At 40.2% G+C, this 141366-nt stretch overlaps 12 protein-coding genes across 22 annotated transcripts in view; 4 read left to right on the forward strand and 8 right to left on the reverse strand.

The window, feature by feature from the left end:
* Nucleotides 1-10860, reverse strand: part of LOC144521498 (uncharacterized) — a 13762-nt gene extending 2902 nt beyond the window's left edge. Inside the window, exons 1-3 of the mRNA XM_078256044.1 lie at nucleotides 9985-10860; nucleotides 2633-2809; nucleotides 625-834 (exon numbers count right to left, since the gene is read on the reverse strand). Coding sequence (XP_078112170.1) covers nucleotides 625-834; nucleotides 2633-2809; nucleotides 9985-10470 — 873 coding nt within the window. The 5' untranslated portion in view covers nucleotides 10471-10860. The remainder of the gene's footprint in view (nucleotides 1-624; nucleotides 835-2632; nucleotides 2810-9984) is intronic.
* Nucleotides 10861-13729: 2869 nt separating this feature from the next.
* Nucleotides 13730-22183, reverse strand: prpf18 (PRP18 pre-mRNA processing factor 18 homolog (yeast)). Of its 4 annotated transcripts, none has more exons than XM_078256800.1 (11): nucleotides 22015-22183; nucleotides 20863-20940; nucleotides 20563-20589; nucleotides 19060-19161; nucleotides 18852-18965; nucleotides 18356-18502; nucleotides 18082-18150; nucleotides 17637-17777; nucleotides 17477-17548; nucleotides 17228-17383; nucleotides 13730-14768 (listed from the first exon to the last, which is right to left on the reverse strand). In XM_078256800.1, exons 1-11 carry the CDS (start codon nucleotides 22078-22080, stop codon nucleotides 14688-14690), a joined length of 1053 nt encoding a protein of 350 aa, XP_078112926.1. In that variant the 5' UTR covers nucleotides 22081-22183; the 3' UTR covers nucleotides 13730-14687. The 4 variants fall into 4 exon arrangements, with proteins under 4 accessions (XP_078112926.1, XP_078112928.1, XP_078112925.1 ...); XM_078256799.1 differs by lacking the exon at nucleotides 13730-14768 and adding an exon at nucleotides 15108-16163; XM_078256802.1 differs by lacking the exon at nucleotides 20563-20589.
* Nucleotides 22184-23254: 1071 nt separating this feature from the next.
* Nucleotides 23255-28517, forward strand: bend7 (BEN domain containing 7). The gene is made up of 10 exons (XM_078256045.1): nucleotides 23255-23427; nucleotides 24000-24077; nucleotides 24159-24512; nucleotides 24799-24918; nucleotides 25004-25356; nucleotides 26070-26177; nucleotides 26372-26489; nucleotides 26585-26698; nucleotides 26900-26941; nucleotides 27862-28517. Exons 1-10 carry the CDS (start codon nucleotides 23364-23366, stop codon nucleotides 27918-27920), a joined length of 1410 nt encoding a protein of 469 aa, XP_078112171.1. The 5' UTR covers nucleotides 23255-23363; the 3' UTR covers nucleotides 27921-28517.
* Nucleotides 28518-29228: 711 nt separating this feature from the next.
* On the forward strand, nucleotides 29229-37796 carry sephs1 (selenophosphate synthetase 1). Of its 3 annotated transcripts, none has more exons than XM_078256810.1 (10): nucleotides 29229-29300; nucleotides 31043-31165; nucleotides 31298-31394; nucleotides 32139-32242; nucleotides 32821-32928; nucleotides 33151-33305; nucleotides 33411-33501; nucleotides 33605-33704; nucleotides 34219-34431; nucleotides 36964-37796. In XM_078256810.1, the coding sequence occupies exons 2-10, from the start codon at nucleotides 31070-31072 to the stop codon at nucleotides 37176-37178; spliced, it is 1179 nt and encodes a 392-aa protein (XP_078112936.1). In that variant the 5' UTR covers nucleotides 29229-29300; nucleotides 31043-31069; the 3' UTR covers nucleotides 37179-37796. The 3 variants fall into 3 exon arrangements, with proteins under 3 accessions (XP_078112936.1, XP_078112934.1, XP_078112935.1); XM_078256808.1 differs by having other exon boundaries at nucleotides 29261-29300; nucleotides 30969-31165; XM_078256809.1 differs by lacking the exon at nucleotides 29229-29300 and adding an exon at nucleotides 29468-29488 and having other exon boundaries at nucleotides 30969-31165.
* A 764-nt stretch (nucleotides 37797-38560) lies between these two features.
* cpt1b (carnitine palmitoyltransferase 1B (muscle)) lies at nucleotides 38561-50208 on the reverse strand. 5 transcript variants are annotated; one of them, XM_078256805.1, is made up of 20 exons: nucleotides 50055-50208; nucleotides 48677-48819; nucleotides 48317-48456; nucleotides 47964-48135; nucleotides 47666-47767; nucleotides 45979-46116; nucleotides 45812-45889; nucleotides 45378-45485; nucleotides 45191-45275; nucleotides 44676-44871; nucleotides 44400-44585; nucleotides 43522-43627; nucleotides 43317-43433; nucleotides 43018-43182; nucleotides 40861-41066; nucleotides 39938-40010; nucleotides 39545-39697; nucleotides 39312-39425; nucleotides 39118-39210; nucleotides 38561-39026 (listed from the first exon to the last, which is right to left on the reverse strand). In XM_078256805.1, exons 2-20 carry the CDS (start codon nucleotides 48815-48817, stop codon nucleotides 38895-38897), a joined length of 2505 nt encoding a protein of 834 aa, XP_078112931.1. In that variant the 5' UTR covers nucleotides 48818-48819; nucleotides 50055-50208; the 3' UTR covers nucleotides 38561-38894. The 5 variants fall into 5 exon arrangements, 4 of the variants coding, with proteins under 4 accessions (XP_078112931.1, XP_078112932.1, XP_078112929.1 ...); XM_078256806.1 differs by having other exon boundaries at nucleotides 47973-48135; nucleotides 48677-48829; XM_078256803.1 differs by having other exon boundaries at nucleotides 48677-48829.
* A 970-nt stretch (nucleotides 50209-51178) lies between these two features.
* LOC144521500 (kelch repeat and BTB domain-containing protein 11) lies at nucleotides 51179-53508 on the reverse strand. The gene is made up of 8 exons (XM_078256046.1): nucleotides 53473-53508; nucleotides 53205-53393; nucleotides 52901-53085; nucleotides 52464-52815; nucleotides 52224-52369; nucleotides 51882-52036; nucleotides 51575-51732; nucleotides 51179-51416 (listed from the first exon to the last, which is right to left on the reverse strand). The coding sequence occupies exons 1-8, from the start codon at nucleotides 53506-53508 to the stop codon at nucleotides 51234-51236; spliced, it is 1404 nt and encodes a 467-aa protein (XP_078112172.1). The 3' UTR covers nucleotides 51179-51233.
* An 879-nt stretch (nucleotides 53509-54387) lies between these two features.
* Nucleotides 54388-62968, reverse strand: chkb (choline kinase beta). The gene is made up of 11 exons (XM_078256811.1): nucleotides 62386-62968; nucleotides 61217-61325; nucleotides 60964-61077; nucleotides 60546-60679; nucleotides 60354-60458; nucleotides 58371-58429; nucleotides 57503-57590; nucleotides 57244-57352; nucleotides 55945-56045; nucleotides 55753-55834; nucleotides 54388-55596 (listed from the first exon to the last, which is right to left on the reverse strand). Exons 1-11 carry the CDS (start codon nucleotides 62892-62894, stop codon nucleotides 55540-55542), a joined length of 1467 nt encoding a protein of 488 aa, XP_078112937.1. The 5' UTR covers nucleotides 62895-62968; the 3' UTR covers nucleotides 54388-55539.
* A 1033-nt stretch (nucleotides 62969-64001) lies between these two features.
* LOC144522042 (zona pellucida sperm-binding protein 4-like) lies at nucleotides 64002-66825 on the reverse strand. The gene is made up of 8 exons (XM_078256812.1): nucleotides 66094-66825; nucleotides 65817-66001; nucleotides 65625-65722; nucleotides 65229-65386; nucleotides 64952-65144; nucleotides 64654-64852; nucleotides 64466-64541; nucleotides 64002-64215 (listed from the first exon to the last, which is right to left on the reverse strand). The coding sequence occupies exons 1-8, from the start codon at nucleotides 66812-66814 to the stop codon at nucleotides 64115-64117; spliced, it is 1731 nt and encodes a 576-aa protein (XP_078112938.1). The 5' UTR covers nucleotides 66815-66825; the 3' UTR covers nucleotides 64002-64114.
* Nucleotides 66826-68816: 1991 nt separating this feature from the next.
* LOC144522044 (zona pellucida sperm-binding protein 3-like) lies at nucleotides 68817-75064 on the forward strand. Of its 2 annotated transcripts, XM_078256814.1 has the most exons (9): nucleotides 68817-69433; nucleotides 72552-72902; nucleotides 73029-73147; nucleotides 73369-73472; nucleotides 73579-73756; nucleotides 73849-73966; nucleotides 74063-74145; nucleotides 74222-74739; nucleotides 74943-75064. In XM_078256814.1, exons 1-9 carry the CDS (start codon nucleotides 69425-69427, stop codon nucleotides 75005-75007), a joined length of 1545 nt encoding a protein of 514 aa, XP_078112940.1. In that variant the 5' UTR covers nucleotides 68817-69424; the 3' UTR covers nucleotides 75008-75064. The 2 variants fall into 2 exon arrangements, with proteins under 2 accessions (XP_078112940.1, XP_078112939.1); XM_078256813.1 differs by having other exon boundaries at nucleotides 68817-72902.
* A 2019-nt stretch (nucleotides 75065-77083) lies between these two features.
* Nucleotides 77084-105553, forward strand: mapk8ip2 (mitogen-activated protein kinase 8 interacting protein 2). The gene is made up of 14 exons (XM_078256815.1): nucleotides 77084-77495; nucleotides 89074-89179; nucleotides 95404-95643; nucleotides 95745-95820; nucleotides 96461-96664; nucleotides 97120-99325; nucleotides 99557-99765; nucleotides 100534-100609; nucleotides 101275-101447; nucleotides 101544-101653; nucleotides 101773-101895; nucleotides 102067-102137; nucleotides 102230-102328; nucleotides 103084-105553. Exons 1-14 carry the CDS (start codon nucleotides 77431-77433, stop codon nucleotides 103154-103156), a joined length of 3831 nt encoding a protein of 1276 aa, XP_078112941.1. The 5' UTR covers nucleotides 77084-77430; the 3' UTR covers nucleotides 103157-105553.
* Nucleotides 84464-87360, reverse strand: LOC144521501 (gastricsin-like). Its single transcript, XM_078256047.1, has 9 exons — nucleotides 87305-87360; nucleotides 86990-87131; nucleotides 86740-86857; nucleotides 86263-86381; nucleotides 85699-85898; nucleotides 85450-85566; nucleotides 85159-85306; nucleotides 84779-84877; nucleotides 84464-84649 (listed from the first exon to the last, which is right to left on the reverse strand). Exons 1-9 carry the CDS (start codon nucleotides 87358-87360, stop codon nucleotides 84485-84487), a joined length of 1164 nt encoding a protein of 387 aa, XP_078112173.1. The 3' UTR covers nucleotides 84464-84484.
* Nucleotides 105554-105720: 167 nt separating the features above from the next.
* arsa (arylsulfatase A) lies at nucleotides 105721-110070 on the reverse strand. The gene is made up of 8 exons (XM_078256817.1): nucleotides 109769-110070; nucleotides 108373-108613; nucleotides 108013-108231; nucleotides 107587-107756; nucleotides 107215-107339; nucleotides 106692-106819; nucleotides 106477-106579; nucleotides 105721-106370 (listed from the first exon to the last, which is right to left on the reverse strand). The coding sequence occupies exons 1-8, from the start codon at nucleotides 109987-109989 to the stop codon at nucleotides 106075-106077; spliced, it is 1503 nt and encodes a 500-aa protein (XP_078112943.1). The 5' UTR covers nucleotides 109990-110070; the 3' UTR covers nucleotides 105721-106074.
* Nucleotides 110071-141366: the final 31296 nt, after the last annotated feature.

A 141366-nucleotide genomic window follows, 5' to 3' on the forward strand; every position in this document is an offset into this window, starting at 1 on the left:
AAACTCTGCTCTTCTTGGACACATACTTGCACAGTCATCTGTTACCAAGTAACAGTGGATATGAATGGCCACCCACATAGCAACAAGCACTCCAAGGATGGTCTTGCTACCTGTGGATGTACGACACACTGCGGCTACAGGCTACGCATGACCAGAGCAGTAGCTGACATGAAGAGAGTATAAATAAAACACTGATTGCCCAGCGGTGGTAAATGCATCCACAGTCTGTTGTTGAGCACAGGAACAAACAATTTATTCACTGATGTGTAACAGCAGGGTACAGATGGCCTTTAAAAACACACACACACATGCGCGCGTGCGCACACACACACACTCTCTCTCAAACACATCCACAGACTTAAACACTCACACACTCACAAACATACACCCACATACAGACACTAATGAACTCTCAGAGTAGTGCACAAAGTACATTTGCTGAATAAAAGGCGAGGAATAAGTAGCTAGAGAAGGCAACACTGCGCTTTGGCCAGAGTTATTATTACCTGTCTTTCCCTGGCATTTACATGGAAATGCAGCTGCATATTCTTTACAACTAGAGTCAACAACAACAAGTACTAAACAAAGCTCAGAAAAAAGATTTGATCAAAAGAGGCTTCTCACAGAGGAGTTGGCTGTGTGCCTGAGGAAGCGAACCATCTTTGTGTCAGAGGCGGGGCAGGCGAGGGCCATGTAGCGATTTCTGAAGGTGCCATAGATCTTCACGTGGAAGCCAGGTTTAGCCGTGGCATTTCGGTGCTCTCGGGGAGCCTCCACTCCGTAAGCGGACAGGTCGAAGTAGAGGCTGTGGGCACGGATCTCAGGAGTGGGTACCTGCAGTTAAGAGAGAGAGAGAGAGAGAGAGAGAGAGAGAGAGAGAGAGAGAGAGAGGGGAAAACAAGGACCAGCAATGAGCTTAGTGTCATATTTGATATCATCATTTGGACATTAACAATATATCTGCTTACTAGTAAATCTAATTCTTAACATATGTGCATGCACCCTATGATGTTTATGTGGTGAAAAGACATAAACCATGTCTGCATGTGGGGCTATTCAGTGGTTCAATCTGGTAGTGACTCTCCATTTTCCCTCAAGCAAGAATTGATCAATTTTCTTTTCAATGAAATAAACCAGCCAAGTGGGATCCGGCAGCATTTAGCACAACCAAGGGAGAGAGAGAGAGTGAACAGAGCAGCGACTGCGAGGGGATGGAAGAGATGGTGGGGACAACCAGGTCATATCCTGGGAGGTAAATTCAATCACTACAGGAAATAGCCAGTGAGAAAAGGGGCCAATAAAAGGCAGACAAACAGCCACTAAAGTGAACGTGACATGAATGGTTATGGTGGCATAAAATAGCAAGGGAGACTATGATTGTGTTCAGATATTAGACAATACTAGGCTGGAAGCTTTTTTTTACCTCACCCTGTTTATTTTATCTCTCCAAACTAATTATTTCTTTTGTACAGATTGTACAACAGCAGGGATGTGATTTGTTTTTATCAGTCTGTCTGAACAATACTTCTGCCTGAATAAGGCCCCAAAGGCTGGTCGTCTGTCTGTGCCGCACCATATTCCAAATATTACACATTTCTCATTGTCTTTATTTCTTAATCTGCCGTTTCAGCCCATCGTCCATAACGTTACATCCTCATTTTAGTAGTTTTACGTGACTCATTTTAAGCCAATTCCTGATGTTTTACTTACCCTTACTAAGTACGTTTTCTTGCCTAAACTAAACTAGTTCTGTTTCATAACGTTAACTACGTGTTTACTACAACAACTGCACCTGTTTCATTAAATAGAACTGTCAAATGATTAAACCGCCAGCGTGTGGCTTTAAGAAGAACGATCACATGTGTCATTTGGGGAGTCTTTGAAAATCAACCTATAATGTTGTTTAGGTATGAGGATGTGTTGGCATTTTATATAACACAGTCAAAGAAAGACCTAATTAAATAAATGTTACTCTGTGGAAGTGTTCAATATTCATCTATTCAGTATTTTATGGGCTGACTCTTGGTAACCTCACTAAGTCATCATTCAAGGAACCATCTGCTTACATAATGTCAAGTGACCTTTGATGCGTGAAAAACATTGCAGCTGATATGGTTTGACCTCTTGATTCATATTCATCTGGCAGGGAACAGATTAGGAGTCTGGCCAGGGAGGCGTAATGAATTGCCACCTCCCTCCATCAGAACAGCTGCTCTTATCAAATTCAATGAGTAACTCAAAATAGGGACAATGTTGATGGTGACGAGATCCATGTCGGCTGTAATCTGGGTGTTAATATGAGAGTCAGATATTGTGTTCAGCTGGTATTGGCAGGTCCACATCACTGTTCAACTCAGCTTTATGAGGACAAATAAAGTTGCCTTCTATAAACTGTAATATCGTGCAATATCCTGTCTCTACTGCCTTCATTCTTAACACAAACAGTAACCTGTTGGTTATTGCCTCAGTGTGTGCACATGAGTGAACACATCCATTAGTGCGTCTGTCCATGTATGTGTACAGATTGTGTGTGTGTGTGTGTGTGTGTGTGTGTGTGTGTGTGTGTGTGTGTGTGTGTGTGTGTGTGTGTGTGCGTGCGTGCGTGTGTGTGTGTGTATATGTGGCTCCTGACCTGTCTCTGGTCTAGTCTCTCTATAGTTGCATTAGCTCCATAGGCATGGCAGGACTCCACAGTGTAGTCAGAGCTGATGCCCAGCACCGAGCAGGAGTCGCCACATGACCCATCAGCCACCACAATCACACGTGGCCACTCATTCCGTGGGATCCGCCGCAGGTATTCCTCCGTAAACTGAAACGAGAATTAAACAGAAAACAAACAAAAAACTGTTCATTGGATATTAAAATTTCATTTACATTATCTTAGCTTCATATTGTAAAATATTCAAATTTCGCATAAAATATGCACATTTTATGTTTTTCAATGCTGACAAGGGCTAGTTTAGACCAATGGGGAGCATGGGGGATAGCAGACATCCCTGTCGCGAGCCCCGCTTAAAGGGATACTTTACACTTTGGCGATTTAGCATTAAGCTTTGTATCAGTAGAAACACGGTAGTATTTTTGAATGACTGTGCTTCCCTCCCTCATGTCCCCCTGAGACCAGAGATCTCTGTATTGTGGGTCTGGAAAAAATCTTCCGATGATGTAAAACAACGATTTTTGCGTCTACAGCTACAGCCAGTAGTAGGAGCTACTACCGCATGTTTTCAACCCGCCCATAGGGGGTTGGACTGTTGTCTTTACACGAAGATTCCCGAACCAAAACGAGCGTCAGCCATCTTGAATCTTCGCTACTAGCTTCTCAGCAGAAAACTTTAGATAGATAGATAGATAGATAGATAGATAGATAGATAGATAGATAGATAGATAGATAGATAGACAGATAGACAGACAGACAGATAGATAGATAGATAGATAGATAGATAGATAGATAGATAGATAGATAGATAGATAGATAGATAGATAGATTGATTGATTTATTCATCCCGAAGGAAATTTTAAAACAACAATTATGTGCATTCAAACTACCACACATGTACCACCGGGATACATTGGTACAGATTGGAGACACTTTATTACAAACGGAATACTCGACACAGCTTCGCCCGCCTGTTATGGAGACCAGCGGTGTTGCTTGATGCCTCTGGCCGGTAAAGGGACATCATCAGCGGTGAACGTTGAACGAGTTTGCCGGTGGAAAGCTAACGCTAGCCGGCCACCTGTTCCATCAATCCTGCTTGCAAGTGTCCGCTCATTAGACAACAAACTGGACTACATCCAACTTCAACGAAACTACCAACACGAGTTCAGAGACTGCTGTGTTTTTGTTGTTGTGGAAACATTGCTGTATCGGATTATCCAGCTACCAGGCCGGCTGCTCTGTCGCCAGGTAAGACTAGTCGAGGTGGGCTGTGTTAACACGGACTGCCTGGTGCAGAAATGGGGGTGCTTGTATCCAACTAATTGCTAACTGCTGGTGGAGTTTGTGACTGTTAAATGCCGACCATTCTACATTCCACGCAAATTTACGGCTGTGTTTATACTCAGTATTTACAGCCCACCAAGCGCTAATGCTAGTAGCTATGTGTTAGCTGAACTTTACGGAGCCTATAATGTGTGCACTAAATGTAGCCTGTTTCGTATGTCGTTTTTATATAATGTCGTTTTTATATATTTTAAATGTGTAACACCACTTGAGCCACGGTGAAACGTGAAAAAAACACATTTTCTGGCTTTTCTCGGCCTAGAAGCCACCAATCACATTTCTACTACATAAGTGAGGTCAAAAGCCTTTTCCACGTCCACTGATAAAACTGCTGCCATTGTTGGAAGGTTTTTGGCTTCTTCTATTACATGAAATAGTCTATGTATATTGTCAGCAGCATGACGCTTGGGTATAAAACCTGATTGGTCGGGGTGGACTAGCTTCTCGATAAAGCACTCTAAGCGGAGAGCCAGGACTTTGGAATAAAGCTTAATATCAGTCCTGAGGCCTGTACTACGAAGCGAGATTTGGCGTTAATGAGCTAACTTCAGGTTCAACCCAGGGTTTTCTGTACTACGAAGGTGGATCACTTGTGATCGGGTTCAATCACCGTGGTAACTTATGCTGAAAACCTAACCTGGTCGGGAGCAGGTTAAGTTGGAGATCAGAGATCAACCAGTGTAAAAGCATCGCCTACTGACCAATCATCACTCGATAGATAACGGCGTCACCGTTCTTAGAAGATCAGGCGGAGCTCGGTGCGCAAAGAGAGAAGAGAAGAGAAAGTTAAAACATTTAGAGACCAACAACCCCGTTAGCATTCCCTGATGTGTATATTTATGAAATATATAGATTGTAATGGGAAGGAATTACATATCGGCTCGGCTTCTTGAGCCGTGTGTTGCCAATGCGCACATCAGTTTGAATTTTGTTTTTATATATTTTATTTGCTCTCACGATGGCTTCCCACTGCCAGGGTTGCAACTGAAATACTAGGCTAAAGCAACGACAGTTTATGGAAAGTGCGCAAGTGTAATTATGGTCAGATCTTGGTCCTGACTGATGGGAAGTGATATTAATAAGCGTTGTGATTTACGCATTTACAGCGTCGGCTATTTTTTCGCCAGCTTTCCTTCCTGTTTTAGGAAGCAGCGACTGTATTGCGTTTTGCCTGCAAAACCATGTCTGTGTTATTCATATTTATGTAGAATTATAATTTCCTCTTCTTATGTAAAATATGCGGCTCTGGTAGATGTTTGCGATTGGTCGTGCTGTGCAAACACCGCCTCTTTTATGTGAATGCACGCACCGCTGGATTGGGAAACCCTGGGTTGACTGAACTAGTTGTTAACCACCGTCGTGATACAGCTTATGCGGGACCGCGGGTGTTAGGTTAGGTGAAGCCGGGTAACTGAAAGAAATCCAGGACATGTTGATCTTTGCTTCGTAGTACAGGCCTCTGATGAGGCTGATGGGCCTGTAATTTGAGCAATCCGTAGGATCTTTACCCTTCTCTATGGCTGAAGTTAAAGCTTGTAAAATGGTAGGTCCTAATATGTCAAAATACTGTAGAAGAAGTTCTGATGGAATTCCATCCAACCCTGATGTTTTCCCTTTTTTAACTGTTTTTAATGCTGATTTATGTTCCTCTAAGGTTATTGGTTGACCCAGTTCTTCTGCCTCTTCTGGGTCGAGAAGAGGCAAGTTTAGTTCTTTTAGGAACTTCTGGCACTGTCTCGGATCCGGGTCGCAGGAGGACTCATACAACTTTGAGTAAAAGGACTGAAAAGTGGTGGTGATATCTTTAGGATTCGTTGCGATAACTCGGTCTGTGCGGCTGCTGTTGATAGTAGCTCTGGATTCGCTTTGTTTTAATTTCAGAGCTAGCAATTTGCTTGGTTTACAGCCGTGAAAATAGTCATTTTGCCTCACTCTGTGCATTATGAACTCAGCTCTCCTTAGCAGATCATTCAGCTCTGTTCAACTTGTGTCTAGAAGAGTTTGTGTAGATTTAGAAAAACAAGTCTTAAGAGATTGCTCTAACGATTTACAGCGTTCTTCCAACTCCGCTATCCTTGCCTCTCTTTTCCTCTTCAAATTGGCCGCAAAGGAGGATGTAAAATCTCTAATAAATCCTTTAGTTGCTTGCCATATATATGCAGGGGCAGAAACTGAGTCGGTATTAATTGATATAAATTCAGCCAGTTTGGTTCTAAATTCTGTATCAAAAGCTGTGTTCTGGAGAAAGGAAATGATTAAATTGCCATCTCCTAGATCTTTCTCCTAACATATCACAACGGAATGTGGTTATAAGCGTATTGTGATCAGACAGGATTGCTGGTTCTATTGCTATCGTGTGAAACATTGTCTTAAGCTCACTGAAGCACAACATATAATCAATCTTTTCTCGGCCTAGAAGCCACCAATCACATTTCTACTACGTAAGTGACCCAATTTAAAGATATATTTATCTTTCCACAGTGCAATCCATTGGTTGAGACTATGGCCATGGGATTCGCATATAAAGTATGCACCATGTCAATGAATTTGGCCCCCAAACCAAGCCTCTCCATTACTTGCCACAAGTAGTTCCACTCTAGGCGGTCAAAAGCCTTTTCCACGTCCACTGATAAAACTGCTGCCATTGTTGGAAGGTTTTTGGCTTCTTCTATTACATGAAATAGTCTATGTATATTGTCTGCAGCATGACGCTTTAAAACCTGATTGGTCGGGGTGGACTAAAATTTACACGCATACGTGTCTCGAGTACCCTACCGGATTTTGCTGACAAATCTGTAGCAAAGGGTGAACTGTTAGCTCATGTGATCCGTCCATATAGCGCGTCCTCCTCCTCTTCTAATTCCAGCCAGAAAACACCCGGCTCCGCAGCTGCAGCGAAGGCAAACTCTCTCCCTCCGTGGGTCGCTCCCAGGGCAGTGCGGCAGATAAACGCGTCCAAATTGCGTTCAGCGTGCAGCTCGTGTTGTATCCCTTCAGGCATCCGAAGCTGCTGGATCGTAAATGTGACGCAGTCAGATTGGTCCGGTTCACATACCATGATTTCCTGCATCTCAGGTTCTGCCCCGATGTGTTGCTGCGAGGCATTAATTTCGAAGAAAAAGTAATAGACCTGGTTACTTTGTGAAATACGGAGGTGGGTGTCGGAGCTCAGTCTCTTGCAACCATAGCGGCTGCTGGTCACGTGCTTCTCCAGCATCAATATTTAAAGATTCTGAAAATAAATTATTTTACTTTTAATCTAATATGTTTTACTGCTGATACTTCTAAAGCTCCTATTACTTACAATTTGTATTATTACAACTTTTACTTAACCAAAATATTTGATTTCTCCCTTTTCCACTGCCTATTAATCTGAGAAACAGGTGAGTTATATTGTAATATACCCTTACAAGCCATTAAAATGGGCTCCAGAGGTTGTGCTTGTCTTGGCAACAGTGCATCTCTCAGAGAGATTTATTATTATGCCTGTGTGTGCATTGCTGCCCCTCAGTAAAACACCAGATACTTGCCTGTTCAGAGGAAGAGACAGAACAGGACAAACCCTGGGGAAAGACTGACAGGATGAAAGAGAGAATAAAATGGCTTTACAGGGGCTATACTGGCTCAGAGCCTAAGAGATGTATGCTAAATCCATTTAGACTGCAGAGAACAGGTAACTTAAAAGATCCATTTTGCATTCTCAGACCTTTAAACCACTGACAGGCTAGGAGGGTGAAAAAAATAGTTCATCAAACACAATGTCCTGTCTAATAAAGGGGAAATGGCAAACTTGGCAGTGACTCAAAATGAAACTGAAGTTTGTTGTAATCAAAGACCCTTTTAACCTTGTCTAGCCATCTTCCAAAGGTTGGTGAGTCACTGGATAGCAGGGAGGACAGCAGCAGCTAACAGATATGACATTGTAGCTGAGGAGGAAAGAAGCTGCTGGCCAGAGCAACATCCACAGTGACACTCGCCCAACCTTAATAGAGCAGTAATAAAATGATGTCTGGTTTCCAGCAATGACACAAATATTCACTGAACATTTCATAACTGTTTGCCCACTCTGATTACTCTTTGCTTCCCTCCAAGGTTTTTGTGTTAGTAGGTTATTTCTTTGTCCTAAGTTGGTGTGTGTGTGTGTGTGTGTGTGTGTGTGTGTGTGTGTGTGTGTGTGTGTGTGTGTGTGTGTGTGCGTGTGTTATGAAGCACACAGTGAGAGCTATACAAATAAACATAACTTCTTTAATAAAACAGGGATAACATTCATGATTGTATCATAATGTATTAATCACAATGTGTGGCCACGTGCCAGAACACACAGCAACAGTTCATTTAATATGTGTTTGACTCAGGAATACCCTCAAAAAAATCTGTTGTAAAAATCTGTAATTAAATCCTTTGCAATCCAAATAGGATTAGGCTACGTTTTAAAATCCATTGTATTTTGATGATATGTTTGGATTGGAATGTGTTTACTATATTCTGCTTGCGCTTTCAACTGACCTAAAAACAAGCATTAATAATCCTCAGGTTTGGGGTCAGCTTACATAACACGTTATTTCAACTGATGAGGCCGCTTTCAGTCTGATATTATAATGTTTTATGAGTAGCTTTGGGAGAATTGTAGTATATCTACAGTATGTTTGTAAATAAGGAAATGGATATATATATAGTCATGTGAACAAATTAGGACACCCATGCTAAAGTTGACTAAAAAGAGGAATAAAAAAATCATCTTTAGGAAATTGATCTTAATGCCTTAATTAAAAAAATGAGGAAAAATCCAATCTTTAAGGACACCAATTTTCTTTGTGAATGAATAATGTATCGTAAATAAATAAATGTTCTTCCTTAAAATACAGGGGGCATAAGTAAGTACACCCCTATGTTAAATTCCCATAGAGGCAGGCATATTTTTATTTTTAAAGGCCAGTTATTTCATGGATCCAGGATACTATGCATCCTGATAAAGTTCCCTTGGCCTTTGGAATTAAAATAGCCCCACATCATCACATACCCTTCACCATACCTAGAGATTGGCATGGTTTTATTTCAGTTAGCCTAATAGCTGGTTTGATTATCCATTGAGAGATGATTTTATGGAAAGTACCCCATGCCAATCTCTAGGTATGGTGAACGGTATGTGATGATGTGGGGCTATTTGAATTGCAAAGGCCAAGGGAACTTTATCAGGATGCATAGTATCCTGGATCCATGAAATAACTGGCCTTTAAAAATAAAAATCTGCCAATTTCCAAAAGATGATTTTTTTATTCCTCTTTTTAGTCAACTTTAGCATGGGTGTCCTAATTTTTTCACATGACTGTATTATATATATATATAATGTATGTAATGTATATATGATGATGTCTGCTGCAGTATACATTTACAACTAACAATGACAAATGAATAAAATAATGTCTGGTAAGAAAAATGTCCTCTGTTTCAGGGTGCTTCAAGTAATTTTACAAGGGAAAGCTGGCTCATAAGGCTCTTAAATATCAGGAAGGGAAGGAATGAGCTATTAAATCAGAGAACAGTCTTGTTCTGCTTCTGATTGGACATAGGAACAGACATATCTGTCACCATCACTGCTGATAGCTATCAGACCCCTGCTGAAGTGAAGGCACACACCAGCCTCTTGTCTTTGACCGCTGCCACTTAGGGAGGATCAGGTTTTGACAGAATATGAAGGCAAGTCATTACAAAACGAGGTAGTGTGAGTCTCTCTCTACTCTCTACAAAGTCATCACATATAATTTCTGATTAGGGTTCTATGTATTATTGATCAAATTGCATGAGAGGAAATTGAAGTTGTATAAGATAGGACTTACAGCCTAGCTGCCAGACTAGCATGAGTATGAACCTACCTACCTGTTATTATAGACTGTTAAAAGCTTGAGGTGCCACTGTAGCAGGAAGGCCTAACAGACTGATTAATATTAAGTAGGTGAAAATCAGCGAGGAGGCTATACCTTGGTTCCCAGCTGCACCTTGACGTCCACCTTCTGTTTCTTCTGCTCCAGGATGCTCAGCAGGTACTCCTGAAACACGCCTATCCTGGTGAAGAAATGCTCGTTGTGCCAACAGCCCTCCATGTTATCAAAGTCTACCCCGAGTCCCAGCAGAAACTTCACACTCCGGGGATCCAGGGCGATCTGCTGGGGCCGGCAGAGCAGGACAGTCCGGTACCTCTCATCCAGCACGGTCAGTTTCAGCACCTTACCGGAGCGGACAGCGACCAGCGCGGCCGTCAGCCCCACAGGTCCCGAACCCACGATGAGCACCGAGATCTTGGCCCGCCACTCTCTAATGCCATCCAGGCTCACTTTCACCACCACATACACGGCCACTGCCACCAAAGTGCTCAGAGCAGTGTCATAGGCTAGAGCGCGATACCTCTCCTCTGCGTCTTCCCCGATGCCGCCAACTCCAGCATTTTCTGCCTGCAACCCGTCCATACCGCACGCAGGAATTATATTGAAATGTGTGCCAGCAGCTGTGTCCTCCCTTATCAATTAGCTGAACGTCCTCCCATCATCTATGCATTCACCAAAAGAGAGCAGCCGGCTTTAAATCCATGCACACAGCCAAACCAACCAGCCGGGACTTGCCACATGCGTCCTCTCCGCTCCCTCAGCTGCAAGTTGAGTTGTTGCAGCACGCAGCGCTCTCTCTCTCTCCTGAAGGACGGTGTGTGTCTGGAGAGCTTAGCGCAAAATTAGCTTTTTTAATGTATCAGCATTATTCGTGTAAATGTTTATATCGTCATATTTCTGCAAGTAGCAGGACCTCGTAAAGTCAATGGAAAACTAGTTGTAGGCATGTGATCGTCCCTTCCTAAAATCCAATAGCTGCTTAACAGCACACTGCAGGGGCAGGACAATGTGCTTTGGTTTTACTCTGAGAAACTATTGACACACACACACACACACACACACACACACACACACACACACACACACACACAATCCCAAAGGACTGATTACAAAGTGTAGAGACATCTAGTTCTATTTTCCAACAACAATGTTCCCTTAGGAATGTGATTTGAGATTAAGAAAAAGGCCAGAGATCTGCTTGTAGAAAGATTCACATCCTCTCCAATCTCTCCTGTCCCTGTGTTGTGTGTGGTTTCAATTTTGACTTTTGTTTCCTTTTCTTACCTCTTTTCCTGTCCCTGTCTTGTCCTTTCTGAACTAAAGGAAGCAGTGGACTTGAACATCCTTCACTATAGAAATGGCTCCTCAAGGCCAGTTTATATGAAAATGTCAATTTTTGTGGTGCTGCTGCTAAAAATGGATTGTAATGACACATTATTTTTCTCCTCTTAGCTGCCACCCTTGAATGACCCCAATGCATCTCATTCATCAAAAAGGTTTAGCATTTGAAAGAATGCTCTGACCCCATTTGAGCCCTGCTTATAAAATTTGCACTTAGAAGGTGGTAATGACATCAATTTACCTAAGTGACTCCTGATATAAGCCAAAGCCTCCACAGGAGACTGACAGGGAGGTTCACATTTGTCTCAACATCTGTGACTATGACAGCAAAGGGCGAAAATCCATTTAAATTGCCAGGGATCCAGAGAGAAAGTGGGGGGAGAAAGACAAACACACATACAATCCACATACTCCAGCAGTAATTGGTTTCTCTGCAGGTGCCTGGCAAAGATCATATTGTCCAGCCAGGCCAGATGAATAGAGAAATGAAGCTCTATTTACAGTTAAGACCTGCTAGCAATAGGCAACCAGGGACAAGGCATTTCCCAGGAAATTAATGGAGAGTTGTCACCTGGAAACATAATAAGCTGAAATATTCCATAATGGTGCACTGATGATCACTCTATAAAACTGAAATGTTGTTTTGATCTTAATGCAGAATGAGTTGAAAGGACGGCTTGTTAAAAACAAATACAAACACACAAGGTTCTAAGAACATACATGAACATTTATGTTTCTACATGTTTATGGGTAGATTTTTTTTATATATATATATATATATATATATATATACACATTGAAATTCATTGGAGTATCTCACCAGGTCTTCCTTACATGATGTACCACCACATAATACACTAGAAAACAATTAAGCAGCACTCTTGCTTTGATTTTCACATCGGCATGCTAATATATGCAGTTACACAGAGGCGATGGAGATAATCCTTAAACGAAGCCTGGGGATTTGAATGTGTTAATGACACTGAGTGGATCCCTCACACGTCCTCTGACACGCCTGAACAAAAGGTGCACAGAGAGCAGGTTTTTAATCAGCTTTCCCACATCATACAGCCAGTAATAGGGCCATGCATAGATCTGAGGTCATTAGAGAAAAGAAAAACTAATTTGGCCCCCACATAAGAAATACAAACCCTCACTGTTGTCAGGGAGTTCAGGCCGTATTAAATCAGCATATTCACATACAGGGTCAGTGCCAAGGGAATGGGATGAGGTCATCTTTTTGTTTGCAGTCATTACAACATCTTTGAATAGTGTGGACAAGTTGAAGTGAAATGAAGAAGACAATTAAGGGACTTACAGTACATGAATCAGATCACCATGTTTTTTAGATTCATTTTGTTTTGTTGCAAAATGCATCAATGTTTGGTGCAAGAACATGTAGCGTTACACATACTGTAACTGCAAACTTGTTATGGGCATAAACATCCAAAAACTGCAGCGTATCCAAAATGCTATGCCTTTTAAGTCCTGTTTCCTTCTCAGGGAGCCATTTATTCCCTTGCTCACCCTAAACAGCTTTTCCTGCACAACTGCCTCACCACTGTGCTTGTTCTAAGCTCGACATGTCTTCATAACGGTCCACTGCGTCAGTATGTATTTTGGACTGATCAGACTGACATCTGCCATAATGGGTTTCTCATGACCTGTCTCACTAAACTTGTAAACTTGATCTCGAAGTAAATTTTATGTTTAGAAATTTAATGTAGCTCCTTTTTAAAGCTATAATGCGTAGTTTCCGTCTCCCCCATGAGGAACCTTTCTGGTGGAATAGCAGTGGTGTGGGATCTGACAGAACACAAACTGATAGGTACAACACACAGAGGTTTCTGGTTAATTTACAATGAACTGAAAATACTTTCCACTGGACCACCATTCCAAGGCCTTGGCTAAGCAAACAGTGCAGCTGACAGTTATACAACACATTTGCCTGGACAAAAGTCAAAATATTTAGCTTAGTTTATCTTGAGGACAGGCAGATGGGTGGACAAACATAATGCGTCATTTCACTCTTGAATTCAAATGTTTCTGCACTGTAACTGTTAAAAGAAACAATTATTCTTCTCCTTTGCTGTGGGTTAGATGTTGGTGCTTGAAAGTTGGAAATTTCAGAGGAAAACCCAGCATTAATTCACAGTATTTGCGCTGCCAACTGTCAAGCTGTCCAGCTGAGTCTCAAGTTGTAAGGCGTTCAGAGCTGACAGACTGAAACGGTGACGTGGGCACATGGAGCCGAGCACACACTATGACCACAAGGAACAGATCAGATCACCATGGTTACTCAGTGTAATAAGGTCAGCGTGTGACGCTGGATGTTACCATCTTAGCAAACTACTGGAAGGTTTCCATCAGCAATCAGTTGTTGCAAATCTGGGCTTTTTATTTATTTTGCTGTCCAGAAGAGCACACCCATTACTTAATTGCCTATTTTCATCTGACTAGTTCATTCTTAATGAATCAATCAATCCAAAATGTTACTGAAGCATGTCATGGCACATTTACAGAGAGCCCTTTATTCGGAACTGTTTCCCAGCACACACATTGTTTAATGACAAAAAAAACCCAGATGGTGACTAAAAATAGTCCCATTCAGCAGACCGGCTGCAGAAGACAAGAAAGCAAATCTCGACAATAACAGAACAAAATATATCTTAAAGAAGGAAAATTAAGTTTTCACACTGCATAAAAACTAACAAAATAAAAAAAATAACAATCCTGGCAGCTGTTATAACAAAGCAACACTTTATTTTCTAACTAAGATAGTACAGGGACACATTTATTGGTTTAACTATCTGCTAAAACTCAAACATGCACATAGAACTGAATCTTCTTTGATTTTAGCACGTCAATAAGGAGTTAATAACTGTCATGTCTCAGGTGTAATAAAACTTACATTACTGGATCGTCTTAGGCAAATGACACTTCGTTTCCCACATCACGACTATAAATCTTAAATCTTAAAAATAAAACTTGTGAAAGCCAATATTAACAGAACAAGAGTAGTAAAAAAAAAAAAAAGTTAAACCATTTTTTCTGCAACAATGGGTTGGAACTCCTCAGAGCATACATGAAGTATTAAGTAGGACTGAAGTCATGTGACTAGTATTGGCATGACAGGTGTATCAGTTTTCCCAGTAGTTCACAAAGACAAGTCTAATAAGTTTCAAGGGTTGTTGAGTGTTCTCCACCTAAATTTGAGAGATTTAAATTTTCACTTATAAGTTAGCACAATTCTGATTGTATACAAAAGTCTGACTCACCCAAATTCTGTTTAAACTGTTATCCCCGACAAAATGCAGATGTACTTGAAGGCTCTTATACATGACTTTGACAACCAGTCATGCCAGAACCTATAATTGAGCTGCTGTGAAAAAATCCCATTTTGGATTGTGATACAACTGACCTGACAGCTTCAGCCTAAATTAAGCTGAAGTCACAAGTTAAAGAGCGTTGTACTCCACACACTTTGATGGCACAGTCGTGAAGTGCTTCTGGCAGATAGTCATTAGCCTCTTCAGTCCCTGTAGAACAAAAAATAATAAAAACAAGGCAATTAAGTTGGCAGGTCAACTATATCCCACCCGGTGTATTTATTTCTCAAATAGCCTAGCAGCATATTTAGCTTTTTAGACACATTAACATTTCGTTAATGTATTGTGATGATGATGATGATGATTAGTGATATATTGATATAATGTGATGACTTTAAAGGTTCTCTAAGTACTGTTAGGTCATGGCACTTGACGTTCAAAGTATTTTCAAACAAAACAAGGCTAGCTAGCCCCTCCCTCCTCCTCATCCCGTCCCCTCCCCCTCCCATCCGTGCTTCCGCGCAATGACCCCCCAACCCCCACCCCCAAATCCCTCTTGTCGGTTATTGGCTGGAACACTGTTTCTTATGTTTCGTGGTGCAGGTTGGCCAGTTTGTTTTTGTTGGCGTTTGTGGAGCCTGGGCTGTCTACAGAGACCGCGGTTTTTTACAGTGTGTTCAGGTGACAGGCAGCTAGCGGAGAGTCAGGAGATGTTTGCTGTATGTGACAAAGAATGTTGTAGCCTAAAAAACACGTGACATCACTGCAATGCAAAGTTATACATTGTTTGTCGGGCTATTTCGTTATTAAATTCACTTCTGAGACTTTTTTTAAGCGAGAAATCAACTATACAAAGCTCGAATATGGGCCGTTTTACGAAAATTGATGGCAAATTTAGTAAGACGTGTCGGACTTTAGGAGCTCCACACAGTCTGACGAGAAAGCGGAAATCTCCATACCCAGTTAAAGTCACCGTTTCTCGGTTACTGTACAACCGGGGCTCGGGGCTCCGCGGAGCTCCGGAGCTGCAAGATAGGCTATTTATATTTACAGTTTGAATTTCGTCACGCCACTTACATAACATGTACCCCAAGGTCTTATAAAGCTAACAATGGTGTCCGATTTGAATTTAATGAATTTTTGTGAACATTAGGGGTTTCGTTAGCTGCGACTGTCCCTCCAATCCTATGTTTACAGATCGCGGCTAGTTAGCTTCACTTTCGGCATAATTGAAGTATATTTACAGTTTGAATTTCGTCACGCCACTTATATAACATATACCCCAAGGTCTTATAAAGCTAACAATGGTGTCCGATTTCAATTGAATGCATTTTTGTGAACATTAGGGATTTCGTTAGCTGCTATTGTCCCTTCAATCCTATGAATCGTGGCTAGCTGCAGGCCCTGGAGCTCCATCAGGGCCTCGGCATTTTGTAGTCCAGTAACCCAGAACCGGTGACTTTGCGCGGGTATGGAGCGCCGCGGGCTTCCCTTCGTGACGGAGATCCAGCTAGCTCACAGCGAGCCGGAGTCTATGAAGTAGGACACGCCGGGCGGCGAGGCAGCACCGGCCGCTGTCACGTAGCCTGCTGAGCTCCTGCTGAACTGCGACACACAGTCGGACAAAATTTGCAATTAGCCATCAATTTTCGTAAAACGGCCCATATTTGACCTTTACATAGTTGATTTTTCGCATTAAAAAAAGTCTCAGAAGTGAATTTAGTAATTCAATAGCGGACCTCTGGGGATCTGCATGACCTAGCTAGATTCAGAAGACTAAGCTGACCTCAGGTCAGTGGAGTAGCCTATGCAAATGTTGGGGCGTGACAAAGACTAGGATTTGGGATGCTGACGTCAGCTTCCAGCTTTGTTGAGATTCGCCCGTTTTCAGCAGCAGTTTCAAAATGTGAGATTTGCAGAGGATAGGGGTGTCAATGGGATTCTGAGCTTCTATGTATGTCCTATTTACCCACCGAACTGTTGTTATTCAACTATGACAAGGTAAAATCGGTTTTGCATTCTATCACCCCTTTAAATAACTATTGTATATGACCAGCCAATAACCTCAACTTTGACCTCCTCTATAAAGATCAGCAGTCTGTTCAATTGGCATTATTAACATACCACAAATGCCAATTTATACAGGAGTGGTGACTCTACACTGAGAATAATAACGCAGCAACATTTGCATACCCTACATGCAAAATATTTACCGTGTTAGCAGGTTTCAGCATAGGAAGTGTCCCTCATGAACCCCAGTCATCCCAATTATGTTACTGTATGTCTATATTAGGAGTCAATATGCATCTTTCTGATTTTAATAATAGAACACTTTCACGGAAAGCACAGAAATGTTAGGTCTAAAAAAACAGTGCACTTTTACTTAAGTAATCAAAATAACAAGGTGAATAAAAAATATTCTAAATTGTATGGTAATTAAGCCTGAACATGGCATTGCATTTAACCGTGAAATGTTGGCACGTCATTCAACAAGACATGGGTTTATTCTAAAGGATACAACAAAGTGAAAATGATAAATTCCTACTCAGTCAAGGTAATAATCTTGCCATTATTTTTACCTTAGGTCTTGAGGGTCACTGCCCTAGAAACAAATCCTAACCTAAAAGAGAGTTAGACACTATATGTAGGGGATAATCTCAGGGTCTCACCTGGATGTATTTTCTCTGTGTCTCATCGTTGAGCACGTGGGCCACATGCTTGGAGAAGATCTTTTCTCGCCCAGTACGGGCGTGGATACCCACCATGGTCACACCAATAGGCCAGGGAGCATTACCAATGGCCATCTGCAGGTAGGCATCATTTGCCTGGACAAAAAGTTGGATAAAGTTGATACATTTGAAAATGAATAAAAAGGGGCTAACATGGTCAAAAACACTGTTATACAGCTAATGACATACCTTGACATATTCTCTCTCCAACATGAATTTAATTATGTCTGTGATTGACTCTTTGATGTCGGCTGGTAAACTCTGAAAGAGATAATAGAGAAATTATAACTATTAGAAAAAATATAAACAACATCCTTGCAACTTGTTTTACTCTCTCCAGAAATGTTACCTTCTTCCTGAGCTTCCTGAAGAGAGGTTTGAGGTAAGACTCAGTCTGTGAGTGAGTTGCACTGGCCAGCTTGCCCTGAACACTTCGCTTCACGTGGTCCTCTCGGCTGTTCAGATCTTTGGCCCAAACACCAAGAAGAAACTGGTATACAACAGGAAGGAAATGAGGCAATTGACAAAATATTAACAAGAATGGAAATGGTGAGAGAAAGATTAAGATTATTTGTTCTTAAATGGTAGCGTTAAAACACATCACAAAAAACATCCTATCATAAAAATAACTAGTAACATCTCTTCATCCATTTAACAACAATGCAAATCAACACAAGTAATCCAAATTAATAAAAAAAACAACAACAACATGAATAGCAGTTAGTGTAAAACTTGTTTTATCCAACAGCTCCCTCTAGATCAAAGGTAGGACATGATTTTTTTTCTCTCCTTACCCTCAAGAACTTGTCGATAAGCTCCTGGTCTCCATCATCATCTCCTGTGCCTAGGGTTTTACCAAGAACCTGAAGGAGAGTTTCAGTATCAAACACAAACTGAATCATGGGCTTAATTTACTAAAGAACACAGAACTAAAAAAAAAAATTGCAAATCTCAGCTTGTGACATCAAAGTGAGTAAATAGTTATTGATAAATTGCCCATAACTTGATCCAACAGAAAAGAATGTGACACTGTTAACTACGCAATGTTAACTACAGTATGTATTGTACCTCCAACTCTTCTATAGTGGTGTTTTCTTCGTGCACTTTCAGGTCGTGCTGTGTGTCCACTTCTCCTGGCTCTGTTCCTCCAACAATCTCATTTAGGTACTGCTGGTCAATCTTGTCCATGGCTGCTTTTAGGTCATTCCTCAAGCCCTAGGCACAGAGGCAGCGTTAAACTGTGTCAATCAGGATACTGTGCTTTAAACTTAGGAGAATAACACCAATAAAAGAATCAAAAAAAAAAAAAAAAAAAACACACACAAATTTCACCTTTATAACATTTACTATATTTGGAGCTTCGTTGAAAGCAACACAATCAAATCTGCTTCCAGTGACGGCTTAAAGAAAAGTGTATTTTGAAAGTCCAGACATTTAAATAGTTATGAGATGCAATTTTTCAATGTAGGTTACTATGGGGATTTGATTTCGTAGATAGGGTGGACTTGAAACAGCGTATATTTACTGCATGATGTGTCCCACTCCAAGACACACTCAGTCCTACCTTGTTTACTTCCGGTGTCAGAATCTCAATCTTCCTGAGTCTCTGGAAGGCATCATAATCAGACTCTCCAAACAGTCGGATTGGTTCCCCTCGTTCCCTAAGCCGGCGAATTACCTATATGAACACAGCGATGCAAAAGACACATTAACTTTTAATATGGAATGAAAAATGACTTTAAGGGAAGTGTTAGTAGTTTATATTGACTCACTTCCTGTCGCGACAGTGTCATTGGCAGCTTCTCTTCTGTTAGTTCCAGTTCTAACACTGGATTAGCTGAGGTGGATGGCTCATCATCTTCTTTCTTATCAATCTTCCGGACAACATGGAAGGAACAGAAACATATTCACTATTAAAAGAGATTATTGAAGGTATAGGATTTGCTCTTTCTGGGTCAATGCAAATGAAACAAATACAACTGGGATTTGTGAAAAGTATCGTCAATGTCTTCATGAGATGAGACCTCAGGAATGAAGAGGATGTGTTTTTACTACGATGCATTGGATTGCACACACTCACATCGCTATCTTACCTGCAGCTCTTCTAGAAAGACAAGTCACCTAATAATTTATCAATAAAAGCAAGCATTATGAATATTACATTAATCTCATTTCAATTTGTGTTATTTGAATGCTGGTTGCGCCACCTCAAGCCTAATCAAAAGGCAAAGAATATGCAGTCTTTTTTTTTCCGACAAAAAAGGAAACACAGTATGCTACCAGATCATGCTTTAATGGGCACATGCATCCCAGCACTCTTAGATTGTGGTATAAGGAGCACAATCTAAAAGAACAAACAGAAATTAAAAACAAAAAGCCTTCCAAACAAACAATGGCCCTTGCTCAAATAAACACAGTACACTGCAAAAGCATAGCTATATGTTTGACATTTTAAGCCTTGCACAAAGTAGAACATGAATGCAGTTTTCCACAGAGCAACTGTTACAAGGAAATGCAAAACTTTATATAAAAGTATTTATAAAACGCATAGCATAGTTGGTCTGAATATTAAAGATGCTGTCACAGATTATGTGCAAAATAAGTGCAGCTTTGCAACAGAATTCTCTTTTATTTCATTTCAATATCCCATGCTGTAATTCAAACCATGTCTGTGTCCCACTTTGACTTTGTGGATTCCTTTCCTTGTTCCCTTGCTTTCTGACAAGTGATTGTTGCAGAGTTTGTAAATAGTTTGTAACACATAACTGGTCCAGCATATAGCCTAGTTGTCATAGTGGTTGCTGCATATAAAAATAAATAGTTAAAAGCATATATATTGACAAAGGTGGTGTATTGGAAGCGCGAGGTAGTTCAGCAAATTCATATGATGTAGGTGAATTTAAATAAATTTGTATTTTCAAATTAATTTCTGTAATTGGTTATTGGTTCATGAAAGTACTTGTTTGTACTATGTAATAAAAGAAAAGGCCATAGACCTGATATCAAATTAGTTTACGTTTACAGATTTATTGAGTTGTTTGATGTTGAATCAATTATCTTGCACCAAAACCCCAAATCCTCATGGGGTTAACTCTAACAACCCGCACTGGAAAATAAAGATATCTCCACCATGTTATTTCTGCTTTTATCCTCACTGGCTTTAGAGAGTGAACTTTCAGAAAGGGTATCAAGGAAGCGGAAGCCTTTGGGACACAGTGTGTTTTATCCTTTTATCATGCATCCTGTCAGCTACTGCCACTGTGCAAATCCCATACCTGGCTCTCAGGAGTCTCTCTCTGTACCTACAGATGCAGGCAGCAGAGGCGGGTTGGGGAAAAACAGCAAACACAAACACTAATATACACCTGAGCATCAAAGCCTGGCCTTATTTTGTTTCCTGGCAAAAAGTTCTACTACATTATTAAGAGTGTCATACTAAACATGAGATCAAACCTGAAGAAATGCAGTGATTATATGTGTGTGTGTGTGTGTGTGTGTGTGTGTGTGTGTGTGTGTGTGTGTGTGTGTGTGTATATGTGAGAGAGTAAGAGAAAGAGCGTGATCTTGACAGCAACCTTGTATCCACATCTTATGAAGTAATCTTCTTGTTCCATGCGTGCAAGATCAGACCTTTTGAAGAATTTTTTGGAGCCCTGAAAGCAGAAAGATAGTTGACTTGTTACATTTCTAATCCAACTCAATGTACGACGCAATGAAAATATTATTATATATATATATATATATTATTTATTATACTTGTAGCGAAGCCTAGAGTAGCATAACATAGTAACCATCTTACAACAAAGATGCCATATACTAACCGTTTCCTTCTCTTTTACTGTGACATTGCAGTGTGTAAATCTTTAACACAAAATAGCTATGGAATTATTCTTTTTTTCCTCTGTGTTGGAATGAATGTGACAGCACACTCTACAGCATCTTAAATAATAAAACTCATTCTTTTCAACAAAGCAATTTTTAAGTTTACGTGTGACTGAATGTGAGCACAGGTAAGAGTTGTCACAGACTAAACAGAAGCTGCCATGATATTATATGTTACAAGTAGCAGTCCAATTTAAGGAATAACATAAGTTAAAGAGTGGCACGGTATAATGAAAACAAGAGACATTGACATTTTATCTGTATTGAAGAACAATAAAACACGCAAATGAGGCTATCAACATTCCTGCTGCACTGACATGCCCTTACCTAACGTTATCCCAATCTTCCCATCACACTGAATACATTATAAACTTGTGTGTGGCGTATAAAGTTATAGTTTTGGGATTTAATTCCAGTGTTCTTTCAGCAGAGGGCAAGCAAGGGTAACGTTAATTTAAAATGTAGCGTTGACAGTAAAACAGTTATAATCATTTTGTCTTTAGTTTAAGCAGAATATTAAAGAATATCAAGCAGTTAACGTTACGTATTTGCTAACGTTAGCTAGCTAGCTATGTGTTTACCTTATCCCAACGTTAACTGTTACTATCAGTCTCGCTATGTTTAACATTGGCAATGTACTGTACGTTACTGTACGTGGAGTTCAGTACTGTATCATTAACGTTACTTGTAAAAACATCGATGATTCTGAAAAGGCAGCGTTGACCGAAACGACTTAGCTAGCGTTAGCTAAGTTAACGTTAACGCTAGTAAACCTTTTAGCAACAGGGCTAGCTAAGCTAACAAAAACAAGCAACTTCATCAGCTAGCTAGCTAACGTTACTCACGTCAACAAGCTGTTTGTCTTCGATGAGTTTTCTTTTCCTTAAGATCTCAGCTTTCAGTGTATCCATTTTCAATTGTGGTCGTTATTCGCTTATTTCAACAAATAACCACACACATAAGACTTTCGCAACAACGCTACACTACCGCTAGACACTTAAACCGGAAGTTAACTTAAACCGACCACAACTGAGTTTTCATTATAAGAGTCCCTTTGTTTTGATGATAATGTTTCAAAATAAAAATGTAAAAATTAAATGTAACTTGGGTTCACTGACCATTTAAGTCAGTGTCTTAAGTATTTAGTCTTTTTAGAGAGTTTAGTATAGATACCAACATCAAAGACTAAGCACTTTCCTATGAGCATAGCCTGAAATAACAAAAATACTGCGTTGTGCTGCCTATGTGTTGTTCTTTGGATATTAGGTCTACTGCAATGTTAGGCTCCAGTAAATACAAAATATTATGTTGGTTCTCAGACAGAAATAAATATAATGGGGTGATGGCAACTATAGGCTACTGAAAAACAAACTGATCATTCATAAACTGTGACTGATGGTAAAAAGTTCATTTTTTTCTCAGCTGAAGCCTACACACCTAGTGTAGCCTATGATTATTGAAATACGAGTCCAGGGTTATACTACTATACAATGACCTTAACTGGCTTGCACTTGTCACTAGCCTCCCTCCTATTTTCTGCCAGTGACTCAGAATTTATACCATTGTCTGAAGCGAGGTCATGACTACAGGGAGGGAAAATTCATCCTTTGATGCACATTATTGATGAGATAACCATCTCATCAAAGAGTTTCAGTCTGCCATTCGCTCCAGTCAAACAGAGGTGGTCATTAAATGATATGTAGGTTATAGCCTACTATGTAGAAATGAGTCACCATTACATCAATAAAGACTAATAACAATTAATAGGCTTTTTTTTCAATAATTTGAGAATTCGGGGGGGTGTTTATGTTTGCAGTCTGGTCTGATAGCTGATTTTGTGTGGCAAATGTGTGACTCGACCTTTTAGATAAGAACAAACCATCAGGTGGCGCAAAGGGATATGTGACGATTTTTTAATATTAAAGTCATTAATTTATTTACATGGCGAAAGGGAAGAAACAGCATCCTTGTTGGGAACGGGAATCATACAATAGCATTTACCAGGTCCATTTAACCTCAACACGGCGAAAATGTGCCGATGACAGGATCTGTAGCGCAGACTGGGTAAAAATGTAACTGATTAATAAGGCAGACGGACAGTGATTCCGCTGAGTGTATCCTAGTCACTGATTTTGTCTTTCTGAAGAGCGATTTTCGACTGCACGACTTACTGTAGACTATATTCCTCCTGAAGATGGAGTTTGGGGAAAGGAAGAGGAGAAGGAAGTCACAGAGCTTTAAACTGGTCACGGATGAAGGTAGGCTGCTGAATGAATGTAAAGACCACGCAAGACGCGCGTCTGTCTGGCTGTTTGTCTGGCGCTGTGTGCCAGCACAGACGACTCTGTAAACAAAAGCAATGGCCACGACAATGCCCGTAGTCTGTGTCTCGGTTATAACAGCTAACTCTAATGATTTACATGTAAAAACCTTCATAGACATCAGGCTCAAAATAGATTCAAGAATAGCCAATACAATTAATAGTAGGCTATAATAGTCCCAAATATGAAAACATGTTGCGCATTCTGAACATACAGCTTAAATTGTTCACTTTCTGCTGAAGCTATACGCTCTAGGCCACCTCTCTTGGCTACACTTCTTCATACCACCTACAGGTGGTGGTTTCTGCATGGGATGGGAGGGGGTGTTCTGCTTTGGTTGACATCACAGTTCGTATCAGCCTACACAAGCTTCATCATTGCAATGCAAAAGGTCCACATCATTCTGCAACTATCACAAAGGACTATTGTACAAGTAATACATTCATTTTAATTTCATTACAGCAATACTGCAACTACTTCACAACAAAACCTTGCTGTTTCTCTTGCAGATTTTGCGCCTTCATATATGATGAACTCCAACTGCAAAGGTATCAATGGAGAGCCTATGGATGCTGCTGTGCCAGAGGGTATGTGACACTGTAAGGATTCATTTCTATACATCATGGCAGATCACACTAATTAGACCTTCTCTCTCTCTCTAAACTTAGTTTGGTTAGGGGATGAGGGCGTGGAGATCAAGAGGCAAATCACAGGAATGATGAGGCTTCTGAGTGATAAGACCAGCAGGGTATATCAGCGTGTGGTAACAGAGCAGGACAGCTCAACAAAGGAGCCCCAGGAAAGGCATCTGACCTGGGTACATCAGCCTGCACCTTCATGTCTTGTATCAGAGGACCACCAGAGCAGCAGCTGGAACTCTGCAGGGGATCCAGGGCCTTCACCTTCATCCATATCCAGCCCCATCGTCAACGGTCCAGGCTGTGGACAGTACAGCACCCGCTCCAAAGCCCAGAGGATCCTCAACAATACCAAGGATCTGATCAAAGTGAACGAAGCTAACGGTATGGTATCGCAGCAGGTTTGAAGAAGAGAAAAACCAACAGATATTTCATTTCCTAAAGAAAAAGGATGCTGATAAAAGAGGAGATAGTGTCTAATGATGAACACCAGACAAACTTTTTTATATATACACTTACAGTATACACAGGTATTTGTGTGTAAGTACGGCAGACACTTTTATCCATATAGACAGTCAATCACTCATGCACATATACAGACTTGCATGTTTGTTTGCATGTTTAAGTAGACAATCCCTAACCAACATGCCACTGACTTTCCACTTTCCAGCAGATGTAGCCCCTCCTGCTGCGCCAGAAGCCCCCTGCTGTATGTGTAACTGTAAAGGCACCTTGCACGCTATTTTGCAGGAACTGCGTGCCATGAGGAGACTGATGCAGACTCAAAAAGGTCAGTGGATAACACAAATACTCACACACTGTGAGAATGTGAGATTTTTTAAAATAATAAAATGATGTGTTACCGCGTTTACTAGCATCCTTGGAAAGACAGGAACAGGCAACATCACCATGCCAACCTCGTCTTGGTCCAGGCCCCGCTCCTCGCTGTAGGCCACGCAAGAGGAGGCCAATCTATAAAGTGGCACCACTGACTGTGTCAAGTACTAGGAGAGCTGCTCTTGCCCCTCTAGAGGCATCACCAAGTATAGCTGCACCTGCAAAATCTGGAAAGAGTGAGGAATGTGAGAAAGAGCATGGCTTATCTACACCCAACAGTCACCCTGTTTGCTCTGAGGTTTCTGTGCTGCCAAGTCAGAAAAATCCAGTAACTGTCAACAACAGACACAATCCTGTCCTGAACCAGCTGAGGGGACCTCATTCGTTAGAGGTAATCTGCATGTTAATGTACATATATGCCCATGTGTGTTTTTCTGCGCTTAATTGGTAGCTCTAATTTGTGATTTGAGTTTCCCACATTCCCACAGAAACTTGAATGTAATCTCTCTGAAGAATTGATTATCAAAAGGTTTTTAAATGTATGTATTTATTTTGTACTGTATTTACACAGAGAAAAAAATGTGACTTAACTCAACCTACCACACATTTGAAAAAGTCATAGAATTGGCAGGCGGAAATAGATGTGTTGAATTTATCCAACTACATAATGCTGCCTTAATTTTCATTCAGATTTTTTATTAAAAAAAAATACAGAACAAAGAAGGTTGTTTGTATTTCTGTTATAAAAAGTTCTCTCTTTAGCATCTTTGTCTCCATTTAAGACATTTAAAATCTATTAACTCCATGTGCATATATTAAAAGCCTTGCATTGTTGTTAAGCAGGACCTTTGTGTCGGACCAATTTGAATCTCAAAATCATAATTTTGGGAAGGTATGAGATATAGTTTTGCACAATCATCCTTGTGCTTTATTTTACAATGACACTCACAACATCAGGCCAGTACTCATGACAATGACTTCTATTAGAACAATTTGTGCGTTCTCTCTTTTTCCTTCGTAAAACTGAATTTATTTTGTTATGCTTTTATTTATTTACCATTTCCCATAATAATTCAAAGTACGTGTTATTTGATTCTTTTTCAGTCTGAGGTGCGTCTTGCAGAGGATCATGACGTGTATATCTCAAAGGCTCAACTAGACTCCATTCTGGTCAACTATACACGCTCTGGCAGCCTGCTGTTTCGGAAACTGGTGCGCATCAATGTTTTTCAGACTCAATTGTTTAGCCCTTTTATTGTGGTTAACTTTGCAGTCATGTGGCATCACTGGTTACTTACATTTTATTAAAAACAACAACAATCATCTAATAATTTACTTCCCTAATAAGCTATATACATTCACAAAAGGCTCAACAATGTTTCAACATGGAGCTACTGTTTGTTTAGGTGTGTGCGTTCTTTGACGATGCTACGCTGGCTAACTCCTTGCCAAATGGTAAAAGGAAGAGAGGGCTCAATGATAACCGTAAGGGCTTGGACCAGAACATTGTGGGTGCCATTAAAGGTAAGATACAAGAGACTTAATCAGTTGTTTTGTACCAGAGTACAACAATAATGACATTAATGGAACATTAATATAATTGTGTGTACTGTGTCCAGTGTTTACAGAGAAATACTGCACTGAAAACAGAATAGAGAAGTTGCCCGGGCCACGAGACTGGGTCCAGATCCTTCAAGATCAGATCAAACTTGCCAGGAGGAGGCTGAAAAGAGGTACTTCTATAGAGTCTGTTTTCCCCCTATTTTCTTTCATTTATTGAAGTAGCGTATACTGTATACTTTTTGTCTAGTATCCTGTTTTATTATGTGAGCATGGTCAAAGGAAGTTAACTTATCATTATTAAGGCGTCACCGTCAAAAAGGAGGCCTTTTGTGAACATGTGAGTTAAACTTGTTCTTCCTTTGACTCCTTAGATGCTGCAGAAGCAGAAGAAGTCTTAAATGGGCCTTCCACAAGTATGAACCTTATATTAAAATGTTCACACACACACACACACACACACACACACACACACACACAAAATCCTACCCATTTTTTCAGTTCATAGTTCTTATATCAGTGCTCAATCTCACAATAATGTTACCACACTGCACATAGCTGTACATACTGTACATATCTGTCTATATGGTTCATACAGAATATCCATATTTATTCTGTTTTTCTTATTATATATTCTGCTAATACACTGCATATATCTATATTATTCTTACTACTAGTATAATGTCACTGCTACTACATTGCACATATCTGTACATGTTGTTCATACATATTACATAGCCATATTTATTCTGCTCTTATAACACTGCAATATATTTCTTGTCCTGCCTATGCACCACCTGTCTATACTTTGTATATCACATTGCACTTTTCTGCTTTTTTGCATTTCTGGTTAGACACAAACTGCATTTCGCTGTCTTTGTACTTGTACTCTGCACAATGACAATAAAGTTGAATCTAATCTAATATCATCAGCCCCCCCCCCCCCCCCCCGCTCCCCACCCCTCTGAGCCCACCATGTCTTTACCTCTCACCACTTCACTGTCACAACACACGCACAATTTGGTGTTGCTTGCTCACTCATTGGTTCGTAAGCCTTTGTCATGCTGTTGCTGTGACATTTGACATTCTCACACAGCTTCCCAAAATGTCAGCTAATTATCTTCACACCATGCACCTTATTTCCTCTTTCACCTCTCTTATTTCCCTCGCTGCCAAAATAGCAATTCAGTGTTTTTTTTTTCTAATGAAGAATATGAGACCCATACAAAATTCTCCAAATGTGTGAATGCAGTTGTCTTAGCACACACAAATGCACGGAGGTTTTTATGGTAGTGATATTTTAGATTTTAACATTATTTTCTCACTTCCTTTATAGGCTGTGACTATAACAGGCCTGTCCGTGTGGAGGGGACGGTGGTGAACATGACTGGTTGACTTCAAGGGTTGCCACAATGGCCTTACAGCAGATTTGTTGATTGTCTTCATTACTCTAATTTGATGCATTTCGCCACGTTAGATATTATCTTTTGCAGCTGTAATCTGCTCTGTGTTATGGATGTAAAGAGAAAAAAACAATAGGACCAAATGAAGAAGAAGCCTGCTTCACCTACCAGATGCTTCACCTTTTGTGGTTCTTGAGACCTTTTATTGGACTGATACTGGGATTTACGATTGTATGCCAATAGTCACTGAACTATACAGTGGTTAAAAAACGTCAGATCATTTTCAGGTTTAGCAGTGACTTACTGTTTACATTATAAGCTCCCGCTTTAACTTGCCTAGTTCTCATTATACTGGAAGGAGTCACAAGTCTAAAATGGGAAGTTTTCCATTGTGGATTTTGCCTTTTAAATGACCAGTATACTTCAATACGTGTAATGTGCAGTGCACCATCAACCTTATTGTAATTACAAACATTACATCTAAAAGTAAATATCTTATGTATTTTTTTTGTTTGCCAATTTTGCAAATTAAAAATGTGTTGATAGGCTTCAACTGGCTTAAAATATAAACTACAATATTCTATGAATAGTTTTTTTTTCTGTTTATTATTAGAATCTCTTGGCTATGCATATCTGTGCTATTGTTGTTAATATTGTGATAGACTTACAGTTTTCTTTAGTTTTTGCTCACTGTGCAATTGAAATGAATAATTTACAACATTAAATATCGTTTCCTGACCATTTTGATTGTTTCGTTGTTCATGCTAGATAAAGAAAATTAACAACACAATAAATTAGAAAAAGACAATGCATTGCTTGATCTCTTTCATAAACATGAACATTTTGTTCTAATGTAAAAAAGAAAAAAAGTACTTGTTGCAAAATATTTGTTGCAACATGAACATAATTCTATCAAAAGATAAGTTCACAGATGCACGTTTACAAGCCTCAGCCATTGTTAAGTACCTACAGCCAGGCAATGTTATGTTGTAGGTGCAATTGGAGGGAAAACAGTAAATTAAAGGTACACGCCATTGTAGAGATTTTGTTGCCAGACTTTACAGCTCATTAAAGGGGATGTTAAAGCCGCCACTGTACAGGCAGAGGACCCTTTGAGATCTCGTGAGTTTCCTCTTTGTATTGTAAACAATATATTATTTAATGAAGAAAACGTGTGGTCGGATTCCTATATCCATTAAAATATATTCAATTATATGAGATAGCGCATTTTTTTTGTCATCTAGTTCTGAGTTAGAAGACAAATATATCTCACTTTTCATCAGGCATTCTCGGAGGACGCCCGATTCTAGCCCCAATGCATTCTGGTGCTGTCCCCGCTCTTCTGTTGGGATTCACCGCTAACGTGAAGCTGGTAAGAATAAACTGGACATAGCAATTAAAGGGGAAATGTTGCAAGAATATAACTCCGCTTTGGTCCTAAAATCGCATTTAGGGCAATTGTAAACACTTGTGTTGCACCATATCATTACAAACTTTGCACAAGTAGCATCTTTAGTGCTGTTTTATTGATACGAACTCTGATGTTGCACACATCGCATGGTGAGAGACAGGAAAGGGTTAATTTTTTCCGCCGCCGACATTTTTATTCGGCGCTCTACCGCAACTTTTTAACTTACATGTGCAACGAGCTGGCACTATGTTTTTACAACTATGCATCACATTTGGGCTGTAGCCTGTACATGTGTGTTTTTAAATGTGCTGCAGCTCGCACATTCTCAGTTCTTTGTTGCACAGAACGGCTTCACCTCATGCATTGATCAGCGTTTGCAAGCGAGAGCTAGCATGAAAACTGAAACTGCATTTCCAGCAAAACAAACAAACGTGAAAAAGATGTAGATGTCAATATCAGCACATGCGTGTCTTACAGTTGAACGCCCAGTAGTTTATAATGTGGTGTACATTCCACCGAATAGTTTACATCTGGGCAGCACTGATATTGTTAGCCAGTGCCTCAGGGTTGAATGAACTTTGCAGCATTTTGTCTCTTGAACACTCCCACTCTGTACTAACCGAGGCCCCTTCAGCAATTTAAACAACAAACCGGGGTTATAAGTAACCATAACTCGAATGGCTTCTCTCTATCAGGTGGCCAAGTGTTTCCTATTTTCATGTTATCGCGGGTCATTCATGTGTTACTTTTGATAAATCTGAAAATGTGAGAGTCGGTAAACACGCAACGTTTCCAGCTCTGGATGCTTTGTAATTTGTAACAGTTCATTATTGTGCACGTCAGACTCTAGTAACCCCCACCAACATTAATTTTCTTACAAAACTGACAATTTAATAAATCTTGTGCCTGAAAATGAAACTGCACTTTTTTCTTAATTTATACAGAATCATTGTAATTGTATTCTTAATTTGTACAATATCAATGTAGTTGTGCCCCAAACATGCATATATCTGGATAATTGAATGCAATCCAATACCATAGACCTCCAAACATACTACACATGAATTGATCATTTAATGTTGAGAGAGGTGCTGATTTAATTCTGGTCGTGTTTGTAGCCTGTTTTGGTTAGGTGTACCTAATATTTCTTTAACAAAACTTTGTTACTTACTAATATTAAATGTTGGAACGATTAGTAAATTAATCGATGAATATTTGCTGCTAGGTTTTGGACTGTTTAAAAACATTTAAAGGTGTCTTGGGGCTTTTATGAAATTTTAACTGGCTTTTTTCACTATTTGTTAGGAATTTTATAGACTAAACAATTATTGACTAATCAAGATTGATTGACAATTTAAATAATTGTTAGTTGCAGCCCTAAATATGACAACAGAGTTAAATCAGCAGCTCTCTGACATGGTCTTAAAAAATAATAATATAAAGTACATAAAGGCAGGATTCATTGCAATGTTGTTGCTTCACATTGTATAGAAGCTCATTTGTATTTTGTCATGATTCACTTGAAATGGTGCACAAAGGCGCACATTTGTGGATTATCTGAAATGGCATTGCAGTGTGGTGAATGAACTGAGGTTTAAAGTCTATGCAATTAACATCATTTTCTTCTAGCCCCTTAGGACATCCAAGCAGTTTTTCAAATCACCAATTTTGTTGTTCTGTCCTGGTCATTGATGTGGTCCTAGTGGTGAAGACCCAGAGTTTCTTCAGACATGTCCGTGAGGGAATCCTTTAACCCCGAAAGCTATGAGCTGGACAAGAACTTCAGACTCACGCGCTTTGCTGAGCTCAAGGGCACAGGCTGCAAGGTTGGCTCTCCTTATTAAAATCTGCCTTGGATGCATTATTGTCTTTGTATAGCTATACAAATTAATAAGTATTCTGCTAGATAAGAAATAAGATGTAAAAATGATAATTGTGGTTATTGTCTTTGGTTACAGGTGCCCCAAGATGTGTTACAGAAGCTGCTAGAAGCCCTTCAGGAGAACCACTATCAAGAGGATGAACAGTTCCTGGGGGCAGTTATGCCCCGATTAGGTATTTACGATCTTCATACAGCACTATAATAACAAATATGTTACAAAGTGCTTAACAATGATATGGCTTAAACTGATTCACGGTATTGGAGGGAATGACCTTTTTTTGTATAATTATTCTCATTTTCCTTGAAAAATGTTAAAATTAAAATAATTATAGTGTGATTTTTGCAAGAATCTGTACCAAACAAAGATTTTTTTCTTTAGTCTGCAGGATAGGATTTGTAGGCCTGGACGATACTTAATTCAGAATGGTTTGACACATTATTTCAGCCTGTTTGTATAGCCTTGAGTATATTGTAGCAGCGAAGTAGCACAGTCAGGAAAGTGGCAGCGTTGGCAACATTGTGGATGCCGGCTGCCATAAAACACCAAAGAAGAAAAAGATAGCCAGGAAGACAGCCTCGACACACTCACCCCACTGCATCCCATATTGTAATTCAAGTGGTCTGAAAGAAAACTATACTTCTGCATCTCCCCTTGGCTCTGTTTTCAGGCTTTAGAAAATATAGCCCGAGACGGGAGACTTTGGCCAATGACAGGTCATTTCAGAGTTCCTGTTGGTTGTTGCATGCATATATGGCTGTGCGACAGAGAGCTGCAGGAAGAGGTCTCACTCTACTTCAAATCGTGGCGTTTTTTTAGCTTTCTAAAAACAGAAACTGTAGCTTTAAGAATTTGTTTGTACAGTACCAGAGCATAAACCTCTTCAAAATATCACATACAGTGTTCTTTTATTTTGAAGGCATAGGAATGGACACGTGTGTGATCCCTCTCAGACATGGAGGCCTTTCTCTGGTCCAGACAACAGATTACATCTACCCCATTGTGGATGACCCCTACATGATGGTATGGATCTCCTCTTTTATGGCTATTACCTTTGCCCCCTCGTTGTCCTATTAATTATACATACAGTACATGTGGCAAATGGAAAGGTTGCCACAGTTATAATTCTTTGTCTATATTATTAGTTGTGACTAGGGATGCACCGATCCGACTTTTTCAGTCCCAATATCGATACCGATGCCTGGGCTTTGTGTATCTGTCGATACCCGATACCGATCCGATACCATTGTTGAATTAATAATAAACTGTATACCTTCCACCTTATACCTTCCTTCCACCATGTGGAAGAGACTAAAGGCACCAGACTTTCCTAACTGAATATTACTTTCCTAACTAAGACAAAATAACATAGATGTAATGTATTGAATTCTTATTTATTTGTACGCTCAACTCTTCCAGCATGTGACACACGTGCGACAGAGGGGAAAAAAACTAACAAAACTGGATCGGCCCGTGGATCTGTTCATTTTTCCGATACCACCGATATCCAATCTTAATATCGGATCGGTGCACCCCCAGTTGTGACGCAGGTTTACTTTACACACCAACCCACACCAATTTTCAGTATTTCTCATTTCTAGGGAAGAATTGCTTGTGCCAATGTTTTAAGTGACCTGTACGCCATGGGAGTAACAGAGTGTGACAACATGTTGATGCTTCTGGGAGTCAGCAACAAAATGTCAGAGAAGGTAAGAGGCATGTCAGTTGATGCGTGCACTTTTGGATCTTGTTTGCAAATAACTGTAAAGAACCACATCCAAATACACTCACAATAGAGAATCAAAATAACAAAAATAAAAAACATGTTACTCAACAGTTATTAAAAGGAAAAGTGTTGCAATAATGCATTATTATTATTAATTTATTTTTGTTGCTCCCCGCTTTGCTCTGGATTCCGTGGGTCTTCACAGGAGAGGGACAAAGTCATGCCACTAATCATCCAGGGATTCAAGGATGCATCAGAAGAGGCAGGCACATCTGTAACAGGCGGACAGACGGTGCTCAACCCCTGGGTGGTGATGGGTGGAGTTGCTACAACAGTCTGCCAACCCAATGAGTTTATCATGTAAGAATGAGTTCCATACTGCATATTTACTTACTTGTGTATAATTATTTTTGTATATTTTGCTATAACTCAAAAAACCATGATGCCATGTTTGACATTTCTCAGGCCAGACAATGCAGTGCCAGGAGACGTGTTGGTGTTAACCAAGCCACTTGGAACACAAGTGGCCGTTGCAGTTCACCAGTGGCTAGATATTGTAAGTCCACTTGCTCACTCATGAATCATTTTGTCTGGAAACTTATGTTTTTAGAATACACACCAATGCCATTGGCTGTAAAAAAGTTTTTTTTATTGTTCAGCCTGAGAAGTGGAACAAGATCAAGCTGGTGGTAACCCAGGAGGATGTAGAGCTGGCCTACCATGAAGCCATGATGAACATGGCTCGGCTCAACAGGACAGGTAAAACCTCTATGAATGTGTCCACATACTTGATTTTCAGTCCTAACGGCCTTTTTCTTCTTTTATTTAGTTTTTTGTTAATCAGTGTGTTAAGCTGGGCATAACTACATCAGCAGCCTCTGCAGCCGCCTAGCTCTATTGCACCCTCTGTGGCTACGTAGCTTCTGCTAATAATGTAAAATATATGCAAAATAAATTCTGGGAAAACTTTAAAATACTAAAAGATAATGTCCCATGTGAGACGTGCATACTACAGCTTCATGCTTGCATCACACATAAAATATATTTAAAGAATAATGTTTTTTTGATTGCTTTCAAGATGGCACACAATGTTTGGCCCACAATGAGTGACAGCCTTTGTGAATATTTGCACAAACTGAATAGTCAGTATTTGTTCATACCACGGAGTAATCTTCACCCGTTAAAAGAGTTGTGCACATCCCTTATCAACCAACTAATCATCCAAATGTTCTTCTAAGTCTCTCTCTCTCACTCTGTCGGTCTTCGCTTGTAGCGGCTGGTCTCATGCACACCTTCAACGCTCATGCAGCCACCGACATCACAGGGTTTGGCATCCTTGGCCATGCTCAGACGTTGGCACGGCAACAACGAAGTGAGGTGTCATTTGTCATCCACAACCTCCCAGTGCTCGCCAAGATGGCCGCCGTTTCCAAGGCCTGTGGGAACATGTTTGGACTCATGCACGGCACCTGCCCTGAAACATCAGGTGTGTGTGTATATACATGGCTCTGTTGTTTTCTTTCTTCCTTAACCATTGTGTATTTTGAATGTAAAGGTTACAGTATATGGCACATTTGTAGAGTGAGACAAAATGCTTTGCAGGTCAATATAAACAAATGACAAAACAACATAGCAAAACACCAATGTAAAGCTGATGCATTGTTCTGAGGGCCACAACAACAAAGATTCAGTCACCCTAGCTGTAGTGATGCCACGGTAAGAACATTTCCCACCGGTTAATAAACTCGTAACAACACCGGTGTTACCAATTACACTGTACATTTCACAAGAAAATATATTTGTCCTCAATGCTCAATATCTGTGGGGCGCAGTGCAGCGGCCGCCAAAGTTTACAGTTTACAGATTGCCTCAATAACATTATTAGGCTCCCTATTAGTATTTGGTTTAAATCTGAAATATTGCCAAATTGGCGCTTTTGCTTTTCTCTTTGACACCAAATCCTCTACCATCGTCTTGTTGGTGAACTCTCCTCTCTAAGGGAATCCTGCCACTCTGTGCTGTTTTAAGGAGCGGATACTTTCAGTTTATAATTGTAGCGCCTGTTGTCCGACTAAAGCATGATTTATGCTTCTGTGTTAAATCGACGCCCTGGCTACGTACGTGGAGATAGTGACCTTACGTCGTAGCCTAACGTGCACCTCTAGAAAAATGTAACTACACGTCGCGGTGACGCACGTCGCTCAACCGTTGCATTTCCCCCTACTCCTTTCCTGGTTCTCCTTCTCTATAAACAACATGAAATCAAGGAGAGGGTTAACTTTTCCTGCTACAGATTTCCGACCATGGTCAGAAAGCACAGGGGAGACACTTTGTTTCTCCCACTATGCCTCTAGTGTCGGTAACCGCTTCGAAGTTAATTACCGTCACTCTCTCACTCGCTCTACCACACACACACACACACACACACACACACACACACACGCCAGCCCTGCTATTCTCTTAAAGGACAAATCCGGCGCAAAATGAACTGTCATGACCAGTCGTTAGTCACCCATATATTTTAATAAACAGATAGAATTCATGCATTTCCATGTAATTACATTTCACAAGCGTAATTCCTATCGACCCATTGGGAAACCACGGACCATGGGAGATTTCAAGTGACATTTCAGCTCACGTTGCACGGCGTTCGTCGTTCAACTGATCATGACTGTTATCCCAAGATGGCGCCCGCCTGTATACATGAACGGTACTGTCTTTTTAATAAACTGTCTGTACACTTCTGTCTGTAAAGTTCTCAATACTTCGGTTTACATGTAGGGACCCTCATTATGCTACCATGGAAGTGTGGTGCTATTTTGAGCCTTGTTAGTGGTATAGAAATAGTGATTTCTTTTTACTTTACCCGTGCCCCGGCGACTAGCGTTATAAGCTAATTAGCGGTTTGCGATAAAACTGGTCACATTCAATTAGCATGAAAACAAATCCCAGAGAACGGTTTACGCGGTACACATGTGTTATTAAGCCCTAGGTTCATTTTGCGCCGGATTTGTCCTTTAAAGAGATCGACGCACACACCAACGCACAGTTATAAACTTCAGGCCACTTAGGTAGGCTACGAAGAAAGCTCTGCGTGGAGCCTCCGCAGAACCATAAATTACGCTTAGGTATTGATAACACACTTAGTACTCTACAACTTAAGAGTTTTTAGTCAGTGAACCTGGCCGCTGATACACAAAAATGAGCTAAATGGGTTTTATTTCTAGAAAAACAAAACAACACTGGGGGCGGTGGGCAAGTACCGTAATCTAATCATGTTACCCGACCACCGTGTAACACCAGACCCAATGGCTACCGCGGCAAGCCTACTTTGCTGTAGCATTCTGAATCAGCTGCATTTACTCCAGTCATAATTTGTTCAGTCATAGTTTGTGTAATTGGGACAAGATTAGTATGACTAACTTTACAACATAGAGAGAGACAACAGGCCATTATAGAAATATTTATTTTAAGTAGGAAAAAGCAAAAATGTCACAGTAATTTGCTCATTTAAAGCCCTAGGAATATGACTTAGTATAGATTGAAATTGGACTGAAAGTAATTTGTACCTTTTTGAGGCTATGCTTATCCAATCCTTTAAACCCAACTTGTATAATTGTTTTGGTTTGAAACTGAGTGTCTTTCACATAACAATGCTGAGAAAAAATAAATAAAAATGCTAATGATATGTCCAAGTGGAAACAAGTAAAGGGAGAATAAGCCTGGACTGAGGATTGAGCCCTGAGGGAAGAGGAACTCAAAAAGACAGATAAATCCCTACAGAGACTTAATACCATCAGTCAGAAAGATAGGCTGAAACCCACTGCACTGCAGCGCCATCTAATGCCACCTGGGCCCTGTGCCTCAGGACAACAATAATGTGATCAGCATCAGTATCACGGGCAGCACTTAGATCCAGCAGTGTGCTTAGTGCTAAGAGCACTAAGTACTTAACAGCATCACTACACATTAAAAACATCATTTGAGACCCTTGTGACTGACTTCTTTTACTTTATAGGAGGCCTGCTTATCTGTCTGCCTCGAGAGCAGGCTGCCCGCTTCTGTGCCGAGATCAAATCCCCAAAATACGGCGAGGGCCACCAAGCGTGGATCATCGGGATTGTAGAGAAAGGAAACCGCACTGCTCGCATCATAGACAAACCGCGGATCATAGAGGTGGCACCACAAGCAGCCACGCAGAATGTCAACCCAACTCCTGGTGCAACTTCTTAATCCACCTTTGCTGCATCATAGACCGGAAGCCTAATGCTCTGCTGAGTGTTTTTAGACACATAAACTACAAAACCATCCTAGAGTCTTGAAATATATACACAACATAGTATGTACACAGAAAAGACTGGGTTGGCGTGTATCTACATGAAAAACCGCCCCACACAGTGGCCCAAGGGGCATGTCATCACCTAGTGGACTCAACCTGCAGTATCCCTATGATAAAAATTGGTAAGAATTAGAGCATACTTAAAGTCCATTTGCCTTTCATGTTTGTTGTATTCTGTTATGTTAAATGTGTGTGATTGGCAGGCAGCTTCTGATAAGAGAGTGATGATAATGACGACAATAATGTGATACTGTTGATTCATTTTGAATCTAAAGAAGTCTGGTGTCTGTTGCCTCTTTGGGTCTTTTAAAATTGCTCTCATCAAGCAAGCGGACTGCGTGATGGTGTTTTTGTTTGTCCATTCACTTTGTACAGTTATAAAGCCTAGTTTTAGTTCATTGCTGTAACCGATGCCTTGAAAGAAACGCAGTGCGACCAGAATGGTTTGTTTTTTATTACTTTCACTTTTTGTATGTCCCCACCTCAACTAATAAATATTCAAATAGAAGATAGTTTGGTTTTGATCACTCTTTGGGAGCTGCATTTTTTGTTAATGGAATGAATCAGATCTGAAATGATCTACTTGCATCATAAAACTGCAGATTCTTTTTACATAAACAATTCATGTTGCCTCATTCTGCATTAACCTGAAGTCATAGAAAGGAGATGAACCTTCTACCATCTGCATTCTCAATATGTCGTCATATTTAAGGTAATATGGTATATAGCGTTTGCATAAATGTAAAAAGCAGTCAGGGTTGTTAACATCATGTACTCTAATCAGTGAGTTTGTTGCCTTTGTTCATGATCTGGTGCATTTAGTTTTGCTCTCAATGTTGCTGCGAGCAGTCTGACTTACTGTTACGAAGCTTCCAGCTAATTAAAGTGCAGATCGTTTCGGTTTATCCTAATAGCCTGGATGAATCTGGAAGGCCTCTGTAAATGTTCATCAGGAACAAGATATGACCTCCACCCCACCTCTTAAAATAAACGTCTCTTATAATATATCGTTTTTCTGTGTCTATTTTTAATGTATTGAAAGCGTTTATACGATTGTTCATATGTAAAGAATATAAAAATAATGATCAGTTTCCAGTATGATTAATTAATTTCTAGTGATTCGTAGGACTTCATTTTAAATTGGGCAAAAGCCGCAGATGGTGAGCTTTATGTAATTGATGTATAATGACAAGTTAAAATGAACAGCAATTCATAAATACTTGCAACAAAGGATAGTTTCAAACAGTACTGAGTTCTTTAAGCAGACATTTTCAGATTACATTAGTTTACTTTATATACAGTATATGGCATAAACTGACAAAAAGGAGGAAGAAACAAACTTTCAAAGATTATATCTTTCCCTCAGCACCAAATCAACAGCTCTGGAAGGTACAATATAAAATAGAAATAAATTAGAGAAGTAACACTATGCCTTTAGTCTGGCTGAGTGGAATGACCAGCTCATATAATGTGACCCACTGGAAAAGCAAAAAGATCCTAAGTGCAACCTGTCACCAGAACTTTGTTTTCTTTTTATGGCTGAAGTATGACAAAGAGACTCAGGTTGTATGTGAGCCAAATCATCAGCATACCACTTATCACAGTGTCTGTTATATGTGCTTTTTCCCATTTTCCAGCTGTACATGCTCAGTGTGCTCCACCGTCTTATCATTTTCAGGCTTGAAAAGTGCTTGGATATCCAGCATGGCCTTACGAATGTGCTGACTAAACCGGCATGAGTCCTGCAGGTCACAGAGAGAAATAGTGTTGAGTTTTGAAAGATAGCATAAACGGTATACACATGAATCTATGCATTGCTCTTCGTGCTCTTACTGTGTCAGGACTGGAGAACTTGCTGGAGATGTGGAATGTGATGAGGTTTTCCCCAACAATTATATAAGACACACCATAACCATCATCAGCTACCTAGAGGTAGACAAAATATGCTATTATATTACTGCACAAAAAGTTTACAGATCACTGTGTAACTTATGCACATTTCTGAAAAATAAAACAATTTAACTCACTGGGCCAAATCCACCACCAGCACCCACATATTTAGGGAACTTGTTGATGTCAACTAAATTAAGCTGCTGCTGCGGAGTTTGGCTGGTAGACAACTTCCAGGGCTCTGAAAGCACCTAGAAGCAAATATATTATGGCAGATAAGTAAGGAGAAGGTTGTGATAGTTAAGAGAAAAAAATGTGAATCAGAAACCAATAAAACGACTGAGAGATGATGAAGGATAATAGTTCTAACCTTCTTAAGGAATGGCGAGTCGACACCAAGGTATTTGGACACAATGTAGAGACAGAAGAGGTGACGGTCGATACCAGAGCCAGTCATGGCCAGACGATACATGTGTTGATGCTTATCTGCTGCCTTCCGAAATAGGGCAAGTCTCTGAGCATTCTGATCACAAAAACAACCGGCACAAAAGAATAGCATCAAGGCTCGTACATTAACACATATTACAATTACCTTATTTTTGTCAATGCAAGTTTCAATTCAACCCTGCCAGAACATCAGAGAGTTCAGACTCCAGAGTGCTGATGAAAGTGTAGCCAGGCAGCTAGTGTTTTTTTCATGTTTTTACTGTTTATAGTTTGAGTGTGGTGTTTTGCTTTGGGTTGTTGTGTTTTCTTTGCTTGCCTGGCATGGACACTGAGGACACCTCCAAACACACCAGCCCACTTCCCCGCCTCCGTCAGCATGACTGTAGTCCCTTTTTTTCAGAACAGACTGCTTTACATGTCCACTAATGTACATTTCAAGGGCGTAACTTTGGGTTCAACATTGGGGTGTAGTCTAATTATATATATAAACATCATTTTTCTGAATGGGCCTTTTTGGGGAAACATATGAAAGTGGGCGGTACGACATTTTAAGCTTCAAACCCATTTTCATTTTCTCTTTTTTATGCACCATGTTATGTTGGAAATACCTTTATTTATGGGAAGGAAAATACAAGTAACAATTCAAAGTATAAAAAATATAATGGAATATAAGGCAGTAAGGGGGCTTTTACATTAGGGACCCGGGCCCAGATCCTAAAGTTGACCCCAAAGTCCTGCTCGTTTGATAAGTGTGAAAAAAAGGTGGTCTTTACAGTTCGCATCATGTGTAAAAACCAACTGTACAAAAACACTCCAGCTGCAGCATAAAAAAAAAAATCCATATAAAGACCATTTTAAAACTAAAACCGTCTGGGTATGTGTATCAAGCCTGGGGATTTAAAGGAGCTAAATTTCTACTTTGTGACACTAACATGGAGAGACACATTACCTCTACTGTAAGTCCTGGTGACCAAGTCCTAAGCAGCACAATGTGACCTCTCACAGTCTTTCAACAGTAAGTGTGCAGATGCACACCATGTCAAAGATTGTGAATTTGTAAGCCTGATAACATACAGATTTGACACCAGATATGTCCAAAGTCAAATTATTCTGCAAAATGTAAGTCTATACTCCAGTTTTGGTCTTCAACCCGGTTGGAACCACCTGTTAATCCATTGTTACAAATGCATATTAAGCAATTAACCGTTGTTTAAACCCACAAAACTTAATTCAACTTACCTCCTTGGTTTTATGTTGTGTGTTCCTGATTTATTTGAAGTGTTTTTTGTGTGTGGTTGTGTTCTGCTTACTGTTGCACCTGCATCCTCCATGGCTCTGACAAATGCAACAGCCTCAGAAGTGCAGGAGCGTACCGTCTCTGTCCGACCGTCTCTGAACATGCGAGTCATTGACGACTCGTACGTCAGACAAAACACTCCCTGGTCCTAAAAAGCAGATGGATTTAAGTCATTTAGTGATGGTGGATGATATAAACAAACTTCCAAAAGACAACAGTAAGCAATAATGGGTAACATTTTATAATAATCATCTGACCTGTAACGGCAAACAAAACTAACAGAATGCTATTTTTTTTTATAGTTTTTTATGAATGTCTCTGCCCGGTCAGATTTTTCCCGCGCTACAGAGCACACATTCTGACAGGTCACAGATTTTGGCAGAACACCGGAAAAGCCTGTGTTAGTGAGTATGCAGGTTAAAGGTAGCAGGAAATGTCTTTATGTAGCCTAGGCCTAATTGTATTTTAATTTTATTTTGTAAGTTATCTGTTGTAGTTATGGCTGATAGGCTACTGGGGCAGGGCCATCACAAGACAGAAGGAAATTAAACGAAGAACAACTAAAAGCTAAAAGGGAAGTGAAAGACAACGGGCAAAACCGAGTCAATCTCGGTCAGGCTTTCAACAGATGGAGACAATTACGGGATTGTAAATGTTTCAAAACCGACCCCGAATTGGCCCTCGGCCTCAGGTATGTAATAGGCCTATGTCCATTTCATTCATAATTCTTTTTTAGATTGCACGATGTGATTGTCTGTCAGTCCCCCTTCCATTTAGCGACAACGTTTTATACTTTTTAGTCCGTGTTTGTGTTGGCCTACTATTTTCTTTTCCCTTGTCCCCGTGTACCTGTGTAAAGCATCTTAGGTTTCGTAAATATGCGCTATATTAATCTAAATTATTATCACGTTGGTTGCTACAACAATCTCTTATTGCTTTGGCTCGTGACACAGTGACAGTGATACCCGGTTTAGGTCACAATACATCCAAAGTAGGCTTAGTTACAATATGCAACACTTGAAATGCAACGGTGCATTGGTAACATACAACAAAAATAATCAAACCTCTTTTATACATCACCAAAATTATATTTAATGTAGGGCTGTCAATCGATTAAAAAATGTAATCTAATTAATTACATACTCTGTGATTAATTAATCGAAATTAATCGCATACATAATTAACGGTGCCTGAACCGATTAAAAAAAGTAAAGTAAAAAAAGAAAAGAAAAAAAAGGGTACTAAACAGCAGTTGGTGACATTAAAGAACGGCTTGTTTATTGCTAAGGCCATATGGTCAAAATTAAATGATTTAATAATAATGTATAACAATAACTTATTTCACTAGTAAATTGCTGTTGAACGACAAAAACAACAACCAGATAGGAAAAGGACATTTACAATAACTTCAAATGCACCACGACGCTGTAGTTTACCAGTTTCATTGAACGCACCGTCTGTGTTGTTTCTCCCACGGCAGCTGCCGATTGTTACATCCCGGTGTTGAATCCTCTACAGTAAAACACAGTCTCACTTTACACCGTTTAGCGTTAGCTGTCAGCATTGTAACCGTGTTTAATCCAGCTACTAGCTAGCGGTAGGCTAACGTTAGCTGCTGTTGAGTATAGTGTTAACTAGCGTCACATGCAGCGGGGTTTGTGTTTCCTGTAACGTCTGTTTCAGAGCAGCAGAGAGAAGCGCAGACATATCAGTGGCAACAGATTTTCGTCTGTATGCAAACGTCCATATGGAATGGATTAATCTGCGTTAAATTTTTTTTAACGCGTTATTTTTTCTCAGATTAATTAATCGAAATTAACTGGTTAGCATAAGCATTAGTTCCAACTTGATAAACGCCATTCAAATAATGTTTATATTTTAGATGGTTTACAAAACAATTATCAACCACTGACAAATATATTCTAAATTTGAATTAATAAATTAGGCTTTTATATTACACTAAACTAATTATAAAATAACATGAATTATAACATTGCTAACAAAAGTTTAACTAACTATGAATTTACCAATTGTTAATGATAGTTATTATAAAGTGTTACCCAATAATGTTAGTAATGTCATGGCGATGGCAGCCCTACCCTGAACTGTGCCAGCTGCAGGGCCAGCTGAATGAAGGCATCAGGACTGCTTCTGCACTTCTTGATCAGTCCTTTCCCAAACTCAGTGAACAGATAGCCATGGAAGTCCACGTCATCAGCTATCTGCTTGGCTGACAGGTATGAAGTCTCAATGACGTCTTGGCACTAAGAGAGGGGAAAACAGAATGATAACCTGATTGATTTTTTTTTTTTTATAAAAACAAAGCTAATACAGCAAATACCAATAAATGCAAATCGAATTGGTCAATGGCAATACATGATTTAAGGCTCTGCTGTACCTCCTTTGGAATCTGCCACTGTAGTCGAGTGGGATGAGGCAGGCCTTTGTTCACATCCCCTTTACAGTGTCCCTCCTCTGTGTAGCCAAGATGGAAGCAGTCTGTTGCAAGGACATACTACACAAACAGAAAATGCTGGCTGAAGATATTTGCAAACTTTGAATCATTGTTTTAAAAAATACAATATTTGCACACATTTTAATACCTCCCACATATGTCCTACAATTGGTGCATCAGCCCAAGAATGTTCAGCATTTACACCCATTTTTCCATTTGGATAAGAAATCAAGGTGAAAGACTTGTCAAACCACCTGTGAAATAAAGAACAATGGCAACGAATTCTCATAAGGGAAACAGATCACTTAAAATCTAAGTAGTGCTGCAGCCAATAGCTACAATGGCATTTTAGGGCCATCTTGAGGGAAAACAAATTTAATTACGAAAATAAAGTCGTAATTTTACAAGAAAAAGTCATATGTGAACATTACGAGATTAAAGTTAAAATTGTACGAGAATAAAGTCGTAATATTATGAGAATAAAGTCACATGTTAAAATGAGAGATGTGGAGCACTTTGTGAAGTTGTACTTAAGTATAGGTTTCACAAATAGGCCTACGGAAATACCTAATCTTTTGGCGCATCAGCACATGCACATTATCATAAGTAGCCTATCAAGACCTAGAAAAGAATATGCAAGAAACTGCGTCTGTTCAGAAGAATGAACCACACGGACTTGGAGGAAATGGTCTCTTTTGTGGAGAAGAAATGGACGGTAGGGGTTGGCTGCAAGGCGTTGTCTACATCAGCGGGCTATTCAAAGGGGAGGAATCCATTTTGCCCAAGCCTGAAGCATGTCCTTGAAAAACAAAATGCTATTTTTCCGACTTTTTTCTCGTAAATTTACGGCTTTAATCAGAAATTTTTCGAGTTTTTTTCTCGTAAAATTCTGACTTTATTATCGTAATATTACTTTATTCTCGTAAAATTCTGACTTTAGTCGCGCAATGTTAATATATTACTTTATTCTCTTTTATATTTTACCTCAGGTGGCCCTAATACTCCGTCGTAGACTTCTCTGCCTACCTGTCGTAACATTTTCCATGAAGCAGTGATTTGGCATAACTGTCAAGTGATTTAGTGTTTGCAGGGTCATAACCCTGCGGCTCGTCATCTAGTGTCAGGAAGAAGGCAGCTGACTCAATGGCGTCCAGGGAAACCTTGTTTCCTCCCTGGCTGAAATATTTAACCCGAGCCCGAGCCCATGGAACTCTAGAAGGGGATGTCAGAGTAAGGCAACTTTCCATCTTATTTTGTGTGTTTTAGTGCATACGTGTCCTGTGCATGTGTGTGATTGTAGACCTGTTTCCTGCAGTCAGGGCAGCTAATTTAAGTTCAGCTAGCTGGGGTTCTGATGTATCATTGAGGATTCTTTGAAACTGTGTCTCCAGTTCACTGGGTAAGAGGTGGCGCCCTCCAGTGTATAGCCACACTTGGAAGAAACGGCCCTTGTGGTAGACAACCAGGTGCTTACGGTCAGTCAGGTGCTGAACAGTATCTGCAGGGAAGGGCCAACAAGAAAAGGAAGTGTGGACAGAGGACGAAATAAGAGTCCTAGCGCTTTAGTACAAACAGATTGATAAATGCCCCCTTTATCCCACATTCCTAATCCTGAGCACCTGCAGTACAACTGTTAGAGGGTAAATCAACACTGAAACATTAAAGGCAGTTGCACTTCTGTTCATACCTCAATTAGTGATGTCAAAGCAGGTATTCCACTTTTAACAGCTGGTGGAAATGACATCATGTTTTAACCCAGCTGTTCTTTATGCATTTGGTTATGATTTTCTGTACAGACCTGAGCAGTTTTCTTTTACCTGTGTCAATCCCGGGGATGCGGGTGGTGTTAAATATCCTTTCCATCTGAGTGGAACACATAGGAACGGTCCCCAAAGCCCTCAGCTGAGAAGAAAAGAGAAAATGAAATCACAGAGAAGTGTGAAGTAGGTATGATTTTAAATAGGTTAGAGAAGAGTGGTAGTAAAGTCATGGCAATCCTTATACCGGTGCAAGTTCACCACGTTCCAGTTTGCGTCTGTACTGCAGCATGGCATGAACCACATTCCCTGCCCGTGCAGCCTGTCGGTGTGTTGGGGTCAAGTACAAGAGGTCCTAACACATTCACCACAAAGACAAAGCAGACACATCCAGTCAACACATACAGACAATAGACAGAAAGCAAGGCACACATACAAATCACAAAAAGAGACATTTATTCCAAATATTATTTAATAATAATAATAATAATTAATTATATTAGTTACTGGCATTTTGCGAGGTGAAGTTTCGAGAATAAAATGTTTTTTTAGTTCTTCTCGTAAAATAATTATATTCTACGTACTTATTTCTTACATTTTACTGTATCATTTCTGTATTGATATAATACAAAAATAAACTCCACTGGTATAACCTAGTGACCTAGTGACAGTCTATCTTACCATTATATAGAAGTTACTGTTCACCATGATAGGACTCCTGCCCCTGAGGTAGATGTACTCCTCCCACCAGTCACTTACCTAGAGAAGATAAAACAATACTATCGTATAACATTAGGATTCAATTGAATTTAAGTTTCAATGTTGTATCACTGGTAAACACTACTCACATAATTTGTCCCCCACCAGGATTTTAGGATTAGATATCTCTGCAGCTGGGCTGCTTTGGAATTTTTAAAGTCAGTTGCCAAAATCTCCATTTGGTTGTACTGTTCACTGTCCAGCAGAGGACGGACTGACTCCAGGTACTGTGGGGAAAACATGGTGTGTGTTTTGTCAGGACAAAGGAGCAGTGTTATGTAGAACACACAGCTGAAATAGAGAACACATAGAGAATCCAGAAAACCTGGAAGACATCCAGCACATGTGCAGCTAAGGGGACATGACAGAGTTGTATCTACTACTGTACTACTGTAGCTTTTACAAGGTGCAGGAAGGGAGCTAGAACAGTAGATGGTGGCATGGCTGAACTAAATGTAGTTGTAAAAGTTGTAAAAGGTTTATTCACAGATAAAATTACAAATGGTGATGTTTGGATATCATATAATATAATGCATGCATTTAGTGTGTTTAGGATAATCAAGAACTAAACTACTATTAGAACTAATAGACTGAAGAAAGGTTTTAATCCCAGAACTGTGGCCTCTATCATTCCAAGTCCACAGTTTGTGAAATTATCAAATAATATGCATTTTTTGCACTTTAATTTTTCTGCTCTTGTCTTGTCCTGTCTTTTATCATTACAGATTATTTCTTCTTTTTTATGTTTTTTAATATATTTATGTATATACTCACCTAAAGGATTATTAGGAACACCTGTTAAATTTCTCATTAATGAAATTATCTAATCAACCAATCACATTGCATTGACAGCTGCTTCAATGCATTTAGGGGTGTGGTCCTGGTCAAGACAATCTCCTGAACTCCAAACTGAATGTCAGAATGGGAAAGAAAGGTAATCTAAGCAACTTTGAGTGTGGCACGGTTATTGGTGCCAGACGGGCTGGTCCGAGTATTTCACAATCTGCTCAGTTACTGGGATTTTCACGCACATCCATTTCTAGGGTTTACAAAGAATGGTCTGAAAAAGGAAAAACATCCAGTATGCTGCAGTCCTGTGGGCGAAAATGCCTTGTTGATGCTAGAGGGTCAGAGGAGAATGGGCCGACTAATTCAAGCTTGACTCAAATAACCACTTGTTACAACCGAGGTATGCAGCAAAGCATTTGTGAAGGCACAACACGCACAACCCTGAGGCGGATGGGCTACACCAGCAGAAGACCCCACTGGGTACCACTCAGCTCCACTAAAAATAGGAAAATGAGGCTACAATTTGCACGAGCTCCCCAAAATTGGACAGTTGAAGACTGGAAAAATGCTGCCTGGTCTGATGAGTCTCGATTTTTGTTGAGACATTCACATGGTAGAGTCAGAATTTGGCGTAAACAGAATGACAACATGGATCCGTCATGCCTTTTTACCACTGTGCAGGCTGGTGGTGGTGGTGGTGGTGTAATGGTGTGGGGGATTTCTTTCGCCTTCAGAACTGCCTTAATTCTTTGTTATCATTGATTCAACAAGGTGCTGGAAGCATTCTTTAGAAATGTTGGTCCATATTGATAGGATTGGGTCAAACACAGTATTAGTATGGTGTTCCTAATAATCCTTTAGGTGAGTTAGAAAGCCAGACAACGTTTCATTATGTACTTGTATAATGACAATAAAGGTTCTATCTAAGAAGCCACTTTCACTTGTGTGTTTGTGGTCATGGAAGGTCAGAATTGTGTAATTTCCCACCCTGTGAATTGTATCATCCACACTGGGCACGGGGAGCCTCGGTAAGGAGGCCTGGAAACTGTAGAGCAGCGGTCTGCGCCCAGAGAACATCTTCACCAGACTCTGGTAAAAAAAACAACACCCAGATCATCATACACATATTATATTATGCTAGATGATTCTTAATAACAAACAAGAATCGACTATACCCTCTGAACTGAGTGAGGGACACCAAGATTTAATAGATGGTGTACTTGTAGCCAGACTATATAATGGCACACATATGATTAAAGATTCAGACAGAGTGAGACAAATGTACCAGCCACACTTTGGTAGATGTGCTCATTTTTCCATGGGATTCAAAAATCCATCCATGGTAGGAGAGTAGAGCTTTGAGAGTGTATCTCAAGAGGTAGATGAGGAACAGCCACAGCCCAGTGGCAAACAGGATGGCACTCAGCACCGCTCGGGTCTGCACTGATATATATTCTCTGCTCAGAAAAGGAACAACACTGCCTTTGTCAGCATTAGGGTGTGAAATTAAACTGAAATGCAGAATAACTTGTATATAGTACATAGTTAATCTATAAGTACACCTATAGGTCCAGTAGAATACATACAAACTAAACCACAACAAGGGAAGACATAATACTGCTGCAGGAGATTTCTGACCTGTGTGGTAGGTTGTCCTTGATTGTGTCAATCATTCCTAGAGAGGGGTCTATGCGGATATACAAGGAACTCATCATGGTGATCACAACTATCAGCCAACTGGACGGACTGGCAGGGTAGACTCCAGTCAATATACCATTCTGTGAATGTAAAAAAAAACAGATTCGATATCAAAACAAGATTAATCTTCTATGTTCTGTTGAGGATGAATAATGAGTTAATGGGAATGCACAGGCATTGGAACACCTTTATAGATATAAAATGCTACACTTGAAAGCGTTTTTGTAACTTATTGAGTGACTCCACATTTTTTAACACTTATACCCAAAGCTAGATCTGAAGTTTTGGCTACTGTTGTACCTTGAATTGAATGGCTCGTTTCTCCCATGCTGTCACTCCAGATAGGTAGATGTTTTTGATGACCTCTTGACTCAGTTTAACGTCCACACCATCTGGACGCACAGTGAACTGGAAGCCCACCGCCTGATGCGCCTCAGCCATGTCTGGATAGTACTTACATGGAAATCAAAAGGAAGCTTTTTGAAGTCATCAGCTTTCTGACTGGAAATAATGACTATGACAATGATATTGAAAATGAATAAAAAATTAAGTGGAAGATGTGGCTCCTGATATAAATATTACTGTTTCATTGTAAAGTTTGTATCATCAATACATATTTCAAAATTTCTGATTCTGAAATATAAAATAAATGAATCTTTTTTAAGGTCCATCAACTCTTAAGCTCATTTTAAGGTTGTCTATGCTTAATGTCATGTAAGTTGTTTTGTGTCAGCTCTGAAGGCTAGTTCTCAATGTCCACATCCCATATCTTCTAGTATTTAAAGATCAGAGAGTAATCTCTTATTCCCATCAATTTCTCATAGGAAAAATTCTGCTTCAGAGATCCATTGAACCATGCATCAGTTTTAGAATCCTTTGGTATTTCATTCTCTATTAATATACCAATACGTAAGAGTGACCTGAGGTCTATTTCTTTTTTCATTTGTTTACCAATTATAACATACAGAGTAACAAAAAACTGGTAGATGTTCACAGATTGGACTCACAGTGGGGACGTTATTGGAAGGAAAGTTGTAGAATCTGTAGTGTTTGCTCATAATGTGATAGGGAAGGCCACTGCTATAGTATACACAGATATGAGCATAAAAATGTATATTGTAAAGTTGGAAGGGTTTATTTATTGTGTTTTAAATGCAATGCCCTTGTGGAATTCTGAACTGAAATATTTGGAGTTCATTAACCGCTCCATGTTATGGCCTGGATGACGGGTCTAGGATTTCTTTTTCCATGGCATATGACTGAACAGTCACCAAGTGGGACAAAGTTCAATGGCCAGATATAGCAGTACACCAGATGGGCATGAAAATATAAACAGGAGTACAACCAACAGATAAATGCAAAACATTTCGGCATTAGTACTGTGAGAATCTATTCGACAATGTGAAGGTCAGTATTTATTTTTACTCAACACCTGAACTATGAGTGAAAATGTATTGGTCACACCTTGACTGTGTCATTAAACTTGCTCATCATGATTTTCCCATGACTTTGTTTTACATACAAGGCTTAACGGTCAATTTGTTTTACTTGTTATACTCTTATGTAATTAAAACATGGAGTTTACACTACACGTTTCAAGCAGAAAAACCTCTGCAGCTAACACAACTACATGCAGAAATGAATAAGATTTCTAAATAAAAACAGACCCATAATTTACCTGTAAGAACAGAATCAGTATAATCCACCCAGACAGAGGAAAGCTGTGACTTTGGTTTTGCCAGTGAGGCAGTGAAATTCTTCTGTTCTCAGGCTTGTATACTCTGTGTGACTCCAGTGCCCTTGGTGTGCCTTTCCTCAGGTAGTGAGATCAGAGCTGTCCTCCCATGTGCTTTCCACCCCTCCCTCTCTCCCCTGTGACATGCTTCTTTTTTTGTAACAAGACACCAAAAACAGGCAGAGCCTAACCTCATGTGGGCCTTAAGGTCTCTGCTATGTAACTGAATCTGCCGCAGTGCTGTGTTAGGATGTAAGTGAGAGCAATGTGACGTTGTCTTTTCAATGACGGAGAGTGCAAGAAGTATTTAACTGTGATAGTAAAATATAACAGTGTGATAAGAATAATGGCATACAACTCTCAGATTATTATTAGCAAGCATTGTGACTTTGCCTTTACAAAACTGCCCTTACACACCAAGCTTAGGTCATACCATCACAATTTCAAAATCCAACAATAAGGTAAGCCCTTAATAACCTTTATTAACTGAGAAAAATCCCATCAAGATTTCAGATCTCACATATGAGGGACAACAGCAGATACTATTAAGACACATAATATACAGAACATACAGGTACACACACATCACCAAATCCATTTTCTTAAAAAGCAGTCTAATAAACAGAGGTGGGAAATGTACTTAAATAAAAGTAAAAAGTAGGTCAGTTAAAATGTAGCCTACTCTGATTAAACATTGCTGGTTACGGGTTATGATGATATATAATACTACTGTAAAATGGAAAACATCTTTAGGCTACAAAATAAATTGCATTAAATGTCAACTTATACACAAGTGAAACAACATCTGCAACAGGACCCCTTATGTCCAAATCAACAGTTAATTCCATTTCTATAGACGCACTTTGCAGCCTGCACATAAAACGGATTCTGATTATCAATTATAAATGTACAACCACCTTCCTCTGTGTTGCCTCACTAGAATAAACCAGAAAAGAGACAATTAAACAAAAATGACGGTATTTAAAAATACTAAAATAAAAGTACAAGTACACAAAAAAAGGACTTACAATAACAAGAGTAAATGTATTTTGATACTTCCACCCCTGACATTCAGCTACAAAAAATATTACAAAATATGTGCAGTATAGCAAAACTATAACATTAAAAGTAAAGATAAAAGACAGATTCATATTGGGTGGAGATGGGAAGAGGAGGAAGAACTGTGAGGGAGAGAGTTTGGAGATCCATTCTTGCAACAGTGTTGTGCTCTATACTTGGCATCAGGATCTGGTCACCTACAACCACCCCTTGTCCTGCTAAGGCCACTTTCTCAGCCCTGTGCACCTAAAAAGAAAAAACAAGGATAAAACCCACTTTAGTAACAAATACATGTAGATGTCTTTGTGCTTCAGATACAAATAACTCAGCTATCTTTAAATGTGAGGAAGTAGTGTACTTGTACTTGTTTTGTTTGATCAACACAGTCTCAGTGTCTTTCGTACCTGTCCCCATCTCTGTGATTGCACACAGAATGATGTCACCACATTCCCTGAGTTGTTCCCACCAATCACAACCAGCCTGTCAGTGGCACCCAGGAAGTAAAGAGTAGGGAGGTCTGCGTCTGCTCTGGTGAGGGTGGGAAGTAGTTCAGACCAGGAGTCTAATCGACAGAGAGAATACAGAAGTGCCATTAATACGTCCAGATTAGTGTGTTAGAAAATGGTCTAAACTGTGTGTACAAGCTTTCTCGGCTGTAACCCCCCCCAATATATTCCTCTTGCCAAACAGGGCTATTCTGGTCTGTCTTACCATGCCTCGTGTTGTACTGCAGCAGCAGTTTCTCTCCAGTCCTCTGGATGCTCCCCAACACATAGAGACAGTGTCCAAGGCTAGTGGCAAGAGGCACGTCATGGGATAAGGACACGGTGAACTGGAAGTCAGTGAGCGGCAGTGAGGAGACAAACCTGAGGCAAAGGTTACATTCAGTCACTTATACACCAACTAATAACTGAAGGATGCCTTTCTAAAGGGTTATTTCTTTGAGGGTAAATATTTCTTTGAGGGTAAATATATCAATGAGAAAAATGATGGTATTTCAGTGTCATCCCAAAAACCTACCAGCTGAACTACACTATTAAAAAAGACACAAACCTCCATGTGTCCCCCCACGGATCATAGCGTTCTACAGCTGTATAAAGAGCTGTGTTGGAGTCTGGGGTCACCAGCGAGTCCAAGTACCAGCCTCCCACAGCATAAATACAGCCTTCACAGGCCACTGCACTGAAATGCCGTCTGTGCTATGGACGCAACAGATGGGGACAGTTTTCATTAGAAGTTTCATTTTGACAGACTGGTCATCAGCTTGATTCACAAGCCAGAATAATGTCTCACCTTAATTAGAGGAGCTGTGGTAGCCCATGCATGAGTAAAGGGATTATACCTTAAGGAAGCCAACTTGAACTCCCAGCCTCTCTTCACACGCTGCCGGTAGCCTCCTATTATGTACAGGTAGTTATTCAGGACCACTGTAGTGAAACACCACTTGTCAGCCCTGAAAGGAAGCTCTGTAACTGGATACCAATCTCCGTTGTCTTCTGACCCTTTCAGGGTGAAGATATGTCGGGAACGTTCCGTTTCTGGATCGTTCCAAGAAGTCAGGTTTTCCTTCCTGAGGCTACAGAGATGTCTGTCTCCTTGTATCCTCAGGTGGACAACTTCGTCCTTCTCTGCATCATTCAGACACCTGAATCAGTTTTTAGAGACAAGAAAGAAACATAGTCAACTCAACAGTCCAAACATTTCATGTCATGTAATTATACACAGCATACTTGATGAGGTGAGGCAGCTCCAGTAGGTTTCTACTCAGGTAGGTGAACACTGTTAGCTTCAGCTCCACACAGCAGATCTCCTGAGCCAGACTCAGGTAAGACAAACAGTTACCTGGGCTGAGGTCATCTGCGAGGACTGACAGGCACTTTGAGAGGAAGGCCTCAGCCAGCAGATAGCTGCTGACCTCCAGTGTCAGAAAGGGAGAAAACAAGAGATAGTAGGTTGGTTTTAGGGTGAAGCACAGCATTGAAGGAAAATACGAAATGTCCAATAAGGATAATTAGGCATGGAGATATTAAGTACCTGGATGTGTGTGCCCAACTCCTCCTGAGGGACTTTAAACTTATTATGGAAGGAGAACTCAAGGAGATTGTGGAATACAGAGGAGGACACATGGTCCAGGTGGATTAAGCTCTCTGAGGTCTCTCTCATTCTGGACCTGGATAAGGCTCGGAAGTACTCGCTGCACTCTGAAAGTCTCCCAAGGTCCACCTTAAACATTAATGATTAAACCAAAATGTATGCGGCCTAAAGGTTAGTTTGAAAATTGTGTTTTTGTTTTTTTACTTACATGGAATGCACATGTGCTAGTTTGGACTGTAACCATGGCTTCATCTCCATCTACAGGGTGATAGGTGCAAAGTGCCTCATTGGTTTTCCACTCCTCTGAGTCTGCTTTGCATGATCCTGTAGCTGTAATAACTGTGGATACTATCTGACTTTTGACTGCTGGAAAAGCTCCCCAAAGTCTTGTAAGAACACATTTCAGCCATAAGCTTATCCACTCTAATAGTGTCACAACATGTTGCCTGAGAGGATTCATCTCACTGAGTGTTGTTTGGATTAAAGTTTAGCCCATTACAACAGTTTTAATACTGCCTGTGCCGTTATTTGGTAAAACTCCAAAGGTCTAAAAATGCAATGCACCTCTCACACATTCAGAGTGACATTGTTAATGCTCCATAAAACGGGAAGACGAACCCTCTGAAGAATTCCAAGCAGCCACTGCAATGGAGAAGTAGAGGACAGAACAGTTTAGTCCGTGTACCACCTGCTAGTCTTCTTTTCCCTGCTGCAAATCTCACTGTCACATGCTCTTTGACAGCATAAATAGCGAAAAAACTGAACACAGATTTAAGACCACATACAAACAGAAACAGCTTGTTAAAAAAAATAGTGCAGTGCACTGGAAGGCTAAATCTTTCGGAATACCTGTTGGTTTTTCAGCAGTTTCGGTCGATTCAGGAGTGTCCCTCGATCTTTGAGCAGTGGAGTTCTTTCTGACTGGTCTATTCTTGGCACATGGAGGTGGGACAGTCAACCTTCTGGGATGAAACTCTGCTCTCGACATTATCATAGGGCAATCAAGTTACTAAGTAGTAACTTAGTAACTTGTGTTTTACTAAATGCATTAATACATTTGTTAAATATCTTTAAGGAGTGATAAATAGTAACATAAGAAAAACAGGTGTTCTGACACAAGCACAAATGTTTATTTTTTAATTATATTTTCAGCAGTGCAAAGAGGACCAACATAATAGTGAGCAGTTTTAACAGAATGAAACTGTACAGGAAAAACAAAAAACAAAAAAAAAACAGTTAATGAGAGACAGGTAAGCTTCTAGTTTCTTTTCATGAGTAAACAGATGTAAACACAAGGACATTATGATGGCAGTACAGCCACGAAAGATTAAAAATGAAAAAAAATGCTTCCTGAAAATGCCAAAACCCCACTTGACATCCAAATAGGCCAAAGGGATGTGACTCTTTTATAATACAGATTGTAATTATTGTTGGATCTAATTTGGCAAGTCAGGTTGATGTGGTTGCATACATGTGAACAAATGGACATTTTAGTTACCTAATACAATAGGTAAAAATGAGAAATGTTTAGATATTCCAAGTTATGATTCTTGGCAGAGACAAAAACAGAAAAGGCTCTGAATAATAATATTGGTATAGAATGATACATGGATGACGAAAGGTAATACAAGCCAAATTAAATATGGGCAGACAGTGCAGCTGATATATTACAGTTAGTAGATACAATATTACTGATTTAAGTGCCTCACACATTGCAACTATTCTAACAGTTAAATTAAGATTACTGTTGACTACAGTGATACTGTATAAAATAGCCCTTGTGGAATAATTTGCTAAATGGACCTTATAGGACCTTGAAAGAATCACGCTAATGCAGAATGAACATCAGAAGAAATAAGTGAGGTAGAATGATTACAAACACACAAAAAAACCCGTCCCCGCTGAACTCAAAACTACTGGTTTAGTACACCAAAATGACTATAACAGTAAGATTTAAAGTCTGAAATGAATTACCTGGCAGCCAGCATTGTCCATTATAATAACTGACCATCAGATTGACCTTGCCCTTCAAATGATTAACAATAAAAACATTACCAACATTCAATGCTATAGAGCTACACCTGCTCCAACAGAATTTCACACTATAGCGAAAGTCCTTTAATAAAAAGGATTGCCTGCGTTGCGTTCAAATGTAAACGTCTATCTTTCACCCCGCACTGCTTGTCATAAGCAGTATAGCTGCAGCATAGGACTGAAGTTTCAAGAACACATAGTTGAAAAAAAAGACATTACATTCTGATTAAAATGGTCGAAATCAGGAGTAGAGCTTTTTTTGCTTGAAGTAAGCATCAAACCGACTCTGGGCATAGTCCTGCAAAACAGTACATTTTACTATTAGGCAAGGTTTACCCAAATATAATCTTAAATATGTGAGTGACAAACATTATTGTGTGTTTTAAAATACATGTAGTATGCAGCTGGTGTTTGTATGGTGTTCGCATGAGAAAAGAAACTAAATTCTTCTTACCATGTATCCAAACTCAATCTTGGATATCTTTGCTTGAATGATGGACCACAGCCCCCAGAGGAAATGTGATGCTAATGCATACCTACAAATCAAAAATAATGATGACATAACTGCACCAGGGCTTAGGTGATTCTGCTATAACCTTTAGTCATAGATATCGCTGCTGTAAATCATTACAACACCATGTGTTACCGGTTAGCTTCAATTATCATGTCCTCTTCCATCTGTGTCTGGTCCAAGGTTATGTCAGAGTGTCTTCTCTGTTCTGCCAAATAACGTCTGATAAAATGAAGCTGAAATAAAAAGCAAAGTGATTTGTGACACGGTAATAAATGTAGTAAAGTTAATATCTGTTAATGGTTTATTACATACTTATTTGTTTTGTTCTTCATGTTTGGTTATTGTTAGAAGGTATTCATTTTTAGTTTTAGCAAAAGGTTAAAAAAAATACTCAAGAGCACCAGTGTCAAATGTTCAAAACAATTACTTTAGTGCAAGAGGATTTATTATATAAACAATAGGCCCAACGAGCAGACAATGAATGTTTAGTGTATAGTAAAATATCTGCAGGCAGGGTCCTCCAAAGGGAAAAACTACATTAACATTTTGATTCATTTGATTTCCCACATGTGCTACAGCGTTTGATATAACCCTCTTTTTAACACAAAATTGCATTAACAAGTGTTACCACTAGATGGCACTGTGTGAACAGAGCACTTGTCGCTCGATGGTGTTTTAAGCCCCCAGGCAGCGCTGTGACCGTTTACTTCAAGGCACCTAACCCTGACCTTAACCCTAACCATAACCATTGCCTAATCCTAGTGCCTTCCAGGCAGTGAGACGTCGGGGGCTTAAAACACCGATAACTGCACTTGTCACATCTATTCTCTCAGGAGATTCCTTAAACACCAGTACTGTAGTTAGTATCTGTCTGAGCATCACAGGGAAAAGTGATAAGAAAATCATAATGCTACATCCAATCAGTAATTATCAGAGTGATATTAACATTGGGAATATTTGTATGCTGTTTTAACAGTTAAAATTGTTGATACTGCATGCATGTAAATATTGAGGAAAAACCCTTACACCCAACGAATGCATTTTAATGCTTGTAATTAAAGTAATTGTAATAAAATTATATATACATTTAATCAAAAGACTAACCTCCACTTACACCATTTCACATGTTTTGTAATCTTTCTCATACACTTAGAATTGAACTAAATTAGGTTTTACCTTAATGCTAAATTTGTACTTTTTAAATATTTCAATGTATATATTTCATTTGAGGTTTGTATTTTAACTTTGACACTGATTAAGTTTTACCATTACAGTGCAGTGTGGCAATTCTATTCCAAGCATGAGTAAATAAGAGATTATTTAAGCCATTCTGTTTAAATTTGTCTCTGGTGAGCCTCTATTAAGAGCAAGAATTTGGCCAAAGAAAGGTAGACAGCCTTCTTGTTTCAGCTTAAAGGGGTTTAGACTGACCTGCTGCTCTCTGGTGGGATAGTTCTCGGGTGTGGCTTTGTAGAAGGGCCACTGATTATACGTGTAGTCATATACCCACTCACAGAAATGGTTCCCAAAGTCAAAACCCCTACACAAAAGAAAATATAAAATGTATATTAATACACAAGGGCACAATCTACAATTGGAGCCCACAACACTCATTTTTAAACAAAGGTACAAATACTGTTGATGTATAACTCATTTGATTTGCTAAAAAAACTAAGAGTTTACACTTTACCTGTAATTGTAACTGCTGTACTCAAAGTCGATCAGCATGAGTCTATCTGTTAGGTTGTGGTCCTTGTCTTCCAGCATCAAAATGTTACCTGCAGCAGCCAAACAAAGGGTGAGAAAACCACCAACATACATACTCTCTAATTACTTTAGCTACTGTCAGATATAGACTGGAGGATAGTTAAGTTTCACCGAACAAAAAAAAAAAGCATTTCTGTTATATTGACAAGTATCTAAACCAGGGGTCTTCAACGTTTTTTAAGCCAAGGACCCCTTAATTGGAAGAGAGATGGAGCAGGGACCCCCTACTACATACATTGCATAACATGTTGCATATTAAACTGGGCCTACAATAACTTGTAGGGTGGACTAAAGCCTTTATATACAGACCTTTTTTACATAGAATACTAAGCTATTAAAATAGTTAGTTTAGTATAGTTCTTGTTTTAATGTTAAACATACATGTGGGACTGTGAATCCTTAGGAATAACTGCATATGTGGATGGCTTTAGTGACTACCTTACCTATAGGCCAGTTTGCTTATAATATGTTGGATTCATTTTCTAATTTTTGACAAAAAAACTTTAAAAACATAACCATAATTTGGAGGCCCCCCTGCATTGACTCTGAGGACCCCCTAGGGGTCACGGACCCCCTGTGAAGATCCCTGATCTAAACTGTTCAGACTGGTCACCACATATAGGTAGTTTGGTGTGTGTGTGTGTGTGTGTGTGTGTGTGTGTGTGTGTGTGTGTGTGAGTGAAAGCACTGTGTTTTATGTGGACAACAGTTGTGCTATTTCATTCTGAGATTAATTTCCATTGAATATTAAAGTTCAATGAGTTCAATGAGAGGACAGAATAAGTTGTTACCTTCCTGGACGTCATTGTGGCAGAACACCACTGGTGATGGAGTTGCTGCCAGCAACGCACTGTGGTGGAGAGAAGCCCCAGATGAACAGCGTAGGTGATGATAGAAAAAGGGAGAGCAGAATGAGTGTGTCAGTGTTGCATTTATTAGGTGATTCATGAGAAATTAGGCCAAAAGAAAATACATTCTATTGAGTATAAAATACAAACATGAAGATGTTCTAGACTATAGTAACTACACTGAGACAACGACACACATCTACAACTCACACTATTTCACTGGCTGCATTAGGCCTACATCATATTAATTCCAATTTCACTTTTACTGGTGGACAACATACATGAGATAAAACACCTACATGTAACTCCATATCCATATTTCAGCGATTTCATTGTTTGTACTGGATGGCAGGTATATATGGAGGCATCATAGTATATATACTGAGCAATTCAAAGCATCTACGTACTGTATGTATCCAGTCACATTACTCAATATTTCTTATCTTATCTTTCTAACCTGCACTGCTAACTATGTTCTATCGTAGCATATTCATACCACTGTTAATATTGTTTATACTGTATATATCTAGTGTATTAATACCCCTTACTGTTAATTGCACATTATATTTTATTATTCTTTATTTTACTCTGTAAATTCTGTACATTAATCTACACTTTACTGCTTTTTTGCACTTCTGGCTAGATGGTAAAATGAAGTTGATTCTAATTTAATCTAATCTAATCTAATCAATGTGTATGACTAAAAAAGCTCCAGAACTGCTTTTTGAACAAGTGGCAAAAGTGGTGTTCCACTCTCTTGAAGCTTGGGCGTATATAACTGAAATCTTTAATATACTGGGGGAATAATTCCAGAAGTGGAAAGACAAATATCAAAACCTAGATGTCAAGTACCTTGAAGTGTTATATCTGTGTAAGGAAAAGAGAACGTGTTATCAAATCAAATATGTTCTAGGACTTCAGATAACTGCAGCAATTAGCCAAGGGATTTTCATGCAGTAGAAGTTGGCTTATCTACAAGATAAGATTAGTGTGTGCTCATAAATAAACACTGACAATAAATACTGGGCTGCTTTTCTATTGGCTGCCCGGGTCAACTGCCTGGAGGACTCAGCAGTGAAGTCGTGGAGGCACTGGGACAAAGGTCATTCATTAGACTGAAGACAAAAACACAGCTTGTCTTGTACCCAAAATTAAATTTTTGTGTGCAACAAATCTCAAACTAGAACCCTTAAAGCCTTATTTGTGTATCATATGATCTTTTCATATCAATATACATCATGTTTAAATACGTTTAATGCAGTCAATTGACTTTTTTTTAATGCAGCAAAAGCAAGACTAAAACTGGGCTTTACTGTGACTTTTTAACATGTTGGATAAATATGAATGAATATAGCTGAACATATGCTAGATGACAGGACACCCTATTTGCTGTCCCACGTCGGTTACTTTGTAGCCTCATTGGCAGAAAAAGTCACACACCCATTTAACACCGTTCAATTGCCCTCCCATGTTCCTTTGATCAGCAGAGTCAGAATTAGTTTAGCTAAAGTAACTGTGTTGACCTGGCATCAGTAAGTTACACAGGAAAGCATAGCAGGATAACGGCAACTTCTTCATCTTCCCATAATATATTCAGACACTTAAAATGACAATCTGAGCCTGTCACAGGCAAAAACAAGTACATTGACGGTGTCCTTTTTTCCCTACATGGTCACATTGCAGCCCGATTTGCGGCTGCCGGTTATAGCGTTCTCGCTTAATACTGGACCAACTACGAAGAGTTTTGCTTACATTAGTCGCTTAGACACAAATGCATAGAAAAAAACTGTCCTGGCTTAAAAATACCGGAATTACCCTTCAACCCTACCTGCCACAACTTGAAGGCTTTATGTGTATACCATATGCATTAAGGCACATCGTGCAATATACAGTATTTGATCCTTTGAGGCCTGTGCTCCAACTCACCGGAGGCTCTCCAGCTCAGCAGGCAGGTCCTGCTTCATCAGCTTCTTGTACTTCTTCACATGTGCTTCACGTACAAAATTAAGATTCATCACTTGATCCATGTATCTAAAGCAAAAACATTTATAATAATTTAATTTACAAAAAACAGACAGTTCTAGAAAAAGAAAGAAAGTGATATCGAGGTGTACTTACTTGTCAATGGTCCCAAACAGCCACTTAGGCTCTTTGTTAAAGGGCATACTCATTTCATGAAAATGTGCTAATTTAACAGCAATCTCAGCTGATATGGCCGAATCTGAAAGTTGATCTGTGCGCATGCGGGTATTCTGAAAAAAACAGAGAAATGCAGATGATACAAATGCTTCCTCTACATTGGGAACACAATTAAGTAAATACACTAGGACATTTAAATGTCCACAAATTTGATGCCGTTACATGGTGGCAACTAAAGGCTATTGCTCAATGTGAATGCATTTCTAAATTTCTGTATGTTGAATGCTTTAAACAAAGATAAAAAGTCAAGGACATAGTGTGTGTGTGTGTGTGTGTGTGTGTGTGTGTGTGTGTGTGCGTGCGTGCGTGCGTGCGTGCGTGCGTGCGTGTGTGATACCGGAAGGTACTGTTCTAAGCGTCCAGCAGGGAAGATGCCATAAAGTTTTGGTCCTAGAGCTCGTTCTGCCAGGATGGCAAACATCACGCTCTCCAACACCAGGGAGTCCACTCCCTGCGTCACAGAAAGTCAGACACAGTTTGATGGCGTTTTTAGTTTAGGTTATACTTCCATGTGAAGGAAAATGACACTGCTACAGTGCTGCACATTCATGGATAATTAACTTCTGGAGGACCCTACTAGAAAGACCAACCTGTAAGATGGCACCGTAGACTCTAAGGAGCACCTGGCGAGGTTCCTCTCCCACAGAGGGCACACGGTCAGGCAAACTACACAGGTACAGCAGATTACTCAGTCCACCACTGCAAGACAAAAACATCAGTGTTATCACGTTGGAGGAAATTTAATGTGACACCACAGGATCTAGTCAAAATAAATATTAGACAACACCAGTGGATTTTTCTTTGAATGCTTTGATGTTTGTTTATTGTTGCGGGCCATGACATCCATCACTGAATATTGGCAAAGTCAACGTTAAACCGTATAAAAGTGGTTTAGTGTCTGCCTAATATATCTGTTGTAAAGTGAATGATCATTTGCACCAAGACTGTCTCTGCCTCACTGGCTGCTGACTCATACTTAATTACCACTGTCAGTGTGCATACACTACCTGACTATATATGCTACTACAACCCATACAAATGAAATCTACTGTCTGTCCATACTGTATACATCTCACCTATAGTTCATATTTATACAAGTGTACTACTTATACTTGTGCACCATATGTTTTGCCTACTTGCAGCACATTCATACTGTTTTCTTACTGCATATCTAAGTGCATTTGTATCACACTGTTCATATTATTAATACTGTTCATAGTGTATATATCTTAGCATATGAATTCCTCCCCTTTACTGTATCTTTGTATTCATTATTTGTATACCACTACATTACTTTGCACTTTCCTGCTTTTAGCACTTCTGGTTAGATGCTAAACTGCATTATGTGTCAGTACTTGTAGCCTACTCTGTGCAATCAAAACCAGTTGAATTTATCAACATTTAGATTCACTTGAATTTAATCTAAATTGTGTCCAGCTTTGATGGTTAAATTGAGGGCTCCTTGTAGAAATAAAGGTAATCGTGTAACGTTAGTGTTAGAGGGATGCAGAATGGATATCACGAAAAATATTACATAAATGTAAACAGCAGCAGCAATACCATAAGATAGTAGTACCCAAACGGGTGTAAAGACTCCTCAAGGAGTCCAAAGAACAATTTGTGGGGTCACCAGATACGTTTGTACATTATGTATCTCTCTAATGTAACCCTGTGACATAGACCATGGGCAGCCACTAGTGGTCCCTGTCAATTCTAGGAATATTTATCCTTAGTACAGCTGTAATTGGCATTAATTTACCTGACGATGCTGATTTTAAAATCACCCTCTTTGATGGTCTTCCACGACCCTGACAGAAAGTCTCGGCACCAAGCAAACGCCCTTCCCCTGGTGTCCCGGTCGACCTCCTCGGTTCTCCCATCCCGAAAAGACTCTGCCTCCGAGTCGTCATCATAGTTGGCCCCATACAGGGGACTCGGGGTCCTCAAGTTTCTCTCGTTAACGACAAGCGTTCTGCCTACTCGTTTCTTCTCCGCCGGAGGGTCCACACCTTCCGTTGTGACAGTCGGGATGTTACTGAAAAGTTCCGGCCCTGGCTTCTCTGCTCTGCCCATGCCCTCCTCTCCGCAACTACTGCTGGTCACATTTCGACTCGACTGCATCGTGAGATGCCGGGCGAAGAGCAAAGGAAGACCGTTGTGAAATATGGGTATGAAACGGGAAGAGGGACTCGCTGACAAACGCAGTTCACCGGTAAGGCTACTTAACCGGAAGAGCCAAACATAGCTGAATGATCTGAATCGCATCATACATTCATAAGACTGTTATTATACTCATCGCACGCGCAGTGATCGGGGATTTTCTGTCGAGTTCAGAGTCGAACTGGCGTATTCAATGACCAATCACAATTCAATTCCGTAATCTTATGCTAAGCTCATTGGTCGTTGCTAGACTTTGTACGTCAGTTCCCCGTACACTGAAGGTTTCTGGGAAATGAAGTTGGTTTTCAGCTATGTTATTGGCGTACACTTTTGTGGTTTCATAGAAAATCAAATGTGCAATCCTGGGTGTAGGGTATATTATAGATTATATTATAGTTTATAATTTTACATGAGTTTGACAATGTATCTGAATTGTAATAGTATTAGTGGCACATGAGTTTGGCAATGTATCTGAATTGTAATAGTATTAGTGGCACATGAGTTTAGCAATGTATCTGAATTGTAATAGTATTAGTGGCACATGAGTTTAGCAATGTATCTGAATTGTAATAGTATTAGTGGCACATGAGTTTGACAATGTATCTGAATTGTAATAGTATTAGTGGCACATGAGTTTGGCAATGTTCAATGTACTTTAAAGGACAGAGTGTAAGTGATAGTCTTTGGTTTTGTACAAAATACACTATTTATAATCTTAAATAAATTATATTCAATGAACAATTGTGTCACTGGTCCAGTCCCTCCAGAAAAACGCGATTATGCGATCGCATAATTCAATGCATAATCAGCCAAAGTCCGCATATTTATGCGGGGACCACATTTTTTCAAATACGCCGCACTTTCGCCGCAGTTTTTGCAAGTTCCTGCAATTTCATCGCATAAAATTGCATAAATATCCCGCATATTCCATCGCGTTTTAAAAAAAAAAGTGCCACATAATCAAGGATTTTTGCCCGCAACAATCACAAAAAAACTCACAAACATTTTTCTGGAAGGACTGACTGGTGTTACTTTGTGTTTTTTGGTCATGTGAAATCAAAAGTGTCACATTTGAGTTGAATTTTAAGTGAAATTGTTATTCCAAAAGTGGGCGTTTCTGTAGAATGACTTATGTATTTTCTGCAGTATTAATATTAGCTTTTAGTTCTGTGAGTTCACAGAGTAAACCATATATCTAATTGACATTGTATAAAATCAGACAAAATGGTATATCAGCATGAAGATTTATTCAAAACCTTCACTCATCACCTTTCATTAAGTATAAGAAAACTGATGTTGTATGACAAGATTCTGTCTGCATGTTGTTACTAAATTCTCTGGCTTGGGTCTATGATGATCATCTCCTGACTGCTCACCACTGTGGTCTCAGCTCTGGAGTTCCTCTGGACAGAAGCAAGAACGTCTCTCCCTGTGTACAATACATGGCAATGGTCAGTTGCTGTAAGACTTGAGGTTAAGACACAAGATGATGTCAGAGATCATTTACTTTGTTTGATTTCCATACCACAAACCATGCTGTTCCTGTATAACCCTTGAAAGTCATGATCTATTTAGCTTCCTGGATTTATTTTAATCAAAAACACAGCTAACATGCTTAGACTAACACTGTATTGGTGGTGTATCTATCATCAAAGCGAATACTGTAGTCTACTACTTACTCTTTCTTGAGCACCGAGGTTCACAGTTATTTGCAGGAGAGGGTTGGCACACAGCTGTGTTGCAGTGGATGTATACCTGGTCAAAAACAAATGTATTGTTGGAAAATATGTAGATACGTTGATATTAAAAATAGTATGAAAACTAAACTAAAACCTTTTTTTTTAAATAGGCTTGTTGGATCATATACCTTTACTTGGAGAGGAACCATAACCTGTGGATCTGAATTGTGTTTCCTAGCGCTGTTCACGGGGTTACTGGGACTTCCAGTACCTACAAATGTGAACATCTTAAACACAAAACGTCTGTAGTGGCTTGGGAACTGGAGACCTGATAAGGCACCGACAGGGATCAGGGCGGTCATGTAATGGTCATCACGGTATGGGCAGCTGTAGCAAGAAGACAAAGTGAAAAGTTGGGACTTAGTATAAATATATTAAAAAAATATTATAAATGCCTATTTCAAGTTAAACCATCAATATAAATACCCATCAATCAGCAAGTCCCACTGAGGAAAACTATAAGGGAAGGGGTCAGTAGTTGCCCAGCATCTTCCAAGAGTCAAGACCAGGTTGGGATCAGTCCTCTCCAGAATTCGGATCTCAACGTACACAGGATCCCTGAGCACCTTTTTGACGGGGTAGTCGGAATCCAGGTAAAATGAGCTGTAGGCCACATCCTCTGCTCAAAGAGAAAACATTGATTGGTGATGCAGTCACCGCCAAATGAGACTATAACTGCACAGAATATCTCCTTGACACTAACGTTCGAAACAACCCTTGGTAGTACATATTCCGTTGCCCAGCCTCAGCTCCACGTTCAGTGGTCCAAGAGCAGCAACTGGGGGTGGTGGAGGGACCAGTTGAACCTCAATGATCAGAGCCTCAACTGAGATGCCAGTATATCTACACTGGCAAATGAGCCTGAGACAAGAAATAAGGGCTTTGTCAGTCAATCAGTCAGAAAACAATTTGAATGTAGTTTGGCTTGTAAAATATCCCAATGAACTAACGATAACCAATTGTAGAGAATTCAACAACAGTTCACTGTATTGTCTTGATACCATTGAATTGTCTGAATATTGAAGCCTTAGCCGAGTACTAGTCATAGTAGTAGTAATCTTTCATGTTGTGACAAGTGTAAAGAAAGAAAAACACATACTGAAAGCTGCTGTCTCTGGTAATGGCTCCGTTTTGTCCAATAGCGACTTCAAAAGAAGAGGACATCCTGTTCTGATAGATTATAACCCCAGGCTCCTCCTACAGTAAATTAGCAGTATTTTGGTCTTTATTACTACCCGACGAAAATTAATACAAATCAAATTTAACAGTCAAATGAGTCAACAACACTTACCATCATGACAGTGCCACAGGCAGTGACAGGGAACTGGTAGATGGCAAAAGCTGAAGTGGTGCCAACAGGATTGCAGTCTTGATCCCTTCCAAGCATAGTAATTGACTCCAAGTCGAGGTTTGGTAGGGTGGCGTCTCTCGCCACTACCACGATGAACTGGCCGTCCTTAGTGCACTGAAGAGTAACTGAGAAAAACTATTTATGAAGCAAAGACCCCAAATTGAAGTATCAGAGTAGGATATCCATCTAGTTCTGTGAGGAATAGAAACATACTTACCAGATTTTCCATAATAGCACATGCGTCCATCAAAGCAGCAGTTTATAGCATTACAGTGTGAAGTATCTATGTCAGGAGCTCCACACTGTATCTTGTACTGTTCAGCTACTTCACAAGAGTGAAATGCTTCTGTCGGCCGCTGAGGCTTCTTAGGCTGTACGGCCTGCTGAGGATTCTTCCGTGGAGGCAGTGGGGACTGCTGAGGATTATTCTGTGGAGGCTTCTGAGGAGACTGAGGCTGTGGTGACTGCTGAGGCATCTGAGGAAACTGAGGCTGTGGTGACTGCTGAGGTTTCTGAGGAAACTGAGGCTGTGGTGACTGCTGAGGCTTCTGAGGAAACTGAGGCTGTGGTGACTGCTGAGGCTTCTGAGGAAACTGAGGCTGTGGTGACTGCTGAGGCTTCTGAGGAAACTGAGGCTGTGGTGACTGCTGAAGCTTCTGAGGAGACTGAGGATGTTGTGACTGCTGAGGCTTCTGAGGAAACTGAGGCTGTGGTGGCTGCTGAGGGGCCTGATTGGGCCAAGACGGCTTTTTTGGAGGCTGCTTGGGTGTCCACTGAGGCCAAGATGGCTGGGGCTGCGATTGCCACGGAAGCGACTGAGGCAGCTGGGGTATAGGCGCCCACTCGAATTTATTAATCTCACTGTTATCCTCATTTAAAGCAAAACAACCAAGCAGGGCAACTGCCAGAAGACAACCGCAAATCAACTTCAATGCCATGGCTTCACAGAACAGAGTGATTCACAAAGAACACTAGGTGCTGTTAAAAATATGTTGTGAAGATGCTGGCTTTTATAAGGTATTGGCAATGTTGACTTGCTGATGACTCACATCATATTTGCTGCCCACACCTGCCAATCAAATGCTCCAGTAACTGGTTGGTCTGTGGTGATTCACTAAAGAGATTAGAGGTCATGCCAAAAAAAGTAAACTCAGAGAACAAATTACAGGAATTTCACACATCAGCACAACAGCATCAGGAGATACTAACAGTATGCATGATAACAAACTTACTATTATGTAAGAATCTATCCCAGTTGCTACAGACAGCACACTGATTGTTATTGGTTTTGAAAAGAATAAATAACAGCTTGTTTGTACAATTTCCACAAAAACCTTCACAGGGTCTGCATGACCTACAATGTGCAGGTCACATTGTATTTATGCAGCAGACCTTCATGTAGACAAAACAAATACCTGTTATCATCTTAAGTATATTTTACTTTTCTAAAAATGTAGACCATGATAAAGTTTCCTTCAACCTTTTTATATAACACACTACTGTTAATTAAACATAAAAAGCAGTTTCAAAAAAGTGAGTTTTGACTTTTGATTTGAACATGGACAGATTTGTGCAGTCTCAGATTTATCATTATATTCATGTCCAAACAGTTGTTTAGAATATTTACAGTTAACCTTTGACTTTCAAATATCTCCATTGTTATATAACTCAAACTTAGTTTTTTATTGAAGATATCTTTAATTTCTTTGAAGATATCTTTGATTTCTTAGAAGATATCTTAAAGCTATAGTGCATAGTTTCTGTCGCCTCCATGAGGATTTCTAAGTAATGATAATGCCACTGTTACTGCATCCACATGATACAAGCCTTCCGTAATCACACAAGAAAGTGCCCCCTCCTCCACACAGTTACTTGTAGCCAAGGAGGACACGGCGGATTAAAATAACATAATGGACTCTTCAGAAGAGGTAATTATTTTCACTCGAGTTTCTGCGCACAAAAGTCAGACAATTTTCTGAACATAGCCATTTAATACAGTACATGTAATACATATTGCACCTTTAATTATCCTTTTGGATATTTGCAGTTAAATTTTAGTCAAAATGAAATTGTAGATCTCTTGAACTGGAGTTACGACTATAGGGAAAACTAAAACATAATTTCATTTTCCTTTATCTACAAAGAAGTTATGAGTATCTGGAGTATTCTGGAATCATATAAATGTTTAAAAAAATATATGGCAAGCTTAAATTAATAATAATTAGTAGGGCTGTCAAAATAACGTGTTAATTTCGATTAATTAATCTGAGAAAAAATAACGCATTAAAAAAAATAACGCAGATTAATCCATTCCATATTGACCCGGAGCCGTTCTAGCCACCATTCGACTGTAAAATGAAGGAGGGAGACGAGAATGTGCTGCCTGGATCATTAATTGGAACATTTACTTGTAAAAATCTTCTTCCTGCCAACCCTGGCTACCGAAATCTGGTGCCACTGATATGTCTGCGCTTCTCTCTGATGCTCTGAAGACGATACAGGCAACACAAACACCGCTACACGTGACGCTAGTTAACACTATACTCCACAGCAGCTCACGTTAGCCTACCGCTAGCTAGTAGCTGGATAAACACGGTTACAATGCTGACAGCTAAGGATTCAACACCGGTATGTAACAATCATAGACTGTAAAAGAATTTCTAATAAGGGAAGAAGTTCCACTCTCTCATTACTTCCGACTTCTGAACTGGTTGCAGTGCCACCAGAGTTCTATATATGGGGCGCTCACAGGCCAGTGCAGAATGAATGGGACTCTATGGAGCTATACCCCTCTAAATCCACTTTTCTCAGGATATCATTTTTTGTCTAGTAATTTGAATGTTGTAATTGAAAGGGGAGGCTAAGAAAATACACACTGCTGGGTGTTAGATTTTTTTAAAGTGGCTTTTTTGTTCTAAACAGCCTTTTAAAATGTCAATGACGTCATACACATATACGGCCAGAGATACTGCTTTACGGCAAGCTCTGAGTCGCTTCCTTTGTTCTCTCGAAGCATCGACAACACAGCTGACAGGTTAGGCTCTCCCTGTTAATACACGTGCTAGAAAGAGGTTTTCTAATGTTTTAAAGACCACGCCGAAATATTCACTCTGACATTCTGGTTCTGCTTTGGATGCCGTCAAGCGGGATCTCCGATCGTAATTAGTCCTTCACTGACCAATCAGCATTCATTAGCAGAATGCTAGCGTGTTATGGGAAACAACAACTCAACCTGTAAGAAATCGAAAGGACACAAGTACTCGTTCATTCAACTTTTGACCTATAATCCATGTTGAACTTGCAAAAACTACAATCAAATCTGAGATTTCTCAACGACAATCAGGCGAAAGAGACACATTTAGCCGTCTAGCTCCATAGAGTCCCATTCATTTAGCACTGGACCGCGATGACCCCCAGTGGAACTCTGGTGGAACTGCAACCAAATTCGGTACAATGGGGCTGAATAGGGAGTGGAACGGCTTTCCGTAGACGGGCTTTGGTAACAATCTGTAGCTGCCGTCGGAGAAACAACACAGACGGTGCGTTCAATGAAACTGGTAAACTACAGCTTCGTGGTGCATTTGAAGTTATTGTAAATGTCCTTAACCATCTGGTGGTTGTTTTTGTCGTTCAACAGCAATTTACTAGTGAAATAAGTTATTGTTATTGTTATACATTATTATTAAACATTTCATTTTGACCATATGGCTTTAGCAATAAACAAGCCGTTCTTTAATGTCACCAACTGTTGTTTAGTACCCTTTTTTTTTCTTTTCTTTTTTTACTTTCTTAAAAAGTATCGGTTCAGGCACCATTAATTATGTATGCGATTAATTTCGATTAATTAATCACAGAGTATGTAATTAATTAGATTACATTTTTTAATCGATTGACAGCCCTAATAATTAGATTTTATATATCTACAAAAGTCATAAGGGTGTAAGAATAATAATTCAAGATATTTCCCAAAATAGTTTTTCTTGTTAAAATTCCTTTTAAGATATCTAGAATTGAATCACAGAAATCATCACATGAATGAATTTTGGAGATATCTGCAAAGTAAAATTTTCAGAGAAATAGCCTACTGGAAAAAAAGATTCTTGCCCATGACACAGAGAAAACAGATGAGGTTTGTTTGACGTAGCGGTCTCTGTCCTAGTAAAGCTATTATTTTTCTGCCCTGCAATTGTGTTGAAGTTACATTCACATTTGTGATGCCTTCAGTTGGATTTTGACCCTTCAGAAAGATAATATGAATATATCATTAACATATGAACGTTAAAATAGGCCAATCATAAAACTAATTTGGATAAATAATAACAGACTATCTCTTGTTTAGTCTGAATTGATATATTGACTTTGCAATTGCATTTTGAGTAACATAGTCCTATCTTAGTTTAAGATTAATTAAAATATCTTAATTGTGAGGAATAAATAGTAGCCTATCTTTGATTGAAATAGGACTATGTACAACAAAATTGGAAATAAATTGAATTTGCCTGTTTCGAAAGTTATCAGATAAAGCCCTAAAACAATTCCCAGTCATTGTCAATGGTACTGCCAAAGAAGTTCTAAAAAATATATTTTGAAAATATATAACCTATTTGGTGCTGCTAAACCAGTACGGATGTAATATATCTTTGGCTACTAGGAGCCCTGGAGCCGTTTTGCAAGTGAAAGTCTGTTCCAGCATCTCAGTGGTGAGCTCATGGATGTATTATGTACTAAGACCTGAGCTACACATTTTTAAAATACACAGGTTTTTTTTTCTTAACTTTAGCCTATTTTTAAATTCTTACAAACATGTGACATATAATTATAGAACAATTCGGCATCATACTCATTAAAGAATATAAGAAAGTCATTTTTCACTTTCAATGAAGCATTACAGTATAACAATATCTTATATTATGATGACACAACATAAGCATACTCAAGACGAAAGAGTAATTAGATAAACATTTAATTAAACAGACAGACCCAAGTCACTTTCGTCAAACCCACCAGACTCACCACCAGACCATTTCAATTTAAGTAATTTTATCATTGTGAAATACACTTCATTCAACGTCGACAGAAACAAAAATAAAACTATTAAAAGCCTTGTGGGTTCATCTTTCCACTGTTCCAACAATCAACACTCTGATTTGGTTAAAATAAACCCTTAATTCACCCATTTTCTGGTAAAAATATGCTGGCTCTATTCACGCTAAAAGTATTGTATATTTAAATGGAGTCTTGTGAGTTTGGCGATGGCAATTTTGGGGCTGCTTCTGGTTTCTGGCGCCGGCCCCTTCTCTTCTGAAAGGGAAATCGACCTCATCTTGGGAGGGTAGATTCACCTTCTCGACACCCATAGACAGAGTAGGAATGCCGCAGAACTGGCCGACACGGAAAGGGCCGAGCTGGTAATGAGGTCCATGAACGCATCGCCTTCATCGCATCCTTTTACAATAAAGCAGCTGTGAATATCTACATATATCTATAAAACATCAAAGTGCAGGTAAAATGATAAAAAAAAAAAAAAAAACACTTTTCAGCTACTTTTCACTACGGTGTAGTTTAATCTCGGTAAACCTTGCTAAATCCAGAATTTATCTGTCTCTTGATAAGTTCACAGACGTTGTCTTTCTTATTGACCTAGTTCACAGACTAAATCTGACCAGTTCACAGACGTGGTCCTTGTATGGATAATCTATTGTCACATCCAGAAGGGAAACCTAACACTGGAGTATAAAAATGTAATAGTTTATAAACTGCAATGTTTTATTATAAATTAAACTACTCAACAACAGCTGAAATAATCAGCAGTGTAAACACTTAGTTGATTGACAGAACTGTTTTGATCGTTTCCAGTTTCTAAAATGTAAGGATTTGTCTGCATTGAGTACTTTTACTTTTAATACTTTAAGTAATTTTTTCTGATGATCCTTAGATACATTTACTAAAGTAACATTTTTAATGCAGGACTTTTACTTTACAGAGCAGTGTGGTATTAGTACTTTTACTTAAGTAAAAGATCTGAATACTTCTTCCACCACTGGCAGGAGGCTGGAGCCATATTGATTTTCAGCCTTTCACAAAATGTACTTTGGCAAAATACTGAAGTTTGACATGTTGAGGGCAGGTAGACCTAACCCAGAGTCAACATAACTGTTTGTTGCCACTACTTTTTAAGTGCATGTTTGCCAAATAGTTATATATTTTTTTCTCACTTGCTTGAAGAAAAATTATTGATAACTTTTAAATGAACCTGATGATGCTATTACAGTTTTCATTTAATTTGGTACTTTAACCTCAGATTGATTTGTTTCAGCACATGGGCGGTTATTTCTGGGCACAGTAACATTTTATGCATTAAAAGAATGAATAATCTAAACCCAGCTAAAGATGCCATGTCAGAGCTGTAGGCATCTATTTTGGTCTGCAGCTGCAATGATTTAATTGGCTAAGGTCTGATGGGTAATGGCCAACAGAAAGGGCAGGAATGTAATGGCAGTAAACATGCTCACTGTACTATAAAAGCAGGTGCATATGCCCACCTTCCCTACAGCATCTAGTGAACTTGTGTATGCAATTTGTTGCTGTGAAGCCATAGTGATGAAGTGTACTGCAGTGTGCCTTGTGGTACTGGTCAGCTTATGCAATGCTCAATGGAACCCTCCTTCTAACAAGCAATCAGCACTTGCATACCCAACGGCAGTGAAAAAAAATCCTCACGACCCACAACAGACGAAGCATACATTTGAGAAGCCACTCAACTGGAAATACCCTGTAGTAGCCCCATCTGTTGCCCCAGTCGTGGTGCCTTTCGAGCTGAGATATCCTGTTCCTGCTGCAACTGTTGCTGTTGAGTGCAAAGAGAAGGTTGCTCATGTCGAAGTCAAGAAGGACATGTTTGGGATTGGCCAGTTAATCAACCCTGCCGACCTTTTCCTGGGAAACTGTGCTCCTGTTGCAGAGGACCCTGTTGCTAAAGTGTTGATTTTTGAAGTGGCACTGCAAGATTGTCAAAGCACATTAACGGTAAGCTGAAGATGCCAAAATAATACACTGCAATGAATATTAAGTCAAACTATGGTAAAATATGTTCATGTATGATGCTATTTTATTGCAATATATATTTATATATAATATTTATATCTCAACTAGATGAAAGAAGATTCCCTCATCTACAGCTTCACTGTGAACTATGTTCCCCATCCTCTGGGCATTGCTCCTGTGGTGAGGACTACCCAAGCTGCTGTAATTGTGGAGTGCCACTACCCAAGGTATGTAGACTATATGTGAAAGGTGTGGCAATACGAAGACAAACAAATAAATAACATTATACAACATAACGATCTTAAACTGATATGTAATCCATTACCCTTGACCTAAGCAAATCCAGTAACCATAGCTCACCAAATCTGATTAGCTTATTCGAACAGCAGATGGACATTGATGTGAAAATTACTTTAGTCTGCATTGTAATGAACATTTAATCATTCAGGAAGAAAAATGTGAGCAGCCTTGCTCTTGACCCCCTGTGGATCCCATTCTCTGCGGTTATGGTGGCAGATGAATTCTTATACTTCACCCTGAAACTCATGATGGGTGAGTTAAAAAAAACGATTTATCTGCAATTTTTAACTTCTCTGGGCCTGTGATTTGAAATATATATTTGTCAACAATGCTAAAATGTCATTATCTCCTTGCACAGATGACTGGCAAAATGAGAGGCCAAGCTATCAGTATTTCCTGGGAGACATTATAAATATTCAGGCTACCGTTAAGCAGTTCTTCCATGTGCCGCTCAGAGTTTATGTGGATAGCTGCGTAGCTACTCTGTCAACTGACGTGACCTCCACCCCTAGCTATGCCTTTATTGATAACTTTGGGTGAGTTAATTGAATTTTTTCTGTACAGTGAGAATACATGATCACAAACACTTTTGAGTCCATCACTAATGTTAATGTTTCTCCGCATGCAGGTGTTTGGTCGATGCTAGGATCACAGGCTCTGTCTCTAAGTTCATGCCTCGCGTTGCAGACAACAAGCTTCAGTTCCAGTTGGAAGCCTTCAGATTCCAGGGTGTTGCCAGTGGAATGGTTAGCATCTTCAAGACTGATTTAATATTTTCTGCTATAGTCTACATCCAATGCTGCGTAAAAACATCTAATAATAACCCTCTATTATTCCAACAGCTCTACATTACCTGCCACTTGAAAGCGACATCTGCTAACAATGGCATCGATGCTACACATAGAGCTTGTTCCTACATCAATAGGTGAGTCTGCATGTGTGAAAAAAGTGTGATTATGTGTGATACGGTATTCACTGCTTGCATCTCTCTTTCTTCCTAGTTGGAAGGAGGCCAGCGGAGTTGATGCAGCTTGTGGCTCCTGTGAATCTGGTTCATTTGGACCACCATCTGGTGTAGTTTTACCAGCTTTCCCTCCAGGTGGTGGAGTTCACGCTGGTGGCGGCTCAACTGGTTATGGCGGTGGCGGCTCAACTCAATATGGCGGCGGCTCAACTCAATATGGCAGCGGCTCAACTGGTGCTGGCAGCGGTTCAACTGGTGCTGGCAGCGGTTCAACTGGTTATGGCGGCGGTGGCGGCTCAACTGGTTATGGCGGCGGTGGCGGCTCAACTGGTTATGGCGGCGGTGGCGGCTCAACTGGTTATGGCGGCGGCAAACCTCATTATGGCGGCAGCTCACCTGGTTATGGAAGTGGCTCAACTGGTTATGGCGGCGGTGGCGGCTCAACTGATGCTGGCAGCAGCGGCTCAACTGGTGTTGGCGGCGGCAGCTCAACTGGTGCTGGCGGCAGCAAGAATATTCGTTGGAGAAACATTCGGGATGTTTCCCAAAGACAAAGTTTGTTAAAAAAAATTAATTGTCTAATTAATGTGATATTATATGAGGAAAATTGAACAGTCAACACATTAAATTACACTACTATTTTTATCAGAGTTGATATTATGTTGCCACTATCACAAGTTGGTACTGTATGTGTGCCTGTGTTGTAAGACAACCACAATGGTGCATACTATGACACGTCTTCTGTCTTTCTTCCTTAGTTTTCGAATGGGAAGGTCATGTCACCCTGGGTCCCATCCCCATTGGAGAGAAGGTGGTCACTTAACTGAAGTCCCTGCCATGGTTATGACCATCAGAATAAAAAAGTTTCCTTACTTCATAACTGTCTGTATGTTATTCAATTGCTTCTTGATAATAGTTCAGTTTAAACAAAGTAACCATATTTACTCACTTGATCAACATTTAACATAGGCTATCAAAACACAATTAAAGTGTAAGAATAAATAAGAAAATCATTTGGTAAAAGTTAAAGTTGTAATGGGTGTTACCCTCCATTTCATCACTGTTTATTGTTTGAATAACTTAGTGAATCCTGTTAAGTGTAAGGGGGGAAATACTACAGTATCCGACAGGGGCAAACGCACTGCAACTTAATGAAACACACGCAAATAGACAAAACACAAGCAAATTAAGAAAACACCTTCATTAATTTGACAACACATGCGCAGCATTTAGCAAACGCGCAGCAAATACACACAACACAACCAAATACGCATACGCGCTGCAAATACAGAAACGATGCAAAAAGAAAAGCATACAATCCCCGAAAACAAATGCATCACAGGTGATACTCAATCAGAAGAGACGTGTCTGTAAATTCCTGGTAATAAAAAGGCAGAGCGTTCTCTCCCCGAAAATCAAGCTGTTCCACATGGTGCTCCCCCTAGAGCCCTGGAGAACTTCCGTTGTGTAATATGCATTGTTTCTGTATTTGCAGATTTGGTTGTGTTGTGTGTATTTGCAGCGCGTTTGCTAAATGCTGCGCATGTGTTTTCTTAATTTGCTTGTGTTTTGTCTATTTGCGTGTTTTATTAAGTTGCAGTGCGTTTGCCCCTGTCGGCCACCGTACAATAGAATTGCACTTGTTCTGTCAGCTTTTCAGTGAGTGAGTGGACATTTACCGCCCCCGTGTGGCACAGGTGGTAAACTGCAGCTTAGCCATATACACTTCAGCACCACAGGCAGTAAACAGCTCCACACTGCGCCTGCTCAATATCACATGATACCGCCTAAAGTCTGAGGTGTGATTCACTGATTGATTGTCAATCTACAATCAGTGATAAATACAAATGGAGGAAAAGGGCAACCTTCAGCCTCTGATCATCTTAAACCAACGCCAATCTCAATTCAAAATATACCTAGCATATACAGTATGTGTTTTTATCTGAACGACAGTGTTTTCCGGGGGGAAAAGTATTAAGATGTTTGTATGGCTTATTATAGTGATTCTACTTACAAAAGTTATACATTTGAGATAGCCTACATGTCAGGTTAAATAGAATAAATATATGGATTGTATGTGATTAGACCTTCCATAATACCCTACATGGAATTGTATTAGACCATGTGTATTACTATTTTCATAATAAATCAAATATATACACACTGCACAGTGGCGTGTATTGTGTTAAATAGCCTGTATACCGTATGTGCACAGTGACACTAAAACAGTCCCCAATATGTTTTGTATCTTACCTGTGCATTTTTTTGGCACTTTGTACTCCTTTTTGCCCTGAGAATTTGCCAGTTCTTCATTTCAATATTTACCATTGCATATGCCATGCTTTCTGCCTTTGCTCATATGCCTATCGTTTGTTGGTTAATTTTCTGTAGCACTGTGCTCTCCTGCTGGCAGTACTTTCTCTTTTCTGTCTCAAGTTGACTGCCACAAGCGGGATGGAGGACAAATCAACTAAAGCTAAACAATAAACCATAGTCCATCTTACCAACAGTGGCTTGAATAATAGGCCATTGAAACGCAAGTATTTTCCGGGGAACCCCTGGATCCCCCCCAAAGGACCTCTCTAGTGGTCCCCGGACCTAACTTTGGAAAGCACGTTTGCTCTGTCTGCTTGTTTTCCTGTCAGTGTAATGTCAGTGTAAACACTTTACGAAAATAGTTTTTCTACGTCACTGTTTTTCTGCTTATCGAGCCTGCAGGCTCAAGCTGTGCCTGCATCCACTCAGGACAGCATACTTATAGGCCTACGGTATCGGCACCACTGACGTTATATCGTCTCTGCTCCACACCCCCTCCTCCTCTGTCTCTGCCTGTCTCCGCACTGCTGGCCCCTATCCGTTGTGTGACACAGGCAGCATCACAGCAGCAGACATTTGGCGAGGAAAAACACGGACTGCGGTCACATACTGCGCGCTTATGCTTCGCGTGGGCGTATCGGGGGGGAACAGGATTGTATGTTAATTTTCACGGCGTTGTGCACTGTCTCCGAAGAGCATTTCTTCCTTTGACACCCCCTCCCATCTGCTTGTGTGGATGGTTGACTGCAGATTTGATGTTGCTGAGCAGGCTCGTCTGATTGAAGGCTTGCGACCAGGGGGGCATCTGTGGGGCCGCAGGGAGAGAAACCTCTGTCCACGGCTGCGTCTGTCCTCTGCCCTGTGATTGTGAATGGACTGCGCTCCCCTCCGTGATTTTCTGCAGTCGCTCTGAGTCATTTGTGGAAGAAGATGGCGGACAGGGCTGAGATGTTTTCCCTATCCACTTTCCATTCCTTGTCTCCTCCTGGCTGCAGGTAAGAGCTACATAGAGCGACAGTGTGGGGGATAATGGGGGACGATGCTCACGGTTGATGAGTGGAAGAACTGACACTCAAGGTGATAAACATATGTATCCGTTTTGTTTTGATGACTGCAATAAAATACATTCCCTACCATGGGTAGTAGATATTTTGAATAACCTGCCGGCCTGCTGCTGCCTCCCTGCGATAGACCTGCAGCTAAAAAGGGCCGGTTGTTTGTGTTTTGGAGCTGATTCTTTCATTAAAGACAACTATTTTAAGACAACTTGTATTATTCTTCGAGTGTGAAGATGAGCAAATGGTAAATTAGATGACAAATGATTGATCTTAAGATGTCGCGACATGGGCACCCGCCTTGCGCATTCTCTGTGTGAGGCCCACGCCCTGTTGAGTCCAACCCAGGCAAGGGCATGTTGCTGAACAATGATTTACGGAAGTCTACTGATATTGACATTGTTTCAAACGTCTCTAATGTGACCTCTGCGACACACAATACGACAAATCTGCTTGCGTTTTCTTCTTGCCTAAACACAATTGTGAGTGGGATTCTACTGGCTGGTAGAGATCAATAACTTGTGCAGAATTAGTGACACAGTATTCTCTCTAAGGTTGTCCATGTTAGGTTAAACGACATGACATGGGGTTTCTTTAATTGTTTTTTGGATGTAAATTAGGCCTGGTAAGATGTGGAGTAATGAAACACTTTGGTGTGATTTGGATGAAATTGTGTGGAGGCTGCTGCAATATTCACATCTGCTTATGCCTTGAGGCAGATTGGAAAATGTTCCAGAAACATGATATATATTGTATTTCTAATACCATTACCATATGCAATAATGTCACGTCTACTACGACAAAAGGCCTTCATCTCTGTTACCAAATACAGTAGAAGAAATCCTATTAACAATTATTTGTAAAATGTTGTAAATGTCTTGCTATACTATTGTTACATTTTTATTTGTAAAAGTATGCATTTGATGTTGCTTAGAGCACCTCTTTGCACATATGCATATAGTGCTACAACATTTCATTGCCCCTGTGTCCTCCTCCACATGCCCAACAGAACGCAGAATGCAATCACATTAGCAAGCCAAGTCCCAGTGGATTTTATATCCACAACATGCACTCATGTGGGATTTAGTTACATACTGTAGCTTCATCTCATGGATGGATCATATCAGATCAATAGGCCTGTTTTTTTTTTTAGTTCAGAGCATAGAGCCAAGCTTTGGCCATTGCATCAATAATAGCATTGGTGAACAGCTAAAGTGAGCTAGTCTTTATTAATCTTTTATTTATTAGAGGAATAGTAGGGGTAACTCTTTTCTTTATGCAGTCTTTTCACCTGCTGATATATTGTGTTACTGATGTTTTAGTTTACTTCTCAGTGCTCAGAAATAAAGCCAGGTTTACAGATGACATGTAAAGAGCAGCTGCTTGCATCACTATATTAAGGGTTGAGACTGTTCTATTGCACTTGATTTTTTTGAATAATTTGTACATTCAAGAGCATACATATTATGCCTATTTGTTTAGCTATGAATCATGATTTCTGACTGTGAATACCAATAATTAACTTTGATGAAATATTAGTATTTGGAGCATAAGGAGATGAAATGTCCAGATATGTAGATTTGTTTAATGTAAGTACATTGCTCATTTAGTAATGGGTCCATTTGTTTTGTGTGTGTGTGTGTGTGTGTGTGTGTGTGTGTGTGTGTGTGTGTGTGTTTTCCTTCCAGTATGTTTATGTTGTGTCTATGTGTTGTTGTGTCTAACTGATTCATGGGTAAAACCACCAGTGGTGTGATGGTGTGGTACAGTAATCTGCCTTACATAACCTTAAACACTGTTTCCAATGGGCAACATAATCCATAAGTGAGCCCATCTTTCTCTCCTGAGTAGCAGAAATGTATGACAGACTATAATTTCTCCTGCCCTCTCAATCTTTCCACTGAAAAAACAAACCTTAAAAGGTACATATCAGCTGCATATCAGGTGCACTTTTCAATTGATGTAACCTCTAATTTGTGTTGTTGAGATATGTGAGTGTACTCATTTACAACATAAAATGAGGGACGTGGTTTCATATGGTGAAGTTAGGTAATCAATACTTCATTTTTCCATCAAGGCTTTATCTTACAGATACACTATATTTATATAGAAAAGAACTCCATCCAGGTCTGCCATGATTAAAGTAAATAAACCCCTGCTGTGGTTTGCTGAAACCTAAAACTAATGTGCTGATATATCAAAATGTGGGACTTAAGGTACCAATGACCCATACTTTAGAATTCATTGATTACATTTTGTAAAAGGATTGTTGTTGTAAATTTGCTAAGGCAGCATTCTTAATGCAGACTGGTGAGAGGTCATTTTTGGGGGGAGTTAGGCTGTATGCGGGAGGGTTGGGTTCGGAAAGCAGGTTCCATTTTGGATCTGGTTTCAAGATGGTTTAATGTGTTTAGCTTCAACAAATCACCTACTGACTATTTATGATCTTTTGTATTTTTAATGTAAACATTCATTCAAAACATTTCTTTTTTTAAATAAATTGTGGAGCTTAAAATGGATGAAAGCTAAATCTAAATGGATTCAACTACACTGTATATGATTAGTCAATTTGTTAATTAGTTGATCAACTCAAAATATATCAGCAATTGTTTAGATAATTGATTAATCATTAATCAATCAATAATTTTTTAAGCAAAATGGCAAAAATGCACTGGTAACGGCGTCTCAAATGTAGTAGGAGTATTTCCTGGTTTTCATAGTCTTCCACGACAATACATTGATTTTATTTAGAATTTCCCCAGATGATCAGACAGAACAAGAAATTTGAAGACATTGCCTTGAGCTCTGGGAAACTGGTATGGACGTGTTTCACTTCTTTCTGAGTAACTAAAGAATCAAGAAAATAATTGGTAGATTAATCAGTAATGACAATAATCTTTAGTTGCAGCCCTAGATTCAACAAAGGAGTTGAAAGCGTTTTTGATTTGATAAGATCATTTGATTCCAGATTCAGAAGATCATTTGATTCCAGATTCAGAATTGATATAATTCTGTCAAACCCCAGTTGTATTCAATCATAGTACTTCTATATTTTAAAACTAGACTTCTACAACCCCTACTACCCCCCCAGTGAATGGTGGGTATGGTTACCATGGGTAAGAGGCTTAACTCAAACACAGATTCATTTTAGCTTAGGCGTACCATCTCTGCCTCCCCCATGCTGTCTTCCGTATCTCATCTCTCTCTCCCTCTCTCTCACACTCTGTGTACAACCAACACTTGGCATGTTTTTACATGTCAATCTTTGCAGTGGCTTGTTGCTACAGCTGTGTTTTTCCAGTCATCATATTTAAGCAGTTAATGTGACTTGTTTTCCATCAGTATGACGCCAATGAATGTTTCCTATCAGCAGCATTTGCTTTACATCGGATGACTTCATCAATCCAAAATACAGACAAATCAACATGAAATGATCAGCTCTGAGATGCATCATGTCCGCCTTTGGTTCAAAGATGGCGTTAGCATCAGGTTTGGATCTGACACAGACAACAGAGAGTGCCTCATTAGGTTAAATGTATGACTCGTGTGTGGGTGTGTCTCTACATTACTGATGGTGGGTGAAAAGCCTGGGAAATTGATCGCGTTAACGAGTCAGAAGCAGCCACATCAAATGTCCTTGGCTTTTCAAGATGATGATGTCACCGTGGAGCAGGTGCTGATGGTTGAAAGGCAGCTTAATTACAGACGACACCCTACCGACCCCCCCCCTTTGTATCTGTATCTATTTTAATATTTTTATCAGTTTTCTTCTCAGATTCTTATTTTTGTCTTATTTCATTTTTTGACTATGGACATCCATTCTACTGTACTAGTTTTACATATATACAACTTTATAGGCATTTGTATTCGTTTTGATTGGAGTCACTGGGGTTATTTAAGGAGTAGCTATACAGTATCAGGTTTAGCTGTGGAAGTAATGAATGAAACTTTTTTTTAATTAATGGTCAATAAAACATCAGAAAATAGTCCATCACTATTTTGTAGAGTCCAAGGTGACATCTTCCAATGTCTTCTTATGTCTGACAAAGAGTCCTAAACCCAAAAAAGACTCAATTTACTATAATGGTTGACAAGGACAAAACTGCAAATAATCACATTTAAGAAGTCACTGGACAAGTAAAAGGGGGCTTAACTCAGTGAGGCAGTTGAGATTTTATTTTCAGACAAAAAAGGACACCCTGCATGCATGAACATGCAGTCAGTGTGTATACAGAATTAGACAAGCAAAGATGACATTGTGCTGGTTTGACAATTTCTGGTCCGGACTTGACAGGATCAGAGGTGGCAGAGAATAGCTGTTAGTACAAATGTGGGCTGGAGAGATTGTTTGAGAAGGGCAGGGAGAAAACGAAAAGAAGGTGCTGAAGACACACAGAGGTGGTTGCAAAACCTCAGCAGTGCCAGTGAATCTGGGTGTGCCATTGCAGCAACCCGACTGGTATCAGTGAATGGTCATTTTGTACTGACTTGTTTTCTTGGATTCTCATTTTGCTCAGCATACCACAATTCAGAATAGGTTTGAGACTGATGTGATGTAGGCCTTATTTTTCTGCACAAGTATGAAGAGTGGTATAGTTATAATTCCCCTCCAGCTTCAAACCATAATTATTTAGAATGATCACAAGCAGGGGACTGAAAGCAAGGGGTGTCACAGTGCGCTGTCGGATAAGCAGCGAGTGGTACACAACATGGTGTGACAGTAACTGCACGCTCACTTGGATGCTGTCTAAACACCAAAGCAGGAACATGGACATGTAATGGCAACACTGCAATGGTGGCAGCATCTCACTATGTGATATAGATTCTGACATCGAAATAATGCAGAATACTTTTTTAGGAAGTGACATAAAACATACAAGGTGATAGAAGATGAGAAGTTTGTATGTGCATGCAAATGAGGTGTACCTGTATGTCTGTGTGTCTGTGTGCGGCTGGGGTCAATCTGTGTTTTCACTCTTCAAGGAGAGGATAGAGGCCTTTTCTCTGGGTCTTCAGCTTTTTGCTGACACACATTCTTAGGTTTTGCAGTTTATGGGTAATATGGGGCCAAACTCTGTTGTGCATTGCAGAGTTACAGGAGAACTCCAACTCTAAGCAGATAAAGCACAAAAACAAAATGGAGTCTGGAAACACAGCACAATACAAAGGAATGGGGGAGACCAGAAAAGCAATAATCGAAAAGGAAATGAAAAAACGATGTCAGATAATAATAAAAGACCAGTTCATCAAAATATTCATACAAAAATGTTAGTGGTATGTAGCCACGCAGATAGCTTAGGCTTTCCAGATTTTGGGGAATCTGTCTGAGATTTCTGCTTCCACCATAATACAGAGAAAAGAATGGAATTTTGTTTGTAGAGCCCACAACATTTAATTATTTAAATCAACAACTTTTTCCTGAAACGGTGTTCCTGTTACTCTGGATAATCCACACATTTAACTATGAAGAGTTTTCATTGAAAATACAGTAATTTGTACTATTCTTTCTACAGTTATGAAAACTGTTGACTGTGTTCTGCTGATTATCCAGAGTAACAGAAAATATTTGTGGTTGCGGTTGAATTTTGTAATTGTACATTTTCAATGCTATAAGCACTACAAAGCAGCAGAGAGACAGATCAAACCTGGGCAAATCAAACTATCTGCATGGCTGGACCATTTAAATGTGCTATACAGTATGTGTAAATTAATCATTACCACATCCATTTTGGGACATTAGTGTACTTCGTTTGAAAACAAGACCATCACAAACAGCATTAGAAGCCTCCACAGCCTGTGCTTTGCATTTCACCTGGAGTTGCAGTTGGTCAGTTTTCACAGGAAAATGATTTGTCTAGTGCAGTTATACCTTTTGAATTCAACATTTCTACTTGACTAGCTACAGGCTTCTCATTGCCCTCCCTCCTTGTCCACCTCAACTATTCCAACCCTTCATCCAGAAACAGAACACAGAACTTTGTTCCACCTATATGGTGGTGACAGCTGGCTTGGCTACAACTGCACTGTTGTGGTGTTTTTCCATTGTGAATCACACACACACACACACACACACACACACACACACACACACACACACACACACACACACACACACACACACACACACACACACACACACACACACACACACACAAACAACAACAACAAACACAGCTTCCCTGAAGACTTTGATAGGTGAACAGATTAGTGACCTTATGTGACCATGTGGAATAGTCTTGATGTTCCAGTCACAAACCTACAAACCACACCCAAGGATCACTCCATTTTCATGTTTGTTGTGTTTGATGATGAATGGTAATAAATAATATGTTGTCTCACAATGTCTGGCACCGGTAATAATGCAATAATGCAATGGCACCAGTGTCATAAGGCAAGTTACATGTAAGTCCACTATTCTACGCTATATAATCCATTTTACTAAGATAACAACAAACTGTCTTGTCTGTCTCACAAATAACATTTATCCTGATTTAATCACATTTGATGTGGAGCAAACGCAAGTGCTCAAAAGCAAAGAGCATGCATATGTGCATTTGCTGGACACACACACACACACACACACACACACACACACACATACACACACACACACACACACGCACACAAACAAACTCAAGGTTAATTATTAAGGGGGAAACCCCTTATTATGTCCCTCAGCCTCATTTAGAAAAAATAAATACTAAAACACTTGCAGTGAACATTTTAAATTTATTCTGCTTGAGGATGATGCAATTTTATGGACACATTTTTCAGTTTTGAACATTCAAATCCAATTGAATCTACCAATTTGAGGATGTACAATAAATGTAGAAGACTATTATATGACAATATAAGTGTTTAAGTGGACACAGATTTGTTCATTATTATCTGATCATGTTTATGGTCAGGTTAGGTTGCACTGACGACAGTTAGACAGCTGATGCAAAGCCTACACGGTTGTTGGTGCGGTCATAGACAGAGTAGTACTCTCTGAGGAACACGTCTCCAAAGATCCACAGGGGCTGGCCATTCTGAGAGGGCAGGTAGGTGGGGGTGATGCCCACTGAGCAGAACTGGTATCCATTCTGGTTTAGCTAGATGCGGAAACGGGATGATTTGAAATGTTTATAACATTGCACCCACACCCACAAATCATTCAATGTGGCATGCACATAAAGGGACACATGCACAAATTACACACTGCATTTATGTAAAAAACTTACCTGTACGATGTAAGCAGAAGGAGGCAGAGGGAAGGCAGTGCCACTGATAACAAAGCTGAGAGTTGGCAGGTTGTTGATTTGGCTGCAGTCCACCATGTACTGGAGACAACAAAGAGACACTGTTTAAGAATGATAGAAACACAGACCAAAACAAACTGGCCCAATTTGTACATATAATTTCATTCCTGCTTTTTCACTTTTGTATGGTATGTATGGTATGGTAAGGTATGTTTTGGGCCCTTCACCTGAACTGCTCATTATGACTTTTAAATGAGTGCAGCCTGCGGACAGAGCTGGATCTTTATGGGCAATAATAATGGTGGCTAACTTTTATACTACTTCTCTGTAGGAGTGTCTGTCTGTCTCTCCATTTGTCTTACCATTCCATATTGGCTCTGTTGAGCTCCAATGGCCTGCATGATGTTACCCATAAACTGGCTTGGGACTGTCAGCGATGAGGTTCCAGTGTCCACAATGGACTGGCAGCCCTGAGAGCACCAGCCGGTCTCATGGCCATTGATCTGGAATCTGCAAGGCACCACGCATGCCAAAGATTTTCATGCAGTCATATTAGGACACCAAATTAATCACTCATCTAGGAAGCTATACTATACAGAAATACAGAAGAGCGTTTGTTTTTTCACGTTGATGAAATGTTGAAAAGCACCGACCCTTGAATGCCGATCTGCCAGTAGGTCTCTGAGGTGACAGGGGTCCAGTAGATCTGGCCCTGGTACATGCTGTTGTCCACTCCTCCAAAAGAGAGCTCACTGCCCTGCTGTCCTCCCCTAAACCAAACGACAAACCAAAACTTAGCTGCAAGCTCTCCATGTGGATATACAGTAATATTTCAGGCAGTAAAGTATGTCCTATATGTGATGATGCATGTTTTACACTACACAGTAGATCTCTTGTGTCACCTGGACAGATAGAAAGCAAATATGTCGGCATTCAGCAAGTTTTGAGAAATCATGTTGTCCATGACAGGAGTCTGTCCTCCAACTGAGATGCCTGGATAGGCCAGGCCGAGGATGCCGTCAAACTTGGCAGCGAGAAAGGGCTGACTAGGCTCCCTTGTGCTCAGACCGATCTCCTGGTTAGTGACCACAATGCCGCCTACCTATGGGTCCAAAACCAACCAATACAATGAGTAAGATGCCAATTCATAGACTGTATTTATACGTGTTCAAGCTTCAGCCTATATGACTGTAGACAGCAACGTCAAGAAATGAATGGGGTAAACCTCTATTGATTCTATAAATCATTTCAGTGATTCTGCTAGTTCTACATTTTTTTTGTAGTTTTGAAAGTATTTTGTGTATAAAAATTGTATTCCTTTTCTTTTCACTAATTCAACACTTTACATAAATCAGACAGAAACAGGCAGGACTGGTCTTTGAAAATGTCTGCTTTCTGGTAGTACTCAGTCCAGTCTAGTTTTATTTAACTGATGTACTTGGTTTGAATGATTTGTTTTGACTCACATTGACAGTGTCATATCCCAACTGTCCATAGAGGCTTCCAGCTCCGTAGGGTAGGTAGACACTCTGTCCACTGGCAGAGAAGGTAGACGACTGCTGGGGGTCGAACTTTGTGTGTGCGTCTGCGAATGGCATAGATTGGGATTTTCTCTGAAGCCATTTCCACAAACATGTCCTCATGCCTTGCAAAGCCTTTTGACATACTGATAATTCACTTGCTTATAGAAATCATGAGTTGAATATGAACTAACACAGTTTCTGACGCTCCCCAAAGACCGAATATGCTTAGTAACATGCCTGTAATTACACTAGAACTCTAAATCCCATGTATGTACAATATGTAATCTCTTAACTAGCTCTGCACGCTTGGCCTATATCAGCTTTAAGTCCTCTGGAGAAGTTCTTCACATGCAAACATGTTCTATGAGAGTGTGACATATGAGGGATTTTGTCGTAAAAAGCCTGTTGGTTTGTACTCACTGCAGGCCTGAGTGTTACAGTAGGTGGAGTCCACCCACAGGTTGGAAGAGCCGGTGTCAAACAGCACTTGGAAGGACTGGGGGGGTGTTCCAATACTGATGGTGCCAAAGTAGGTGGTCTGTGCAACATGTTGGTTGAAGGAAAAGAACGGGAGGAACAGAATAAAAGATAGTACAAACCAATCAGTCAGTCAATGCTTTCATCAAAATGCTGTGCTACAGTATGTAAAAGTGCCATTAGGATTTCTTACATCAGCGTAGTTATTGATGTACATGTTGGCAGAGCCGGCGAACTCATTGGATTGGTACTTGAGAGCCGGATCCTGGTAAAGTAGCTCGATCCCTTTCTCTCTCAGGGCCTCACGCATGGACTTGTGCTTCTGCAGAGGGATCCTGAGGAAGTAGGAAGCAAAAACTATGACTTTCACTTTAAGTCACTTTAGCAGTAAACCTTCAAAAGTATGATTTTGCTCTCTGGTAAAAATGTTTTTTTTTTTGTTTTTTGTTTTTTTTATCATCACAAAAGAGGCACAGAATTGAGAAATACAAAGAGATAGTTTCCTTACTTGACAATTCCCTCTGCAAGCACCACAAAGACCAAAACAGCAACAAGACACTTCATGATCCCTCCTGTACGCACAGCACTCCTGGATGGATACAACTCTGCTTGAATCTGAACAGGCTTTATATACACATGTTTAGGATCATATCAGCCAGACTGTTATCAAAACTTCAGTCATATCAGTTCAGACAAAGTGACCCTTAAAGCCTTTATCTTTAAAGCTACGTACTTAATTTACACATCAAACCTCCTGTGTTGGTCACACTCCACAAACACAGCCAAAAACCTCTTAATTACACATATTTAAAACAAGGACACAATTAGATGTTATTCATTTGGGCACATCCAATGGAATATTATAGTAGCACCATTAAATAACTCATATGGGTATAGCATAGATAAATATTGCTTGTTTTACACGAAAACCAATAAAAATTGTAGGAATCAGTTTTTAATCTAAAAAATATATATGACGAAGTATGATGAATGTGTCTTTTCTTCTTGTCTTTTAAGAAGTTGGTGCTGAGTACTGAGCTATGACTTTGAGTTTGGATTATGAATTATTTCTAGCATTTTGTAATAAGAGCTTTCTGTTGTTTTCACTGAAAATGTTCTGCATGCTGTTGGAAATCCTCAAGTTGTAGCATTAGTACAATTGTATCCAACTAAATACACTTATCAACAGCAAGGTCAAGCGTAATTGTTTGTGTGGAACTGTAACTTTCCGCAAATGAAAAATTAATGTGTTATATCAAGGCTTCAGTATCAGTAGCACCCTAACCACACAGTTTTATCGAAACCTTTCATGCCATTCAGCTTATCATAACTTTTAATATTGTTTACATTTGATAGCTTTTTTTATATGATACGCTTAAGGGCATACAGTTAAAATGAAAATGTGTTTATCCAATTTATTTTAGCTTTTTGTGCTTTGACTGAACTATAGTAATGGACCAAAGGCTTATAACAGGCAACATTCATTTCATATAAGTTTAATTGCATTCTCAATAACCTCAAAACCCCCTTTTACCCTTTAATATATCCGCCATGCTTAGCTTTGAATTTTCCATGTATGTTCTGTCAGTAGCACTGTACCTTAAAACAGACCATTAGCATTGGGACACTCTGATTACAGTGTATTTTTCATGACCCTCTTTGTTATACTTTTAGATGCATCAGCACGTCCTCGTTTTCTCCAAGGGACCAATATTTGGGAGACTATATGACTGTGTGATGTAAGCTCACCTCCATACGTAATATGTGGAGTGCCCTTTTCTTAGCAGGAAAGCTGCAATGCAGCATTTCCTTCAACACAAAGCAAGCTAACTGCTGTAGAACTTTGAGCCTGTTGAAATTAATGGGGCAAAGATGAGATAAAGCCTAATCAAGAAAACTTGCAATGCCACAGCTCATTACAAATACATCACTTCCCTGTGGTAGTGTGCTGTTGCTGTACATACTCTGTTTATAACATCCACAGCTCATATGACATAATCCAGCCAACTTAATGTGAAATTTAATTGCAGTACTGTATGTGTTGCTGTTGTCATTCCGCACCACTGAAATGTGTCACACTTTGTTAGTGTGGATTGTTAAGGAAAAGAAGGTAGAGGACGTGGGTGTGTGCTGCCTGTGTCAAGTATATGTGACTGAGAACCAGATAGACAGTGACAGGCCATGAGTTAGAACAGGTTTCCCCTAGAGCAGGTCTCAGTGTGTGGGCATAAATCAATGAGAAATTCCCCTCATATACTGTCTCTCATGTGTTTCCAGGCCAGCCCACGACATCAGCCTGGAGGAGTTTGATGATGAAGATCTCTCTGAAATCACGGATGACTGCGGGATTGGACTCAACTATGACTCCGATCCTTATGAGAAGGTGAGGCCCTCTTTTGTTGTTGTGTGGTTTCTTTTATTGAAATTTGACCTTTCCTTGCATCTCTTGCGCTTTGTGTCTCAAATATGTGAAAGTTTTGTACGCATCGTAAACCTTTTGGAATGGAACCTATTTTTCAGTTTTCTACCAAATTTTGGCATATCGGTCTTGCTCCTCTGCAGTGACAGGAGAGAAACTTCAAGCAAGCTATAGTGAAAATGAGCTGACAAGTGTTGCGTACTTAAGGTGACAGAAAGAAAGATAGAGACTGGCTTGGTTTGCATAGCTATTTAGTGTTGAGAACTGCTTATTTGCACATAGCTATCTTACGTAAGCACTGGATTTTTATTTAAGCTACCAGCATTTCAGTCGTCACAGTAATGGTCATAAGCCTCTGATATCCATATTATAATACCAGCGGCAAAATGAGAAACATGCGTGGCTTTGGTAAACATTGTGACTCTTCCTTTATGTACTCTGATAATCATACAAATCATCATACACACTGGATCTGAGCAAACAGCATACATTCACTAAACTCCTTGGCATATAATAGAAATTCTAAGTTGCACTTCCACTAAGCATCCTGTTCTAGTGACTGTGTTAGGAAGTATATGCAAATGATTTCATCATTAGCTGCATCATCCCATATGTCTGACCAGCTTAGACCTTAATTACACAATTTCTAAGAACTATTTTCTCATATCCTCTCTCTCTCTCTTTCTGTCTTTCTCACTCTCCATCCTGTGGGATGTAAATGTTTTATGCTGGTGGCGTGGAGTCACGGCTGCAGCAGAGGGTGGGTGACCCAGTGCAGTTTGCTGCTATGCAGAGACAACGTCCCTCCCTCCCTCCCTCCCATGTGTCTTCCCTTCCCTCCCTGCTATGCAGAGTGTTGCTCGGAGACAGAGCTCAGATTCCCTCCCCCTTGCTCTTCACCACTTCTCCACTCCTTTTCCCCCTTAAAGCAATGCTTCCTTCACTTTCTCCCTCCCTTTCTCTCTCTCTCTCTCTCTCTCTCTTACTGCCGAGGTGACTGGAAACAGGGATTTAGCTCAGGGATGGTTGGTTCTGAGGGTTAAGCTCTCGGTATAAATCTGTGCTAGATATTTTGCTTCCTCCACTGTAATCCACCAACAAAACACATTATGGAAACCTAGCAGCCCTTCTGTAGCAAAGCTGTGCTCGTGTAGCATGTGAGGAAACCTCCCCAGTAAGACTTTAAAGGGTGGATTTCTTTTCTTTTTGTGCCAGAGAGGCAATACAGTATAGTAAACCATGCATCAGTGTCCTTTTCCTCCTCTCTCCCTTCCACACGTGTTCACATACACACACACACACACGCACGCACACACGCACGCATGCACGCACACATGCACACGCACACACACACACACCACAGATACACATCAGCAAAGGCCGTGATTGCTCACTTCACAATCAAAAAAGCGCACAGCAGAGATAGTGTCGGTCCTTGTTACGTTGCATCATTGCCCACAGGAAGTAATCTTGCTGACATGGGATGGATAGGACAGACCCAGTTGCCCTCTGAGTGTGTCCATGTACATTTAAATAACAGAGAATGAAAGGTGAGCTAGAGAATTTTGTGCAAAGGGTATTACGCATGGTATTTGATTTTGCCTGCATCAGTCAGGTGGGTGACACTCTGATGATTAAGAGAATGGCTTCTGTTTTTTTGTCAGTATGATTTAGCCATATTGGGCAGCATGTCTTTGATGTTTAGAAAGAACAGCCAAACTAAACAGTGAGATTATCCTCCGGCCCCAATCCCCAGCTCTGATTAATTCCAATTTGTTATGGGGTTCAGGTCTTAATCTGCATAACCCTTTAGATCAGTACTTAGCTTTTTTGACAGGAGCACACACATATGTACATGTGAACAAAAACAAATAGACACACACTTAAAAAATTTGCTTATTCTGTCATCCAGAGCTAAAGAGACAGGCAATTAAAGCTCGTTTACATGGGTTTGTCATCAATGTCTCTGAGGAAATGGTACTTGCTGGCCAAATGCCAAAATGCTATAGCATTTCCGACTCAGGCTGTCCTTTCCTACTATCCATTATGTCAGAGGGGATTAGGTTTGAGAATGTATTTTCAACCGAGTGATTAGTTTTTTCTCCTTGACCTTTAATTATTTTAATCCAGAATATCAACATAACTAGCAGAGAGACCACAATGTAGGGAGCCCCTCCCTTTTTTGTCTGAATCTTTCCTCTGAGTCCCCCCCCCCCACACACACACACACACACACACCCTGCTGCTTTTTGCCGTGACTCGCCCCTGATTCTGCACTTCCTGTCTCTCTAGCATCCATCTCAGTCTCTCCACAGCCCCGATTGAACACCATGAGCACATGCATAATTCAGTGTGTTACAGAGCAATGGTGTATCTGTGTCTCTACGTAGTGCTAGTTAAAAATTTGGAAATTGAGAAATACACTGCTAGATGGAGGCCATCACACACTAGGTGGTCTCCATTAATGGTAGGCTAATCGACATCTGTCATACACTCCGACATAAAATTCACCCAGATTAAGAGGTTAATGGGCTTTAAGTAGGGGTGGGAATCACCAGAGGCCTCACGATACGATATCGTCACGATACTTATGTCACGATACAATATTATTGCGATTTTAAACATATTGCAATATTCTGCGATATATTGCAATTTATTACCTTTTTTCCAACTTCAAATTTTTCCCAATTTCAAATGATGTCCCCAAAAGGAAACTTTGACAACATCTGTTTTATCTAAAAAGATCAATTTCTCTGTTTGTTCACCTCACTTAAATTTTACTGCTGCAAAAAGGGATTGTCAAGCAGACAAACTGACCAACACACATATAATAAAAGATCGATACTTGGCGTCTGTGTATCGATACAGTATTGCCACGGAAAATATTGCGATACTATGCTGTATCGATTTTTTCCCCCACCCCTAGCTTTAAGTGGGCAGACATGCACCCACACACAGACACCAATCATACTGTCATTGTACAAACAAAGTAAATGTAAGAGATACCTTTGGGACGATAGTGATTATGTAGTCATACCTTTACTTATGATCATATTGTGAGCTAGATGTGAAAAGAGCATAAATGTAGTAAATAGTAAATAATTTCCTTTTTTTCAATTATTGTAACAGTACCGCCTGAGTGATACAAGACTAATGGCTTTGCAGGTGTGTATGGAGCCAATCATGCATCAGTGAACATGTAGCCAGTAATTTATGCACTGAAAAAGACCCAAAATACAACACCTAGTCGAATACCTGACTGCAATACTGACACAGCCAACAGATAACTCCTGTAAGTAATTGGGCAGCATTGCATTCATGGTCAATCAACAGTTGTATATTGGTCTCTGCAAGGATTTTTTGCACCTCGACCAGACCCTTCCTGTTGTCTGTTAACCCCGCTGCCTGTTAGGTGTTATAGTAAAAGACCACTTCATTCTCAGCCTCCACTTCTCTTCTTTGAGATCTACGAGTGTGATCACTTGAGGATCATGTCCTCAGTTTCTCTCATCTGTCCAGCGCTTTGCTCTGTCAGCTGGTCCACTCAGTAAGCAAGATGGCCCTGCAGTTCAACCCGAAGCCTCTCCGCTCCCCACTGCTGAGGACAGTGCCGTATAGTGGAGCTGCCATGTCACTTTCTTCTGATGTGCAGCAGCAGACGCAGTAGATTGTATAGAATTACCCTTGCTGGACAAGCCTGTGGTCTGCTAAGTCGTGATCCAAAAGCTGCTCTGTGTTCATCCTTTTATGCCTCCATGCTGGCGACAGCCATGGCCTGAGGCATTATGTTTTTAGGTTGTCCGTCTGTAGATCCCATTATTGTAAACAGGATATCTCAGGTCCCCCTGGAGGGAATCTTACCCTAACCCTATTTGGCAAAAACACCCACCCAACTGATTAGATTTCAGAGGTCAAAGGTCAAGGTCACTGTGACCTCACAAAATGCATTTTTGGCCATCACTCAAGAATTCGTACGCCAATTATGACGATAATTGATGAAACTCCAAGTTTTTGTCACAGTGTCGTCTCTTTGCCGACTGATCAGCATCCCGAGACACTGCCCTATTGAGCTGTTGATTAGCAGAAATGACTGAATAATGTTAGTATTTAGCAGAGCTGTTAAAATTTCACAAGTGTGTGTATGAATGTGGAGCAGTACAGCTTTTACGCATTTGGGCAGTTTGTATGATACAAAGAATAAAGTTTTAACTGTAGACTAATTTAGTTTCCATTGACTGCAGTTGTGCTCTCCAATGCTTCTGTGTGTGTAATAGCTCAACTCATTCACAACTCCTCCCTGTGCCAGCAGCTGGGTGACAGAGGAGTGACAGTCACTGGGCCTGATGGGATGTCCTTGGGAACTGGAGACTAAGGAGATCGATTCTCGCCAACACACAACTCTTATTTATAGTTCTCTCTTTTTCTTTGAGTCTGTCAGCTGGCCCCCGCTAAAAGATGTCTCCTGACAGTGCAGGTTATTTTCCCAGGCAGGTGTGGCATTTTCACAACCCTACTGATGGATCTTTGGATTTTTACCCTGCCATGGAGTTATAGGTCACATACGTATACCCAGTGATGGATTATGACGGGTCAGTGTAAGGAAACAACATTATGAATCTTGTCAGTAGATCATGAAGTGAGAATGCCTATAGTGATTGATTTAAAGGTTTCTTAACACATGCCAATACACAATTCCTTTCAAAACATTTCTTTACATCTTAACAGCTAAAGAACAGAAAAAAAAATAGATATGTTAATTAGATATAAGTATACATATTCATGTGTACTCTCAGTAATAGATTGACAGTTAATTTCTGTTGCTGTGGTATCAAGTTGATGCACCAGGCGTCAGCAGAATCACATTAGATGGGCGAGAGGGTGAGCTTTGATTCCTCCATTAAAGAGTCTGCACTGAGAGGCAAAGAAACTGCTGCGTTGCTCAAACTGTAAACCACATAAATCAATAATTGTGTTGCTTTGTCAGATTTAAAGTAGGGAAGAGATAGTCAGAAGAAAAATAAGCCACAAATGTTTGTGGTAATGTGTGTGCACTCTGTCCATGATGTATCAATTTTTATTACAGTAATATTAGCATGAGCAACGCCTTATGCTCAATGTTTTTAGGCTCATCAGGGGAGATGGTGTTGGTGTGATCTCACTTTTGTAAGGTTGAATGTAGGTGAGAGATTATACAATTCCACACTGCAGCAATGTGATCAATTTTGCCTTGTCACAGACAGTGCAATTGCCTCTTCTTCCATATTTAGCAGACAGTGTGAGATGTGTCAAAAAGCTACTTCATGGACCTTGCACCATCAATATACCTTGTATCTGGCAAACATGAAAGCTACACAGCAGCACACTCACGCTCATGGAGGTGTGGTCTATTAAACCTCAAAATAATTTAGTGTACTGCTTTCCGGTAAACCAACTGAAACCTGAGAGACAATTGATTGATCCACTCTTATTTCATTGCCTCTCCTGTGTTTTTCTTTCGTCTTTGTCTTACACACACACTATCACGTCCTCCTTTCTCTTCCAAACAGTCAATCCTCAAGACTAGGTTTTTTCCAGTTTACTTTGTATTTACTTAATTATTTCAACCTTTTCACCTTTATCTTTTCACAGGGAGGTGGGAACGCTGCTGATGCTGAAGGCTGCACTGTCTTACACACACACACACACACACACACACACACACACACACACACACACACACACACACACACACACACACACACACACACACACACACAGAGGACCTGAGTTTGCAGAAAGAACATATCAGCAAAATGTACTGTGGCTGTTTATGTGAACTCTGTTGCAGAGTTGCCCACTACAGTGCTTTTACGTGTGTTTTACAAATGCCTTCTGTGTAATCAAAGAACATTGAGTTGCATGCCGTCCATCTTTGCTCTCCTTGTTCTAATCATCTCTCAGACAGGCCTGTTCTTGGCAAAGCTTTAGATGAAAATGGAAATAATATGCAGTGGATAGAAGGTAGCAGCTTTTTTCTTTGTGTTGGCTCACTACATAACAGTTTCCCCTCTGCTGTCAGAACAGGAGATGCTTTGTTTAGTTTATCTAAAACATGCTGAAGGTGTGAAAACATCCTTTATTTTACTGTCTGTACCACATTATAAGTCTCTCTCTCTTTTTTGTCTTTCTATCGCTGTCCTCGGCCGTAGGACTCCCTCATTCTGGAGAAGAGTGACATGCACCACCCAGTCTGCTCCTTCCAGGATGACTTCCAAGAGTTTGAGATGATTGACGATGAAGATGAGGATGATGAGGAGGAAGAGGAAGAAGATGAAGAGGTTGACCCTGATGCACCCCCATCCCCCTCTGCCTCCCCCCCTCTCTCTCCTACTCTTGGCACTCTGAAGAGCAGACCCACCACATTGAACCTCACCACTGCTGTGTCACAGGTAAGCAGCCTGAAGCTGTGGTCCTAAACACACACTGAACACAGATTATGTATAATTCTGTACATCTTTGTCGAATATCTCCCTCTCTCTCCTCTCATTAGGATTCACTTAACAACAACAGCAGTCTCTCCCCAAAGAAAGGAAGCTGGCAGGACTCTTTACGCAAGACCTCACAGGGTGAATACATGACTAATTAGCTGTGATAAGTTTGAGTATAGACTATAGATATGTTTTCATTGTATTCATTTGTTGGTCTACCACACCTGCTTATTTTGACTTTTGGTAAATCTTTGGAGAAGAAATTAATTTCCATGTTTTTTCATACATATGTTAGATTCAGTTTCTTACCCAACACTAATTCAATAGCTGAATCACCTAGGGATGTTCTAATGACTGATAACAGATACAGTATATAGTCTGCCCCATCACAGCTTTCTGCGAATGATTTTCTTTAATATAGTAAAATATCATATCATATAATAAAATATCCTTAAATTCAACCTGATGAAACGCAAATTGTGTATTTTGTGAAAATGACATGGATTGGCTCAAGTCAGGTAATTAGAAGGAAATAATCAAACATAAAAAAACATTTAAAAAAAAACTTGCCACAACAATCAATGCACATCATATTAGATTTGAAAGTATTTTAAGTTTCTTGATTCTTTTTTCCTTTTTTTTTTTATTCGTGAAATTATTGTCCCAGATGAGCAGATTTATTGTTGCCTTGTTTAAAAGAAGCCCAGCTATTATAAATGATTCTTTACAAACTGCAGGCATTACACAGTTAGAAAATAAATATCTTCTCTACCTCGAGGTCGTCTGTCTCCAACCCACTCATGTCTGGAGGATGGTAGCCATGTGACAGGACAGTGCCCAGCCTCTCCAGTTTCCCAGGCACCAGGGTCTCAGAGCAAAGGTACTCCACCAAAACAGGCAGGGGAGGGAGGGAACCCCCAATCCCCTCACAGGCCCCTCCTCTGCGACATCGAGGGCAACAGGCGGGAGAGGCCCGAATACGGTAACAAAAAGGCCAGCCCTGCAAACTTAGAGCTCATTCCATTATCATCAGTGTCGTGTAGTGCCGTGATGTGAAATGACACAATGTGATGTGAATTTGAGTTGACTTATATGACTATATATGTTTAGCAAAACACATCATGTTAATTGTTACAAATCCATTTGCACTAGTCTACTTTGGGAAATCATATTTGTGTTGTGTTCTAATGAAAAAGCATTTGCTGAACTTGCTCATCCCACATCCTTTAAAAAAAAAAAATTGATTATGAACTCAAGAAAAATTAATTTTTCTTTTTCTTTTTATCTTCTCTCTTTAATTGTCCAAATTGCTCTGCAACTCTTCTGACCTGTCTCCTTTCTCTTTTTGCATCATCTTCTTCATAATCCTCTATGTCATCCTGTACTTTCACTCTCCCATTGCCTTTCTTGTTTCTCCCCACTTTTTTATCTTCACAGGCTCATTTGGTCAACACAAGTCCCACCCTTTCTCTGGTGATGTCACTGAGTCAAAAGTAGACCCTTCAGTCCAGACAGCCAGAGTACCTTCTGTAGACGAGCACTCCCAGTGTTCGGACACCGAGGTGGACCACGACCTCAACAGCGACCACAACCACAAACACTCAAACCGGCGTGCCACCGACACTTACACGATCACCAGTGAGTCCGGTGTGGAGCCAGAGAACGAGCTAGACCCAGATGGAACCAGTCGCTGCTTGTCATCCACTGCACCCATGGGAGCCAACGATGGTGCCGATACACCCTTCTCTGATGAGGAGCTGGAGAAGGACTTTGAGGTGGAGTTCATGTGTAAGGAGACTTACGATATGGTGTGTAAGGAGAATCAGTCGACTTACGTGGAATTCCCCTCCATTGAACCCGCCTCCTTCTCCAGCTTTATGGCCAACAGCCACTCAGATGTCCTTGACCGGTCCAACAGTTCTGATACAGCAGTTTCTGCCATGGAGGCAGCCGCTAACGACTCCACCTCTCCATCCTCAGACCCAGGGATAGCAGACATGAACCAGCAGGGTTACATGACTTCGGACCAGGACAAGGACCTCAGCTCTCCAGGCTCTGAGTCTGACGTTGAAGGGGAGCTGGAGGCAGCGTTTGCCTGTGGAGGTCCCGTGGTCTCCAACATGATCTCCTCTATCTCAGAGACAGAGCTTGACCTGACAAGTGATGACAGCAGCAGTGGACGCTCGTCTCACCTCACCAACTCCATTGAGGAGGCCAGCTCGCCTACATCAGACCAGGAACTGGACCCGGACACAGAGTTAGAGCAGGACAGTGGCATCGTGGGACTGAAAGTGTCTTTACTTCTGGGCCAACCTGACCCAATCAAAGAAGGGTCTCCTCTTCCCTCTCCTTCCCCTCTACCCTCACCCACTGTTGCTACGCCATCCCCTGTTGACTCGCCCATCTTACCCCCTGAGTCCTACGATGATGGTCAAGCTCTGATGGGGCTGCAGAATGTGGACGATGAGCAGTCCTTCGAACACCAGGCTGACCCAGATGAAACTTTGCCTCCAGCCCAACAATGTGAAGATAGCATGTCCAGACAGATGGTGCTGCAGATAGAACCAGACCACAGTCTAGAGAGCTTCAAACGCTCCTTCTACCTGCCAGTGGGACCCAGGCTAATGCCCAATGCAGATGAATATGATGGAACCAGTGAGGGAGACTCCGAATCAGAAAGCGAAGACGACCTGAGCGAGAACTCAGACTCACCGTGGCTGCTCAGCAACCTGGTCAACAGGATGATCTCAGAGGGCTCGTACCCAATCAGTTGTCCTGAGGACTGCTTCAAGAGGAAGGTGTCTGTGTCAGACACCATTTCACCATCCTCAGACATTGGAGATGGAGATGGTTTCAATGATGAGGACCAAGAGAAGAAAGCAGAGACGGAGGGATCAGAAGAAGAAGAGAATGAAGGAGAGAGGAGGAAGAGTGTGGAGTCTTCAAAAGAAGGAGCAGTGATGAATCCCTGTCTGTATATGAACAACTCTACTGGTGACACCATAAACCCTGTGATCTTGGAGCGCTGTGCAAACAACGGGAGGGGGACCACAGATTTCAACTCCTTGGATACCACTAAAGACTCTAAGAAGAACTTCACAGACAAACCATCCAAGAACGCCAGGAGACAGGAGGAAGATGAAGAGCCCAACAATGACTTGATGATGCTAGAGGGAAGGAAGGATCTGGACTCACCAAGCCTCAGTGAGAGTGTGGTCAGCGACAAGGACGAAGGACGAGAGACTGAGCCCAGGCCAACGAGTCGTTCCTCAGCCTCTCTTGAGCGTATCACCGAGGTTAAACAAAGCTTGACACTGGACATACCCACCGCCCAGACTAACCGCTGTTTCAGCCTCACCTACTCCACGGACAATGAAGAAGAGGAGGACGACGGAGACTCTTACCCATTCCTGGGTGGCTTGAGGAAGCAGTCCTACAGGGGAAGTGACTTAGGGCTTGACAGTTCACCACCCCTTGATTCCAGTGTGCAAGACCATCTCATATCTGACCATGACCTACCACTGTGTGAGAAAGATCTGGCTCTGAGGCAGCCGAATGAAGATGATGGACTGGCGTATGACTCCATGAAGTACACGCTGGTGGTGGATGAGAATACTACGCTGGAACTAGTCAGTCTCAGAAGGTATGCTCTGACAATCAGTGTGTGAAATGTGTGAAAATGTAGTATGTGTGTATGTGTTTAAATTGGGCAGAACAAATGCAATAGTATTTGCATTATTCTCCAGTTAGAGATAATATCGTATAACACTTATTTAAAATGTTTAATTAAACACTACTTTCTGTAGGGTGTGCCTTGTAGTGGTAAATCAAGTAATCTTACAGTACTTGAAACCAACAAACCCTGTCCTCTCAGGTGCACCTCTGTCCTGAGTGATGACAGTGAGCTCTCCACGCTATGTGACGAGGAGCCTTTGGGGACAAGAGGGCTGGACTATGGTCAGGATGATGAGGAGGTGAGGCCAGAACTTCTCAGTTCTTCTGAGGACTCATCCCCTGAGGCTGACCTCCCATTCTCTAAGAAGTTCCTCAATGTGTTCGTCAACAGCACCTCCCGCTCCTCCAGTAAGTCGCCCACAAGGCTGTTCAGACACTGCACCTTTCTGGAAAACTTTCAGATATGTCCTTGCAATCAAGGATGTAATTTTACGGATTGGGAAATACAAATATTCACTTTCTTTCCAAGAGTCAGATAAGAAACACTCTTATATCTGTCAATTAAATATGAAACTAGTCAGGAGATGTTAGCTTAGTTTAGCATAAAGACTAAAAGCAGGGGGAAACATACATCCTGGTTCTAAAGCTTACTGATTACCATTCCTCATCTACAGTAACTCTCGGCAAGAAAGTGAATTTTTTTTAAATGTGGAACTATTCCTTTAACTTAGGCTAATGTAAATATACCTATTATCGTTAAAATGTACTCATGCTCCGTAGAATGAATATACTGCATTAGGGTTTAACTCATCACTGTCAGCATGATACATTAACATGTGATCTAAATTTGGCAGGGAGCCCACACAAGACCTATGGGAGGGCTCTACCTCCCAGTACATCCATCATCAATCAGTGCTCTCACTTCAAGATTCATATCCCTAATAAAGGGTGATTTGCATAATCAAAGGCTCATTACAAAGGTTTTATTTGCCATTTCTTTTTTGACAAATCTAATGAGCTCCCATTTAGACTACCTCCAACAAAGTTTACTTGAGAATGTTCCTCCAACAAATAATTCAGTGTATGTTGTTTTTGACATTTAGCTTTCAGTTTTATTTGAAAAAGGTAGTTTTCAGGACAATAAAAAGGTCTAACAGGTGTATGTTTTCCACTTAGGCACAGAGTCCTTTGGACTTTTCTCCTGTACCATCAATGGAGAGGAGAGGGACCAGACACACAGGGCAGTCTACAGGTAAGACAATCTACAGTACACTCATTTTTTGATAATGTGACATCAGTGGGAGCAATGTGAATTACAGCAAAAAGCATATACATAATAAAAGATTGCAAGAAATGCGGCCAATTGTTTTAAGCGATTGTAGAAACGGTATGGTGGAATAAATTGTGAATGCCATTAGCTCCAATTTGCAAATTTGCAGTTTGTGTCTGGGAGAAAAGGCCCTTGTGGAGATAAACAAAGCTACTTTTCCTTGAGGATTCACTAATTATGTAAGGGAGGAGAGCAGATGTCCAAGCTACAGTTGGGCTCGAGAGCTGCAGGGTGACCAGTAATAATCACATGAGACACCCCCTGTGTCTGTGCTTGGGTGTGTGCAAGAGCGAGAGGGAAAGCTACATGCACCTCCCTTGTATACATGTACATGTTGTGCATTTATAATAATGTATTTTATTTGCTTTGCTTTGTCTCCCTACACCCACCCCACTGTCTTTCTCTGTCAGCTGTTTCATTTCTCTTTTCTCTCTGCTCCCCAATGGGAGTCACCTGAAACCCAAACAGATGCTTCCTGATTGAATTAACTCCCGTCTATAGGATGCCCAGCAGCAGGGATACTACGTAAGGACACAACATTTAACAGAGTTCTTTTTTGTCCTCTCCCTCTCTGCTGCTCTCTGCAGATTCATCCCTAGACATGCAGATGAGCTGGAGCTGGATGTGGATGATCCTTTGTATGTGGAGGAAGAAGAGGATGACTACTGGTACCGAGGCTATAACATGCGGACAGGGGAGAGGGGCATCTTTCCTGCTTTCTATGCCCATGAGGTCATAGGCCAGTCTAAGGAGCTGTTGGGTGAGTTGAGAGATTCATCGACTGTTGTTTCCTTTGTCTCACTGTGAAGGTAAGAACAATCACATGTTCTGTATGTGTCTACATTGCACTCTGTAGGCATGAAAAGAAATCCAGCATGGATTGAGACTTTCAGCGTTCAGTTTTTGGGGTCTGTTGAGGTACCTTATCACCAAGGCAACGGCATTCTCTGCGCCGCCATGCAGAAGGTGAGCTAAGTGGAAAACAGCAAAAGAATGGCACAAAACAGACACAAGCATGTATGCTACACTGTATGCACCATTAAAGGAAGTTGTTTTGACATGTAAATATGATATATTTATGTTAGATTGCGGTATCAAGGAAACGGACTGTACATGTGCGACCTCCTTCTCTGTGTGAGCTGGAGATTAGCTTGCAAGGAGTGAAACTGATCATGAGTCTGGAGGATGAATATGACACCCTCGATGAGGTATGGACAAATGAAAAAATGAATCAATCAATTACTCAATTCAGAGTATTACTCAACAGACAATTAATTCAAAGTCAATCGTCCCTCTACTATGGAATAACAAGTTACTGTACATGTAATGCTTTAATGCTTTTTTCTTGTCTCTGTCTCTGCACCTCGCTCCATCTTCAGTATGACAGATGTAGTCACTTCTTCCAAATGAAGAACATCTCGTTCTGTGGATGCCATCCGAGGAACAACTGGTAAACAAACACGTTGGTTTTCTGCCCTCTTGTCACCAGTGTGCAGTGTAACATCTGACTGACTTCATCATATTGTTTTCTTCTCTCTGCAGCTACTTTGGCTTTATCACTAAGCACCCCATGTTGAACAGATTTGCTTGCCACGTGTTTGTATCCCAGGAGTCCATGCGGCCTGTAGCAGAGTGTGTTGGGTGAGTCCAAATCACATTATTATATCAATAACTCTACATCAAAGGTATACCAAGGCACAATAATGACTTTACTTCTATATATATATATATATATATATATATATATATATATATATATACATATGTAAATGCACTTTATTTGTCAAGATGCTGAAAATGCTTAGAGCCCTTAAAAGAGATTGGAAACATTAACTATTTAGCTGTACATCATATTTGAAGTGCTCTTTGATGATTTGCCTTTATAGTCTGATCTCATATTCCTGGATTAAAGTGTGTCTTTATTTCCAATCACTCTCATCTGTAGCCGGATAAGTGAGCAGTTATCCAGGTTTATTGTGCACTGCAGTATTTAATGTGTGTGCATGTGTGGAAGCTTAGTTATGTCGGATTCAGACATATGGGGTTTGAATAATTAAAGATAGTTCACTGTCTCTGGATGGAGCGACAGCAGGCAGCAGAACATGGGGTGGGCAAAACTGTTTCATCTATCAGCTTCTCATCCGGCTCTGTCTGTGGAACAACAAGGACAAAAACAATTACCCTCCTTTGAATCAACAAGAGTGATTCTGTATTTGCACTGGAATCTTTTTAATTAAGCATTTTTCATGTTTGCACCAGACATCTCTTAGTAAATAGTCAGAGCATCACTATAAAATAAAATATGTTAATACAAGAAGGATTACTATGGAAGGCTGCCTTTAATAGCTTGCAGGTTGATCTTTAGTCATGCTCTCTTCTGTCTGTATTTTCCACAGACGAGCCTTCCAGGAGTACTACCAGGAACATCTGGAGTACGCCTGCCCCACCGAGGACATCTACCTGGAGTAAGAAGTGTTGCCATGACGACTACCTTCTTTCTCAGCAGCTTGTGTATGTTCATCAGGTTTGCCACCAGAAGGCGCTGTCAGTGGGGTCTTCTCTCCATTGTAAAATACTCCTTTGTGTCCCTCTAAAACTGGGATCTTCATTTCTACAGTATGCTAGGCATTTGAATGATTTCATTCATCCCTCTCTCTGTTTATTTCCATCATCTCGATGGATTGATTGCCTGTTTCTTTTAACCTTTTCTATGATATAAAACTAAGATGCTGAGCACCTGTTTATTTAAGGGTTCCTCTTTTGAAATGAAAACAATATACCTACTACTGCTGTTTCACTTTTCAATGCATGGCTAGTAGGGTTACTGCACACAGACACACCAAGAAATACACATATCCAAGTGAATGGCAAGCAGCTCAACAATCAGTACAGAAATGGTGTAGAACCAAGAGGTCGGCGTTTAATTAACTGTAAATATGTATTTGTTCAAAATATTATAACTGCTAATTTGATTTCTACTGATAGTGACATTGGAGCAAAGTAGAGAGAGTGCAGTGAACTGTCCTTGGTCCAAGCTTACCCCTGTGTCGCGTACAAGACGTAGTGTGTGTTGTAAATATATGTATAGAACGTAGACATGCAGGCGCCTCATCCAGACTAATTAAGAAACACTCACAGCTGAGAATGATGGAGGGGGTTTTGTTTTATTGTGGGTATTAATGACTCACTCTGACAGGAGGAACTGCAGGTGTAAGAGATTTTAGAGTAATGACTTGTGATGAACTTTGAATGTTATTAGCCCCACAGATATTTAATTGAGCTTGGATTAGGTGCAGGAAGAGTCAGCACATTTGGATGAATGACAGAACCATTTTATTCTTGTCCAGTCCTCAAAGTTGCACTGCTTGCTGACCTTCGCCATGAGGAGCTTTCATATGAAATCATTCAACTGTTAAAATTGCAAATCATTGATCACTGTATGATTGGCAATGCTTGATGTGACTTCCAGGTCAAAGAAAGCAAAAGCCCTCTGAAAAGCCATATTCTCATACCTCCGACTGTATAACTCTGGTTGTCAGGGACATCCTAGTCTCCGTTTTCTTTTGACTTGGCAGTTTCAATGAGGGAAAAGGAATGATTAGACTGACTGGTAGCCGCGTGTCAGTAATGCTGTATTGCAGTGTGCCTACTGTACAGTGAAAGCGTCCTGCTAAAACTTGGTCCTGGTATCACAATGTAATCAAACCTTTAATAAACATTAAAAGGAAGGTTTTATAGTTATGTAAATGGTTAGACTTTGATCTTGTTTTTTAAGTATGATGGATAAAAGGGATGGCCACGTGTTCCTATGTTTATTTATTGCTCCTAATCTGGTTCAAAGGTTGAAGCATCATTCTTACGTTACACAACAACGTACTCTGGGGTTGTTGTAGCATACCATAGCTTACAGTCTAGCACCTTATATTGGGGAGGGGGCAGATTTCATAAATGATGCACTCAGTACAGTCATCTGAAGTTTCAGGTTTTACCACCCCTGACCATCCACATTGTTCTTTCAGACACTGTTTAGCATCTTGTTCCGCTGCTTTCAGTCACAGTTCACGAGAACAAACGCCCCTGTTCACTGTTGATGGTAGGAGGGAGGCAGAGTGTTATCTACATACGTATCGCTGTCAGTTAGATCATGTATATACAATAGCGAATCTAAGATAGTGCTGTCCTTTATGTTGAGTATGTTATAAAATTAATATGTACATTAATTAAAAAGAAAAAAGAGATCACAACCAGACAAAAACCCCTGAAAAAAAAGAAAAACACATACATTTCTGTGATCTGCAATAATTTTATTTCAGTGTCTTGTGTTTCTTCACAAGATGTTAACTCAGTATCTGTCACACAGGTGGTATTTGAGTTCCTGCCAACTCCATACCTCTGGACAGACAGGCTTCAGCAGCACCTTTAGAGCACATTTGTGAGATGTGACATCGTTAGTGTGTGACACATACACCCACCAGACTAGTGACCAATCTGCTGTTAGAGCTGAATAGTGACTGAGTCCGCTGCCACTGGAAAACTATTATTGCGTCTTGCCGATTATAGTTATCGCCTTTGAGCTCCAAAAGTGTGACCCATCTCTGATCTGTATCTATTTGCTTTAGATTATGTTTTTCTATCTTGTCACAGCCTAAAACCCTTCTTTTCACAAAGCTATACAAAAACAACCTCTGAGGATGATCTAGTCCTATATATCCGCTAAGACATACCATTAACAGTTAAACCAAACTTTTGACTTTATTACATCAACAAGATTCTTCACTGTATACCTAGAGCAAAACAGTATGTGACAGAACAAACATATCCTATCTTGTATCTTTAAAAACAAAGGACTTGTAAAATGAATTAAAATTCCAGGGAAAAATAAAGGGAAAAAAATTGACAAAAAAATCACTCTGACTTGTCATGGGTTTGGTCTTATGAATAAAATATATGCTTGATGTCCGAAACCTTTATTGTTGTCTTTATTGTTGAGATCTACTCTTGATTGTTTGTGTGATTGAAATATGTTGCAAAGCGTTTTCACATAAAGTCCATTTATTCAAAATGTTATGATTATGAAGAATGTTGAGTGGAAAATGAAATCATAAATCAATGACTAAAACGTATTCAAATAGTCAGGAAAAACACAGTACATTGTGATACATTAGTTCTAAAAGTAGTCAATATCAATATTAAGAAAATCATCTCCTCATTGAGGAGTGTTTACAATGTTACTTTTCAGTAACACAAGCAAGTGGCAATGCATTATCAGGGAATTACAAAATCAGCATCACATCTTGTGCTTGCACAAAGCAATCTTGAGGCAAAAATCAGTGCAGTAGCTCCAGGCTTTCCCACATTGTCATCAGTGGAAGTGGGAGTTTGTCCCATCAACACTTGCAGCAGCCGGGCTTGGGGCTACACTGAGGATTGCAGCAAGGCTCCAGGTCGGGGTCTGTTCCTTTTAATATCTGGCTCTCTCCAAACACCATGGAGGCTTCAAACTGCTCCTTGACTTTCTTGATCCTCTCAAGCAGGGCTTGGAGGTCGGGTTTTCCCGTCAGGGGGAGAGGGTAGTGCTCCGAGGGGTCAGCCTCCAGGTCGAAAATAAGAGGGGGGTCGTGGGCCTTGAGGACTGCAAATACTGGGCAGTCTTGGTCCGGGGTAGTACCGCTGTGGGTAGCACCTGATGCACAAACATGGACAAGCAGGAGTTAAAAACACATAAGTTCTGACTGTGTGATAATGCTTCTTGACGTTTCAACTAATGATGTATATGAAGTCTGCTGTACCTCGCGTATAGAAGTGGGCCTTGTACTTCCCTAGCCTGAGAGCAAACAGGCCATAGTTCTCAGCGGGATCTGTGGGATAGAACACCATTGTCTCCCTTTTACTCTGCAAAAAAAGTTAAAAAAAAATTTAAAAAAAATTTTAAAAAATGAATACAATACATCAGCTTGGTTTTCACATATTTCAATCTCTACAGTGTAAGGTATTACACGACTACCTTTCCTTGGTTGACAAGGATTTCTGTCATATCGACCCCATCCAGCATCACCTGGGGTAGTTTGGCTCCTGCCAGACTTGCGATGGTGGGGAGGATATCTAGAGTGCTGGCCATCTCATGGGTCACACCTAAAGAGATGCATACAGAAAAAGAACAAGCAGCCATCATTAAAAGGTCATGTGTAAATGCGTTTCATCATTTTATTATGCTATTTATTTTCATACTGGAATCATAGACCAGTTGATGTCTGGAATGTATGAAATCACTGTGAAAATGCATGGTATGCTTCTGAAAATGGTCACCAGTAAAGCTTAGATTTAAATAAGCAAAACCACCAGTATGGTCTTTGAAATGGAAATATACTCCAAGTGGTCTGTGTAGAAAACTCCAAAAAATCCAATCAAAATGTATTCATAAAGCACAAAAGTTGACCAAAGTGCTGGTTTGGTGCAACAGAAAAAAAAATTCTTTGGAAGCATCACTCAGTCTAAACTTTTGGTGCAGATGACTAAGGAATCCAGACCTGGCCTGATGGTCCCTGGCCAAAAGGCAATGGCTGGCTCTCTCATGCCCCCCTCATACGTGGTGCCTTTTCCACATTTCAGAGGGCCAGCGTTACCTCCACGGGACAAACGCATCAGTTCAGGCCTACACACAGAGACAGGAATAACACACCATTAGATAAAAGACAATAAATGCAATATCATAAGAAGACAAATCAAAAATAAAAGAGGGCCAAGATATCATGCAGCCTTTGAACAGAGATAAACACACTGCTGTAGCACAGCTATTGTGGAGGGTGATTAAAATGCCCGCATAAGAAAGTATGAAAGTAACTATAAGTACAAAACAGGCCACATATTCATATAAAAACAAACAAGGGGCAAAAACCAACCCATTGTCAGAAGTGAAGAAGACCAGTGTGTTGTTGGTCACTCCTGTCTTCTCAAGGGTTGTTAGTAGGTTTCCTATTGTGGTGTCAAACTCAAACAGAGCATCTCCAAATGGGCCCCTTAAAGTGCGCCCGGCTGCCCCTTGACCTGCATACTGGGGGTAGTGGGTGTGCTGTAGGAAGAAGTAGAAAAAGGTGTTAACTGTCTCGCTGCACAGAGTTAGCATAATCTATCTACATGGGGTTAAAAACATTGTAGACTTTCTTGCTTTGAAAAACTAGCGTGGGCGTAGGTGTGGACATGGACTTACACTACGCATTCAAGAGTTTAGCTGACCAGGAGAGAGCTCTGATTCTGCAATGATTGTAAGTGGTGTTTTTTCCCACTCAAATCGAGGGGTACGATCACAGACTGTTTTTATTGCTTACATGGGAAGGGTAGTAGAGGAAGAAAGGTTGTTTTTTCTTGGCTGATGTGGTAATGAAATTGGTTGCAAAATCACTGTAAGCCCTTTCCAGATCGAGGAAGTTGACTGGCTGCTGCTTGATGACCTCATTGTGCATTAGTGGGACAGTAACAGTGCCAACATCACACAATCCAAAACACTTAACATCTGGAGGGAAACAAGTCAGGTTCCAACATGGGCCCTGGGAAGAACAGGGAAACAAAGGAACAAATAATAAAGTAGATATTGCAGAAAATAAATTACTTTTTAACAAATACCGTAACAGATTACTTTTCAAAACTTTTAATCATTTAGGTTTGGAGCTAAATTCAATTGCACTGACCATGTCATGGGAGTAGGGGATCCCCAGGTACTGGTCAAACCCCTGCCTGGTTGGAAGAAACATCCCATTGGCCCCAACTCCTAAGTGCCACTTCCCTATGGCAGCAGTAGCATAGCCCATAGGTTTCAACACTTCCGCAATTGTGGTCTCATTCAGAGGAAGACCACCTCTAGAGCCTGGGTACAACACTCCCGGGTAGATACCTGAGCGGGTCTGATAGCGCCCCGTCAACAATGATGCCCTGGAAAGCCACCAAATCAAAGCAAGGCTTTTAGGAAAAACTGGAAAGTTTGTAAGACATGGCTAAAAGAATCCATGCATACCATGTATTAATTCACAAATTACTCATTTACAAATATCTTTCAACATGGAGATATTATTCCCTGTGAACCAGTTGTGTTATGTGCTAGAACAACTTCTTACTAGTTATGTTACTTAATTCCTCCCTAAACAACATGATCTGTTTTCAGTTCCTCCTTCGTTGTACTGCATAAAGTTGAATAATGCTAATCAGCAGTGAGTTTATATTAAAGACTTTATCTTCATCTCCTATTGGATATTTTTCATGACGATCACACTTTTGCTGACATATTTTCATCCTTCAATCAACTATTGAAGTGTTAATGATAATGAGATGAATAATAAAAATGGCCTATGTGTAAAAAAAGGATGCAAAACATAAAGTAATCCCAGCACTCCACAGTCTGCTCTTATACAAATGGTTATGGGTTTTAACCACTTTTTTTTCAACATTTACATTTAAAGTGAGAGAGGGTGGCATACAATCACGGGCCATAACGGGACCTTAAAATTACAAAAACGTGTGTAGATTAAAACATGGTTTGTTAGTCCACTAGTGATAAACTCTCTCTCTCTCTCTCTCTCTCTCTCTCTCTCTCTCTCTCACACACACACACACACACACACACACACACACACACACACACACACACACACACACAGTGTGTTTCACTATCTAAGGGGGGACCCGTCATTGACATAATGCATTCCGTAGCCCCTTACCCTAACCTTAACTATCACAACTAAATGCCTAACTGTAACCCTTACCCTCACCCTAACCATAACCTAATTCTAACCCTAATCCTAAAACTAAGTCTTAACCCTCAAACAGCCCTTTAAAAGGTGTGGGGTCCAGCATTTTGGCCCCACAAAGCTGTCCGCACCCCACAAGTATACTGTATTCCCGGTTTTTTGACCCCACGAATATAGTTAAACAAGATACGCACGCACGCACGCACGCACGCACGCGCGCACACACACACACACACACACACACACACACACACACACACACACACACACACACACTAAACTAAATCAGTCAGCGTGGGTACTGCATGAATTACAACGGATTGTAACGGTAGGCCTACTATACCTGGACGGGGAGCAGACGGGGCTGGTGCAGTAGAAATCTGTAAACCGGAGTCCTCCCGCTGCCAGGCGGTCCAGGTTGGGAGTGAGTGAGCTGGGGTGTCCATAACAACTTAAGTCCCCGAAACCTAAATCATCTGCGAAGAGGAGGACGAAATTCGGCGGTGAAGCCGAGCAGGTGCAAAAAAGAAAAGTGTTCAAAACGAAGAAGCCGATGTTGTCCATTCTGCGTCGTCCTGCATGTGAAGATAGCCGTCTGTCAGGTCCGTAGAGAGGAGAGACGAACCAAAACAAAACGTCACGTGTTCAGTTGCGAAAAGTGTCGAGTACAGTTGACGTCACGCACGGCTAGGAAATGTAGTCTTTTATTATTTTGGTCCAGACTACATTATGCAGTTAAACTAATTTGTTCTTTAAAATTAGAAAAATTGTGCTTTATTTATGCCTATTTGGACTCTGTTTTCCCTTCTCCATAACGTAGGTATTAACAATGTTAAGCATTTTACTGGTTACAGCTGCTCATCTGGCTTTGATAGCAAAAGCTTCTAACACATAGGCCTATGTTTGTGTCAATATGATGTAAAGACGAGCTTGTCTTGTGACAAGCAATGTCCTCAGCACATCTGAGGTTTTGTCTGCCTCTCGACTGAAGTTGTTAGTCAGAGGGCCTGCCGCTAAGTTTTTGTCCTCTGTGACAACCTTGGTTTCTGCCACTGATTCGCCCTGACACATGGTCAATCAAGCAAACAAGAGTGGAAAGAAATCACTGGTGCAGTGCTGCAGGAGCCACCAGTATGAGGAGAAATGGACGTCACAACTGTACAGACTATAGCCCAGTACTGGGCCTGTTTATTTATTTATTTATTCTCAGAGCCATGCTTCAGTAAGGTGGACAGGAAAAGAAAAAGAGGGCACTACCTGCATTCAAATAAGCTTGGAGAGAGAGATGAAATAGGATGAATGAGTGATGAGAATACTGTACATAGAAATCACTATTACACGTGTGTGTGTGTGTGTGTGTGTGTGTGTGTGTGTGTGTGTGTGTGTGTGTGTGTGTGTGTGTGTGTGTGTGTGTGTGTGCGCGTGTGGCTATCAGTTAGCTTGCGTGCTATGCAGCATCTATAGCCTCAGGCATTGGTTGCTGTGGCATCGGCTGATAGATAGTTTTGATTTACTATTCACTTTCACATCTCTCTACAGGACTGACCTACATTCAGCAGCAGCAGAGAGTGAGAGAAAGAATTGAGATAAAAGATATGTGACAGATGCTCCACAACTAGTGCTGCAATTGTACCAGCTGTTTTCTCATTCTCTGCTGTTTGGCTTCTCTTACTTGTATTTTTTTTTCATGCTGTGGAAATATCAAACTCACCCAGCCATCCATGGATGATTGGAATCTGCATTAGTTCTGTACATGTCATGTCATGTGTGTAATGTATCGAGTCATTGTGTGCGTATAGCCAAATAGCGTGACTTTGGAGGAAAGGGAAGAAGCAGGCTTACTGCTTAAAGTAACATCTTTTACTGAAATACTTGACCTACTGAACCAAAGAGAGCACACACACAAATACACTCTTGTAATCCAATATATATATATATATATATATTTACATACATAAAAGATAAGTAAAAATGAAGCTGTTATGTGCAGGAAAGCCTAAACAGAACATGATCACTTTTGAAGAACTAACTCACTGCAGGAGCTCTCTTTATCTAGTTGTCTGAAACCCTGAGCTCTGGAAACATCTCTGCAGGGAACATAGTGATTCAAGCCTGGAGGGGGGGCACTGACATTACTCCTTTTCCATGGCAGCTGTGGTTTAAAATTGAAAGCTTTAGGGTGTAACCTTTTTTATAATAATGGACGTCCGTTACATTTAAGCCATTGCTAAATGAGTTGATACAAAGCTAATTAAGACTGTCAGCTCCACAAAACTCTCTCTGTATTTCTCAGAATGGCTATGTTTAGAAAATGGTGTCGTCCGGTGACTTTCGCACGCAGAAGCTCGAGTGAAGATAATTACCTCTTCAGAAGAGCCCATCATGTTTTTTTAATGCTCCGTGTCCTTGATTACAAGAAACTGCGTGGAGGAGGGGTGGGGGTGGTGCACGATCACGGAAGGCTTGCATCATGTGGATGCAACGACAGTGTTGTTGTCATTACTTAGAATTCCTCATGGAGGAGACGGAAACTACGCACTATAGCTTTAAGACCACATTTGATCTGAAGGATTCATGCTCAGTTCAGGTTAACAGATTAATCCATCATTAGTCCACTAGCTCGGTACCTAGAAGCAGCATCATTAGGAGCAAATCATTTATGATAATGACCATTTAGGTTTTGCCACCACTAATGACTTGTGAGGGTGTTTGCCAGACAGCCCATCTAATGGACAAGCATGTCTCATGGAAAGGAATGAGGAGAGCCACTGTGGATAAATGCCCTGCCTGCACTGTGATTTACAAAAAGATGACTGTTCTGACCTTTTACTGTGAGTAAATGAAAACTGTTGTCAGTGACAAACACAGCGCAGAACAAGTAGCTTGAAGCAGCTGAGGCTACATAAAGGTCCTCACCTCTGCCTGTGTGTGTGTGTGTATGGGGATGGCGTGTATGAATTTGTGTGCCTCTGTGTCCATACGTCTGCTAAACTTCAGTTGCCATGTTCTCTGTGGACTGTTGCTTAGGAGGTGTCGCTGAATTTATTTGGGATTGAATGTGCGCATCTCAAGATGGGTTGTCCTGGCAGAAAAAACTCATCTTATTTATTGTCCCTCAATAGAGAGGGAGAGAGAGTGTTCAAATTTTTGCTTTGCACATCTGCTTTCACAGCCTATGGGAAGGGTGTGCGTTTGTGTCTTTGTGTGTTCATCTGTGTGCACTTAGTGCGTGCATGTGCATATAATGCGATTGCTTCAGGCAGATGGAGTTGTGGTACAAGACAACTCAAAAGAGCTGATGAAGAAGTGGAATCCCACCATCCACACTCATCCCTCAGTACAGAAAGAGAGTCAAACCAGCCTCACACCTCCTGGGGAGTCTCTCGTCCCACCTCTTATCTCCTTGTCCTCACCTCCTTCTCCTCTTCTTAAAAATAAGATGTCACGCTCACAATTTTCTGCACACCCTGCTTCACAAGAGGCACATCAGGTAATAACTGGTATGTTGATCCAACAGTAAACAAGCACCACTAGGTCTCTTTTCTTGTTGTCGTCCTTCTTCTTGCTGTTTGTCATTTCACACAATTTTAAAAGCCTGCACCTGTGAGTTAAACTGTGAAGGATAATGCGGCAGTGTTTGTGGACCATAGTCTGTGTAAATCAGCTCCATAAGGTGCAGGTAAACTGTGTGAGCACTAGTGGGCGCCATTGCATCACAGTTCTGCTCATTTCTGTGGATGTACCAGTTTAAACAGTGTCTATAAAGGGAAAAATAACCTAATTTTAGTCCTTTTTTTTTAGATTGTTACCATTAGTTCCACAGACAATCTGATCTCCTGGGTTATGCTATACAATACATTGAGCAGTAATGTGGCAATTAAGGGTTGAAATCTGCAGCCCATACATGTACGATAGATAGATAGATAGATAGATAGATAGATAGATAGATAGATAGATAGATAGATAGATAGATAGATAGATAGATAGAAAAAGAGAGGTAGAGGACTGAGAAAAGGAGGCAGGAGGATAAATTGGTGGATAATTCAGAACCATGGACAGCTCTTAATACTTTGATTTAGCTCTGCCCTGATAGCAGAATATTTCTAAATGAGCGTGCCTGCTATTATCTTGGCGTCATGAAAATGCATTTTGAGCAGCATATGCCACAGCATCTTTGAAGTCACTCCTGAGAGAAGATATAGTGATGAATAAGGGCAAATTGTAACTAACACCCAAAGTGTTTCATATCCTGCGGTTTTCATTATAGACTTCACAGGCAAACTTCATCGTGATGAATAACAGTTGTTATACATATTGTCAGTATATGATATTAGAAACGCCTGTAAACACAGTTTACCAGTAAGTTTAATAGCAAGATTACGTTCAAGATACTTTGAAGACAGCCTGAGGTATTTGCGTAAGGTTGTTGTGTGAACACATTTTGTAACAATCTGCTGCATGAACAGGGATCAACCAGTTCTTTCGATGATGAAAAGACATTGTTATTTTGGCTTGTGAGCTGAGGGAGCAGTGATAGAAAACATCCTGGCAAATAAACAGAGTTGCATTGGCACAATAGAGGCTGGAACAGAGCACAGAATTATGCAATGAAATCTAACAGGCCTCTGTGGAGCAACACGAGCTGAAGAACTCATAAATGTTTGAGGACCTGCTTGGGTAATATGCACACACTGACGCTCTCATTGCATTGCACTAAACATAGAGCAAATGTTCTCTTCAACTGCACGTCACCTGTGCAGTGTGCACAAAATACTGAAGAGACGTTACCGTTAAAACGAGAGTTACTCTAGTTTTGTCTTTGCCCTATCACACACATTGATACATATATACAGCACCATCCACACCACCCCAATCGTCCAGTTGATGTGTCCCTGTGTGGTCCCTGCTTGCTTATGATAGACTACTGGTGGTATAGAACAAACTGCCCTTGCAACCATTTCCTCCACAACTGCCTGGTAATATTATAAAGAAAAGCGGTCTGAGTGGCCCTCATGCTCTAACTACCCTCCGGCTGTCATCTGCTGCCACACAAAGCTCCACAAGTGATGTATTCTTTCTCAGGCTGACTCCTGCCTCACCTCTGCTCTCGTCATGCAGACAGACAGGCCTGACACACAGAGATGACTCGAGAGGAACGGGGCCTGCACAGAGTAAGATGACATATATTCAAAATGGAGTTTCTGCTGCATTAGTTGGACTATGAGCTAACTGATGTATGCTCAGAGCTAAGCTGAAAATATTCAGATGAGCGTTATATGAGATAAATGCCAAAAATGTGTACGGATGTTGAGATTTATCATCCCAGCTCCTTCATCTACTGTTCAGCTCACCTTGAGATGTGCTTTAGCTCAGCTTGTCCTCGGGGATGGCTTTGATTGTAAACAAGTCTGTCTGAATTTATTATCATCCGCCACGAGTGTATAATCACAAATACCAGTTCCTCACGTCTGTATTTCCATATTCATGCGAATGCTGCTGTGGAAAGTAAATGGTAATTTCTTTCATTTTACAATTAGAATTTTGCATTGTCATTATTTGTAATTGGAACAGACACAGTCAACCCACTAAGCTACACTGTACTCCTTTAGCTTCTTGTGATTGATTAGAAAGAGTAACAAGCACTGTGGATTTTAGTGTAGTTACCTACGGGTAACAATAAAGTAACCTGAACCTGAATCTGAACCTGTTGTCATGCTACAACCTTATTTAAATGTTTTCACTTCTAAGATGTGTCATTTGTCACGCAAGACAAACTGATGCCAAACACTGATAAAATGCAAACAGAGTATATTTCACAGTAGAAGATGTACACAACATTGTTAGGCCCTTCATTAGCAGCTTCAGTGTTTGGCTCAGTTGCAGTATGTGACCAGATCAGTTCTAATGACTTTGGAGCCACAAATGCAAAACGTATGAGCTGACTTAATGATTATTTTCCCATTTGAGAGTTTATCTTGATCAGCTGTTTGTAGACGTGGCTTCCTCTGCAACTGGTCTTCGGTAGAGGGCGGATCTGATAAAGGTAAGAGGAGATAATATGCAACAACAAAAAAAGGAAAGGTAAGAAACTTTAAACATCATTCATTTTGTGTGAGTCGCAGGAGGCAGAGACACTGTATTTCTTATGATAATTTGTAATTATAATTTCCTTTATTAAGGTTTCATCGGTCATTAAAACTTTTAATGTGGTCAAAACTAATGACAGCATGTTGAGGTCCATGGCTGACCTTGAAAATAGTGACAACTTCTTTTTACTTTAAAGGTCTACTTAACTAGATTTCACCTGTGCTGTCAGCTGCATTTCATGGCCTTCTTTAGAAGAGGAATTTTGCTTAGATGTCATTTAAAAAATATATATATATAATTTAACAGTATGTCGCCAATCATTTATTTATCTGTTCATACACCAGTTAAGCTTCACATGAGTTATAGTGGTTGACAAATGCATAAACCCATATCGGTAACACTTTGTAAATATCTATTAATTGCTTATACACTGCTTATAAATGCTAACGTGGGTGGTTAAAATAAAGTGGTCCCTTTTCTTTATAAGTATTTCTTAACTTCATAATGAGGCTCAGTGTCTCTGACTTCAACGGAGTACAGTACCGCTCATCATCCTTGTTACTGTTTCCCGTGCCAGATTGCTTTAATCACCCAGAATTCATTTGTTGAGGAAGCAGGGAAGGGCTGTAAATAAATTAACAAGTATAGCAATACAAAGTGTCTAATTACAGTTTTGAGTCTGAATTAGCATGGCAAGCTATTAGCCATATCAGTTTGAGGAGTGACTTTTCAGAGAACTCAATATCGCTCTCCGTCAAATGGGTATTTAAGCTATCACACTGCATATCAGCTCCTGTACAACAATGTTCCTGGGGTTAGCCTCAGAGCAGAGCTAGATCCTTGAATCAATTACCACTCCAATGCCCACAAACCCAGATCCCATTTCTCTGTGTCACGCTCGATAAAAGCTATTCCCTGTCTTTCTTCGCTGTCCGTCTCTCAGCGCTGAAGCTGTTTCTCATTTGTCTCATCTGATCTTTAAAGCGCCGGCTATTTCATATTTTGTGAAGTGAATCAGAGCAGAGAGTAAAACTCCCAAACTCTCAAATGTCATAGTTTACGTTTTGACTTTACCTGTCATCACATTCACAGGCAGAACTCATCTTTTTGTTCATCGTTGCAGATGAGTACAAGGAATTCACAGTGTAGTGGCACCACAAATGAAGTTTTTTTTCCTTCTGTAAACTTTGTCCAATTGAAATTGATTTTAGACACTCAGACTTATACCTCTTCATCAGCACTTCACTAAGAAGCTAAGCAAGAACAGTTGGGGTTAAAGTGCTCACTTTCTTTCTGCCACGCTCATAATCCTGGCAAAATCTAACTTTGTCACTACATTGCCATAAATGTTCACTCAACAACTCATAACCCTTTTTCACAGCGAGTCTGAAGATGCCCTTTTAGTACTTTTCACTGCTTGAAATAAATTGTCTTTCATTTATGTACAAAACCCTGTCTGTTTAAATATGCTGATGTTCAACTATTTCAAACAAGAATGATCAATAGCTGTCATCACCAGACTCTACTGTAGCCTAATACACACATACACACACACACACACACACACACACACACACACACACACACACACACACACACACACACACACACACACACACACACACACACACACACACACCACACACAGATATACACACACATCTTAATGCCATGTTTTCCTTGATAAAAATGCAGCATTAACTTCGCTGTGTGGTCCCTGGTAAAACAGATGGATACGTACATCACGTTCTTGCTGTCAACAAAACAAACCTGTCAAAATAACTTTGTTAATAAAAGGAAAACAGTTGCACATGGGGATAAAGTTTTGGCAGCATAAAAACACACGTACAAGAAAAACATGAATGGTCCATTGAGAGTGGTGAGGTAAGAGGTGCATTGGTTTGAAGACAAAAGAGGGGAAATAAAGAAAGAAATAAAAATTAAATGATGTATTATTTATAATTAAGGATAACTGGTCATTACATCAGTGCTTGAATTAGTGCCACATTAATTGAATATTTCACTGGTGAGGGAGCAAATAATACAGCTGCAGAAATGTTATAACATTCAATTTTAAGCTGGCTTTGTATTGACATCCTGTAAACTGTTTTGCTTTTGCCTTGCTTTTGATCAGCTGAAACCAGCTGCAGCCTTTTTTGAAGGTGACCCTCATTACATTTAGTCAGCATTGTTCCGTTTCACCATGAATATTTAAATTGTCTTTTTTGGCTCCATTGGAGATGAGATCAATGTGAGGCTGAAGAGGTTTGACTTGCAGACTGTTAAATAACCAGAAATCTCATTGACATGAGTGACGTGCGCTGGCCTTCTCAGGTGGGAGATTGAGAGGAATATAAGGATTGAGCAAGCGTGTGTGTGTGTGTGTGTGTGTGTGTGTGTGTGTGTGTGTGTGTGTGTGTGTGTGTGTGTGTGTGTGTGTGTGTTTGTGTTTGTGTGTGAGAGAGAAACTGTGCATATAAAGATATAACGCCACAGCTTGAGAGTGGTAATTGTAAGAAGTAAATCCTTATCCCCCTAATTCAGATCTGGTAAATTTCCAACCAGAATTTTGCTGACTTTCAATGCAGGAAAAAATACAGGGTGGAGATATTTACTGCACAGTACAGATACACAATGGCTGGAGTTCTCTCAGTCATACACAGGCACACACACACACACACACACACACACACACACACACACATACCAAGCATTCCTCCATTATTAATGCACGTGTGGATTACCTCTGCAGAGAGGGAGAGTTTACTCATAGGTAAAAAGTGATCCGTTTCACTCTATCTGCCCCATTTCCTATTCCCGCTTTCATCTCCATCAGACCCCCTCAGCCATATCATCCCCTTTAACTCCCCCAAGAGAACCTTTGAACCTGCCTCATGATGAAACATGCACACACACTTACACAAACCCACATTGATAGCTAATGACTGGAGGAGGTATTCAGTCCCCCCCACCTCCTCCGTCTGGTCTGTCCTAGCCTGGCTAATATCGGCTCAGCGTGACTCAGTTCAGTCTGTTCATCTCCGTTTGAATGGCCAGGTATTGTTTCACTAGCCAGGATCCTCTTACCATGGACAACAAAGAGAGGCCACCATAGCCTCCTTACACACACACACACACACACACACACACACACACACACACACACACACGCACACACACACGCACACACACACACACACACACACACACACACACACACACACACACACACACACACACACACACACACACAGAGGAACAGACAGAGTAGGTGGTCGACAGCCTGAGAGCAGCAGTCACATTTTCCCCAGGTGTCTGCCTAGAGAGCTTCAAGGGAATCAAGTTCTTTCTACATTTTGGACTTTCCTGCTATTTCATGAAATAATCATTCTGTAATTACTTGTTCTTATGTACATCAGTAAATTTGTTGGTGGAACTCAGCAGTGTTTTCTCCTCCTGCTGCCTGGGGTCCATCTCTTCAGGTAGGACAGAGCAAAAGATGAATGAATGAGTATTATCGTTATCAATAATTGCTTTTTCATACCTTTAATAATGATTTTCAGCAATGGTCTTAAGTGCATTATACAGTAGATACATTGCATTTATTTGGATGTAATTATTGGATTTAAAATGATCACATTTGACCTTTAATAATCCTATCGTTGTTGTATTTTGAATTTCCCCTAAATGTTCATTGAATGAACAGCTCTGTTTCTGTTTTCCATCATTTCAATTTTCCCAACTACAGCTCCTATTGCACTCCCAGACACTGAGGTGACAAAATCTCTTTTTGAATTTCCTCTCCTCTCCCCTTCCTCTCTTCTATTTTTTCCTTGTGTCCGAGGATTTTTGTTTTTCATAGAGAGCTTGAAAAGTGTCAAAAACTGTTGCTGTTTTAGGCCTGAAAGCCCATTAAGACATTGTATCTGATATTCAGGTATAAAAATAAACTTAACTTGAAATTTAAATTTACATGTACATCTTAGACAACTACTATAATCGTATCCAGAAGTTTGAAACAATAAGCTCCAATTCCTGAAACATCACTAAGACCAGCACATCAAGGAATGAAAGTGGCAATACAAACAATGTCAAGAGAGCTAGATATGTATATTTTTCCACAAGTTTGCAGTGTTCAAGTAACATCAATAAAGGAAGCAGCGGAATAATGCAATAGCACTCGGTAATAAAACTAGATGAAAACATACATTACCCTAAAAAAAATGCAATATCCAAGAGTCACTATTAAATCAAAGACACCAAAAACAAACAGTTTGAGGAACCAAATGAGAACCGAAGTTTATTTTGTTTAAGTTGTCAGAATCAGGAGGAAGTACAATGGATAAGAAAGATTTAAGGGAGGAAGAAGTGCTTCCCTATGAGCTTTGCTAACACAAGCTTTAGTTTATTTAATATACTTCTAAAAGCAGCAGTCAAAGTCCCAAGCTGTATTTTTTATAACCTTTAATAACTTTGGGACAAATTAAAAAGATCAGTAGATGAGATTTTCTCTCCATCAAAGATTCATCAGTGTTATATGTGTCATGACTTCAGGATTGCTCATTAACAAGCCTCAGTTGATAAATAGTGTTTGTTTACGTGCACTGGAAAAGTGAGTTGGTCCTCTTTGCGTCCTTTGCTGATGGCCTCGACATGCTCTGTGCCTCTTTTCTCCATTCATCACCACTGCCCTCGGGGCTCTTCCTCAGCTCTCCTTAACTCCTCCATCTGTTTCAATTAGCCGGAGTGCGGGGTGGAGCGCAGAGGTCGATCACACAAGCTGCAGGTGCACCTACAGTGTAGCACACAGCTGACAAACAAGAGTCACTCTGTGCCTGTTTGGGGGGTACACTGTCACAGGTGAGAGTAGCATTGCTATAAGGCAGCTGCCAAGTGTATTAGTGGGATAACGGGACCATCAGTGACAATCACAGCAGCGATGCAGACACAAGCATACAACCACACACATGCATTATCCACCCATCCTCACTTACTTACCTATTCCACCCCTTACCTAACTCCATCTGACACAGTTTGGACTTCCCTCCTGCATCAGTGTGTCTGCTGTGCATGTATACGAGTGTGTTTGTGCTGCTATTCACCTTGGATGAGCAGCAAATGTGCCTCTCTGAGTTTGATTCTGGTGTTCCAGTGCTGCTGAGCGTGCATCGCGTGCAGTATATTGTGTTAACATACAGGTATAATTTATCCAAAATAAAGCATTTAATTTGGTGTGTTTGTATCTCTTGGAGTAGTGAGGACAGGACTGGTATGTGTCATACGTATAAATTAAGTGCTTTGTTTATAAAGACGGAGGGCACTGTGGAATATGCTAAACCCCAGCAGTGTGAATTGCTCACTGCAGTATTTGAATAGCTGATTTCTAGGTGGACATGTAGCATCTGTTACTGTCAGAATCATGCTTAAATGTGGTCTCAAATTAAGAGATAGGAAGACTGAAAAAAGTTTTCAAAGTAGTTGAAGATGTCTGTATATAATGCCCACACATGCTCCAATCACTTTTGGAGTGATGAATAACTATAAGAAAGGAAATGATATACTAAAAGGTATATTGCGGTGTTTGATGGACTACTGTGATATTTGAATGAGGTGACCTGATAGGTGGTGACAATTTGCAAAGGAGATGAAAGCTGCCACCTTTGTTGTCCCATAGGCTTATTCTAGAAGAAAAAACTGTAATGAATGATCAACTTGTGAAACAGCTTTTAAAAACAGAAATGTGCCAATTTTCAAAACACATACTGTGCCCAAAAATGGAATCTGAACATTATTCATTGCTTTCTTTATTTTCAGTATACTATCTTTGCAGCCAGTGGAAATGGTGTTAGCCACTCTTAGCAGGTCAACCATAGATAAGATTTAGCCCCTAATTACATATCTTACTGTCAGACAAAATACATTGAAAATCAAGGTGCCACTGGCAAAACATCCCTCCTTGCTTGCAGTCTTTCGGTTGGCTTTCTGTCTAGCGGGTACAATCATGTCCTGGCTCAATTTTGAAAGCTTTTTAAGCTCTCGAGCCATGAGAGTTCAGCGAAGTCTTGTGTTAAATGTATACCTGGGCCCATATTTATCAAGCCTCTGAGAATTACTCACAAGAACACTGCTAAGAATTGTCAAAGAATTCTTTGCTCAAAGTTGCGCTTAAAAGTTAGTTATCAAGCATTTCAGGCATAATTTAAGTGAAGTATAGGACTATTTCTTCAGTGTCAATCTTAGAGATGATTCACGACACTTTGCTGTGCCACAAACGGGATTTTGGATGACGACATAGGCATGGACCAATCAGTGAATTGATTTCCTTACTTAAGAATATTCTCCGATAAATTCACATTGAATGGCGAAATTCCTAAGAGACACATTAAACACATTTGACAATAAAGAATATTTTTAAGAGAAAACATTATGATATACACATTGGAAATGAAAGCTAAACACGTTTTCCACCATGTCCTAATTACAAATTCTAAACCGTTGTTAACTGATCTGGCTGTAAAGTCTAGATTTTAAAATATTTTATGCCTGCTCTGTCAGAACGATACCGTTTGATTAACTGCTCGTCGTGAAACATTTCAAAAACATTCTTCCTCTCCTGAAAGATTGGCTGACGTCTCTGTCTCCTCAGTGCCATCACAAGCCCCTACTGGCCACTCTTAACCACTTGAGAGACCTCTCGAGCTGTCTTAAATAACTGGAGAGTAAGAGTGATTCTTAACTTAAAAAAATTTGATAACTTGCTTTTATACCTAATTTTGAAAGTAGGAGTACATGTCATGAATTCTCAGCACTTAAGACTAAAATAGCACTCTGAGAGCCTTGATAAAGACGGACCCATATCTTTTGAAAAGTCAAAAGTTGAAATCGCATTACTTTTAGAAATTTGTCAAACTTAGTGCCAAATGTTTATAATTGCACATAAAGTATAGGTCCAGACGTCTGTGTTCCTGCTACCACAGAGGAACAGTCATCTCTATTTTTTTTAGCAAAAGGCTCCCAGGCTGCTGGTGATGTAGCCATTAAGGTGATCAAAAGCCTTTAGATCTGTACATCTGTGTGCCCCGCAAATATCGCAAGTGTTACAGCCTCCAACTGAGAAAGGGCTCCCTTTGACCCACATGCTCCGCCACTGATATAAAACAGAGGACCTTCATGTTTGTGATTGGCCAAATGGATGACAGTCAGGTCAGCCAATGGCACAAAGCTATTGAGGGCCTTAAGGGATAAGGAATAGAGGATGTGATACCAGCAGAACAGAGGCAGATGCTCTTTTGACTCCCTGTCAGACAGGGAGAGATGCTAATGACATTCTACCTAAAGCACTGATGAGATATACAGAGAGAAACACTAATGACTCTCTATCTCTCTGGTCACTACTGTAGCAAGCCTGCAGACAGCTTGTTAAATGTCACAGCAGAGTAACACCATGCTATTCAGAATGTTTGGAGTCAACTACACACAGAAAATGTCTGGCAATTAAAAACGTTGAGGTCCAAGATGATGTTTTTTTTCTCACAATGGCATCCTCAGTGCGAGTATTTCCCCTTAAAAACCTGGCAACCTCGTGCCCATTTTCTGTGAGTGTCGAACCAGAGCATTGTTTCATCTGTGGAGAACAATTGTATCGTGATCTTTATCATTAAAGAATTGGTTTCTTTAATGATAGGAAATTGCTTTCTTGTCGAGAGTTAGATGAAAAGATCAATAGCCATTTCGTGGCTGTGCAATAAATGTGTTGATGTTGTTGGTGTCTCCTCTGTTTTCCTGGAAACCTGTTACCAGTCTTTATGCTAAGCTAAGCATACCCTGATTGTAACTTCATCTTTATCGAACAGAGTGGTAGTGATCATCTAACTCTCTGCAAGAAAGCATAAAAAGCATATATTCCAAAATGTCAAACTAAAGTGAAATGAATAAGGAAGGGCATACCACAGCATGTTCTGTATTCTGCAGTTCAACAAAAGAAGATGTCTTTCCAACTTTTGCTACCTCCCTAACTAATATCTGTCAGCGTTAATAGTGGAAGGCAGAGTAATTGGCTTTATTACAGTCTCTTCCTCTGAGACTCCGTCAATGATTAAGGAAATTATCATGCCCCAGTGTCTGTTACAGCTACACATATATGCTTGTGCAGGTACACAAACACATTGTATTCACACATACACACTTGACCCTGGAACTTCAGTCCTCAGAGGTTCTAGTGTGTAACAGAGATATTACTCACTACACTTCTGCTTGTTTTAAAGCTGTTATTTAAGGTGTATAAACAGTCATCTGACTTGTGTGCAACTTCTATCTGCGACTTTGTGTGGTTTACATAACATTATTATTCTCAGGAGCAAAGCAGTTACATAATCAAAAAACAACCAAAAGAAAGCTAATACATTTGAAAGAAACTATTGGATGGCTGTGCAACATTACAAACCCTCTCCTCTCTGAACAAGATTTCAGCGTCATAAAAAATACAGGCTGTATCTAATATCTTTCCAGGTTTTTCCATCTTTTTGTCCAACTCAACAATATGCCTTTAGCCTTCACAAAGTAGAATTTCTTTCTCCATCTGATATGGTGTTTCTTTCTCTGGACATGAAGCTTGAGGTGAATTCTGAAGTCCGGCCTCTCCATCATCCCTCATTGGCTGAGAGATGCCTACAAGGGGTGCCTCCGCAAAGAATGATTGACTGTTTGTCTCTAACCCCCCCATCAGGGATGAGAGGAGCACTTTGGGGCGAGAGTCAGACTCATCTGTCACTTTCGGATCCCGTCTCATTCTCTCTCCTACGCATCATTCCCTGCTGTTACGATTTCACAAACGTGGAGGTTGGGGAATTGCAAAATCACCAAGACTGAGGTCAATGAACTAATGGGCAGTCACTGTGGGAGGTTAAACACTGTGTGTGTGTTTACATTGTTTGGAGCTACTTGAGCACTGAAATTAGACACTGACACTGAAATTCTCTCCAGCTGGATATTTCCGCTGGAGAAAACAACATTCCGCTGAGGGATTTTTGGAAATAGAGCATCCAGAGTTGCGCAGGTGGTCGGCTGCCTTGGTGTTACATCTGAAAGCAAACTGTGAGTGCACTTTGATTGAAGCATATTGTTTTGTTCGAGAAAGATGTGATCGTGCTCATTACGGCCTCTTTCAAACATGTGTTTTGTCAAAATTGTATTTTATTCTGTTTCATAAGAACTGGGTCACCACGTAAAAGACCTGGAAGACCTCACAACACATTTTGACGTCTTGTATTTGCATAGACTTGAGTTGACATTTAGCCTCTTCTTTCAGCAGATAGTATCTAAATTGTGTTCATTTTCTTCAGTCTACAGGCGCGATACGATCTCCTCTTAAATGTGACACCACACAGAAGCTCATAGAGTTTAGAGTTCAGTGCTTTGATTTAGTCATTTAAATAATTTATCATGCAGATTAAAGGGAGGAGAAATTATTGGAACAGCAGCACATGATATGGTCTCTTGCAATACATGATCTATAAAGTGTCGCTAATATCAGCGGTGGAAGAAGTATTCAGATCTTTTATTTCAGTTAAAGTAGGAACACAACAATATAAAAATAATAAGTAAAGGTTCTGCGTTCAATCCCTTACTTAAGTACAAGTACAGAAATATTGAGAAAATGTACCTAAAAGTATCAAAAGTACTTACTACACAGCAGAATGGCCCCTGTCAGTGTTACATTACTACATATTACTTTGTCATTTTGTTAATCTTACTGAAGCCTTTGACATTCAAGTGGCACACGTTGTAGCTGGTTGCAAGGGAGGTCATTTTATTTCATCTGTATACTGTAGAGGTGAGTGGTTTGACTGATCAAAGGTTTTGTATGGTAAATCTTAATCTGCAAGTAACTCAATCTGTCAGCTAAATGTAAAGAGTGAAATATTTTCCTATGAAATGTACTGTAGTGGAGTAAGTGAAGTACAAAGTACCAGAACATGTATCTCAAAACCGTACTTCAGTACATATAATTAAATAAATGTACTTAACTTCCCACCACATGCTATTTACATTTGATGTACTATACAGTTTAATCTCAGTTGTAAAAAAATTCACCAAAATTGAGAACTCTTCATAAAGCAGTGAATACATTTAGTTAATTTATCTTCTCTATTTACTTTGCTTTATATCACATATTGCAGAATAACCAGTATATGGATGCCACTGTTACCTTTTATAGGTAATGCATCATTTTGAGGGTGTATACTAATGCTATGGCTACCCTCTTATTCCTACCTATAATACTGATCATGACGTCATAGGTGTCATGTGAGTCCAGCAGCATTAGGGGTTAACTCTCAGCTGAGTTCTGAGGTGTTTAGTGTCTCTGCTCTCAGGTTCACCCCTCCTGCTGATCTAATCGTCACTGTAATGACAGTGTTGACTTTGCCGCCGGCTTCAATGTCCCTCTCATTTTCACTGTCATTTCGTCTCTCCATCTCTTTCTTTTACTTCATGTGTCTGCCCTCTATCCCTCCATCTTCAAGGATTTATTCAACACTTAACATTAGCATGACGTCAAAAGAAATGTACTCAAGTAAACCATCACTGCTCTAGTGTTATCTTTCTCTAATTTCCTTCGTGTGTCTTTACCCTTCTCTGCCTCCATCTTTCTTACGTTGTATGGTAATGCAACCCTCTCTGGCCACCATGGACAAGGTCTGTATGTGTCAGATGTAATAGCAATGTTACTCTTGATTGAATTTGGCAGAGCTACTCATTCAATATTTCACATAAATGCTGGTAGATGTAAAGATTTTGATTACATTTAATAATTGTGCATGTAGATCAATAGAACAAGAGGTTTAATAAAGCCATTGATTATGTAATTTTGTTGCAACCATTCCAAGCATTACATTTCACACAGGAATGTGAATTAGGCATCTGTTATTGGGTAACTCAAGACATGTTGTCATGGCAAACACTCAAACTGTAATTGAATGTAATGTTCTCAATCAGAGCACTCTTGCATGAATCATGTTGTGTGGTGGAGCAGATATCTTTGAACACGTGCATGAGTGACATGGGTAGGGTTGTAGTATAAAAACAAATTGAAATGTTACATCCCTAAAGGTTTAACGAAACCTGACAGAAGAAAGGCTATGCCTTAAAATACATAGTTCTAGATTTAAAGCCCACTGAGGAAAATGTATGATTTTGGGCAATATAAATAAGATTTACTTGACCTTACACATGCAGTTGAGCCCTTTTAGGCGAGTTAAACGAATATCTTTTTCTACGTTTCTGCCTCATGCTCACACTACTACTCAGGTGTTTCCGAGACCCTAAAACGGAGACATTTGGAAACACTGCTGCCCCCTTTTTGGTTTGAAAACTCTAATGTTGCTTGGTAGTCTGGATGGGCACAAACAGAGACCTTTGGAAACAACAATGCAAGTCACATTTCCACCTCGTCGTCGGTCCAAGCAAATAAAACCCTGATCTTACTTTTTTCGCCATTTGTATTCTTTCTCCAAATAATTTTCTGTATTTTCAATTTATACATCAATGATTTTCAATCGCAGTCATTTTCAATCTGCTTCCTGTTTACACTGGCACGCACATGCCCAGTGTATGCGAATGGTCATGTGATATGCATTGTCAGACGTGTTAATATGGATGGAGATTAGTTCTGCTACTGGAGCTAAAACTCATGTGTGGACAGAGATTGTTTTTGTCTCAAAACGCTGATTGAGACCAGCTTTTGCTGCCTTACCCTAACCTGGTGTCGATGGTGAGTCAAGGAGCAGCCAAGCAACGTGGTTCCACCTGTGCTGGTAGAGCTAAAGTGAAAATACACACCTTTGCCTTTATTTCATGCAGGTTTTACCCATGGGCTCTATGGGCTTAATGAAGTCAGATGCTTGTACTCACACAAGGTTGTACCTTGGGTTATGCAAATAGGCGGGCTTGGGCTCTATCATCCTTCTGCGGTGAGCAATGGCATTTCACACACCTCTGTGCTTCAGCTGACAGCAGTTTGTTCAGTGGATTATCTGTGCAGCAGATTTGTGTACTTCCAACACAACTCCCATTTGATTGTTTGCTTTAAGTGTATGAGTCCTTGTATGTCCATAGTTAACAATGAGACAACTGATCTGTGGTCCCTGACTGCTTTATCAAGTCCAAAATAAAACTATTCACTCAGCCTTCTTAATTTCAGAACTAAAGAGGGCTCTTGGATTAGTGGCAAGACATCTTCAACTCTGCAGCTTCAATTTAGTGAATCATTTCATTGTGACTTGATGTTGTACCACCTGGATGAATGAGATTAATCCAGCTGTGACACTTAGAGACTTGTAGGTGGGAGAGACTGTTGTGATTGCATCTCACAGTGATGGTACTCTGCTAAAGCCACTTGTGTGTCAGCTTTGACTTAGTGATCTACTACACACTGTGGTCTACAGTGACTGAAGCTTGTGTCACATGCATGCTTGCATTATAGGACTGAGCTTTCAAACAGGGCTTTAAACAAAGCAATTTGTGTCTGCTCACACAACTAAGCCACAATATCTAACCACTCTTGTTTTTAGATGGTTAACTTTTTCATCCATCCATTGCGCTCTTATTACCAGCCCCTAGCACTCAACAGTGGTTAACTCAATTAAGTAGCTCCATTATAATTAGTGAGAGCTGGAATGGCAGTCATCGTGAAGCTGATGGAGGACTCGGTTGCAGCTATAACCTGCTGTTTACATGCAAAAAGAACTCACTTGTCTAGATGTGGTTGGGCTCAGAGGTGGAAAAAGACACAGTTGGACATTGATTGAGGAGCTGCAATTTACATGCTGCAGAGATGTGGAACAAGGTCTGATCCTGGGGTTTTTGCCCCCTGAAATAGGAGTTTGTCTGGTAGGCTGTAACATAGACATTAGTAAATGGGCAAAATCAGATCTGTTGGGGTGAAGAGGATAGACAGCCAGATACCCATAGAAACAGACAGACAGACAGGCAGACAGACAGACATGCACAAATGTTATGTGGAGTAAATGCAATTACAGAAAACCACAGGGGAGCATATAAAACAATATGGTTGTTACACTTCATTATCGCCAATATCAACAATGCTTACCCATTGCAAATGGAGAAAAATGACTATAACAATGTGAATTTGATGAATGCAGTCTCTTTCTGAAACATATTACATTTCTGATTGAATTATTGTGGTTTGTTTTCATATAAATTGGCCTAACCTAATTAACAGTGTTGAAACTGAGTTCTGAGAGTTTGTCTTTGAAGTCTTGCCCTCTGCATACAGTTAGAAAAATGCGTCTCATGTGTGGAGCAGTTCATTCTCTCCGCTCTGTGGCTTGGTAGCACACTCACTCTGATCATGATTAAGCTGGTGGCCAAAAACAAAGAAAACAGAGACACTCATTACTGCTCTTCTGGCATCCAGTTGGATTTTTTTGAAGGGGTAGTCTGCAAAACATTCCAGAAATAAATACAGCATGTGTGTGTTTGTTTTGTGTGTGTGCCTGTGTGCATGTATGAATCAGTGATGCTTAGTCCTGTCTCACAGGGATCTCGATAAACCTCATAAATCTGATGTAGTTATGGGTTTTTGGCCTTGCCCTAATATGGATTTTCCTTAATTTATTTCATGCACTAGTCTGTTTTCAACCAACAAAATTTAAACATGGGTATTTTTACCAGCGTGCATTTGTCTCTGTAATGGTCCTGGAGCCATTGAATTCTACAAACATTTTCACATTTAAAGAATTACAACAGGCTGATGCATGCATGCTTTCAATTCTGAAATCCATATTTGGGCAAGGCTAACACAGTCCTACCATCCTGCTTAATCTGTCTCTGTCACATCTCTCTAATGTAGTTCTCCTTATCAAATCTTGTGCCCTCATTGTCTCTGCTTTGCCAATAGCGGCCACTGGACAGACATAGCCGGGCAAAGATCTCATAGCCTCGCATCTCATCGCTGGGCAAAGGTCCAGACAATCCCTTTAGAGGCAGCAGATCTCTGTCTTCTCTTCTCCTAACTCTCAGTGGCTCAACACCACCAAACAATCAACCAATAGCTCTATGAGGCCAGAATCGAAGCTGAGAGGAAGGCCGATAGGAGGAGTAATTAGTGCTCGGCACAACCCTTCGGTGGGATTCTTTGTGTGTGTGTGTGTGTGTGTGTGTGTGTGTGTGTGTGTGTGTGTGTGTGTGTGTGTGTGTGTGTGTGTGTGTGTGTGTGTGTGTGTGTGTGTGAGGAATAGAAAAGAAGAGGAAGTGAGCTAGAGAAGAGGGACAGAGGGAAGGACAGACAGAGGGAAAGAGAGAGAGGGTTTGTCCTTGTGGAGTCACTGCCCCCACTACAACAGAAACCCAAGAAAAGTAAGGGTGGTTTTCCAGACCTCATTAACAAAATAGTTTCCCATGGGGTAATGGTTACAAATCAGAATTCAGGCCAGGGTGTGCCATCGACCATCCATGGTACAGCCATAGATATATAGGTAACACATGCCATAATGATGGCTGCTCAAAGGGTTAGGGATTTGAAAGTCAATCTATTTGAATAGGATCCTGTTGTTCGCATATGTGTGCATGTATTAGTGTGTGCGATCAGTGAGTCTGTCTTTCTATTGACCTCAGTATGAGGTTTGGTTTCAGAACAGATGCTCCTGGGAAACTTTGGCTGCGTGTATAGGTCATAGCTTGCTGTGTCTTTTATTAAGTGCGTCCCTCAGTCTGTCCTCTGAATGTCCTGTACAGCATTTGTGACTAAGTGACAGCACTGGACAGAAAGGTCAGAGCATAACCTCCACTGAAAACTTACTGCTGTTAAATACATTCTTGAGTCCTATACTAGGACTAATTATACTTGGTAATGTGAAAGTTGCAGAGATCTTTGGTGGTTTTAATCCCTTGGAAATATGTAAATTTCTAAACTAAAAATTCCAACGCAAATGACCAACCCCACTTTGATGAGGACTGTGGTCCCTTGCTAAATCTGTGTCAGTGGAAGTCAGTATAATTCCATCTCGTTTTAGTTTCTTTTATTTCTTCCACATTACCATTTTCTTCTTTGTCTACAGTCAAGAAAAATGTGATAATAGTGATTTTGAGCAAGGTTATGAATGCATTTTCTCCAAAGCTCCTAAGTTCTCCCTCCCTAAATCCGAAAGTTAGGGAAAGTACGGCCTTGACTTACACCAAAGGCTTTTCCCCCCCAATACATTTTATTGTCATGTGCAAATGTGTTCCACAATAAAAGCAGAGATTAGAGCCTCAGTATTCCTAATACAAATTTCAGAGTGTATCAACAACAAAATGGATAGATGATGGGAAGATAAAGACAGAAAGACAGAAAGAGAGCAATTTCAACTCAAACTAGTTTTTCTACCTCAATCTACAGTAGTGATGCTAAAATAATATCTCTCTAGTATACAGATTAAGAACAGCAGCTGCAAAGGCATACAATGCACACTGACACGCCACACACAATCAAAAAGAACCAGTTTCCAATCATTTTTTTTTTGAGTTCCAACAAACTAAATTGAGTAAATAAAAATCATTGCACTTTGCCCAACACAGTCATTGACATTAAGGTCACTTGGTTTCAAGGGAGGCTAGGCACCAGGAGTTTGATTTCCCTGTTGGAGTGGAGACCCTTGATAATCCTTTACCCTGAAAAACAAGTGAAGAAAAACGCCTCAATAATCACACTTTGACTGGAGCTCTAATCCCCAAACATCAACACAATTAAACTCCACAAAGCACACACACATGCACCCCTTGTGTATTGTGTGCACATATGAGATGAGAGAAAGAAATGTTCAGTTTAATCCTGTATGTAAAAGCAGGCTTTTCTTTTTGATACAGTGAATTACTAGTTTTTTTTCGTGAGATAAAAGTGGAGCTGGTTTGTTTTTTGTAAAGGTATGTGTATGTTGCATGTGCAAGATACTGCAGATATTGCCATTAAGGAGATTTTTGAATCTGTATTCTGTTAGGAAATCATATACTTATTGAAAAAACATCTCTCCGTTGCCACGACAAAGAGTCAACACGCAAACACACAGCCCATTCACTATGTGAGATGGGTGGAGGGTTGAAGGAGATGAACGCTGAGGGCTATCTCAGCTCAGCTGATGTCAGATGGAGTTTGAGGTGGATTACTGATAAGAGAGGTGAGAACAGGAAGGGAAGACTGACTGACGGAAAGGAAAAGGAGCAAATGGAGAAAGGAGGATCGTCAAATCTGGTGCATTGGAAGTGATTTTGGCAGGAAACCTAAGTTACCATAGCGACCTAGAGAAAGCTCTGCAGCAAGTAAGAGGCGAGAGAGACAGAGAGAAAGAGAGCAGACCTTGAGGTATTGTCTCTCAATGTCTTGGTCTTTTATAGAAATATTTTGGACATGAATGTTATTTAATAACTGTGTATAAATACAGGGTCTTTGGCAAAAGTGTATCATTGACTCTATCAATACTGAATGCATATTATTGACACAATTCATGTATTATTTAACTTGACGATCAGGGGAACAGGGGACGATCAGGTTTTTGCTACTACTTTGTCTTATTTATTATTGACGCCCAGTCAGGTTAATCAAAGCCCTGTTATGCCCTGAATTGCTAGTCTAGATGCGCTGGACTGCTGGGACCGCTGACTTTGATAATCTTATTCACCAGCATGAAGACTAAGATAGGGGTCCATATACAATCAAGGAGATAAATACACACACACAAACATTTTTTAAACATGCATCCATGCATGAAGGCACAAGCCAATGCAAATACAGTACATGCAACTATAAGAGCTTAAGTGCTATACAGCCATGTCAGCCCACCAGCACAAACACACACACACATACACACAGATACACAGGGGAGGTGTCAGAGAGCCATATCTGTCGGGACCTGCTGGGATTTTTCAGAGCTTGATATCTATCTTCCCAAAGATGCACAAAAGATGGACACTTGGCAGAACAAGATTACCAAAGCTGCTACAGTTACCACTTCACTCTTGAATCGTACTCATGCTATTCCTTATTCTCTCTTCATCTCTGTCTTTACTCTACATAGCGTACAGTATGGTACATCAGTCTCTTGGTGGTGTGTGCAGCATGGATGTCCAGATTTTTTCTTCATCTTGCTATGCAACAAGGGTCTGTGGTATGCATCTTAACCACTAGGCCACATATTTAGTAAGGCTTGGACAATCACTAGCATTAGACAGATGGGGACTACCAAAGTAGATGACTGAATGATAACTGATGTCTTATTATTATTACATTTCTTATTTTATTTTGAGGTTCAGCTGCCATCATTTTCCAGTAGTTAAAGAAGTATTCATATCTTTTAAGAAGAAGTACAACATTATAAAAAATACTTCTTGCAATAAAAAAAAATTCTGAAGTAAAAGTATCAAAGTAGTATCAGCAAAATGTACTGGTGTACTCATTATGAAGAAATAATCCTTAATATTAATTTTGTAATTCAGAATCCTTATCCAGTATCAATATATTGTAATGGATTATTACCAATGATGCATTACGTAACATGTTACAATATAATTTGTCGACAGCGTGTTTAGAAGGCATGAATGAACAAATGGGACTCATCGATCTCTTCTATCCTGGTTGTCCAGACTTATTCCTGGTTGATCTCTCTCTCTCTCTCTCTCTCTCTCTCTCTCTCTCTCTCTCTCTCTCGCTCTCTGTGAATGCTCTACAAATGTCAAGCAAAGACATTCCTCGGCCAGCCCCTCACTCTCCTTATCACCCAGGATTTTTGTGTAAGTGTGTGTGTGTGTGTGTGTGTGTGTGTGTGTGTGTGTGTGTGTGTGTGTGTGTGTGTGTGTGTGTGTGTGTGTCTCTGTGTTTGCATGTGTGCCCTTGTCTTTGTATGTCTTGGTCGACATTGCTGAAGGGTTGCTTTGTTTGTATGTTCTGGAGAGGCTTAGGAGATGCCACTCAAATTCAAAACAGTACAACGTGACTCGCTGCTGTCACATTTTTTCTGCCCGCTCAAATGAAAATGCCTTTTTACCCAAGCAAGGGTGGATTGGTAATAAATCATTCCATTTTCAATCACTGCATGTTTTGTCCCATTTGGAGAGATTGCCACTGTTCACTTCCTGTTCACACCCATTTCTGAGTGAGAGGTGTGTGTGTGTGTGTGTGTGTGTGTGTGTGTGTGTGTGTGTGTGTGTGTGTGTGTGTGTGTGTGTGTGTGTATGTGTGTGTGTGTGTGTGTGTGTGTGTGTGTATGTGTGTATGTGTGTGTGTGTCTGCGGTGTCATGTGGCACTGGCTGTGTGAAAGAGATTAAACCTCTGCAACAAGAAAAATCTAATTTCTCTCCACTGCTCTTTTCCTATGCATTTGTCATCATCTAACAACTCAAACACTGCTGTTAAAAGTCCCACTGTGTGTGTGTGTGTGTGTGTGTGTGTGTGTGTGTGTGTGTGTGTGTGTGTGTGTGTGTGTGTGTGTGTGTGTGTGTGTGTGAATGTGTGCATTCGAAGGCTACTAAAAGTGTTTATTTCTTGTTTATTTCTGCTGCAAGTGATCTTAGTTCCACATGGTGATCACTACAATGATCGATTTCATGTTTTGCTGATAGTTGTATGGTATCTATTGTGCCTTTGTGTGTGCGTGTGTGCGTGTATGTGTGTTTAGGACGTGAAATTGTCTGACAAAAGCTTTCTTCTGTGTCACTCTCAGAAATGCTGTGGGGTGTCCATGGTTACCAGCAGGCATGCTTCTCTTGCTTACGTTCAGTAGAGCTAGATTCTCCCATGTGGGTAAATCAACAAAAAACACTGCTTCACATACTGACCTATAGCATATATAAAAAATAGAATTCTTATTTGTTCACTTTACTATTTATTTTACTGCCTGGAACACTATGAGATAGCTTTTTGCATTCAGCGTTTCACTCTCTGGGTTTTTAACAATCATGTCTTGTCCAGCCAAGTACCGTCTTTAAGTTTTATTTTACACACTGCCGTCAACAGTCCAAAGTACCAAATATAATTATTATTATTTTTTTTCTTTTAAGGTTATTTTTGGGGCATTTTTAGGCCTTTATTTGACGGGACAGCTAAAAACATGAAAGGGAAGAGAGAGGGGGGAATGACATGCAGCAAAGGGCCGCAGGTCAGAGTCAAACCCAGGCCCTGCTGCGCCGAGGACTAAACCTCTAAATATGAGCGCCCGCTCTACTAACTGAGCTATCCAGGCGCCCCATAATTATTGCCATTCCAAAAATGCCAGTGAAATTGTGATTCTTTCCTGGAGTTTTGAGGAAAATAGTTGCCCTTTGTGTAGATGCAGCCATACAGGAAATTAAATAACAAGTGTTGGGATAATTTGGTATGAATGAAGGATCCATAGAAAGCTTGAACCATCCATCTGTTGGCCCTGATTCACAAAACACACACATACAGTAAGACAAAGAAACCAGGGGGAGGGGACAGCTGATAATTGGCAGCTTCTCTTTCATGAGCAAGTGTTTGTTTTTATGTCAATTAACAAAACAAGGGTTCAGCTTAATGAGGCTAATGAGGAAGCACCTCATTTGGCTCTGCTAGTTTAACGATCTGTCAGTGGAGGAACAAAACACACGAAAACATGCATACACACGCACACACACACACACACACACACACACACACACACACACACACACACACACATTCTTTTTACTCAAAAGGACACAACAATATATAAAATAATGAAAGGAAAAGTTGATCTGAGTTTTAAAAAAAAAAAACATAGAGGTTAAAACTTAAATCATATTTGTAATTTGTATGATTGCCTGAAAAAATATTGAAATATATTGAATTATAATGTATATTAAATGCTTCTTTTCAGCCAAAGAAATATATATTTAATAAGCATTACACTCCACCTAGTTAGATCTATCAACTTGATTATTTAAATTATTAATCAGTCTGAGTCATCATAACTAATAATGACTGTAATCAGAGTCAGTTTCATGGCTGTTGATGAATACTCTCCATTTCCATTATCATCATCATGGGTATGGTTGTCAGTGCAATCTACCCCATAGTGATGCGTTGAAGTTTGATGATGCTGATAAGGCTAATCAGCAATTAAAGAGAGAGAGAGAGAGAGAGAGAGAGAGAGAGAGAGAGAGAGAGAGAGAGAGAGAGTCCATGTCTGTATGTGTGCAATGCAAGTCTGTCTTGCATGTGTAAGTGAATTTGAATGTGTTGAGTATGTGTTAGCATGTACATTAGCTGCGTTTATTAGCTCTGGTGACAGCAATGTCAGAATTAGTCCAGCTCTTCCATTGGTGGTGGGTTTGTTGTGCAACAGTAAACACTGTTGAAGTAAATGCTCCAGAGAGAGCTGTAAGCACCTTCAAAAAGAGTTCAACTCAGAACATTCTGTATAATTATCACCATCAGTCCTAATCCAAATGCAAATTCAATTCAGGTATAGGGCTCAGGGGGGTTTGTGGTCATGTATCTGCTTGGGGAGGTCTCTTTTTATTTCCACTTTGCCCTTTAACCAATGATTTGCTTTTAAGTTATGTGTAAAGAATATCTAGACTGTTTATATGGAGAAACAAAAAAAGATTTACCACCTGAGATTTAAGTTGATGTGAATGTTAAGTTTCAAGTTGGTTTAAACAAAGTGTCGTGAAATGTAAATGACTTCAGTGAGGAAAAATCACTTTTCTTCATAAAGTGACACATGTTTGAACAATAGATTGATTTCATTCCTAAATGAGGAATTCCTAAAGTAGGGATCTGACGTTTATAATACAATAGGCCTTTCTCCCACATGCTATTTTTGTGGATTTTTAATTAACTGAAGCAGAGAGACAACCATGTGGTTTATTATTGTCTGTCTATCTTATCTGCAATACAGCTCAGAATTGTTAAAAGTCTCTTCATGCTGGGTAGCTCTGTGGTATTTGCTAAACCCACAACCTCTGAAATGGGTGTCCTTCACTAATGGCTAACCATATTCCCAGGTTGCTACAGCTATTTGCAAAGCAAATCCTTTATGGTGGCCTAGAGACTGAAGCCCAGTCAAATGTGTGATAGCAGGTGTTCCAGGTTATAGTCATGGTGGTTTGTTTTTGCCTTTCTGTTTGATTACTGTTTCTGTGTTCTGCATGGCTGAACACTGAACCGCACAGCAGTACAGGCTTTCTATCTTTCTACATACACGCACACACGCATGAACGCACGTGTGCACACACACACACACACACACACACACACACACACACACACACACACACAGTGAAACAAAGTATAGAGTCCAATTTATTTACACCACCAGCTGTTCACATCCATCAAAACTAGCTATCATAACCACTCCACTGTGTCTGAGACAATAGAATCTCTTCTACCAACTGACTATGTTATGAACTAAACTGACACCACAGATGGGACAAAATGTTGCTGTTTAAACATTAACAAATATACCCCAGTTCAGTAAATTGTTTACCTGGCCCCCGTGGCCCCACAGCAACAGTTTTGGGAGTGGGCACTTTGTCTAGTTCTGACCTTCATTTATCAGGTTGTTTATTCACCCAGGACTACACACAGTCCAGGCAGCCTGGCAGCAGGGATGTGGGAACAGTTGATGATGGATTAACAGGCGAAGACACCAGGATTGGTGGAAAGCCAGTAGATGAATTCTGTCATTTGATTTGGTTTGCAATGCTTTCCTCCAAAAAACCCTCACTTCCTCTTTTGCTGTGCACTCTCTTATTCTCTCATTCCTCAAGCCTTATGTTATGTTTTCACATTTTGTGTAACCCTTTTTATATTTATCAAACTTTTATCAACATCCACAACCACATATCCACACACATCCAGAGCCCTATCAGCCTGGCAAACATTTTATCTGTCTTCTTATTCCTGTGTTTCCTTTCCATTATCCGTTTAATTTTTCTTCTTCACAAACACTTAATCAATCTTCCCCTGCCAGATGCAAGCCATATCTCTCTCTCTCTCTCTCCCTCTCTCTCTCTCTCACTCTCCACCCTTCTCTTGCTCATCTGCATGCCGGTCTCTGTTTACCCTCTCTGTCATTTTCTCTATTCATTAATTCTTTCTCTCTAGTTGTCTCTTCAGCAGCTGTGTGTGGAATATAAACTTCACAGAGAGAGGATGTTGTGTAATACTGTTTTCCCTGTTTATTGTGATCAGTGTGTCTCCCTAACTTGCAGATACTTGTTTCTATTGAGTCTGGCAACAGCTGATCAATATCTTTAGTATAGACACTCATCCCTAGCCGCATCCTTCTCAGTACGTATGTGCTCGCAGATCAATAACAATGATCCCACTTTATTGACAACAAGTCAAGGAGAGAGTATAATCTTCAATAATCCTGATGTAAATCTGCTATACATGTACATCACAGCTGAAGTACCTCAGTTTAAAAGTCCTCAAAACTTATATTATTTGACAGTGTACAAATAGAGGTTAAGGCACAGTCTATAATCCAGATGGTAATGAAAGGGTACTACCCTTTCCATTAAATCATACAAGACTGAAACCTGTTGCGCCGATGCAATGACAAAGTGATGTGACAAAAATGTTTGTCAGTTGTACAGAAAGTATGCTTATATTTTTAATAACGATTGCCAAAGAAACAATTATCTTTAAGTCTGAATGTTAATATACTTCAAATATTGTAACAATTATGATCATAGGAATTATAGCTTGTATTTTAAAGTTAGCAGGTGTTATTTATCCTGTGTTGTTTTGTTAAACTCACTTCAACTAAAGAATTATAGTGCTTATACTTACCTGGACTACTTTGCTGAGACAAACCTGGAAACCCCTCTAATTGGAAAGGTTTTTCTTAGCTTTTGTTTAACTGTTAAACCTTCTTGAAACAGACACGTGTGTGGGTCTGTTATAAAAACACCTCATGATGTCTTAGCATAATTGTTTAACATTTTTCAAGCCATAATGTACTCCACAGAAAGTGACAAAACTATTTCCAAAATGCAGTCCATTAATAATGCCAGATGTTCTGTTGTCTCAACTCATATTATGTAGGATAATTAATTTATTGGGTTGCCAGATTTTGATTTAGTCCCTTCTTCTTACTCCATCCATGTTACGCTACAGGGTGTGTTTTCAGCATTTTATTTACACCATCATGTCCCTCTTAGGACTTTTTTGCTGCAGCCACCTAACCTCCTCATACTGACTCCACTACTTTTTCTCCTTTACTTTTGCTGTAAAATGGCTTTTCCACTGCTTGCTGGGCAACAGTCCAGCAGAGATCTTGAGAGATGGAGGCAGAGAAAGGACCGAGGAGAAGAGAGAAAAAAAAGACGAGGGGTGGGGTGGAGGTGGACTGTGGGACTGCTCAGAGGGTTGCTCCTGCCAAGGTGGCACAGAGAAGGGTTTGTGTGTGTTTGTGTTAGTGTATGTGTCTTAGCAGGCAGCAAAGGACCAGTTTGCCACATCACAGATCTATTGTTGAGGTTCTGCTGCCAAGGCTAACAGTGGGGCCACACAGCCATCTGTCTCCATATACTGACCCACTGGTACGCAGCTATCCACTCTGTGAGCCAACCTCTCCCCTCTGCTGCTTTAGAGCCAGAGTTCAACTTAGCAGTAAAAGGCATGATACGCTAATATATGACACAGAGTGCATTTCAATCATTTCAATAGCCATGAGCCATTTGAGAGGGCATTGTGTGTGTTGTCATTATAGCGTTTAAACTGCATCATATTCTCTCACAGACCCCTCATTACAGGCTGCCTTCAGACCCAAGGAGAATTATGAGGCCAAATCAAGCCCATCCTTTATATGTGACCCTCCAATAACCCTCCATCCATATCTCTTAGTCAAGGTCAGTTGTGCTCATTGTTCTGCTCTGGTAGGGAGGAAGTAAGGGAATAGCATCAGCCTTTCCTTCTGGGTGTGTAGGCCAGGGTGCATTGTTTTGTACAGGGTGATGTTGTTGATGATATCAATTAAATACTTCTCGCTGCTTGTAAGTTCATTGTACTAGTTCATGACAGGAGGACTTTGATGGCACAGTAATAACACATTATTATTGTAAAATAATTGCCATATCTGGAATTTCAGGTGGGATATATAATTCCTGGCTAATTTAGATGATTAGAGCTATTCAGATGAATAGGTTTCTTTTTGTGTGTGACTCCAACATTGAAAGCATGTGAACATAATAGATGGTTGCTGTTATCATCTGCAGAGTGTCCTCTTCTTTGTTTTTGAAATGTCTTTTAAAATGCATAGATATACAAAATTATACACAGGTGACACCTGGGACTTGCTGACTTTGGCATCAACTTAAAATGCTAAAATGCATCCTCTGCCCAGCATGTGTTCTCTTGTTTTAGTTTGTTGCTCTCAGTGACACAACTCCCACTGGCAAACACACACACGCACGCACGCACACTCACGCATGCATGCACGCACGCACGCGCGCACACACACACACACACACACACACACACACGCACGCACACACACGCACACACACACACACACTCACACACACACACACACACACACACACACACACACACACACACACACAGAGTCTTAGATGTACACTTTCACAGTCACACACACACACAAACACATTATTATACAGTAGCCCATGATTTGCAACTTCAGAAGCTTCACAACTAATTTTTCATAAAGACAGGTTGACAACGCTTCCCTTCTTTTTTCACTAATGCTGTAAACACTTTGGCTTTTTCCGTTTTCCCCTCCAGCACTCAACTTGATACAGTACATTGCATTCAGGAATATTCTTAAGGGGCTATAACATTTGTGTTTTTCTAAGTTAGTCTCTTTTATCTGACAGAAGGTTGAAGGAGAAGGAGATAAATGAGTTGGACTTTTGGGTGTACTGTATACAGACAGTTATTTCAAGTCTTAAGATGAAGATCATATTTATTTGTCTCTTAGAGCAAATTACCTTTTACCACAGCAAAAACTGAATGCTGAGGCATGACATTTCACAAATACTTATATTTTGAATCAGTGGTTGTGTGGTGACAGATGTTAACAATCCAAATGAATGCACAATGGCAAGTTTAGAAAGAAAGACTGCTGTGTTACAAGTGTGATGAGAGTGATTTTGAAATTGTACCACATAGTTGCGACAATAGTACCAAAGTGATAAAAAAAACAAAAAAAAAACTTGTAATTTAGGCAATTGCAAACAGATTAAATTAAATTACATCTGAAACTTTTAAAACAACATCCACTCGACTGTCTTTTCTGCAAGGTTTTGGAATTGAAAAGGCCTGGCACAGAGCTGTTTTTTTCAAATCATCCCAAAGGTGTTCGGCTTTCATGTCAGGGCTCTGTGCAGGTCAAACTTATTTCTTTTCTGGCCTTGCTTTGTTCACATGGGCAGGAAGGGCCTTTGCCAAAATTTTGCCATAAAGTTGAAGGCACACTATTGTTAAAAATAGTAGGCTATATTATGTTGTACCATACAATACTATTTACAATCAAATGGCCTAACCCCAAACAAAGAAATAACACCAGGCACAAAAGTAGACTATACAAAAAATATGATATGGTGATCATTAGGTATCCACACACTATGGCCATATTATGCAGCTGCAGAGCAGTGTGTTTTCAAAATAAAAAAGGGTCTCATCCATCGATAATAGATGGTTTCAGTAAAAATGACCTAGAATGCTTTTACTTTAACGTCAGTCTGTGGTTGACCAAGTAACTTTAGCTAGCTCACTTCATTCATCTCTGAGTGTTTTTTAAGCTAGTCCACCGCTACTGACCACTTCTACATGATTTTTTTCAGGTAAAGCTGGTCTCTGTTTGCAATTTTCACAGGCAAGCTAACGTTACCTT

This window comes from Sander vitreus, chromosome 8 (assembly GCF_031162955.1).
Source record: "Sander vitreus isolate 19-12246 chromosome 8, sanVit1, whole genome shotgun sequence".
NCBI lineage: Eukaryota > Metazoa > Chordata > Actinopteri > Perciformes > Percidae > Sander > Sander vitreus.

What these genes read in the sequence shown, in the direction of transcription:
- prpf18 (XM_078256799.1), bottom strand. Translation starts at nt 22,080, where the DNA reads ATGGATACACTGAAAGCTGAGATCTTAAGGAAAAGAAAACTCATCGAA. An exon ending in GAGAGACTCCTGAGAGCCAG is followed by an intron (nt 19,162 to 20,562) that starts GTATGGGATTTG and finishes GTTGTCCGGAAG; the next exon opens with ATTGATAAGAAAGAAGATGA. An exon ending in TGACACTGTCGCGACAGGAA is followed by an intron (nt 18,966 to 19,059) that starts GTGAGTCAATAT and finishes GTGTTCATATAG; the next exon opens with GTAATTCGCCGGCTTAGGGA.
- bend7 (XM_078256045.1), top strand. Translation starts at nt 23,364, where the DNA reads ATGGAGTTTGGGGAAAGGAAGAGGAGAAGGAAGTCACAGAGCTTTAAA. An exon ending in GGATGCTGCTGTGCCAGAGG is followed by an intron (nt 24,078 to 24,158) that starts GTATGTGACACT and finishes CTCTAAACTTAG; the next exon opens with TTTGGTTAGGGGATGAGGGC. An exon ending in ACTGATGCAGACTCAAAAAG is followed by an intron (nt 24,919 to 25,003) that starts GTCAGTGGATAA and finishes CGCGTTTACTAG; the next exon opens with CATCCTTGGAAAGACAGGAA.
- sephs1 (XM_078256810.1), top strand. Translation starts at nt 31,070, where the DNA reads ATGTCCGTGAGGGAATCCTTTAACCCCGAAAGCTATGAGCTGGACAAG. An exon ending in GGCAGTTATGCCCCGATTAG is followed by an intron (nt 31,395 to 32,138) that starts GTATTTACGATC and finishes TTTATTTTGAAG; the next exon opens with GCATAGGAATGGACACGTGT. An exon ending in TGGATGACCCCTACATGATG is followed by an intron (nt 32,243 to 32,820) that starts GTATGGATCTCC and finishes TCTCATTTCTAG; the next exon opens with GGAAGAATTGCTTGTGCCAA.
- cpt1b (XM_078256805.1), bottom strand. Translation starts at nt 48,817, where the DNA reads ATGGCTGAGGCGCATCAGGCGGTGGGCTTCCAGTTCACTGTGCGTCCA. An exon ending in GCCCTGACTGCAGGAAACAG is followed by an intron (nt 44,586 to 44,675) that starts GTCTACAATCAC and finishes ATCCCCTTCTAG; the next exon opens with AGTTCCATGGGCTCGGGCTC. An exon ending in CACAACATAAAACCAAGGAG is followed by an intron (nt 40,011 to 40,860) that starts GTAAGTTGAATT and finishes TCTGAAAAAAAG; the next exon opens with GGACTACAGTCATGCTGACG.
- LOC144521500 (XM_078256046.1), bottom strand. Translation starts at nt 53,508, where the DNA reads ATGGTTACAGTCCAAACTAGCACATGTGCATTCCAT. An exon ending in GAGCTGCCTCACCTCATCAA is followed by an intron (nt 52,816 to 52,900) that starts GTATGCTGTGTA and finishes AAACTGATTCAG; the next exon opens with GTGTCTGAATGATGCAGAGA. An exon ending in GCAGTACAACACGAGGCATG is followed by an intron (nt 51,733 to 51,881) that starts GTAAGACAGACC and finishes TCTGTCGATTAG; the next exon opens with ACTCCTGGTCTGAACTACTT.
- chkb (XM_078256811.1), bottom strand. Translation starts at nt 62,894, where the DNA reads ATGATGCGATTCAGATCATTCAGCTATGTTTGGCTCTTCCGGTTAAGT. An exon ending in TCTACGGTGCCATCTTACAG is followed by an intron (nt 61,078 to 61,216) that starts GTTGGTCTTTCT and finishes TCTGTGACGCAG; the next exon opens with GGAGTGGACTCCCTGGTGTT. An exon ending in AGATTGAGTTTGGATACATG is followed by an intron (nt 55,597 to 55,752) that starts GTAAGAAGAATT and finishes ACTGTTTTGCAG; the next exon opens with GACTATGCCCAGAGTCGGTT.
- LOC144522042 (XM_078256812.1), bottom strand. Translation starts at nt 66,814, where the DNA reads ATGGCATTGAAGTTGATTTGCGGTTGTCTTCTGGCAGTTGCCCTGCTT. An exon ending in TGGGACTTGCTGATTGATGG is followed by an intron (nt 64,853 to 64,951) that starts GTATTTATATTG and finishes TTCTTGCTACAG; the next exon opens with CTGCCCATACCGTGATGACC. An exon ending in ACCTCGGTGCTCAAGAAAGA is followed by an intron (nt 64,216 to 64,465) that starts GTAAGTAGTAGA and finishes TATTGTACACAG; the next exon opens with GGAGAGACGTTCTTGCTTCT.
- LOC144522044 (XM_078256813.1), top strand. Translation starts at nt 72,411, where the DNA reads ATGCCCACCTTCCCTACAGCATCTAGTGAACTTGTGTATGCAATTTGT. An exon ending in ATTGTCAAAGCACATTAACG is followed by an intron (nt 72,903 to 73,028) that starts GTAAGCTGAAGA and finishes TATCTCAACTAG; the next exon opens with ATGAAAGAAGATTCCCTCAT. An exon ending in GCCTTTATTGATAACTTTGG is followed by an intron (nt 73,757 to 73,848) that starts GTGAGTTAATTG and finishes CTCCGCATGCAG; the next exon opens with GTGTTTGGTCGATGCTAGGA.
- mapk8ip2 (XM_078256815.1), top strand. Translation starts at nt 77,431, where the DNA reads ATGGCGGACAGGGCTGAGATGTTTTCCCTATCCACTTTCCATTCCTTG. An exon ending in GAACTAGTCAGTCTCAGAAG is followed by an intron (nt 99,326 to 99,556) that starts GTATGCTCTGAC and finishes CTGTCCTCTCAG; the next exon opens with GTGCACCTCTGTCCTGAGTG. An exon ending in TCTGCGCCGCCATGCAGAAG is followed by an intron (nt 101,654 to 101,772) that starts GTGAGCTAAGTG and finishes TATTTATGTTAG; the next exon opens with ATTGCGGTATCAAGGAAACG.
- LOC144521501 (XM_078256047.1), bottom strand. Translation starts at nt 87,360, where the DNA reads ATGAAGTGTCTTGTTGCTGTTTTGGTCTTTGTGGTGCTTGCAGAGGGA. An exon ending in CTTGCAGAGGGAATTGTCAA is followed by an intron (nt 87,132 to 87,304) that starts GTAAGGAAACTA and finishes CTACTTCCTCAG; the next exon opens with GATCCCTCTGCAGAAGCACA. An exon ending in ACATCAATAACTACGCTGAT is followed by an intron (nt 86,858 to 86,989) that starts GTAAGAAATCCT and finishes CATGTTGCACAG; the next exon opens with ACCACCTACTTTGGCACCAT.
- arsa (XM_078256817.1), bottom strand. Translation starts at nt 109,989, where the DNA reads ATGGACAACATCGGCTTCTTCGTTTTGAACACTTTTCTTTTTTGCACC. An exon ending in GCCAGGGACCATCAGGCCAG is followed by an intron (nt 106,820 to 107,214) that starts GTCTGGATTCCT and finishes GCATCTCTTTAG; the next exon opens with GTGTGACCCATGAGATGGCC. An exon ending in TCCTTGTCAACCAAGGAAAG is followed by an intron (nt 106,580 to 106,691) that starts GTAGTCGTGTAA and finishes CTTTTTTTGCAG; the next exon opens with AGTAAAAGGGAGACAATGGT.